Genomic DNA, 144,179 nt, shown 5'->3' with positions numbered 1-144,179 from the left:
GGAGATGAGAACATGTGGGGGGGCCAGTTGTAAATTGATCCTTTGGGATATTCCAATGCAGCAAAATGGGAACCTAATGCAAATACAAACTAATGGATCATTTCAATTCAGACAGAAAGAGATGATGTTTCTCTGTTTTAGGAAAATATCAGGCAGCAGAGTGATTCAATAAGAGGACATCAAGAATGAAAACCTGGTGTTATTTGAAATGAGACTTCCTGTTCAATGTGGGGATGTGGCGTTCCTGAAATGAAAGCATTTGTTACAGTTTGATAAACGGTTTTGAGAAGGTGATGGACTTAGGAAAGGGTTAAGAGGCTGGATACAAGCTCGGCGGAATTCTGGTAAATCAGGATTGGTTGGTACAGCGATACAACCTGTATTGAACACACGTATTTACACTGAAAAGGGGAAATGAAATTGAACGCAACATTTAATTTCAGCAAACTGATCGAAACCAGACAGGTCATCACAGTGAGATCATATTGATCGAAACCAGACAGGTAATCACAGTGAGATCAAAATGATCGAAACCAGACAGGTAATCACAGTGAGATCTAACTGATCGAAAACAGGTAGGTAATCACAGTGAGATCATCTGATCGACACCAGACAGGTAATCACAGTGAGTTCAAACTGATTGAAACCAGACAGTTAATCACACTGAGATCAAACTGAGCTCACCAGAGAGTGATCTAAGTGACGATGCAGATATGTGATCGGAAACATATATTTCGATTAAATACGACATGAATTTCAGCCTCAGACAGACATCAGGAAGAGGGATGGAGTCAGTTGATAAGGAGCAGAAATATTGGCAGCTACTGAAGGTAATGATCCTAATATTCCCAATGTTTTTATGGAAGAAATTTCTGCTCATCCAGTGCTGGATATCGGATAAAGAGTGTGAAAATGAGCGAAAGTGGAGCAGACAAGAGAGGTTGTGAGGTGGGGTTGTGTGTTCTCAGTGTAAAAGTGGAATCAAATGAGCTTTCAGCTGATGGACCCAAGGTGCAGTCTGTAGATGAGAACATGTGGGGGGGCCAGTTGTAAATTGATCCATTGGGATATTCCAATACAGCAAAATGGGAATCTAATGCAAATACAAACTAATGGATCATTTCTTTTCTGACTGAACAAGATGATGTTTCCCTATTTTAGGAAAATATCAGGCTGCAGAGTGATTCCCTAAGAGGGTATCAAGAATGAGAACCTGTTGTTATTAGAAAATGAGACTTTCTGTTCAATGTGGGGATGTGGCTTTCCTGAAATGAAAGCAATTGTTACCCTTTGATAAAGGGTCTTGAGAAGATGATGGAGTAAAGAAAGGGTTAACAGGCTGGATACAAGCTCAGCGCAGTTCTGGTAAATCAGGATTGGTTGGTACAGCGATACAACCTGTATTGAACAAACGTGTTTACACTGAAAAGGGGAAATGAAATTGAACGGAACATTTAATTTCAGCAAAGTGATCGAAACCAGGCAGGTGATAAAAGTGAGATCAAACTGATCGAAACCAGAAAGGTAATCACAGTGAGATCAAACTGATCGAAACCAGACAGGTAATCGCAGTGAGATCAAACTGATCGAAACCAGACAGGTAATCGCAGTGAGATCAAACTGATCGAAACCAGACAGGTAATCACAGTGAGATCAAACTGATCAAAACCAGACAGGTAATCACAGTGAGATCAAACTGATCAAAACCAGACATGTAATCACAGTGAGATCAAACTGATCGAAACCAGACAGGTTATCACAGTGAGATCAAACTGATCGAAACCAGACAGGTTATCACAGTGAGATCAAACTGATCGAACCCAGACAGGTAATCACAGTGAGATCAAACTGATCAAAACCAGACAGGTAATCACAGTGAGATCAAACTGATCAAAACCAGACAGGCAATCAGAGTGAGATCAAACTGATCGAAACCAGACAGGTAATCACAGTGAGATCAAACTGATCGACATCAGACAGGTAATCACAGTGAGATCAAACTGATCAAAACCAGACAGGCAATCACAGTGAGATCAAACTGATCGACATCAGACAGGTAATCACACTGAGATCAAACTGATCAAACTCAGACAGGTAATCACAGTGAGATCAAACTGATCAAAACCAGACAGGTAATCACAGTGAGATCAAACTGATCAAAACCAGACAGGTAATCACACTGAGATCAAACTGATCAAAACCAGACAGATAATCACAGTGAGATCATCTGATCGACACCAGACAGGTAATCACAGTGAGATCAAACTGATCGAAACCTAACAGGTAATCACCGTGAGATCAAACTGAGCTCACCAGAGAGGGATCTAAGTGACGTTGCAATTATGTGATCGGAAACTTATATTGGGATTAAATACGACATGAAATGTGGGAACAGTCTGATTTAGGCTCAGACAGATGTCTGGGAGAGGGATGGAGTCAGTTGATAAGGAGCAAAAATAATGGCAGCTGCTGAAGATAATGATCACTGTCTTCCCAATGTTTAGTTGGAGGAAATTTCTGCTCATGCAGTGCTGGATATCGGATAAACAGTGTGAAAATGAATGAAAGTGAAGCAGACAAGAGAGGTTGTGAGGTAGAGTTGTGTGTTCTCAGTGTAAATGTGGAATCAAATGTGCTTTCAGGTGATGGACCCAAGGTGCAGTCTGTAGATGAGAACATGTGGGGGGCCAGTTCTAAATTAATCCTTTGGGATATGCAACAAAATGGGAATCTAAAGCAAATACAAACTAACAGATCATTTCAATTTAGACTGAACAAGATTATGTTTCCTTGTTTTCGGAAAATATCAGGCAGCAGAGTGATTCCCTAAGAGGGTATCAAGAGTGAGAAGCTCGTGTTATTAGAAATGAGTCTTTCTGTTCAATGTGGGGATGTGGCGTTCCTGAAATGAAAGCATTTGTTACCCTTTGATAACGGCCATTGAGAAGATGATGGTGTAAAGAAAGGTTTAACAGGTTGGATACAAGCTCAGCGCAGTTCTGGTAAATCAGGAAGTGTTTGTACAACGATATAACCTGTATTGAACACACGTATTTACTCTGAAAAGGGGGAATTAAATTGAACGGAATATTTAATTCCAGCAAAATGATCGAATCCAGACAGGTAATCACAATGAGATCTAACTGATCGAAACCAGACAGGTAATCGCAGTGGCCAGAGTTTTCACATCAGTAAGTGGCGTTTGGCATTGGGCAGTGGGCGGTGGGCGGTGGGCAGTGATCAGTTGGTGGTGGGTGGTGGGCAGTGGGTGGGGGCGGTGGGCGGTGGGCAGTGGTCAGTTGGCAGTGGGCAGGGGTGGTGGGCAGTGGGCGATGGGCATTGGGCGATGGGCAGTGGGCAATGGGCAGTGGGCGATGGGCAGTGGGCGGTGGGCGGTGGGCGGTGGGCAGTGGGTGCGGGGCAGTTGCCAGTGGGCAGTGGGCAGTGGGCAGTGGGTGGGGGTGGTGGACAGTGGGCAGTGGGTGCAGGGCGGTGGGCAGTGGGCAGTGGGCAGTGGGTGCAGGGCAGTTGCCAGTGGGCAGTGGGCAGTGGGCAGTGGGCAGTGGGTGGGGTCAGTGGGCAGTGGGCAGTGGGTGCAGGGCGGTGGGCAGTGAGCAGTGGGCAGTGGGTGCAGGGCGGTGGGCAGTGGGCAGTTGGAAGTGGGCAGTGGGTGGGGGGCCGGTGGGTAGTGGGCGGTGGGCAGTGGGCGGTGGGCATTGGGCAGTGGGTGGTGGGTAGTGGGCAGTGGGTGCAGGGCGGTGGGCAGTGAGCAGTGGGCAGTGGGTGCAGGGCAGTGGGCAGTGGGAAGTGGGCAGTGGGCAGTAGTGGGTGATGGGCAGTGGGCAGTGGGCAGTGGGCAGTAGGCAGTGGTCAGTGGGCAGTGGGCAGTGGGCAGTGGGCAGTAGGCAGTGGTCAGTGGGCGGTGGGCAGTGGGCAGTGGGCAGGGCCCCCTCACCAATGTGTGAAATGATACACGGTGATGTCTGGCGTTGGTCCCGATGTCACCACGCTTCATTCAGATCCTTCAGTCAGCAGACTCGAACCAGAGTTGGCTGCGCTCCCACTGACCTGTTAAAGGCCGAGTCCGTCCATTTGGAAACCAACTGAAATAATTCTCAGCGCTGCCCGTCCAACATTGAGGCCGTCGGGCAGGTGAAGATCTCCAGCGACCTTCTCATTTTTCAGGATGCATGGGTGGGATGAGGTTTCCTGAAGCTTTTGTTAAATAATAATTATGTTTTTCTCTCTTTATAAACATGTCCCAGCTGACGTGACACTGTCACACGAGGGGACTTGTGCGAATAATCTCAATATTTCCTTTTTATCAACCTTTCAATGTGAGCTCAATCTCCCTGAGCTTCTGCCAAGTGAGATGGGAAGAGGTCCTTATGTGGCTAAGTCAATGCAGGGCACCTTGGGAATCCACTCAGCCACCAGCACCCGATCACCCATCCAACTGACCAACCTGGAGGAGATTTGGCCCGGTGTCTTTCACAAATTGTATTCTCTCTGTAAATCCCGGGGGAGATGTCTAACACAGCGGTACTCAAGGAAGAAGACAGAGGATATGTAGCAATGGGCAGGGTCCTGATGAACCAAGTAGGAAGATCGTGGTCAAAGGTCACTCCCAGGCAACCTACAGTTACCTCAGATTGACCTCCTGAGAAGTAACTGTGATTTAAAATCACCTCCTGTGGTGAGCTGCCTTCTTGAACCACTGCAGTCCATGTGGTGTAGGTACACCCACAGTGCTGTTAGGGAGGGAGTTCCAGGATTTTGACCCAGCGACAGTGAAGGAACGGCCGATATATTTCCAAGTCAGGATAGTGAGTGACTTGGAGGGGAATTTCCAGGTGGTGGTGTTCCCATCTATCTGCTGCCCTCGTCCTTCTAGGTGCTGGTGGGTGTTGCATGTCAATAGAGAACATTGATTTTCACTGGTTGTCGAGCTGGTGATGAGAGGCACACATTTAAGGCCACTGAAACCACAAAGAAAGCTCTTTCTGTCAGGAGGTCATCTCACATATTGTGGGCTGTCCATGCAGAAACAATGGTGAAAGAAGACCCTGGAATCACTTTTGCAAAAGAGAAAGGAGCAATATTTAAAGATGTTTAAGAAGTGGCAGGACAGTGACCATTTCCTTCAGAGAACTATCAGGAACTCAATCGGCTGAATCAATCCCTTCTATACAGTTTCGCTCTGTCTGAGACCTGTGTCTCCTCCACCCTGTGTCTCCTCCACCCTGTGTCTCCTTCACCCTGTGTCTCCTCCACCCTCTATCTCCTCCACCCTATGTCTCCTCCACCCTGTGTATCTCCTTCACCCTCTTTATCTCATTCTGGGGAGGTATTTTTACCCCTGGACATTAGTGTAAAATGGATGACATCAGATTGGTCTTTTTCTTTCCAATGTTCACTTTATCAGGTTAAACCCTATTCAGTTTGTCAAACACAATTTGCCATCCACAAACCAATGTTGTCTTTCTGTGACTGACCCTTTGCAGTTCTCAATTCTTCCTAATGTTATTTCAAATGGTGGATTTTAAGGCATATATCTTGACTATGTTAAGTGGGTAACAGGGAGTCCAGAGCCCATTTTGCATCTCTCCTCCATTTTACTTCCATTGAAGTCACTTTTCTGTTGTAGTGTTACACAACAAGTGAAGAGCTACTCCTCAGAGTTTGCCCAGTGCTGATATCAGACTTGTCTCTAGTTACTTGCCTTATCTTCCTCCCCATCTCTTAACAAAGGAGCTATGCTGGCTATACTTGACCCACTGCATATTTGAAATATGCCGGGAGAATTAAAACTTTGTGTTTCAGAGTCTCTACTATTTCCTTTCTGATTCATTTTCAGCAGCTAATTGTGAATATCATCTGGATCCAATGACAGGTCCCTAAACTCTATAAATTTTTTTTAAAGCCTTATCCAGTAAAACAATCAAGTCAGAGGGACTACAGCTACATTAAGTTTCAAGGGAGTAAGGCAAGGCTGGGTGGCCTCTATATTAATGCCAGGAGTATTACAGGTCAAACGGATGAGTTAAGGGTGAGTATTGACATGTGGAATTGTGATATAGTAGCCATCGCTGAGACATGGTTGAGGGAGGGGCAGGATTGGCAGCTCAACATTCCGGGATATAGAATCTTCAGGCAAGACAGGGGAGGGGGTAAAAGAGGAGGTGGCATTGCATTATTAGTTAAGGAGTCAGTTACTGCAGTAAGGAGTGATGATATCTCGGAGGGGGCATTGAATGAAGCTTTGTTGGTAGAGCTTAGGAATAAAAAAGGGGCAACCACATTGTTAGGTGTTTATTATAGACCCCCAGATAGTCAGCGGGAAATTGAGGAGCAAATATGTGCACAATTTGCGGAGGTGTGTAAAAACAATATCAACAGGGTAATTATATTAGGTGATTTCAATTTTCCTAACATTAATTGGGATAGACATAGTGTTAAGGGCTTGGGTGGAGTGGATTTCTTGAAATACGTACAGGAGAACTTTTTAGGTTCATATGTAGAGGATCCAACAAGGGACGGCACAGTGCTGGACCTAATTCTGGGGGATGAAGCCGGACAGGTGGCTGAGGTGTTGGTGGGGGAGCATTTTAATGACAGCGACCACAACATGGTACAGTTTAAGTTTGTTAAGGACAAAGAAATAGACAAGTTGCAAAAAAATGTTTTGGATTGGGGGAGAGTGGATTTTAGTAAAATAAGGCAGGATCTGGCCAAGGTAGACTGGGAACAGCTACTTGTGGGGAAATCTACAGAAGAGCGGTGGGGGTGGGGGGGGTTCAAACTGGAAAAGAGGCAAAATCCTTAAGTGCATCGACGGGCAGAGGGATCTGGGTGTATAGGTCCACAGGTCACTGAAAGCGGCAACGCAGGTGGATAAGGTAGTCAGGAAGGCATATGGCATACTTGCCTTCATCGGCAGGGGTACTGAGTATAAAAGCTGGGAAGTCATGCTGCAGCTGAATAGAACCTTGGTTAGGCCACACTTGGAATATTGCGTGCAATTCTGGTCGCCACATTACCAGAAGGATATGGAGGCGTTGCTGAGGGTGCAGAGGAGGTTTACCAGGCTGCTGCCTGGTCTGGAGGTTATTAGCTATGAGGAGAGGTTGGAGAAACTCAGATTGTTCTCACTAGAGCGACAGAGATTGAGGGTCAACTTGATAGAAGTTTACAAAATTATGAGTGGCATGGACAGAGTAGGTAGTCAGAAGCTTTTTCCCAGGGTGGAAGAGTCAATTACTAGGGGACATAGATTTAAGGTGAGAGGAGAAAACTATAGAGGAGATGTGTGGGGCAAGTATTTTACGCAGAGGGTAGTGAGTGTCTGGAATTCGCTGCCAGAGGAGGTGGTGGAAGCAGGTATGATAGTGGTGTTTAAGAGGCAGCTTGACAGATACATGAATAGGATGGGAATAGAGGGATACGGACCCCGGAAGTGCAAAATGAGTTAGTTGACGGGCAATATGATCGGCGCAGGCTTGGAGGGCCGAAGGCCTGTTCCTGTGCTGTATTTTTCTTTGTTCTTTGTTGAAATGGGGAGAGTACAGGTTCAACATGTTCCCTCTACGGTGATAGGAAGGAGTAACAAGCCCAGAGAACCATGGATGACCAGAGATAATCAGTTTACTATGAGAAGGAAAAGAGAGGTTTTATCAGGTACAAGGGAAGCAAATCAGCAGAGGCATTAGTGGAGTACAGAAAGTGCAGGGTGGAGCTTAAGAAAGCAATTAGGAGAGCAAAGAGGGGATATGAGAAAGCTCTGGCTGGTAAAAGTAGGGAAAATCCCAAGATATTCTCCAAGTATATCAATGGGAAGAGGATAACCAGGGAAAGAGTAGGGTCCATTAGGGACCAAGGGAGCAATCTATGGGTGGAGCCAGAGGACATCGGTAGAGTGTTGAACGAATACTTCACATCCGTCTTCACCCAAGAGAATGAGGATGAAGGTATCAAACTTGGGGAGAGAGACTGCGAGGTTCTTAAGCAAATTGATATAGGGAGTGACAAGGTATTGGAGGTGCTGCAGGCTTAAAAGTGGACAAATCTCCAGGTCCGGATGATTTGTGTCCCAGACTGCTGAGGGAGGCAAGAGAGGAGATCGCAGGGGCTCTGACCCAAATTTTTAATTCCTCTCTGGCCACGGGGGTGGTTCCAGAGGACTGGAGAACAGCTAATGTGCTTCTGCTATTTAAGAAGGGTTGTAGAGATAAGCCAAGGGACTACAGTCCAGTGAGTCTCACGTCAGTGGTAGGGAAACTATTGGAGAAAATTCTGAAGGAGAGAATCTATCTCCACTTGGAGAGGCAAGGTTTGATCAGGAATAGTCAGCGTGGCTTTGTCAGAGGGAGGTCATGCCTAACAAATTTGATTGAATTTTTTGAGGATGTGACCAGGTGTGTAGATGAGGGTAGTGCAATTGATATAGTTTATATGGATTTCAGCAAAGCCTTTGACAAGGTCCCACATGGGAGACTTATAAAGAATGCAAATGCACATGGGATACAGAGTAATTTGATAAGGTGGGTTCAAAATTGGCTTAGTTGTAGGAGACAGAGGGTGATGACAGAAGGATGCTTTAGTGACTGGAAGCCAGTGTCCAGTGGTGTACCACAGGGATCTGTGCTCGGTCCCCTATTATTTGTCATTTATATAAATGACATAGATGACTATGTGGGGGTAGGATTAGTAAGTTTGCGGATGACACAAAGATTGGCTGGGAGGTTAACAGTGAGGTTGAGTGTCTTGGGCAACAGGAGGATATAGATGCGATGGTCAAATGGGCAGATAAGTGGCAGATGGAATTTAACCCTGAAAAGTGTGAGGTGACGCACTTTGGAAGGGGTAATTTGACAAGGAAGTATTCAATGAACGGCATGACACTAGGAAGTTCTGAGGAACAAAGGGACCTTGGCGTGTGTGTCCATAGATCTCCGAAGACAGAGGGTCATGTTAGTGGGGTGGTGGAAATGGAAAAAGGGACACTTGCCTTTATCAATCGAGGCATAGATTACAGGAGTAGGGATGTCATGCTGGAGTTGTATAGAACCTTGGTGAGGCCACAGCTGGAGTACTGTGTGCAGTTCTGGTCGCCACATTATAGGAAGGATGTGATTGCACTGGAGGGGGTGCAGAGGAGATTCACCAGGATGTTGCCTGGGATGAAACATTTAAGTTATGAAGAGAGGTTGGATAGACTTGGGTTGTTTTCGTTGGAGCAGAGAAGACTGAGGGGCGACCTGATCGAGGTGTACAAGATTATGAGGGACATGGACAGGGTGGATAGGGAGCAGCTGTTCCCCTTAGTTGAAGGGTCAGTCACAAGGGGACACAAGTTCAAGGTGAGGGGCAGGAGGTTTAGGGGGGGCTGTGAGGATAAACCTTTTTACCCAGAGGGTGGTGACGGTCTGGAATGCGCTGCCTGGGAGGGTGGTTGAGGCGGGTTGCCTCACATCCTTTAAAAAGTACCTGGATGAGCACTTGGCACATCATAAAATTCAAGGCTGTGAGCCAAGTGCTGGTAAATGGGATTAGGTAGGTAGGTCAGGTGTTTCTCATGTGTCGGTGCAGACTCGATGGGCCGAAGGGCCTCTTCTGCACTCTGTGATTGTGTGATTCTGTCTCACTGTGATTACCTATCTGGTTTCGATCAGTTTGATCTGTGAGTCTGTTATTCTGTGACACACTTATTTCTGATGAAATGTGTTTCTGATGATCTTTCTGCATCTTCCTCAATTTAAGTGACATTCTCACTTCCAATATGACTTGCAGCATTTTACAGAAGAGAGGAACCCATTGAGCTTGTGCCCGATTTCTGAATGATCCAAGTCTCGCCATTCGGCCCACTCCATCCATGCTAGCCCCCTGAATGAGCCCTCCCAGCAGTAGCCTACAGTTACAGAAAAGGCAGAACAAAAAGGAATTCAGGCAGGATTCCTGTTTTCCGTCTGCCTCTCGGTGACCTGGCTGTTTGATAGTAAAGAGCTGAGTAATGATGCCCCGTAGCCAGATCGTTGGCCGCCAATCAAGTTTTTAGCAGCACTTGAGATGATAGGCTACCAGAGCCATCTAAAACCCACCTGTCCACACCTTCACTCTCTTCAAGACACTTTCGACTGCCCACCCTTCTGTTTGCTGATTTACATCAGCTCCCAGTCCACCCTTGCATGTGAAACCTCTCACTGGCTTCACCCCTCTATCTCCGAGACCTCCTCTAGCCCTACAAGCCTCATCTTGTTGTTCCTCCAGCTCCAGCCTCTTGAGCGTCCCCAATTTCAATCATTCTGGGCCCACTGGGTTGCCTGTGCCCTAAGCTTTGAATCCCCTCCGTACACCACACCACCAGTTTAACCTTGTTTTCCTCCTTGAAGACGTTCCTTAAACCTCTTAGACTAAGTTTTTGGTCATTTGTCCTAATATGCCCTTGGATGGCCTGTGTCAAACCGATGAAGCAACCTGAAGCGTTTGAAGGCGCTGCAGAAAAGCAAGTTGTTGTTGCTGAGGTGCTGGACGCCACTGGTCTCCCCTCCACTGAACGAGGAAGGAATGAGGAAGGAAGAGGGGGTTCAAATGTTGACGAGAGTGACACCTTTATTGAAATCAATCTCAAAGAGTGAAACTGAATGAGCTGCTCTGCCTTCCTGCTGCTGTCTCAAGGGAGCCATCTGGTGGCCTAATCTGTACATAGCAAATCAGTTCAATTCAACTTCACCCCCCACTGCACCACCACCCACCACCTACCACCCCCCACCCCACCCCACAACCCCCACCCCCCCTACCACCACCTCTGACCCCAGTAGGACAATATTATAAAGGGCTGGAGATACTTTATCAGTCAAATTTTAATAATGGCCTCTCCACCAAACTAACAAAGATTCAGATTGAAGTAATGATTCACAAACACAGAGATGCTGTGGAGAGACATTTCTAACTTAAGACTGTTAACCGCTGTCTGATGTTATTCAGCACGTTCTTGCATTTTTGGTGAGTTAAAGGAGCTCTGCCGGCTGACTCAAAATGAACTAAAAATTTTCATAAATAACTGGACACAAGGGGATGTTCGCTGATGATTGCACAATGTTCACCATTCACGACTCCTCAGATACTGAAGCAGTCCCAATGTCCAATTGCAGCAAGACCTGGACAATATCCAGGCTTGAGCTGACAAGTGGCAAGTAACATTCTCACTACACAAGTGTCAGGCAATGACCATCTCCAACAAGGGAGAATCTAACCATTGCCCCTTCACATTCAATGACATTACCATCACTGAATCCCCCACTATCAACATCCTGGGGGTTACCATTGACCAGAAACTGAACTGCACTAGCCATATAAATACTGTGGCTACAAGAGCAGGTCAGAGGGTAGGAATCCTGAGTAACTCACCTCCTGACTCCCCAAAGCCTGTTCACCATCTACAAGGCACAAGTCAGGAGTGTGATGGAATACTCCCCACTTGCCTGGATGAGTGCAGCTCCTACTACACTCAAGAAGCTTCACACCATCCAGGACAAAGCAGCCCGCTTGATTGGCACCACATCCACAAACATTCACTCCCTCCATCACTGACACACAGTAGCAGCAGTGTGTGTACCATCTACAAGATGCACTGCAGGAATTCACCAAGGCTCCTTAGACAGCACCTTCCAAACCCATGACCACTACCATCTAGAAGGACAAGGGCAGCAGATAAATGGGAACACCACCATCTGGAAGTTCCCCTCCAAGTCACTCACCATCCTGACTTGGAAATATATCGCCGATCCTTCACTGTCACTGGGTCAAAATCCTGGAACTCCCTCCCTAACAGCACTGTGGGTGTACCTACACCACATGGACTACAGCGGTTCAAGAAGGCAGCTCACCCCCACCTTCTCAAGGGCAATTAGGGATGGGCAATAAATGCTGGCCTAGTCAGCGACACCCACATCCCGTGAATGCATAAAGAAATACACACACACCCCATCATACACACCCCATCACACACACACACATCCCATCACACACACACCATCACACACGCACACATCCCATCACACACACACACACACCCCATCACACACACACAACCCATCACACACACCCCATCACACACACTCACCCCATCACACACACACCATCATACACACACCATCACACACACACACCCCATCACACACACAAAACCCATCACACACACCCCATCACACACACTCACCCCATCACACACACACCATCATACACACACCATCACACACACTCACCCCATCACACACACTCACCCCATCACACACACACACCATCATACACACACCATCACACACACACACCCCATCACACACACACACACCATCATACACACCCCATCACACACACACCATCACACACACACACACACACCATCACACACACACACACCCCATCACACACACACACCCCATCACACACACCCCATCACACACACTCACCCCATCACACACACACCATCATACACACACCATCACACACACTCACCCCATCACACACACTCACCCCATCACACACACACACCATCATACACACACCATCACACACACACACCCCATCACACACACACACACCATCATACACACCCCATCACACACACACACCATCATACACACATCATCACACACACACACCCCATCACACACACACACACCATCATACACACCCCATCACACACACACACACCCCATCACACACACACACACCCCATCACACACACACACACCATCACACACACCCCATCATACACACCCCATCACACACACACACACCATCACACACAACCCATCTCACACACGCACACCCCATCACACACACACACCCCATCACACACTCCATCATACACACACACCCCATCATACACACACACCCCATCACACACACCATCATACACACACACCCCTTCATACACACCATCATACACACAAAACCCATCACACCCACACACAATCTCACACACACATACCATCATACACACCCCATCACACACACACAACCCATCATACACACCCCATCACACACAAACACACCATCATACACACAAACCCCATCACACACACACACCCCATCACACACACCATTATACACACAAACCCCATCACACACACACCCAATCGCACACACATCTCATCACACACACCATCACACACACACACAACCCATCACACCAACACACCATCACACCCACACACCATCTCACACACGCACACCCCATCACATACACACACACGCCATCACACACACCATCATACACACAAACCCCATCACACACACACACCCCATCACACACACCATTATACACACACACCCCATCACATACACACACACCATCATATACACCCCATCACACACACACACACACCATCATACACACCCAATCACACACACACCCATTCACACACACACACCCCATTATACACACCCCATCACACACTCACCCCATCACATACCCCATCACACACACACACCCCATCACACACACTCACCCCATCACACACCCCATCATACACACACACCCCATCACACACTCCATCATACACACACACCCTATCATACACACACACTCCATCATACACACACACACCCCATCACACATACCATCATACACACACACACACAGCCCATCACACCCACACACCATCTCACACACACACACACCATCACACACACACATACCATCATACACACCCCATCACACACACACTCCATCACACACACACCCCATCACACACACACACAACCCATCATACACACCCCATCACACACACACACACCCCATCACACACACATCCCATCACACACACACAACCCATCATACACACCCCATCATACACACACATCCCATCACACACACACACCCCATCACACACACCATCACACACAACCCATCACATCCACACCTCATCACACACACACAACCCATCATACACACCCCATCAAACACACACACCCATCACACACACACCCCATCACACACGCACCCCATCACACACACCCCATCACACACACCATCATACACACAAACCCCATCACACACACCCACCCCATCACACACACCATCCTACACACAAACCCCATCACACACACACACCCCATCACACACACCATCATACACACAAACCCCATCACATACACACACCCCATCACACACACCATCATACACACAAACCCCATCACACACACCATCATACACACAAACCCCATCACACACACACACCCCATCACACACACCATTATACACACAAACCCCATCACATACACACACCCCATCACACACGCACCCCATCAAACACACCCCATCACACACACCATCATACACACACACCCCATCATACATAAACACACACTCCATCACACACACCATCATACACACAAACCCCATCACACACACACACCCCATCACACACACCATCATACACACAAACCCCATCACACACACACACCCCATCACACACACCATTATACACACAAACCCCATCACATACACACACCCCATCACACACGCACCCCATCAAACACACCCCATCACACACACCATCATACACACACACCCCATCATACATACACACACACTCCATCACACACACCATCATACACACACACACAAAACCCATCACACCCACACATCATCACACCCACACACCATCACACACACACCCCATCACATACACACACACCATCATACACACCCCATCACACACACACACACTCCATCATACACACCCCATCACACACACACACACCCCATCACACACACACACACCATCACACACACCCCATCATACACACCCCATCACACACACACACACCATCATACACAACCCATCTCACACACGCACACCCCATCACACACACACACACCATCACACACTCCATCATACACACACACCCCATCATACACACACACCCCATCACACACACCATCATACACACACACCCCATCACACACCATCATACACACAAAACCCATCACACCCACACACAATCTCACACACACATACCATCATACACACCCCATCACACACACACAACCCATCATACACACCCCATCACACACAAACACACCATCATACACACAAACCCCATCACACACACCATTATACACACAAACCCCATCACACACACACCCAATCGCACACACATCTCATCACACACACCATCACACACACACACAACCCATCACACCAACACACCATCACACCCACACACCATCTCACACATGCACACCCCATCACATACACACACACGCCATCACACACACCATCATACACACAAACCCCATCACACACACACACCCCATCACACACACCATTATACACACACACCCCATCACATACACACACACCATCATATACACCCCATCACACACACACACACACCATCATACACACCCAATCACACACACACCCATTCACACACACACACCCCATTATACACACCCCATCACACACAGACCCCTCACACACACTCACCCCATCACATACCCCATCACACACACACACCCCATCACATACACTCACCCCATCACACACCCCATCATACACACACACCCCATCACACACTCCATCATACACACACACCCTATCATACACACACACTCCATCATACACACACACACCCCATCACACATACCATCATACACACACACACACACAGCCCATCACACCCACACACCATCTCACACACACACACACCATCACACACACACATACCATCATACACACCCCATCACACACACACTCCATCACACACACACCCCATCACACACACACACAACCCATCATACACACCCCATCACACACACACACACCCCATCACACACACATCCCATCACACACACACAACCCATCATACACACACATCCCATCACACACACACACCCCATCACACACACCATCACACACAACCCATCACACCCACACCCCATCACACACACACAACCCATCATACACACCCCATCAAACACACACACCCATCACACACACACCCCATCACACACGCACCCCATCACACACACCCCATCACACACACCATCATACACACAAACCCCATCACACACACACACCCCATCACACACACCATCCTACACACAAACCCCATCACACACACACACCCCATCACACACACCATCATACACACAAACCCCATCACATACACACACCCCATCACACACACCATCATACACACAAACCCCATCACACACACCATCATACACACAAACCCCATCACATACACACACCCCATCACACACGCACCCCATCAAACACACCCCATCACACACACCATCATACACACACACCCCATCATACATACACACACACTCCATCACACACACCATCATACACACAAACCCCATCACACACACACACCCCATCACACACACCATTACATACACAAACCCCATCACACACACACACCCCATCACACACACCATCATACACACACACCCCATCATACATACACACACACTCCATCACACACACCATCATACACACACACACAAAACCCATCACACCCACACATCATCACACCCACACACCATCACACACACACCCCATCACATACACACACACCATCATACACACCCCATCACACACACACACACACACTCCATCATACACACCCCATCACACACACACACACGCCATCATACACACCCAATCACACACACACCCCATCACACACACCCCATCTCACACAAACACACCCCATCACAAACACTCACCCCATCACACACCCCATCACACACACACACCCCACCACACACTCCATCATACACACACACCCTATCATACACACACACTCCATCATACACACACACCCCATCATACACACCATCATACACACACACATACACTCCATCATACACACACACATACCATCATACACACCCCATCACACACACACCCCCATCACACACACGCACCCCATCACATATACACACACCATCATACACACCCCATCACACACACACACACCCTATCACACACACACCATCATACACACACACCCCATCACACACATACACCCCATCATAAACACAAACCCCATCGTACACACACACACACCCCATCACACACACACCCACACCCCATCACACAAACCATCATACACACACACACACATATAACCCATCACACCCACACACCATCACACCCATACACCATCACACCCACACACCATCTCACACACACCCCATCACATACACACACACCATCATACACACCCCATCACACACACACACACACTCCATCATACACACCCCATCACACACACACACACGCCATCATACACACCCAATCACACACACACCCCATCACACACACCCCATCATACACACACACACCCCATCACACACTTACCCCATCTCACACACACACACACCCCATCATACGCACACACACCATCACACACACCATCATACACAAACCCCATCATACACACACACCCCATCACACACACCATCATACACACACACACCCCATCACAAACCCATGCACTATCATACACACACACCCCATCACCACACACACACCCTATCACACACACATCATACACACACATCCCATCACACACACCCCTCCATACACACACACAATCATACACACACACCCCATCACACACACACCAACATACACACACACCCCATCACACACACACCATCATACACACAAACCCCATCATACACACACACCCCATCACCACACACACACCCCATCACACACACACCAACATACACACACACCCCATCACACACACACCATCATACACACAAACCTCATCATACACACACACCCCATCACACACACACCATCATACACACAAACCCCATCATACACACACACACCATCATACACACACACACAATCCATCACACCCACACTCACACACACAAACACCATCACAAACCCATGCACTATCATACACACACACCCCATCACACACACCCCACCATACACATACACCATCATACACACACACCCCATCACACATACACCATTATACACACACCAACATACACACACCCCATCATACACACACTTCACACACACCCCATCACACACTTCACACACACCCCATCACACACACACACCCCATCATACACACTTCACACACACCCCATCACATACACACACCCCATCATACACACTTCACACACACCCCATCACACACTTCTCACACACCCCATCACACACACACACCCCATCATACACACTTCACACACACCCCATCACACACACACCCCATCACATATACACACCCCATCACACACACTTCACACACACCCCATCACACACTTCACACACACCCCATCATACACACACACCCCATCACACACACTTCACACACACCCCATCACACACTTCACACACACCCCATCACACACACACACCCCATCACACACACTTCACACACACCCCATCACACACACACCCCATCATACACACACACCCCATCACACACACTTCACACACACCCCATCACACACTTCACACACACCCCATCACACACACACACACTCCATCACACACACCCCAGCACACACACACACCCCATCACACACACTTCACACACACCCCATCACACACACTTCACACACACCCCATCACACACACACCCCATCACACACACACACCCCATCATACACACTTCACACACACCCCAACACACACACACACCCCATCATACACACATCACACACACCCCATCACATATACACACACCATCACACAAACACACCCTGTCACAAATATACTCCATCATACAAATATACTCTATAAGCACTGCATTGAAGTGTTTCCCTTGGCCCTGAGTGCCTATAAATGAAGCATACTAGATGATGTGCTAATTAGATATTAATACCACAGCTGAAGATGGCTGGGCTGAGAATGCTTTCCTGACAAGCACAGCCATTCCCATGTGTGTGTCAGGTATGAGCCCAGCCACTGGAGGGTGTTCCATTTGACCCCGTTTTGCTGGGGCTCCATGCTGGCATAATCAAGTTCAATGCTTCCATAAATGCCTGATGATGGGAGCATTGGAGCCAGGTTAAGATTCATTGTCTCTTTTACATGGATGTATCCGGATAACCCTTCACATTGTCAGGTAGATGCCAGTGCCTTAGCCAGATTGCAGCAACCTGACTAGAACTCCAAATATTCAGCATTACAGCAGGGTTGTTGGCAGGGACTACCGAGGGTGCATACAGTAGCTTAGTGGCTATGTTATTGGACAAATAATCCAGAGGCATGAGTTTATCTCCACTACAGCAGCTCAGGAGTTTAAACTCAATGTGGTAATATATAAATATGCAAACAGCATCGATAATGGTGACCATGAAACTACTGGAATTGTCATAAAAAGCCATCTGGTTCACTCATGCCCTTTAGGGAAGGGAATCTGCAGTGCTAAACCAGTCTGGCCTTCACGTCACACCAGAGGCACAGCAACGTAGTTCACTCTTTGCTACCCTCTGAAACGGCCCAGCAAGTCACTCACACAAAAACAGGAAATGCTGTGAAAACTCAGCAGGTCTGACAGCATCTGTGGAGAGAAGGACAGAGTTAACATTTCGAGTCCGTACGCTGTTAACTCTGTCTTCCTCTCCACAGACGCTGTCAGACCTGCTGAGTTTTCCCAGCGTTTTTTGCTTTTCGTTTTGGATTTCCAGCATCCGCAGTATTTTGCTTTTAGCAAGCCACTTCAGTTGTGGTTCAAGGGAGTTTCTCATCAGCACCTTCTCAAAGATAGTTAGGGATAGGCAATAATGAGTTCCGTCAAAGGGTCATGAGGACTCGAAACGTCAACTCTTTGCTTCTCCGCCGATGCTGCCAGACCTGCTGAGTTTTTCCAGGTAATTCTGTTTTTGTTTTGGATTTCCAGCATCCGCAGTGTTTTTGTTTTTATTTATATAGGCAATAAGTGCTGGCTTTGCCAGTGACACCCCCAACCTGTGAATGAAGGAACGCCCTTTGCTGTCGCACAGTGTACACCAACTTGGCTGCACACTGAATCTAATGAAGGCAAGCTTGGAGGGTGTTGATTAAGGTTATCATTTGCCCTTGCTTCTTGCACTCAAGTTCAACTGTTGTTGAGGAGGTTGGATGTTCATGGAACTACCTCCCGTTCATTACCTGATTGTCCACCACCGTTCTCAACCGGTCTGGAGCTTTGCTCTGGTCCACTCAGCGCGATTTATATTGGCAGTAAGTTGCAGGTAAAGCCTGTGCTATCAGCTTCACCATAATACCATGTTGTATGGTATGTCTAGTGGTGCTTCTGATATGCACACCCACTACCCATCGGCACGCCCACTACCCATTGAAACAGGGTTTTGCCTCCTAACTTGATGGTGTCCAGGGTTTGAGGGATGAGGCAAATTCATGTTGTTACTTTATGGCAGTTGAAGTTCCTGCAGCTGTCAACCCAAAGTGACCCGGTGGGTACCCAGTTTTTAGGTTGCTTGGGTCAGGAAGATATAATAATTTTCAAAATGTTATCGTAATTTATTTAGAGCAAAAGCAGAGTCTGCGTCTGTGGGAATTAATTAAATTAAAGGCAGCTAATCGGAAAGCTTTGATGGATCAGGAGTTGAGCTAGGTTTCAAATGTTAAGTAGGTAAACATGGGTGGAGTTTTAGAGTGAGGTGTAAAGGGAACGTTTGCATTTTTAAATAAACCAGGCTAGCTTGAATTCAAAAGAGAGGGTGAAATGTTTCACCTAGCCAGAAGTTATTTTTCTATTATTTGGCTATTTTTCCCCAAAGATTACTGGTAAAATTGGTACGATGATAGGTTTTATAATATTGGAGAAGGTCAAAGACATAGTGAAACATCGGGAATTTCTATTCACAGGGGAAAATCTGTATGAAGGAGGTGAGGTTGTGTATAGGAAAGAAGGAATTCTAAGAGCTAACAAGTGTGAAAAGCCTCCAGTATCTAAGCCTCAGGCTGCTGTCTACAAGGAACCAAAGCTGAGAGAAACTCACTTTGAATTCAACCGTTCAGGGTGTTGTGTGTTTCTTTGCCTGGGTCTTTTAAAAACCGATGTGTCTCACTGTTGCCTTAACAAACAAGGAGTTAGGTTAACTAGGGGAACTAGGAGTTATCATAGTAGCAATTTGTAAACCCATGTGTGTGCTTAAAATCATTCTTTTTTTAATTTAATGAAGGTTTAATTTAGTTTTGTAAGAAACCTGTAAGAGTTGGTGGCTTTTTTTTTTAAAACTGAATTCAAAGCCCAAATCTCAAAATAAGTATAAATTGCAAATAGTTGTGGCAGCTGCTTCAAGTTTCCCTCTGGGATTTGGGGAGCTTGACATTTACCACCCGCCTGCCACACCACTTGATGGGCCCATTGTTTTTGGGAAGCTCCACTGTCGGGGTTCTCTCACACTTGTTAAGCTGCGGCAATGCACATTTGGAAATACAATGGAGGGCACAGGAACAGTCAGCTACTCGGCCCCTCGAACCCGTTCCTCAACGTAACTCCATCGACCTGCTTTTGTCCCAACTCCCTCACAATCTTTGGGTAACAAAAAGCTATTGACCTCAGGTTTTAAATTAACAAGTGATCTCACAACAATTTCCACTTGTGCAAGAGAGTTCCAAACTTCGACCTGTTTCCTAATTTCAGTCTGGAAGGGTCCGGCTCCAGTGAAGCTCTGATTCTGGACTCCCCAGCTAGCAGAAGCAGTTGCTATCCATGCTATCCGCTCCTCTTCATATCTTGAAAAGCGTTTCAATCAAACCATCCTTTAACCTTTCAAATTCCAGGGAATACAACCCTAGTTCACTTCCTCATAATTTAACCCTTGGAGTTCAGGTATCATCCTGGTAGATCGACATTGCATTCCCTCCGAGGCCAGGATATTCTTCCTAAGTTGTGTCCCTACAGTGACTCCAGGTGTGCTTTTACCAGGCAGAGTTTTGTATAGCTGAAGATGACATCTACACCCTTGTATTCTTATCCTGTAGCTATAAAGACTAAATTTCCATTAGCCTTTTTGATTTTTGGTACGTGTCCATGAAATTTTTAATGATCTATGTTACCTGGACCCCTCAGTCCCTTTGGGTCTCCACCGTTTCTAGCTTTCTAGAAAATACCCTGTTCTGTCCTTGTTAGGTCCAAAGTGGATCTCCTCACATTTGCCTACATTGAAATCCATTTGCCAATTTTTGCCTATTCACAATCTATCTATCTAGGACATGCAATGTCAAGGCACCTATACTTTAAAAGGATCTAAATCAGAGACTTGGGCAGCATTACAGCATTTAATGTTCAAAAACTTATCCATCATAGTCTTGAATATACTCTCAGAATCTCACAGTGCAGAAGAGGCCCTTCAGCCCATTGAGTCTGCACCGACACGTGAGAAACACCTGACCTACCTACCTAATCCCATTTCCCAGCCTCTGGCCCATAGCCTTGAATGTTATGACGTGCCAAGTGCTCATCCAGGTACTTTTTAAGGGATGTGAGGCAACCCGCCTCCACCACCCTCCCAGGCAGCGCATTCCAGACCGTCACCACCCTCTGGGTAAAAAAGTTTTTCCTCACATCCCCCCTAAACCTCCTGCCCCTCACCTTGAACTCAATGACTGATCATCTGCAGCCTCTCTGGGGTAGAGAGTTCAAAAGATTCAATCCACTGAATGAAAAGGACCTTATCTCAGTCTTAAATGTCCAACCCTAATATCCTGAGATTAATGTCCCCTCACCATCCTGGGAAGCAATGAGTACGTGAGGGAGAAAGGAACAGAGGATACGCTGATAAAACAAGGACTTCACCACATCAAAAGGACAAAACAACTCTATGCTACCCATTAACTGGAACTTTATTTTTCACAGACATATTTTTGTCCAACAATAAAAATGATGAAAATAATAAATAGAGCTGAATGCCGCTGTTCCTAGGTCTGAACCTGGAGGTAACAATGTGAGCAAGGTGCTCGCAGTACAGGGACATACACAGGGTGTTAGAGGCCTGCACTCTGCAGCTTCACGGGTAGTTACAATGCACTGCAGCTGAAAGGTAAGAGGCTGGTACCAGATCAGACCAAGCAGCAACCACTCGCCAGGCTGCCTCAGTGAGCATGTGGTCTGCCTCTGCCTCGACCCTTTGGCAGGGCAGGGGAATCCACAGTGGAGCGTGGGTTCTTGATGGTCTCATCGACGGACAGGATCAGGCAGGCTGCTTCTGAGGCAGCAGTGAGTGCATTGATCCGCACTACAGAGGGCTCCCAGACACAGGCCTCAAAATTATCTGCAATGTCTTCATTGTTCACGTCAACTCCATACCACACTCCACCCTGTAAATACCAGACAGCATGTGAGAACAGCACCCAGTAAAACATCATTCTATTCATAAACTGCATAGTCACTCAGTGCAGTGAACACTCAACAAACCTCTTGTCTCCACATCCGTGGCAGCCCCTCTACCCACCACCGCACACACAGCCCCACCTCCAGCTCAGAGTCCTGTTCCCCTCTCCCCACCACACACACAGCCCCACCTCCAGCTCAGAGTCCTGTTCCCCTCTCCCCCTCCACACACACAGCCCCACCTCCAGCCCACAGTCCTGTTCCCCTCTCCCCCACTGCACACACAGCCCCACCTCCAGCCCACAGTCCTGCTCCCCCACTCCCCACCACACACACAGCCCCACCTCCAGCCCACAGTCCTGCTCCCCCACTCCCCCTCCACACACACAGCCCCACCTCCAGCTCAGAGTCCTGTTCCCCTCTCCCCCACAGCACACACAGCCCCACCTCCAGCCCACAGTCCTGTTCCCCTCTCCCCCACTGCACACACACAGCCCCACCTCCAGCCCACAGTCCTGTTCCCCTCTCCCCACCACACACACAGCCCCACCTCCAGCCCACAGTCCTGTTCCCCTCTCCCCCTCCACACACACAGCCCCACCTCCAGCCCACAGTCCTGTTCCCCTCTCCCCCTCCACACACACAGCCCCACCTCCAGCCCACAGTCCTGTTCCCCTCTCCCCCTCCACACACACAGCCCCACCTCCAGCCCACAGTCCTGCTCCCCCACTCCCCCTCCACACACACAGCCCCACCTCCAGCTCAGAGTCCTGTTCCCCACTCCCCCTCCACACACACAGCCCCACCTCCAGCCCACAGTCCTGTTCCCCTCTCCCCCTCCACACACACAGCCCCACCTCCAGCCCACAGTCCTGTTCCCCTCTCCCCCTCCACACACACAGCCCCACCTCCAGCCCACAGTCCTGCTCCCCCACTCCCCCTCCACACACACAGCCCCACCTCCAGCTCAGAGTCCTGTTCCCCACTCCCCCTCCACACACACAGCCCCACCTCCAGCTCAGAGTCCTGCTCCCCCACTCCCCCACAGCACACACAGCCCCACCTCCAGCCCACAGTCCTGTTCCCCCCTTCCCCACCACACACACAGCCCCACCTCCAGCCCACAGTCCTGTTCCCCTCTCCCCCACTGCACACACAGCCCCACCTCCAGCCCACAGTCCTGCTCCCCTCTCCCCCTCCACACACACAGCCCCACCTCCAGCTCAGAGTCCTGCTCCCCCACTCCCCCTCCACACACACAGCCCCACCTCCAGCCCACAGTCCTGTTCCCCTCTCCCCCACTGCACACACACAGCCCCACCTCCAGCTCAGAGTCCTGCTCCCCCACTCCCCCTCCACACACACAGCCCCACCTCCAGCCCACAGTCCTGTTCCCCTCTCCCCCACTGCACACACACAGCCCCACCTCCAGCTCAGAGTCCTGTTCCCCTCTCCCCCTCCACACACACAGCCCCACCTCCAGCCCACAGTCCTGCTCCCCCACTCCCCCTCCACACACACAGCCCCACCTCCAGCCCACAGTCCTGCTCCCCCACTCCCCCACCACACACACAGCCCCACCTCCAGCCCACAGTCCTGTTCCCCTCTCCCCCTCCACACACACAGCCCCACCTCCAGCCCACAGTCCTGTTCCCCACTCCCCCACAGCACACACAGCCCCACCTCCAGCCCACAGTCCTGTTCCCCTCTCCCCCTCCACACACACAGCCCCACCTCCAGCCCACAGTCCTGCTCCCCTCTCCCCCTCCACACACACAGCCCCACCTCCAGCCCACAGTCCTGCTCCCCCACTCCCCCTCCACACACACAGCCCCACCTCCAGCCCACAGTCCTGCTCCCCCACTCCCCCTCCACACACACAGCCCCACCTCCAGCCCACAGTCCTGCTCCCCCTCTCCCCCACCACACACACAGCCCCACCTCCAGCCCACAGTCCTGCTCCCCCTCTCCCCCACCACACACACAGCCCCACCTCCAGCTCAGAGTCCTGTTCCCCTCTCCCCCACCACACACACAGCCCCACCTCCAGCTCAGAGTCCTGTTCCCCTCTCCCCACCACACACACAGCCCCACCTCCAGCCCACAGTCCTGCTCCCCCTCTCCCCCACCACACACACAGCCCCACCTCCAGCTCAGAGTCCTGTTCCCCTCTCCCCCACCACACACACAGCCCCACCTCCAGCTCAGAGTCCTGTTCCCCTCTCCCCCTCCACACACACAGCCCCACCTCCAGCTCAGAGTCCTGCTCCCCCACTCCCCCTCCACACACACAGCCCCACCTCCAGCTCAGAGTCCTGTTCCCCTCTCCCCACCACACACACAGCCCCACCTCCAGCCCACAGTCCTGTTCCCCTCTCCCCACCACACACACAGCCCCACCTCCAGCCCACAGTCCTGTTCCCCTCTCCCCCACTGCACACACAGCCCCACCTCCAGCTCAGAGTCCTGTTCCCCTCTCCCCACCACACACACAGCCCCACCTCCAGCTCAGAGTCCTGTTCCCCACTCCCCCTCCACACACACAGCCCCACCTCCAGCCCACAGTCCTGTTCCCCTCTCCCCCACTGCACACACAGCCCCACCTCCAGCTCAGAGTCCTGTTCCCCTCTCCCCACCACACACACAGCCCCACCTCCAGCCCACAGTCCTGTTCCCCTCTCCCCCTCCACACACACAGCCCCACCTCCAGCTCAGAGTCCTGCTCCCCCACTCCCCCTCCACACACACAGCCCCACCTCCAGCTCAGAGTCCTGTTCCCCTCTCCCCCACTGCACACACAGCCCCACCTCCAGCTCAGAGTCCTGTTCCCCTCTCCCCCACTGCACACACAGCCCCACCTCCAGCCCACAGTCCTGTTCCCCTCTCCCCCTCCACACACACAGCCCCACCTCCAGCTCAGAGTCCTGTTCCCCTCTCCCCCACTGCACACACAGCCCCACCTCCAGCCCACAGTCCTGCTCCCCCACTCCCCCTCCACACACACAGCCCCACCTCCAGCTCAGAGTCCTGTTCCCCTCTCCCCCACCACACACACAGCCCCACCTCCAGCTCAGAGTCCTGTTCCCCTCTCCCCCACTGCACACACAGCCCCACCTCCAGCTCAGAGTCCTGTTCCCCTCTCCCCCTCCACACACACAGCCCCACCTCCAGCCCACAGTCCTGTTCCCCTCTCCCCCACTGCACACACAGCCCCACCTCCAGCCCACAGTCCTGCTCCCCTCTCCCCCTCCACACACACAGCCCCACCTCCAGCTCAGAGTCCTGTTCCCCTCTCCCCCACTGCACACACAGCCCCACCTCCAGCCCACAGTCCTGCTCCCCCACTCCCCCTCCACACACACAGCCCCACCTCCAGCTCAGAGTCCTGCTCCCCCACTCCCCCTCCACACACACAGCCCCACCTCCAGCTCAGAGTCCTGTTCCCCTCTCCCCCTCCACACACACAGCCCCACCTCCAGCCCACAGTCCTGTTCCCCCCTTCCCCACCACACACACAGCCCCACCTCCAGCCCACAGTCCTGTTCCCCCCTTCCCCACCACACACACAGCCCCACCTCCAGCCCACAGTCCTGTTCCCCCCTTCCCCACCACACACACAGCCCCACCTCCAGCCCACAGTCCTGTTCCCCTCTCCCCCACCACACACACAGCCCCACATTCAGCCCAGGGTCTTACTCCCCAGCTCCCTTCTCTCCCACTACAACACAAAGAGCCCCACCCTCCATCTCCCCAGGCTTCGGCCCAGAGTCCAGCTCCCCTGCATAACCCCAGGTCCGCTTTCTTCCAGCCCAGGTGGAGCTCGCCCATCCCAAATGGTTTAGCCTGTTAAGATTCGATATTCTTTCTGCTCTGTGATAACAGGGTGGGGTCAGTATAGCTGAATCGCTGTTTTTGATTCTACACCCAGTAGCCCTAACACAAGGGCTCAGGAGGGAGAAAGGGAAAAGTTAGGGACAGGCAAGATCCCTTCAGCAGGAAATGGTAAGAATCTGTGCAAGGCACATGCAATGAAACTCATGAGGATTCAGTGACAGACTGTAGAAACAGCAGTGTGGAGGGGGTAGCCAGAGATCACGTCCTTACCTGAGCGTGCTTGGCACGCAGCTTGTTGAGTATGTTCGTGGCATCGAAACCAGCATTGTCGCACAGTTGTCGTGGGATCACCTCCAGGGCCTTGGCATATGCCCCAATTAGTAGCTGCTGTTTGCCAGGGATGGTTCTGGAATAATCTCGCAGGTACTTGGAGATTTCCATCTCGATAGCACCTCCCCCAGCAACAACAGAGTCATTCTGCAAATACACAGGAAAAAGCGATCAGACATCTGAGTATCCCAGCCCGAGGCTGAGTCCATTGCTCTACAGCTGAGACTCACACTAACACACTGACAAGCAGGACATGCCGACAGAATAATGCAAGAAGATGTATAGGTCCATTCGACCCCAACTTTCTCATCCCAAGAATCAACAGTGAACCTGTGTTGCTCCCCTCTAAGGCAATTATGCCCTTCCTTAAGTAAGCTCACACAAATTAGGAACTCAACCAAATGATTTTCAAGGTGGTGCAGGAACAAAGAGACCCAGGGGTGTGTGTACTCAGATCTTGAAAAGGTGGCTGTTGAGAAGGCTACTTCTAAAAGAGATAGGGTCCTTCGCTTTATCAACAGAGGCACAAAATACAAAAGCAAGTTACATTAAACCTTAAGAGCATTCTACCTCGTCCCACTCCTTATCCCCGTGACCTTGCACATTCTCTTTTTTCAAATAACAAAATTACCTTTTGAATATCTCGATTGAACCAGCCTCCATCACCCTTTTTGGAATTTTTTTTCCTCACATCACATTTACTCCTTTTGCCAATTATTTTGAACCTGTGCCCTCTAGTTCCTGATGTTCTCTTGAGTGGGAACAGTTCCTCACTATTTACCCTGTCCATACCCCTCAGGATCTTGAACACCTCTATCAAGTCTCCTCTCAGCCTCTTTTCTCCAAGGGAAACAGTCCCAACCTCTCCAATCTATCATCATAGCTACAGTTCTTCATCCCTGGAATCATTCTTGTGAATATCCTCTGTACTCTCTCCAACGCCTTCACATCCTTCAAGTATGGTGCCCAGAACTGGACATAGTACTCCAGATGAGGCCTAACTAGTGTCTTATACAAGTTCAACATGACCTCCTTGCTCTTGTACTCAATGCCCTTATTAATAAAGCCTAAGATACTTAATGCTTTATTAACTGCTCACTCAACATGCCCTGCAATCTTCAATAGCCTATGTACATATACACCAAGGTTCCTTTGTTCCTGCACCTCCTTTAGTGTTTCTCCCTTTATTTTATACAGTCTCACCATATTCTTCCTGCCAAAATAAATCACCTCAAAGTTCTCTGCATTGAACTTCATTTGCCACTTGTCATTTAGCATCATTAACCCAATGAAGCATCCCAAGGCGCTTCACAGGAGTATTCTAATATCAAGTATGTCACTGAGTCACATAAGATCATCTTATGATCAAAATGACCAAATGCTTGGTCAAAGAGGTAGGTTTTAAGGAGTGTCTTAAAGGAGGAAACGGAGGTAAAGAGTCGGAGAGATATACAGAGGATATTCCATAACTTGAGGCCCAGGCAGTTGAAGGCACAGCCAACAATCGTGGAGCAACTAAAATTGGGAACGTACAAGAGGCCAGAATTAGAAGAGCACAGATATTTCGGGGGATCATGAGGTTGGAGGAGATTACAGAGGGCTGGCACCATTTGAAAACAAGGATGAGGATTTTAAAATCGAGACATTGCTTGACTGGGAGCCAATGTAGGTCAGCAATCAGTGGAGTGATAAGGGAATAGACTTTCCGCAAATTTTTTTTATTCATCCACAGGAAGTGGGCTTCGCTGGCTGGACCAGCATTTATTGCCCATCCCCAATTGCCCTTGAGAAGGTGGTGGTGAGCTGCCTTCTTGAACCGCTACAGTCCATGTGGTGTAGGTACAGCCACGGAGCTGTTAAGGAGGGAGTTCCAGGATTTTGACCCAGTGACAATGAGGGAGTGGCGATATATTTCCAAGTCAGGATGGTGAGTGACTTGGTGGGGAAGAGGGGCAGCAAAATATTAGATGACCTCCATTTTAGGAAAGGCAGAATTATCATCAACAACTATCATCAACTGCTGTAAAAACCCATCTGGTTCACTAAAGTCCTTTAGGGAAGGAAATCTGCTGTCATAAACAGGTCTAGCCTACATGTGGCTCCAAAAGGGAGGCAGTGGCATTGTGGTATTATCACTGGACTGGTACTCCAGAGACCCAGGGTAATGCACTGGGGACCTGGGATCGAATCCCACCATGGCAGATGGTGGAATTTGAATTCAAGAAACATCTGGAATTAAAAGTCTGATGACGACTATGAAAACATTGTCGATTGTTATAAAAACCCATCACTAATGTCCTTTAAGGAAGGAAATCTGCCGTCCTCACCTGGTCTGGCCTACCTGCAACTCCAGACCCACAGCAATGTGGTTGACTCTCAAATGCCCTCTGAACAAGGGAAACAAGGATGGGCAATAAATGCTGGCCCAGTCAGTGACACCCACATCCCATGAACGAATAATTTAAAAAAAGATCCACAGCAATGGGTGATTAGGGATGGGCATGAAAGAATGAAGAAAAAGAATGTGGGAGACCAGCAAGAGTACGTTTGAATAGTCAAGTCTAAAGGTAGTGAAGGCATGAGTGAGTTTTTTGATGCAGTAACAGATGGTCGATCCGGCTAATGCAGTTAATATGGCCTATCTGGATTTCCAAAAGCATTTTAAATGCCACATAATGCCAGCAAAGTTGAAGCCCACAGAATAAAAGGGACAGTTGCAGCGTTAGTACCAAGTTCTCTGAGTGAGAGGAAATACAGTAGTGGTGAATAGTTGTTTCTCAGACTGGAATAGAGCCAGGGACCGTTAATAGGATCTCTGCCTTTCTTAATCTATATGAATGATCTAGACTTGGGTGTGGAGGGCACAATTTCAAAATTTGCAATTGGCACAGAATTTGGGAGTATAGTGAACTGTAAGGAGGATAGTGGTATACTTCAAGAGGACATAGACAGGCTGATGGAATGGGAAAATATTGCAGAATAATGCAAAGAAGTAAGAGTGATACATTTTAGTAGGAAAAACAAGGAGACAATATAAAATAAATAAACAAACAATTCTAAAGGGGCTGCAGGGGCTTTATGTGCACAAATCACTGAAGGCAACATGGTATGTTGGGAAAGTTGTTAAAAAAGCAAATGGGGTCCTTGGCTTAGAGTGTAAAAGCAAGGAAGTATGATGAACCTTTGGTTCTGCCTCAACTGGAGTTGTGTGTCCAATTCTGGGCACCACACTTTCAGAAGAATGTAAAGGCTTTACGGAAGGTGCAGAAAGAATTTACAAGAATGATTCCAGGAATGAGGGGCTTCAGTTACACGGGTAGATTGGAGAAGTGGTTGCTCTCCTTAGAAAAGATTAAAGGGGGATCTGATAGAACTGTTCAAAACCATGAGGTATCAGGACAGAGTAGTTAGAGGGGGGAGGGTTGGGGGAAGTGTCAACGACTAGAGGACACAGACTTAAGGTGATTGGCAAAAGAATAAATGGCAACATGAGGAATACTTCTTAAATGGTTAGTATTTGGAACGCACTGCCTAATAGTGTGGCACAAGCAGATACAATTGGGGCTTTCAAAGGAGATTTGGAAGAGAGACTGAAGGGAAAGAATTTGCAAGGAATGGTTCTCACTGAGTAACTCTTGCAGAGGCTACATGGACACTTCAGGTCCACTGGTCTCCTTCTGTGCTGGAACCATTCTATAATTTCTAAAGGGAATAGGTTCAATTCTTGGGAGGAAAAACAATTACAGCACTTTACAGGAAATAGATGGGCAATGGGATTAATCAGATCGCTCTCCCAAAAAGCTGGCTCAAACAAGGGGCTGAATAGCTTTCTTTTGTGTTGGATCGTTCTATGATCGTATTTGAGCACGTAACAGAAAGGCGTATTGAGGGAAGGAGGCAGCAAGCTCACACAGAGAGGCACTACTAGCTCAGCTACCCGAGCTGAATTCAGAATTTAACCCCACGTGCCAATCTTTACTATACTCACAATCTTGAATGGTCTCACAAATAGTTTTCCACTCAATGGTTTTATTGGAAATCCCCATCCCCTCATCTAGACCCCACACAGCTGAATATGTACCTGGCACAAGACATTGCCCTAGATTCAGACAGTCATGCTGACACTGGCATAGTCATGGGTGTTAGAGCTGACCCAGGCATATCACCCAACCATACTATTTGACATGTCATTTGCCTGCTGTGTATTTGCTGCTTCATTTAACCTGTATGAAATCTCTGGGCTTCTAATAGCACGCAGGCTGAATTCACCAGAGGCTGTGGCTCGGACCCCGACACTGCTGTTTATTTCCTCACCTTGATGGCCCGCCGAACGATCATTATTGCGTCATGAAGGGAACGCTCAGTCTCTTCCATAAACTGCTCAGAACCTCCTCGAAGAATAATCGTACAGGTCTTGGCCTTGGGGCACCCGGTGAAGAAGTTGTATCTGCAGAGCGGGCAAAAGAAAAGGTCACAATTCTGTTGTTGACTCAATGAACAATAACCATCATCGATCGGCTGAAAGCTTCGAAACCATCTTTCACAATATGTAGGCTGCACTTGTGTAAATGAGGAATGCGCGTGCCGGTGAAAGAAATAATCGAATTACAGGACAGCTCTGTGCTGTTGACCCATATTCACTGAAAACTAGGCTGAGACCATTCAGAATGTTGAATGGCAGAGCTGGCTCAAAGGGGCGAATGACCTACTCCCTCTCCTAAGTCCCATGTTCCTAGATCACGACAGGTAGGACCTCTCCGTGCCTGACACGAGGAAGTCCCCACCCCACCTATCTGGAATGGATACTAGTTCAAGCCCAAGAGGGCAACTGTTTAACACACTGCAATAGGCATTCCTGCATTGACACAATCCTGTAAAGGGACACACTCTCATATCATACCCTAGTTAATATTGCTGGATAGAGGTCTAGGTGTAAATAGCACCCTATCCATGACTGATCTTGAATTCTACCCTCAATTCAGTATTCAAACCTACGCCCCAAAATAAATTAACCCACATTTCTAAGATTATGCCGCCCATCACTGCTGGGTACATATCTGCAATTATGACTCTCGCTGTTTTTCCCCATCCCTTATTATTTTGTCTAGCCCAGTTTCCTCTCTAATGGGTCACTCCCATCTCTCTCAGCAAGGCTGGGCCCTTGAGTGCTTCGACGAGAGATCGTCTTGACAGTGCTGAAACAGCAAAAGAAGTTGAAGCTAAGCAAAAGCAAGAAGCAGCAAACGTTGTTGGAAGTTGTTTATAGGCCATCAAACTGTGGTGGTAACATTGGGCACAGTATAAATCAGAAAACTAGAGCTGCATGTAACATGGCTAATACAGTAATGGTGGGCAATTTCAATTTACATATAGACTGGGTAAATCTAATTAGCACTAGTGTGGTGGAAGATGAATTCCTGCAGTGTGTACGAGATAGGTTTCTGGAGCAATACATTGAAGAATCAATTAGGGATTGGGCTATTTTACAATTAGCATTATGTAATGAGAAAGTGCTAATAGGTAACCTTGTTGTAAAGGAGCCTTTAGGAAATAATGCAAAATTCTATAATATTATGGTCACTAAGTTTGAAAGTGATATAATCCATCCAGAATCTAGGGTCTTAAATTTGAACAAAGGAAACTATAAAGGCACAAGGGGCAAGTTGGCTATGGTGGATTGGGAAAATTACTGTAAAAAAATTTGATGGTAGACAGGCAATAGCTAATATTTAAAGAAGCATTACATGGCCTACAACAAATATACATTCTTCGAAGACACAAAAACCCAACAAGAGAAGTGAATCAACCGTGACTAACAACAGAAGTTAAAGATTGTAGTAAATCAAAGGAAGTGGTTTATAACACTGCCATGAAAAGTGGTAAGCCCAAGGATTGGGAGCAATTCAGAATCCAGCCAAGGAGGATCAAGAAACTGGTAAAAAAAAGAAAACAGAATATGAATACAAGTAAGCAAGAAACATAAAGGTGGTCTGTAAAAGCTTCTTTATGTGAAAAGGAAAAGATTAGCAAGAATAAACGTCAGTCCGTTACAGGCGGAGACAGGAGAATTCATTATGGAGAATAGGAAAATAGCAGGGAAACAAAACAATTACTTTGTGTCTGTCTTCACAGAGGAAGACACAGAAAATCTCCCAGAAATACTGTGAATCAAGGGGTTTGTGAAAATGAGGAGCTGAAAGAAATTAATATTAATAAAGAGGTACTGTTCAATAAATTAATTGGTTGAAAAAAATCCTCTGGGTCTGATGAGCTACATCCCAGCGGGTTGAAGGAAGTGGCTAAAGAGATAGTGGACGCATTGGTGGTTATCTTTCAAAGTTCTAGATTCTGGGAAGGTCCTTGCAGACTGGAAAGCAGAAAATGTAACCTCACTATTTAAGAAGGGAGGGAGAGAGAAAACAAGAACACCTGTTAGCTTGATGTCAGAAATAGGGAAAATGATGTGATAACTAGACACTTGGAAAATAATTACATGATTAGACAGAGTCCACATTTATGAAAGAGAAATCATGTTTGACAAACATGTGAAGAGTTTTTTGAGAATGTTACTTGTAGCACAAATAAAGGAGAAACAGTGGATGTAGTGTATTTAGATTTTCAGAAAGTTTGTAATAAGGTCCCACACAGGGGGTTAGTAAACAAAGTTGCAGCACATGGGAGTGAGGGTAATATACTGGTACAGACTGAGAATTAGTTAACAGGCAGAAAATAGGGATAAACAGTTCATTCTCAGGATGTCAGGCTGTTACTAGTGGGGTACCACAAGGATCAGTGCTTGGGCCACCCTGTTCACAATCTATAAAAATGATTTGGACGTGGGGGCCAAATGTAATATTCCCAAATTTGCTGATGACACAAAACTAGGTGGGAGTGGGAATTGTGAGGAGGATGCAAGGAGGCTTCAAGGGGACTTGGACAGGCTAAGTGAATGGGCAAGAACATGGCAGATGGAATCTAATCTATATATGGGCGTAGTCAACATGGATTTATGAATGGGAAATCATGCTTGACAAACCTGTTGGGAGTTTTTTGAGGATGTTACTAACAGAATTGATAAAAGGGAGTTGGTAGATGTAGTATTCTTGGATTTTCAGAAGGTTTTGGATGAAGTCCCCCACAGGAGGTGGGTTAGAAAATTTAAAGCACATGGGATAGGAGGTAATATACTGGCATGGATTAAGGATTGGTTAACAGAGAGTTTGAATAAAGAGATCACTCTTGCATTAGCAGGCTGTGACGAGTGGGGAACCTCAGGATCAATGCTTGGGGCCCAGCTGTTCACAATGATTTGGATGTGGGGATCAAATTTAATTAATATTTCCAACTTCTCAGATAACACAAAGCTAGATGGAAATGTGTGTTGTGAGGCAGATGCACAGCAGCTTCTAAGGATTTGGACAGACTCTGTGAGTGGGCAAAAACATGGCAGATGGAATATTATGTGGAAAAATGTGAGGTCATCCACTTTGGTAGGAGGAATACATGCAGAGTATTTCTCTAATGGTAAGAGATTAGAAAGTGTAGATGTATAAAGGGACCTGGGTATCCTCATCAATAAGCCATTAAAAGCTAACATGCAGGTGTAGCAGACAATTAGGAAGGCTAATGGTATGTTAGCCTTTATCACAAGAGGATTGGCATATAGGAGTAGCAAAGTCTTGCTTCAACTGCATAAAACCTTGGTCAGACTGCACCTGGAGTTGTGTATGCAGTTTTGGTCCCTTATGAAGAATATTATTGCCATAGAGGGGGTGCAATGAAGGTTCACCAGACTTGTTCCCGGAATGGCAGGACTGTCCTATGAAGAAAGATTGAGGAAACTGGGCCTGTATTCTCGGGAGTTTCGAAGAATGAGAGATGATCTCATTGAAACCTACAAAAATATTTAAAGGGATAGACAGGGTAGATGAAGATAAGATGTCTCCCCTGTTGGGGAGTCAAGGACCAGGAGAGACAATTTTAAAATAAGGGAGAAGCCACTTAAGACTGAGATGAGGAGGATTTGTTTGCTCAGAGAACTGTGAATCTTTGGAATTCCCGACCTCAGAGGGTAGTGGAAGCTCAGTCATTGAGTATGTTTAAAGCAGAGATTGACAGGTTTCTAAACACCAATAAGATATAGGGATAGTGTGGGGAAAAAGGCATTAAAGTGGACGATTAGCTATGATCGTATTGAATGGCGGAGCTGGCTCGATGGGCTGAATGGCCTACTCCTGCTCCTATGTTCCTATAACATGAATTAGTGAAGTTATCCACTTTTGTAGAAATAAACAGAAAGGTACAGTATTTCTTAAATGGAGCAGGATTGGGAATTGTTGATGCCCAAAGAGACCTGGGTATCCTTGTCACTAAAAGCTAACATGCAAGTGCAGCAAGCAATTAGGAAGGTAAATGGTATATTGGCCTTCATCACAAGGGGATTTGAGTACAAGAGCAAAGGTGTCTTGCTGCAATTGTGTAGACCGCACCTGGAGCATTGTGTACAGTTTTGGTCTCCTTAAATAAGGAAGGACGTACTTGCCATAGAGGAAGTGAAACAAAGATTCACCAGACTAATCCCTGGGATGGTGGGATTGTCTTATGAAGAGAAATTGAATGAGAGGTGGTCTCATTGAAACTTACAAAATCCTTGGAAAGTGACAGTAGGATGTTTCCCCCTGGGTGGTGAGTCTAGAACCTGGGGACACGTCTCAGAATAAGGGTCAGCCATTTAATGCTGTGATGAGGAGGAATTTCTTCACTCTTCATTCACTTTGGAATTCTCTACCCAAGAGAGCTGTGGAAGCTCAATCACTGAATATGTTCAAAACGGAAATCAATAGATCTCTGGATACTAATGAAGTCAATGGATATGGGGATAGTGGAAGAAAATGGCATTGAGGTAGATGATCAGTCATGATTGTTTGAATGGCAAAAGCAGGCTCGACAAGCCGAAAGGCCTACTCCTGCTCCTATGTCCTTTGTTTCTGAGGGTGTCTGCGAGTAGTTGGATTTCCCACGTTCATTCTATTGACCATTTGCTCTTTATGTCACAGATTTTAAGCTGTACTGCTGCTTTCATATACAAACATGGTAGATACAGCGCCTAGTATTAGTTGTACCTTTCACTTCCAACCTGGGCTTCCTCAAAAAGTGCACATTGTCCCAACACATCGTCTGTCAAGGAATTAACGCTAGTCTGAATGGAACCACCACAGGCCTAAAAGACAAGAAAGGCAAAAACACAAAAATGATCGCAGAGAACCAAAACACCTGTACCTGTTCCATTAACATCTGGGGAAGATGGTGGCATGGTGGTAGTGTCACTGGACTAGTAATCCAGAGGCCCAGACTAACGTTCTTGGAACATGGGTTCAAATCCCATCATGGCAGATGGTGAAATTTAAATTCAATTAATAAATATTTGGAATATAAACCTAACCTCAGTAATGGTGACCATAAAACTATCATTGATTGTTATAAAAACCCATCTGGTTCACTAATGTCCTTTAGAGAAGGAATTCTGCCATTCTTACTTGGTCTGGCATACAATGTTTTTTCTTTATGCATTCATAAGATGTGGGCTTCGCTGGCTGGGCCAGCATTTATTGCCCATCCTAATTGCCCTTGAGAAGGTGGTGGTGAGCTGCCTTCTTGAACCGCTGCAGTCCATGAGGTGTAGGTACACCCACAGTGCTGTTAGGGAAGGAACTCCAGGATATTGACCCAGCAACAGTGAAGGAATGGCGATATATTTCCAAGTGAGAATAGTGTATAGCTTGGAGGGGAGCTTCCAGGTGGTGGTGAACCTATGTGTCTGCTGCCCTCATCCTTCTAGATGGTAGCAGTCGTGGGTTTGGAAGGTGCTGTCTAAGGGGCCTTGGTGAGTTCCTGCAGTGCACCTTGTAGACGGCTGATGTGGTTAACTCTGAACTACCCTCTGAAATGGTCTAGCAAGCCACTAAGTGCAAGGGAAAATAGGGATGAGCAAAAAATGCTTGCCTTGCCAGTGGTGCCCACATCCCACGAACGAATACAAATGACAGCCAGCTGTTATCGTACATGCATATTCAACGTTTAAACCCCCTGGATTCTGACCGCTCTAATCTTACCCTAATGTAGGCTGTGTAGACCAGATTAGATCACTGGTCTGTGCTGTCAGTTGCCAACACAAATGTCTCTGGCTTAAAGCAACATTTTTTTTTAACTCTGTGGTGTAGGATAGGGTAGGGAGAAGGGATGAAAGAGGCAATCTGCCACGAACCCTCCCTGGATCACTTTATTTACCCCAGCTAAACAATGGACACAGTTTAGGTTTGGCTCAGACGCTTTCTGCAGTGAAATAGCCAATTGATATCTGTGTCCAGGCTCACAACCGAAAAGCTGCTGGTGTCATGTAAGCAGCAAGGGTCAGCCAATAGCCTCTCAACAAGAAACATGAAGAGGAGAATTTAGTAACAGAATACTGTGCTGTATATCTTGCGCCTTATACAACGCAAACTCAACAATTCTTCACCCATTCTTTGCCTAAAATTTACTTTTTGCTAAAAGGAAAGTGAATCATTATGGTACAGTGGTTTCAATATCTCCTACACATTTTCACCAAGACAACCAACAATGAGCACTACCTGCTGGTAAGACTGCAGCATGAACTGGTACTATTACATTCGTGAAGGTGGATTTACTCAGTATGGGCTGGTACTATTGTATTAGTGTGGGCGGATTCACACAGCATGGGCAGGTCATGGGCAGGTTCAATTATATTAATGAAGGTGGATTCACTCAGCATGAACTGGTACTATTATATTTGTGAAGGTGGATTTACTCAGTATGGGCTGGTACTATTGTATCAGTGAGGGTTGATTCACTCAGAATGGGCTGGTACTATTATATTCGTGAAGGTGGATTCACTCAGAATGGGCTGGTACTATTGTATCAGTGAGGGTTGATTCACTCAGAATGGGCTGGTACTATTATATTTGTGAAGGTGGATTTACTCAGTATGGGCTGGTACTATTGTATCAGTGAGGGAGGATTCACTCAGAATGGGCTGGTACGATTATATTAGTGAGGGTGGATTAACTCAGCATGGACAGGTTCGATTATGTTAATGAGGGTGGATTCACTCAGAATGGGCTGGTACGATTATATTAATGAGGGTGGATTCACTCAGAATGGGCTGGTATGATTATATTAATGAGGGTGGATTCACTCAGAATGGGCTGGCACTATTGTATTAGTGAGGGTGGATTAACTCAGCATGGAAAGGTTTGATTATATTAATGAGGGTGGATTCACTCAGAATGGGCAGGTATGATTATATTAATGAGGGTGGATTCACTCAGAATGGGCTGGTATGATTATATTAATGAGGGTGGATTCACTCAGAATGGGCTGGTATGATTATATTAATGAGGGTGGATTCACTCAGAATGGGCTGGTATGATTATATTAATGAGGGTGGATTCACTCAGAATGGGCTGGCACTATTGTATTAGTGAGGGTGGATTCACTCAGTATGGGCTGGTATGATTATATTAATGAGGGTGGATTCACTCAGAATGGGCTGGTACTATTGTATTAGTGAGGGTGGATTCACTCAGAATGGGCTGGTACTATTGTACTAGTGAGGGTGGATTCACTCAGAATGGGCTGGTACTATTGTATCAGTGAGGGTGGATTCACTCAGTATGGGCTGGTATGATTATATTAGTGAGGGTGGATTCACTCAGTATGGGCAGGTATGATTATATTAATGAGGGTGGATTCACTCAGAATGGGCTGGCACTATTGTATTAGTGAGGGTGGATTCACTCAGAATGGGCAGGTATGATTATATTAATGAGGGTGGATTCACTCAGAATGGGCTGGCACTATTGTATTAGTGAGGGTGGATTCACTCAGCATGAGCTGGTACGATTATATTAGTGAGGGTGGATTCGCTCAGTTTGTACCAGCAGCACATTTCCATTCAAGCATTTTACCATTAGGCTCCATAAATTCACTGACCATCATAGTTCGCTTGAGATCCTCCTCTGGGACTCTGCCTGCGCAGAACAAGTCCCTGTCTGCAAAATACTGTGTTGCCACATCCCCAATTGGAAGTTTAGACAAGACAACCTTGGCCCCGGACAGGTGGATTTTCTCAAGCTTGTCATAAAGGATATTCCACTCTGCATCAACAATGGCCTGATAGTCCTAGAAGCAAAAGGAATTCAGAGTATTTAATGGTGAGTGCATGTAAACTGTAAGGAACATATCTTTTTATTTCTGCTGGACTGTTGTAAAAAACATATCTTTTTATTTTGTGTTGAAATGCGGATTTTAAAATTACAATGGCGGCAGGTTGAAAGACATGCCCACTAGAACAGGATGAGAGATATATACAATGTTGCAGTCCTGGAACAGGGTGCCATGAAAGGCAGGATAGTGTCAGAAAGGAGTCCTGAACCAAGGGAGCTGCCTGACAACAGCACTTTAATTGGCTCCTGACCAACTGACCAGGTTTTGTGTGAGGACAGTGCAGCTGAATAGCTCCTAGCCTGAAAGGAACAAAACCTAAAACCTCTTTCTTCTGCTTGTGGAAGATTCCAGTAATTCCACAATAGCAGCTAGCTGGCTTTTTCTCTTTATATCTCTATAACCTGCTTTCTCTCTGAAATCCCTTCCCAAGAGGCAAAGGAGGCAAAGGGGAAAATCACTGATAGACATTGAAAGGCAAGTGCTCAGTCAGTGGACTAAATGCTGAAAGTGCTAGAAGGCCTCCTCATGTCATCAACAAGAATTGAGAAGAATCTGGAAGACATCAATCAAAATCAATCCACCGAATCCTATACTCTGGAACTGGTGCTATTGAACTGTTTTATCCCACCCTTAAAATCCATCATTTGTGTGTCTTGTGTGAGTGCATGTATAGGGATTTAAGGAGGGGGTTGGAGTTTAAGTTATCGCGTTAGAAGTCAGCAGTTCATATATCTTTCTTTTGTCACTGGTTAATGACAGTTTGTTCAATAAACAGTTATTTACTTATTAAGTTTACAAACCTGGTGTTGTATTCGGTTAACCTAAATTAAACAGTTAGGTAGAATTGGGGAAATCTGGTGGTTTGATTAAGCTTATTCACATTTGTCACGGCTCAGGGAAAACAGTGGGGCTCGATATTACAGTGCACTAAGCCCAGTGCATAGCGACAAAACAGTGGAATCAGTCTGTACAACACAATATTGAGGGGAAACGGATTAGCATTTTACTACCAAGTCCAAATCTAATTAAAGCTAAGCCACAAGGCCATTGCCCACAACTTGATGCCTGGTCCTTAATGGAGAAATCATTCTCAACCCCTCAGCTAACACAGTCTAAGCAGTTCAAATCCAACTTAAGCCTCTTGGAGTTATTATTTAGTTCCAGCTTCTCGGGGTGAGCTGAAGGAGCAAGGGTAGGGCTGCAGAACTCAATACTCTTCTTCTCCAGATTCAGCATCACACACTCTCTACTGAAAAATTGGCATTTCTCACACCAGACATCCTAAGCCTCTCTGAAAGATTACCAATTAATGGTAAGGGGCCATTTTGTATTTTGGGCCTGTGTCCACGAGAATCTACTGCAATTATGACTGTCTAAAGCCACTCCACAGAGGACTCCAATAGTTAACAGAGAAAGGAGACTTTCACTCCATTAGTCTAACCTCGATGCGAATCCAGCTTCTCAGGCTGAAAAGAAAGAGTCAAACTCCTGAGACAAATCAGTATCCTGCAACTTGTAATTTGTTGACAGAGATACAGCATATAAGAGTGGTATGAACAGAGATCATCAAGCCACCTCAACAGAGGTGGGCAGAATCAAGTCAGCTGACGCTGACATCAACAGATGGCTCCCCATTCGTCTGTAACTGTTAATCCTGCACATTTCACACCACACACACGTGATGCACAGAAATAATATTGCAAGTTGTGCAAGGTATGGTGATTAACAAGGTAGTTAGCAAACTGCTGTGAAAAATGTGATATTGTATGATTAAACTGGAAATACTGAGGGAGTGAGCAATTAGAGACACTAGTTTTTGATGGGACCACCCTGTATTATCCTGTGTTTGCGAAGGGATTAGAGAATTGTTATTGCCTGACAATAGTTACAACAAAGCAAACAATGGAACAAGCTCATTCTACTAAGCATTCAGTCACTTTCATTAAACAGATATGAAATATAACATAGCATTCCTCCATATATGTCAGGACAGGAAAGACCAATACTGGACGGATCACTCAAATCGACATGTGATCATATGGGAACAGTTAGTCTGTGACGCAACTCACTCTCTACTGGAGGAAATGAGCTCTAGATATTCCACATCCACCGATTTCAATCCCATCCTCTGAATGAAGAGCCTTCTCCTTGCTGGGGTGTGGTGTTGTAGATACTGGCAGCACTTCAATATTGCAATCAGTTACTAATTCTACACTGTGACTCTGCACAGTGACTTTAAGAAGGGTTCAGCGTATCCATCACATGCACCACATGCAAGACACTAAATAGTACACGAGCGGCAACCCTGGCCTGGACTGCCCACCCCTCTGCACAAGCTCACAATAGAATTAAGACTCAAGCCAGTGCAGTGACATTCACTCGATCTTTTCATTGAGAACTGTCGGCGCGACATTAGTCGTCTCAATTTCTCTGCTCCTCTCACCCATTCTAACCTGTCTCTCTCTGAACTTACTGCACTCCATTCTCTCAGGTCCAACCCTGACATTGTCATCAAACCTGCTGACAAGGGTGGTGCTGTTGTTGTCTGGCGCACTGACCTCTACCTCGCGGAAGCTGAGCGTCAACTCGCAGACACTTCCTCCTACCTCTCCCTGGACCACGACCCCACCACTGAACATCAAGCCATTGTTTCCAGGACTGTCACTGACCTCATCTCCTCTGGGGATCTCCCTCCCACAGCTACCAACCTGATAGTCACCCAACCTCGGACGGCCCGCTTCTATCTCCTACCCAAAATCCACAAACAGAACTGCCCCGGTAGACCGATCATCTCAGCTTACTCCTGCCCCACAGAACTCATTTCTCGTTATCTTGACTCCCTTCTCTCTCCCCTTGTCCAGTCCCTTCCCACCTACATCCGTGATTCCTCTGACACCTTACGTCACATGAACAATTTCCAGTTCCCTGGCCCCAACCGCTTCCTCTTCACCATGGACGTCCAATCCCTCTACACCTCCATCCCCCACCAGGATGGTCTGAGGGCCCTTAGCTTCTTCCTCGAACAAAGGCCCGAACAATCCCCATCCACCACTACTCTCCTCCGTCTGGCTGAACTTGTTCTCATGCTGAACAATTTCTCCTTCAACTCCTCTCACTTCCTCCAAATAAAAGGTGTGGCTATGGGTACCCGCATGGGCCCCAGCTATGCCTGTCTCTTTATGGGGTATGTGGAACATTCCTTGTTGCAGTCCTACTCCGGCCCCCTTCCACAACTCTTTCTCCGGAATATCGACGATTACTTCGGTGCCGCGTCATGCTCTCATCGGGACTTGGAAAAATTTATTAATTTTGCTTCCAATCTCCACCCCTCCATCATTTCCACGTGGTCCATCTCTGACACTTCCCTTCCCTTCCTTGACCTCTCTGTCTCAATCTCTGGTGATAGACTGTCCACCAATATCCATTACAAACCCACCGACTCCCACAGCTATCTCGACTACAGCTCCTCACACCCCGCTTCCTGTAAGGACTCCATCCCATTCTCTCAGTTCCTTCGCCTCCGTCGCATCTGTTCCGATGATGCTACATTCAAAAACAGTTCCTCTGACATGTCCTCCTTCTTCCTTAACCGAGGTTTTCCACCCACGGTCGTTGACAGGGCCCTCAACCGTGTCCGGCCCATCTCCCGCGCATCCGCCCTCACACCTTCTCCTCCCTCCCAGAAACATGATAGGGTCCCCCTTGTCCTCACTAATCACCCCACCAGCCTCCGCATTCAAAGGATCATCCTCCGCCATTTCCACCAACTCCAGCATGATGCCACCACCAAACACATCTTCCCTTCACCCCCCCGTGGCGGCATTCCACAGGATTGTTCCCTCTGGGACACCCTGGTCCACTCCTCCATCACCCCCTACTCCTCAACCCCCTCATTTGGCACAACCCCATGCCCACGTAAAAGATGCAACACCTGCCCCTTCACTTCCTCTCTCCTCACCGTCCAAGGACCCAAACACTCCTTTCAAGTGAAGCAGCATTTCACTTGCATTTCCCCCAACTTAGTCTACTGCATTCGTTGCTCCCAATGTGGTCTCCTCTACATTGGAGAGACCAAATGTAAACTGGGCGACGGCTTTGCAGAACACCTGCGGTCTGTCCGCAAGAATGACCCAAACCTCCCTGTCGCTTGCCATTTTAACACTCCACCCTGCTCTCTTGCCCACATGTCTGTCTTTGGCTTGCTGCATTGTTCCAGTGAAGCCCAACGCAAACTGGAGGAACAACACCTCATCTTCCGACTAGGGACTTTACAGCCTTCCGGACTGAATATTGAATTCAACAACTTTAGGTCGTGAGCTCCCTACCCCATCCCCACCCCCTTTCTGTTTCCCCCTTCCCTTTTTTTCCAATAAATTATAAAGATTTTCCTTTTCCCACTTATTTCCATTATAAAAAAAACCCCACTAGAGCTATACCTTGAGTGCCCTACCATCCATTCTTAATTAGCACATTCGTTTAGATAATATCACCAACTTTAACTTTAACACCTATGTGTTCTATTGTACTATTGTCGTTGACATCTTTTGATGATCTGCTGCTATCACTGCTTGTTTGTCCCTACAACCACACCCCCCCCCTCCACCTCTCTATCTCTCCGCCCCCCACACACACACCTTAAACCAGCTTATATTTCAACTCTTTCTTGGACTCGAACTCAAGTTCTGTCGAAGGGTCATGAGGACTCGAAACGTCAACTCTTTTCTTCTCCGCCGATGCTGCCAGACCTGCTGAGTTTTTCCAGGTAATTCTGTTTTTGCAGTGACATTCACCGTTCTGTCCTCAAGAATACTGACCTCAACACTGTTCACCCGAACCTCTGCATTATCCTTCTCAGCTTTGAGCTCCAACTCCACATTCAGCAGTGCGATTTTAGGTTTTTCATACTTCTTGGGCTGCATTTCAAACCCAGCATAAGAGAACGTTTTCTTGAAGGCAACACCAGCAATCAGCTGAGATTCCTGTGATCAATACCAAGCATGTGTAAGAAAACAGACACGCAAAATTCATTGAAACTGGCATTTTTAAAAGTTAAACTTTAGGTTCCATTTATGTGGTGCTTTTCGTAAAAGATTGAGGTGAGATACAGTTGGCGTATGGACCTCCAGAACTTGTACAGCAGCTGATAGTTTCTAAATTGCAAGGCAACTTGAAATTATAAATGCACCCACTAAGACTTCCCGACAACCCCATTCTAATTTCCCAATGTCAACTACCTAAAGGTACCAGTGGAGAAGTTTATTAGTACTTGACAGAAAGGTCATACACAAAATATAGAATACAGAATTCACAAGTCCATGCTAACTGTACATGGCACTGTGCATGCCTGGCCCAACAAGGACGGACAGAGCCTTGATCTCTGACACGATTCCCCAGACTCCCTTGAAATACACACCATAGAGATGTGCAGAACTACACAATGACAATAGTTGGTGATGAATGACTTGTCATGCCCTTGCAAGTAATTGGGCCAGGCAGAAAAGGGTTTGGTCTTTATTGTAGCAAAGACCAGCTTATAGCAAATGGAGGGGAGAGAGAAGGATCAGGGTCACTGGCAGTGTGTGGATTGGGGCAGGGGAAGAGAGAAGGGTCAGGGTCTCTGGCAGTGCGTGGATTACGGGAGGGGAGAGAGAAGACAGGGTCTCTGGTAGTGTGGGCATTGATGAAGAGAGAAGAGATAGGGTCTCTGGCAGTCTGTGGGTTAATGAAGAGAGAAGGGCCTCGGTCTCTGGCAGTGCGTGGGTTAATGAAGAGAGAAGGGTCAGGGTCTCTGGCAGTGCGTGGATTGCAGGAGGGGAGAGAGAAGGGACAGGGTCTTTGGCAATGTGTGGATTGATGAAGAGAGAAGGGACAGGGTCTCTGCCATTGTGTGGATTGATGAAGAGAGAAGAGACAAGATCTCTGGCACAATGTGGGTTGGGGGTAGGGGTGAAGCGAGAAGGTTTGGGGAAAAGACAGAGGAGTGGCACTAGGTAAACTGCTCCTTTAAATGCCAGTACAAACACAACGGGTCAAGCGGTCTCTTTCTTTGCTGTAACCATTCTATGATTCTATAGGTATTTGACAAAGTACCAAATAATAGACTTGTGGCTCATGCGATTAGAGGTACAGTGACAACAATTAAGACAGAAAAGCAGAGAGCAGTGCTGAATGGTGTTTTGTCAGACTGGAAGGAGGTATACCTTGGTATTGCCCAAGATTTGTATCAAGACCCCTGTTCTTTTTGAATTACCTGGACATGGGTATACAGGGTATGGTTGTAGATGACACGAAGCTTGGACATACAGTATAAGTAAGTTGCAGACTTCAGGAGAACATAGATTGGTGAAATGGGCATGGTGATTGAAACATAATGCTGAGATGTGTTGCGTGATAGTGATGAGATACTAGAAGTGAATTTTAAATATGGTGCAGCAACAAAGAAACCTGGGATTTCACGTACACAAATCTTTGATGGTGGCATGTCAAGTTGATAATCAAGCATATGGGTTCAGTAGCTTTATAGAGGTTCAGCGTACATCAGCAAGGAAGTTATGCTAAATCTTTCGAAATCAGAAGAACAGATTTTTGAAAAAGATTCACTAAGCTCTTAGAGGCGGCTATGAAAAATTCTTTTCGTATTTTCTTCCAGCAAGAGAAAGAATTTCATGTAAATAACCAGATAGGATTAATGTTGTCAAACACTAACCTCCAGACCTCCTCCTTGAACTTTCTTTATCCCAATCATTTTCAGTGGGAGAAGGACATCCAGCATCATGACTGCATCCACCACCATCTTGGAGAAGAAACCTTTCTGAAGAGCAATCAGTTTGGAGCTGAGGGCAGTAGCAGCGCATTTCTCTAAAAGCTCTCTCTGATGTCTGCAAGGGTGGGACGAGATAAAACAAACCATGTACATTGAAAGGAGCAGCATTAAAACTAGACATGTTTATTCTACAACTGCATCCAGCCTGTTAAAGCAACAACAAACAAGTCCACTTGATTGACAGCATTTCCACACTCTTTACCATAGTGTACATGGCTACCGACTGTGCTGCCTACTGGATGCAATGCAGCAATGCTCCAAGGCTGCTTGAACAGCACCTCCCAAATCCAGGACTTCCATCACCAAGAAGGACAGGGGCAGAGGGTGCATGGAAACATAATCCTCTCCAAGTCAAACACCATCCCGACTTGAAACATACATAGGCACTTAAGATAGGGATTCCATGATTTCGACTAACAGCAACATGCAGCACTTGAAGGCAGTAGCATCTGCTGAACCTGTATCTGGAAAATGCAAGTGCTGAAAAAGGGGGTGACTGAGGAGTGGACCATGGTGTCGCGGTGGGAACATTCCCTTCGGAATGCTGAAAAGGGGAAGAATGTGTTCAGTGGAGGAATCACGCCGGAGATGGCAAAAATGGGAAAGGATAATCCCTTGAATGTGGAGGCTGGGGTGGAAGGTGAGGACAAGGGAACCCTAACATGTTCTGGAAAGGGATGAAAGCAGAAATGTGCGAAATGAAATGGATGAGGTTGAGGGTCCTGTTAACCACAGAGACAGGGAATCCTCCACTGAGGTAAAAAAAAAGAAAGAAATATCAGAACACTGGCATAGAAGATGGCTTCGTCTGAGCATATGCAAGGGAGACAGAGGAATTGGGAGAATGGAAGAGATCCCTACAGGAAACAGGGTGATGCAATGTTGAATCCAGGTAGCTGTGTGAGTCAGTGAGCTTACAGTATATTTTATACTTACTCTTTGTCATCTCTCTTCACAGTTACAGCAATGGCTTTGATTTTTTCCAAGGCCTATACCAGAAAAGAAAAATCAGCATCAGCTACAAAGTAAGAGCTCTTGAGGAGGGCTTCTCAGTCTATACACTCCGTTATACACCAGGTTATATCCAAAGATACCAGCAGAGCCAATCAAACTTTTGTTTATCAAGTGCTGATAACATAGGGGCAAGTGGAGGAAATATTTGTAACCTTGAATCAAACCACAAAAACTGAACCTCATCCAACATTAACAGCATCAGTAACTTGTGGAAAGCACAATAAGGGTGCTATATAAATAGTAAAGCATTCCAAGCTACTTCACAGGACTGTAATCAGATCGAAATTGAGCACGAGACACTGGAAAGGGTGTGCAAGGCTCGACAAAAAGATTTTAAGTTTTAAGGAAGGTCTGAAAGGAGGCGAGATGGAGAGACAGAGATATAGGGAGGGAATTCCAGAGCTTAGGGCCTAAGCAGCTAAAGAGACGGCCACCAATTAAGGGGCAAAGGAAGTCATGGGGAGGAAAATGCACAAGGGACAAGGGTTGAAGAAACATCAAGGGATAAAAATTTTGAACTTCATGTTACTAGGCCAGGAGCCAACAATAATGTATGACTGGGACTCAGTGCGCATTAGAACAGCAGAGTTTTGGATGTGCTGAAATTTACAGGTGGTGGAATATGGGAGGCTGGCCGGGAGAACATTGGACTAACAAAGGCATGGTTAAGATTTCAGCAGATGGGTTGAGACAGTGGCAGAGATGGGGCATGTTACAAAGGCAGAAGTAGGCAATCTTGGTGATGGGAATAGGATGCTTGAGTCCCAGTTTTGTGTCAAATAGGATGCCAAGGTTGAAAACATTCTGGCTCAACCTGAAACAGAGGCCATGGAGTGGGGTAGAATCAGTGGTGACAGATCAAAGTTTGTAATAGAGGCTCTAGATAATGGTTTCAGATCCCACCCCCCACTCCACAATGTGTACTGGAATAACTTGCATGTTTTTCTATTTATTCAGAGGATGTGGACATTGCTGGTAGTATTTATTGCCTATCCCTAACTGTTCTAGTGAAGGTGATAGCAACTAGGCCATTTCACATGGTAGTTAAGAGTAAACCACACTGGTGGGCACCTGAAATCACACACAGGACAGACCCTTTAAAGGCTGGCAGGTTTCCATCCCTCAAGGACACTAGTGAACGAGGTGGGTTTATTACAACAATCCAATAGCTTCATGATCACCATTACTGAGAGTAGCTTTTTATTCCAGGTTTATTTAATTAAGTGAATTCAATTTACAAACTGCCATGGTGGGACTTGAACTCATCTCCTGGATTAGTAATCCAGGCCTCTGGGTTACTAGTTCAGTAACATAACTCATCCATACAAGAACCAGATATCGAAGAAACAGTCCAACAACACAAAGGAACTGGAGGTGTTGAAAAACGTGGTGGATGCCACAGGCGCGTGTGTGCAATTTGACATATTTTTGGAATGAAAGCAGGCGAGGATAGCCCACTGAACTTGACAGTGGAGAAAAGGTGCTGGAGGAGAGTGGGTCAACTGTGTCAAAGGCTGCAGGGAGCACGTGTGGAGCAATCGGTTACCAGAGTCTCAGTCACACTGGACATCATCTGTGGCTTAGTTTAGGTCATACTTCAAGTCTTGAAGAGTGCAAAACACACAGATGCCAAATTATCCAACTCGTAAGTTTATGATATAAAGATGACCCAATGGAATTATTCAGAACATACCACCAAATACTTGCTAAGACTGGTTCAAACTGTATATCTGGGGTGAATACTCCTGCTCACTGGCTAATTCATATGTCACAAAATATCAACCCACATATTGAGGCAGATTAAAAAGAGACAAAGGGATCATAAGTCAACAAGATGAGTGCCTGTCTGGGGATTGATTTTCAGGAAACCATAAAAATGCAAGCAAAATAGCTTTCAGACTGTGACAGAAAGGGGATCGGACCAGTTTCTAAATTCTTCTTCAGAGGTATTGAAGATCCAGGGACATCCATTAAATCACAACCCAGCCCATTATAAAATAAAAGAAGAGCCATTATTACCAGCTGCGTGGCCTTACGGAAGGATCGGATGATAATCTGGGGATGAAGTCCCTCTTCCACATAGGATTTGATCTGTCTCAGGAATTCAGCAGCAAGTAAAGTAACGGAAGTGGTTCCATCACCCACCTGGAAAGACAGACAAGAAAAGTCAACATATTACCATTATACGCATCCTAAACGTCATCCTTACAACTATGAGCCCATTTAAAAGGAGTGCCTGATCCACGATCACACTGCTGTCCCAGAGTGTAAAATAACAGTGTGTGACCCACTGTCCCAGAGTGTGAAAGGCCAGCGTGTGACCCACTGTCCCAGAGTGTGAAAGGACAGCGTGTGACCCACTGTCCCAGAGTGTGACCCACTGTCCCAGTGTGGGACCCACTGGCCCAGTGTGGGACCCACTGGCCCAGTGTGTGAAAGGACAGTGTGTGACCCACTGTCCCAGAGTGTGAAAGGACAGTGTGTGACCCACTGTCCCAGAGTGTGAAAGGACAGTGTGTGACCCACTGTCCCAGAGTGTGAAAGGCCAGCATGTGACCCACTGTCCCAGAGTGTGAAAGGACAGTGCGTGACCCACTGTCCCAGAGTGTGAAAGGACAGCGTGTGACCCACTGTCCCAGAGTGTGACCCACTGTCCCAGAGTGTGAAAGGACAGCGTGTGGCCCACTGTCCCAGAGTGTGAAAGGACAGCGTGTGACCCACTGTCCCAGAGTGTGACCCACTGTCCCAGAGTGTGACCCACTGTCCCAGTGTGTGACCCACTGTCCCAGAGTGTGAAAGGACAGTGTGTGACCCACTGTCCCAGAGTGTGAAAGGAGTGTGTGACCCACTGTCCCAGAGTGTGAAAGGACAGTGTGTGACTCACTGTCCCAGAGTGTGAAAGGACAGTGTGTGACCCACTGTCCCAGAGTGTGAAAGGACAGTGTGTGACCCACTGTCCCAGAGTGTGAAAGGACAGTGTGTGACCCACTGTCCCAGTGTGTGACCCACTGTCCCAGTGTGTGACCCACTGTCCCAGTGTGTGAAAGGACAGCGTGTGACCCACTGTCCCAGAGTGTGAAAGGCCAGCATGTGACCCACTGTCCCAGAGTGTGAAAGGACAGTGTATGACCCACTGTCCCAGAGTGTGAAAGGGCAGTGTGTGACCCACTGTCCCTGAGTGTGAAAGGACAGTGTGTGACCCACTATCCCAGAGTGTGAAAGGGCAGTGATCCACATTCCCTCGGTGTGAGTAGACGTTGTCTAATCTCTCGTAGCACTTGAATCTTGATTTGGAAGAGAGGAAATGAAAATGTTCCCTTTCATTTTACCTCAGCATCTTGTGATTTTGCGATGTCCACAAGGGTTTTTGCAGCTGGATGAACAACATCGAGAAGCTTCAAGATGGTGGCTCCATCATTTGAAACAGTAGCTTTCCCTAAAAAAAAAACACACCACACATTTAATGCACCAGAGACTCTTCCAGCTGTCTAGTATACGCCATCCAGAGCAAAAGGTGCATGTGCAATCCTTGGTCTGTGTTTGATTAGCTGTACAGTAGTACAGGCACAATTGTTATCAGCACCCTGCACTGTACAGAAGATGGGCTGAATCAGTTTGCACTCCTGATTGAATTTGATGGCTCCTGCTGCAAAATCTCTAGGCGGAATTCACTTGGGAATGGCACCTTGTCCAGCAGTGATAACTCTCATGGCCAAATAGCTCGCAACACAATTTCCACGAGAAAGGCTAAAGTAGAAAGCAGCCGATCAATGACAAGATTAACGACATCTCCACATGAGGATTTAAAGCTTCAAAATTAAAATTGCCACAGTCTTAGTGCAGATAGTTATTTCAAACCACAGTTACTGTTCCACACATTGCATGGCACAATATAGTGTGCTGCAGTCAATTCAGCCGCTTGAAACATACCCACATATATCACCATGAAATATAAATAATAAAGCAAGCTACTCAACAGTAGCAATCAGGAACAGCTACTCAACTGCCTAGAATATTTACCATTCTGATGTTACACACATTTAGGAACAAAGGAACAGGAAGAGGTCGTTAACCCCCTCGACTCTGTTCCACCATTCCATGAAATTAGAGCTGATCTTCTAACTCTATTAAGTCATGGGGAAGATAGAAAAATATGGCCAAGGTGCCTATTACCCCTACCTCTGTCATCCACGATGAGCTTGTCCATCCCACGTGGCCCCAGTGTGGTACGAACGGCCTCAGAGATAACCTGGCAGGCATTAATGTTACTGACAAGCTGTGGAGTTCCTTGGGAAGTGTCAGTCCCCTCCTTGAGGAGGATAACCGGTGTGGACTGGGAAAGAAAAGCACATTTAGATTAAATCTATTAATAATTGGATGACATGGACTTAATGAGTCAGCTTTTGAAGGCTAAAGTACAGAGTACTAAATACCACCAAGCTTGAGAAGACTAGAAGATATTAGCGTAAACTAAGAAACTGGTATTACAATCATAGAATCTGCAGGCAAAGGAAATGGTCATTGCACCTCTGCTGGCTTTCAGAAAGTGCTGCCCACTTTCTCCCATTCTTCAGTCCACTCCATATAACCTTTGCTTCAAATGGATTCTTCTTTCAGAGTGCCCTAGCCTATCCAATTTCTCCTCATAGCTGCAATTTTCCAGCCCTGGCAGCATTCTTGTAAAATTCCTCTGCATTCTCTCCAGAGAAACTATGTCCTTCCTGTGATATGGTAACCAGAACTGTACACAAAATTCCAGCTGTGGCCTAACCAGCGTGTTACACAGTTCCGTCATTTCATCCCTGTTTTTGTATTCAATACCTCACCCAACAAAGGAAAGCATTCCATATGCATTTTTTTTTAAACCACCTTATCCACCTGGCCTGCCACCTTCAGGGGCCTGTGGACATACACTCCAAGGTCTCTCACTTCCTCAACCTCTCTCAATACTGAACCCTGGGAAACACCACTGTATTGCTATCCAGTCTGAAAAGTAACCGTTTACCGTTACTCTTTATTTTCAGTCCCTTAGCAAATTTTGTATCCTACCTTATCTCCAATTTCATCCCTAAACCTCAACCTTTTAACATCTTCCATGAATCCCACATCTGATCAAGCGTTTGGCTCCCCTTCCTAAGGTTTTTATCTTGATGTCTATTGTGTTTTTCTCGTGCCTGTCATGTGATTTGGAACATTTTACTATCTTATGGTCAGTTTAAATATTGTACGTATTCTACTCTTAATTCATTCTCTTCTTGGTTGCCGTGCTATACTTGACCCCAATGGGAAGAGAGAAAAAGTTGGAATGAGTGGTTTGGCGGATCTCAAACATTGCAACAGTCCTGAAGTTACCCACTTCAGGCCACAGCATGCCATTCAGTCCATCTTAGTTCACCCATTCAGGTTCAAGGTACTTTAAGGAATACAGAATGTGCTTTCAAAGTTTGCAGATGATACAAAAATTAAAACAATGAGGAGAATAATAGCAGATTTCAGGAAGGCATTGATAAGACTTGTAAAACAGGTAGACACACAATGTATTTTGGCAGCATTGAGGTGAGGCAATGTAAACTAAATGTTATAATTTTAAACGAGGTGTAGGAACGAAGAACAACAGGTTTATGTGCAGAAATCTTTGAAGATAGCAGGACAAGTTGAGAAGCTGTTCAAAAAGCTTGTGGGACCCTGGGCTTTATAAAGAGGAAAAGAGTGCAAAAACAAGGAAGTTGTACTGAACATTAAAACACTGGCTAGGCCTCAGCTGGAGAACTCTGTTCAATTCTAGGTACCACACTAGGAAGGATTACAAGACCTTGGAGAAGGTGCAGAAGAGATTTACTAGAATGATACTAGAGATAAGGAACTACTTTCAGAGAGACTGGAGAAGCTGAAGTTCATCTCCTTGGAGTAGAGAAGGTTAAGGGGAGATTTGATAGTGGCGTTCAAATTCATGAATATTTTTGATAAAGTAAATGAGGAAAGTTGTTTCCAGTAACACTCAAGAAGCTCAACAGCAACTAGGATAAAGCAGTCCACCACTTTAAACATTCACTCCCTCCAGCCTAGCACACCACGACGGCAGCGTGTACCTACAAGATGCACTGAAGCAACTTGCCAAAGTTTCTGCAACATCACTTCTCAAACGCACAGCTTCAGCTGCCTAGGTCAAAGGTAGCATGACAACACCATCACCTGCACTCTCACATAATCCTGACTTGAAAATATATTACTGTTCCTTCAGCATCACTGGACCAAAATCTTAGAACTGCCAACTAACAGCACAGTGGAGGTACCTACACCAACACAGACTGCAGTGGCTCAAGAAGACAGCTCACCACCACTTTACAAGGGCAATTTGGAATATGCGATAAAGATGGATTCTACCAGTGTTGCCCATGAATGGGTGAATAAAGTGGCAGAACTATCAGAAACAGATTTAAAGTTTTTAAGAAAGTAAAATACCGCAGATGTTAGAAATTAAAACAGAAAATATTCACATCTGGCAGCATCTGTGGAGGGAGAAAAGAGTTAATGTTTCAGGTTGATGACCTTTCAAGAGAACTCAGTATTGACAAAAAGGTCATCAACCTGAAACACTAACTGTTTCTCTCTCCATAACTGCTGCCAGACCTGTTCAGTATTTCCAGCACTTTTTATTTTATTACAGATTTAAGGTAATTGGGAAAAGAACCAGAGGCAACATGGGGAAACTTTTTTACTTATGCCTGTAATGGTGTTGGAAGCAAATTCAATGGACAAATGCGTTTTACAGCTTGGTTTATAGTTCAGAACTCACAGCAGTACAGTATAAGGGCTGCCTAAAATCCACATCATTCTTCCCCCAACCAGCATCATCAAAACAGGTTAACCAGTCCTTCACCCCCTTTCTAGGATCTTGCTGTTCCCAAAAGGCATGTCAATGTGACAGCACTTGTACAAGTATAAACTGATCGGTGTTATCACTGATTTGCAATGGGTGGGTCATCAATCTAGCCAATAACCCCAGCATGACAGATAAGGGAATGTCTATGGATATTGTCCATATGAACTTCCTGATGTTTTAGAAGGTTCCACTCAAGAGATTAGCAAAATAACAAAGTAACTTTCACAGAATCAGAGTGCAGACTCGATGGGCCGAAGGGCCTGCACTAACATGTGAGAATCACCTGACCTACCTTCCTAATCCCATTTACCAGCACTTGGCCCATAACCTTGAATGTTATGACGTGCCAAGTGCTCATCCAAGAACTTTTTAAAGGATGTGAGGCAACCCGCCTCCACCACCCTCCCAGGCAGCGCATTCCAGACCGTCACCACACTCTGGGTAAAAAAGTTTTTCCTCACATCCCCCCTAAACCTCCTGCCCCTCACTTTGAACTTTTGTCCCCTCATGACTGACCCTTCAACTAAAGGGAACAGCTGCTCCCTATCCATCCTGTCCATGCCCCTCATAATCCTGTACACCTCGATCAGATCACCCCTCAGTCTTCTCTGTTCCAACGAAAATAACCCAAGTCTATCCAACCTCTTTTCATAACTTAAATGTTTCATCCTAGGCAACATCCTGGTGAATCTCCCCTGCATCCTGTCCAGTGCAATCACATCCTTCCTATAATGCGGCGACCAGAACTGCACAGTACTCCAGCTGTGGTCTCACCAAGGTTCTATACAACTCCAACATGCTCTCCCTACTTTTGTAATCTATGCCTCGATTGATAAAGACAAGTGTCCCATATGCCTTTTTCACCACCCCACCAACATGCCCCTCCGCCTTCAGAGATCTATGGATACACACGCCAAGGTCCCTTTGTTCCTCAGAACTTCTTAGTGTCATGCCATTCATTGAATACTTCCTTGTCAAATTACTCCTTCCAAAGTGCATCACCTCACACTTTTCAGGGTTAAATTCCATCTGCCACTTATCTACCCATTTGACCATCCCGTCTATATCTTCCTGTAGCCCAAGACACTCAACCTCACGGTTAACCGCCCAGCCAATCTGTGTCATCCGCAAACTTACTAATCCTACCTCCCACATAGTCATCTATGTCGTTTATATAAATGACAAATAATATGGGACCCAGCACAGATCCCTGTGGTACGCCACTAGATATTGGCTTCCAGTCACTAAAGCATCCTTCTGTCATCACCCTGTTTCCTACAACTAAGCCAATTTTGAATCCACCTTATCAAATTACCTGTGCATTTGCCTTCTTTATAAGTCTCCCAGGTGGGACCTTGTCAAAGGCTTTGTTGAAATCCATATAAACTACATCAACTGCACTACCCTCATCTACACACCTGGTCACCTCCTCAAAAATTTCAATCAAATTTGTTCGGCGTGACCTCCCTCTGACAAAGCCATGCTGACTATCCCTGATCAAACCTTGCCTCTCCAAGTGGAAATAGATTCTCTCCTTCAGAATTTTCTCCAATTGTTTCCCTACCACTGACATGAGACTCACTGGTCTGTAGTTCCCTGGCTTATCTCGACAACCCTTCTTAAACAGCGGAACCACATTAGCTGTTCTCCAGTCCTCTGGCACCTCCCCCCTGGCCAGAGAGGAATTGAAAATTTGAATCAGATCTCCTGCGATCTCCTCCCTTGCCTCCCTCAGCAGTCTGGGACTCAAATCATCCGGGCCTGGAGATCTGTCCACTTTTAAGCCTGCCAACACCTCCAATACCTTGTCACTCCTGATATCAATTTACTTAAGGACTTCGCAGTCTCTCTCCCCGAGTTCAATACCTTCATCCTCATTCTCTTGGGTGAAGACGAATGTGAAGTATTCGTTCAACACTACTGATGTCCTCTGGCTCCACCCATAGATTGCCCCCTTGGTCCCTAATAGACCCTACTCTTTCCCTGGTTATCCTCTTCCCATTGATATACTTATAGAATATCTTGGGATTTTCCCTACTATTACCAGCCAGAGCTTTCTCATATCCCCTCTTTGCTCTCCTAATTTTCTTAAGCTCCACTCTGCACCTTCTGTACTCCACTAATGACTCCATTGATTTGCTTCCCTTGTACCTGCTAAAAGCCTCTCTTTTCCCTTCTCATCATAACCTGAATATCTCTGGTCATCCATGGTTCTCTGGGCTTGTTACTCCTTCCTATCACCCTAGAGGAAACATGTTGAGCCTGCACCCTCCCCATTTCCTTTTTGAACACCACCCACTGCTCCTTTGTAGATTTCCCCACAAGTAGCTGTTCCCAGTTTAACTTGGCCAGATCCTGCCTTAATTTATTAAAATCCACTCTACCCCAATCCAAAACATTTTTTTTGCAACTTGTCTATTTCTTTGTCCATAACAAACTTAAACTGTACCATGTTGTGGTCGCTATCACTAAAATGCTCCCCCACCACCACCTCAGCCACCTGTCCGGCTTCATTCCCCAGAATTAGGTCCAGCACTGTGCCATCCCTTGTTGGACCCTCTACATATGAACCTAAAAAGTTCTCCTGTACACATTTCAAGAAATCCACTCCATCCAAGCCCTTAACACTATGTCTATCCCAATTAATGTTGGGAAAGTTGAAATCACCTAATATAATTACCCTGTTGATATTGTTTTTACACATCTCCGCAAATTGTGCACATATTTGCTCCTCAATTTCCCGGTGACTATCTGGGGGTCTATAATAAACACCTAACAATGTGGCTGCCCCTTTTGTATTCCTAAACTCTCCCCACAAAGCTTCATTTGATGTCCCCTTCAAGATATCATCCCTCTTTACTGCAGTAACTGACTCCTTAACTAATAATGCAATGCCTCCTCATCTTTTACCCCCTCCCCTGCCTCGCCTGAAGATTCTATATCCCGGAATGTTGAGCTGCCAATCCTGCCCCTCCCTCAACCATGTCTCAGCGATGGCTACTATATCACAATTCCACGTATCAATCCTCACCCTTAACTCATCCGTTTTACCTGTAATACTCCTGGCATTAATATAGAGGCCACCCAGCCTTGCCTTACTCCCTTGAAACTTAATGCAGCTGTAGTCCCTCTGACTTGATTGTTTTACTGTACTATGATGGTTCCCTATTCTGCTAACATTCTGTGTCCCCTCCCCCTGCTGAATTAGTTTAAACTCCTCCCAACAGCACAAGCAAACCCGCCCGCAAGGATGTTAATCCCACTCTGGTTCAGATGAAGACTGTCCCGCTTGTACAGGTCCCTGTGATCCAGGAATCTAAAACCCTCCCTCCTGCACCAACTCTTAAGCCACGTATTCATCTGCACTATTCTCCTATTTCTGAGCTCACTAGCACGTGGCACTGGGAGTAATCCAGAGATTACAACCCGAGAGGTCTTGCTTTTTAGTCTACTGCCTAACTCCCTGAATTCTTGATGCAAGACCTCATCCCTCTTTCTACCTATGTCATTGGTACCAACATGTATCATGACCTCTACCTTATCACCCTCCCCCTTCAGGATGCCCTGCAGCTGTTCAGTGACATCCCAGACCCTGGCACCAGGGAGACAACATACCATCCTGGAGTCACATTGACGGCCACAGTAGCGCCTATCTGTTCCCCTGACTATAGAATCCCCTATTACTATTGCTCTTCCTCTCTTCTTCCCCTCCTGTATAGACAGGCTGCTTGTGGTGCCAGAAGCTTGGCTCTGTCTGCACTCCCTGGAGGAACCAGCGTCATCATCAGCCTCCAAAATGGAATAACAATTTGCAAGTGGGACCCCAGGGGACTCCTGAACTACCTGCCTGTTTCTCTTGGACTGCCTGGTGGTCACCCATTCCCTTCCTTCCTCAATTCCTTTCAGCTGCAGTGTGACCACCTCTCGAAACTTTGTGCCAAGGGTTGGTTGGGAACTAGAAGAGAGTAAAGTTAAAGGAAATGTTCTGAGTGGTGGGATGTGACAAGTGGTGTTCCCCAGGGATCTACTGAGGCCTCAGCTTTCACCATAGCTTTCAATGACTTGGATGAAGGTACAGATCTAAGTAAGGAGTCACAGGAGGTTGTGTGGATGGCAAAAGGAAGTTGCAAAGGGACATAGATTAAGTCTACAGCAGATGAAGTTCAATGTGGAATAGTGTGAGGTCACATCCATTTAGGATTCAAGAAAGACAAATGTGCAAAACTAGGAACTGTGAAAGAGCAAAAGGGTTTGGGTGTTCATGTACACAAATCACTAAAACCAAGTGCACAGGTAATAAATGATAGCAGTATCTCTCCTCTCAAAAACATCCCAAAGCACAGAACATTATATGATTTCTTTTCAAATTGGGAGTCACTGATGTCATGAAACCAAAAGGAGTAAGAGCTTCCATTTATACAACACCTTTATAGAAGCACTCTCTACAACCTCAAGACATCACAAAGCATTTTACAGCCAACAAAGTACTCGTGAACTGTAGTCACTTTCAGAACTCAGGCAACTGATTGCAGAGGAAGATCCCACAGACAGTAATGTAATAGCGAATGAACCCATTTTAAAGATGGTATTTGAGAGATAAATGTTGTTCAGGGCACTGGAGGGAATTTCCTGATGTTTCTTGAGCTCTGGCCTTGGGATCTTTTACATTCACCTGACAGAAGTCAGGGCCTCAGTTTAACATCTCTTCTGAAAGACTGCACCTCCAATGGTGCAGCACTCTCACGGTAGCGCATGGGTGTATCAGTCTGGATTATGTTGTCATTTATTGCAAGCGGAATGGAATATCAAAATAGGGATTTTTACTGCTGTTGTGCAGGGGTTGGTGGGACCACATCTGGAGTACTGTGTACAGTTTTGGTCTTCTTAGTTAAGAAAGGATAAATGTGTTAGAAGTAGTTGAGAGAAGGTTCCCTTGACTGGCAGCTGGAATTGGGGGGTGGGTGCTTATTGTATGAGAAAAGGTTGGGCAGGCTGGGCCATTGGAGTTTAGAAGATTGAGGTGATCTTATTGAAACATCTAAAATCCTGAAGGGACTTGCCAGGGTGGATGCTGAAAGGATGTTCCCCCTTGTGGGAGAGACCAGAACTAGGGGACCAGTGGAGGCAGGGTCATTGAGTATTCTTAAGGCAGAAGGAGATAGGTTCTTGACTAACAAGGGAGTCAGAGGCTATCGGGGCCAGGCAGGATGTGGAGTTGGGCACCAATCAGATCAGCTACGATCTTACTGAATGGTGGAGCAGGCTCGAGGGGCCAAGTGGCCTACTCCTCCTCCTAACTCATATGTTCATGGCCCATAATCTCTGGATTCGGATGAGTGTTTCCAATGAATTAAACTAGATCCAAATGGATTAAGAGAAAATACCTTTGTTTAAGATAATCAGTCAAACTTGTGTCGTGGCTCATTGATGTTACCAAGAGTGACATACATTCATACACAGGACCAGTTCTCAATTAAAAAGAGAGGAACACGTTCAAGCCTTGCGCCTTTTTTTGAATTACCCAGGAACTCAGACAGTCGGTGGGGGGGGGGTGCTGCTGCTGTAGATCCCCTGTTACTTTTTCCATGACAACCCCTTGGGGGCCAATCAGTGTCGACCTGCCCGTCGATTGTTGCGACGGTTTGAAATTTGGAACTCTTGTGTTTGTCCGGATGAGCGCGAGGCCCAAAAGCTTCAGCGACCTGGCCTCTCTTTGAGAGCAACAATCAAGACCTGCACCAACAGGCTCCTGTCAAAATACACTTTTCCGGATTGTTCCAGGAGCTCCCATCAAGTACAGAGCCAGGCTAGAGAGGTTCTGTGACCACCTCACCTGCCACCCCCCCCCTCCCCCCCCACCACCCCCCACCACCGCCCACCCAGCCAACTGTGCCCTGCCCCCTCCCCCCCCAGCCCCCAGTCCCCAGTCCACCCCCGCAGCCCACCCCCCCCAGCCCCTAGTCCACCCCCCCAGCCCCCAAGCCCACTGTCCCCCTCCCCTTCCCCTCCACTCCAGTGGAGCCCCGCCCTGGACTCCGCCTTCCGGTGGGCCCCACACGTCGCCTCAGGGTCACCGCCCCCTTTAAGAGATTCCCTGCTTTGTCATTCCCGAGCTCCACGGGGGCCTCCGCGCTCACTCACCCTCCACATACATCCAAACCCCTCTAAATGCGCCCCAACCCCCACCTTCCCCCTTCTCCTAGGCCCAGGTCCAGCCGGCGCCCCAACACGGGGCCAAAACCCGCGGCGAGCAGCCAATCCCCGCACCCATACGGCCTTTCCCGGCCGGCTCGCCACGTCCCCTAAACATCCCGCGCCCCCTTTCCCCGATAAACCCATCCCCGGCCGGCGGATGGCACCGGATTGCCCCCCGCTCCGCTCACCCACCATCATCTTTCCGCCTCGTCTCTCCGAGCGCCTCCGTCCGAACCTTCCAGCAACCGACCCAACACGCACGGCGTCTTGACGTCACACGGCGCCCTCGCGTGCAGCTGCCACGGTAACGACCGACGCCGGCGCTCTGCCAGGATCAAAGATGGCGACCCCACCACCCATTGCACTGGCCAATTCTGGATGTGAGGGTAAAAAGGGATCTGCACACTGGAGAAATAGGGATCTGCATTGGAATACAGGGATCTGCACACTGGAAAAATAGGGATCTGCATTGGAATACAGGGATCAGTACACTGGAAAAATAGGGATCTGCATTGGAATACAGGGATCTGCACACTGGAGAAAAAGGGATCTGCATTGGAATACAGGGATCAGTACACTGGAGAAATAGGGATCTGCACTGGAATACAGGGATCTGCACACTGGAGAAATAGGGATCTGCGTTGGAATACAGGGATCAGCACACTGGAAAAATAGGGATCTGCATTGGAATACAGGGATCAGCACACTGGAGAAATAGGGATCTGCTTTGGAATACAGGGATCTGCACACTGGAGAAATAGGGATCTGCATTGGAATACAGGGATCAGTACACCAGAGAAATAGGGATCTGCATTGGAATACAGGGATCAGCACACTGGAGAAATAGGGATCAGTACACTGGAGCAATAGGGATCTACATTGGAATACAGGGATCAGTACACTGGAGAAATAGGGATCTGCATTGGAATACAGGGATCAGCACATTGGAGAAATAGGGATCTGCACTGGAATATAGGGATCAGCACACTGGAGAAATAGGGATCTGTACTGGAATACAGGGAACAGTACACTGGAGAAATAGGGATCTGCATTGGAATACAGGGATCTGCACACTGGAGAAATAAGGATCTGCATTGGAATACAGGGATCTGCACACTGGAGAAATAGGGATCTGCATTGGAATACAGGGATCAGTACACTGGAGAAATAGGGATCTGCATTGGAATACAGGGATCAGTACACTGGAGAAATAGAGATCTGCATTGGAATACAGGGATCAGTACACTGGAGAAATAGGGATCTGCTTTGGAATACAGGGATCAGTATACTGGAGAAATAGGGATCTGCTTTGGAATACAGGGATCAGCACACTGGAGAAATAGGGATCTGCATTGGAATACAGGGATCTGCACACTGGAGAAATATGGATCTGCTTTGGAATACAGGGATCAGCACACTGGAGGAATAGGGATCTGCATTGGAATACAGGGATCAGTACACTGGAGTAATAGGGATCTGTACACTAGAGAAATGGGGATCAAGACACTGGGATATAAGGATCTGTTCACTGGTGAATATGGATCTGTACACTAGAGAAACTGGGATCTGTACACTTGAGAAATGGGGATCAATACACTGGTATATAGGGAGAAGTACACTGGAGAAAAAGTGATCTGTACACTAGAGAAATGGGGATCTGTACATTGGAGAAATAGGGATCTGTACACTGGGATATAGGGGTCTGTTCACTGGAGAATAGGGATCTGTACACTGGAGAAACTGGGGATCTGTACACTGGAGAATTAGGGAACAGTACACTATAAAATAGTGATCTGTACAGTGGACAAATAGGGATCCGTACACAAGAATCTGGGGTTCTGTAAACTGGAGAAATAAGGGCCTGTACCTTGGGGAATAAGGGTCAATACACTGACAAATAGGATCTGGACGATGCAGAAAAAGGGATCTCTGCGCTGGAGAAACAGGGATCTGAACAATGGGATATAGGGATCTGTTCACTGGAGAGTAGGGATCTGTACACTAGAGAAACTGGGATATAGGGATGTCATGTCAATAAAACATGAAAATGAAACTATGTACATCAAAACCTTATTCTTTTTCGCTATTTAAAAACTGACTTTTGCTGAACCAAATGATGGCTGTTATAGGTCACATGTCTCACAAGATTGGCTGTCTGTCCTGGAAGCTACCAAGGGAGATACCAAAACAAAGGGGTTCCACTCTCATCCTTGTGATGAATTGAATTCAGGGATAGAAGGTACTATAGCTAAATTTGCACTTGACACCAAAATAGGTGGGAAAGTAAGTTGTAATGAAGAAATAAGAAATTTACAAATGGATATGGACAAGTTAGGCTAATGAGCCAAAATTTGGCAGATGGAGTTTAACGTGGATAAGTGTGAGGTTATCCATTTTGGTTGGAAGAATAAAAAGGCAACTTATTATTTAAATGGAGAGAAACTTCAGAATGCTTCAGTGCAGAGGGATCTGGGCGTCCTCGTGCATGAATCACTGAAAGCTAGTATGCAGGTACAACTGTTAATAAGGAAGGCAAATGGAATTTTGGCCTTTATTGCTAAAGGAATAGAATATAAAAATAGGGAAGTGTTGTTGCAACTGTACAAGGCATTGGTGAGACCCCACCTGGTGTACTGTGCACAGTTTTGGTCCCTTTACTTGAGGAAGGATGTAGTTGCATTGGAGGCTGTTCAGAGGAGGTTCACTAGATTGATTCCAGAGATCCGGGGCTTGTCTTGTGAGGAGAGATTGAGCAGTTTAGGCTTCTACTCGCTAGAGTTTAGAAGGATGAGAGGAGATCTAATTGAGGTATATAAGATGCTAAAGGGGATAGACAAAGTAGACATTGAGTGGATGTTTCCCCTTGTGGGGCATTCTAGAATGAGAGGCCATAGTTTTAGGCTAAGGGGTGGTAGATTTAAATCAGAGATGAGGAGGAATTACTTTACTCAAAGGGTCATGAATCTGTGGAATTCACTACCTCAGAGTGCAGTGGATGCCGGAACACTGAATACATTTAAGGAGGAGATAGACAGATTTTTAATTAGTAACGGGTTGAAAGGTTATGGGGAGAGGGCAGGAAATTGGAGTTCAGTCCGTAATGAGATCAGCCATGATGGTATTGAATGGTGGGGCAGGTTTGAGGGGCTGAATTGCTGACTCCTGCTCTTAGTTCTTATGTTCTTATTATGTTCTTATGTTGTGGAATCTTACATCCCATTGTAGGATCACATAATCACAAAACTAGAAAGCTAACAGATGAAGTGGTTCCCCAGTCAGGGCAATAACAAAGACAGAGATATCAAAACTTTTTATACCTGAAGAGGTATTAACCGCCACCAGTTTACTCCTAAGGGGAGCAATGGATTTTGGCCTTTAAGCGTTGCTTCAATCCAGTGTCACCCTGGCTCAGCTAGAGACTGTTCACTTCTGATGTCAGAGGTTGTGGGTTCAAGTCCCATTACAGAGAATTCAGTACAAAATTGTAGGCTGGCACTCTACTGCAGTACTGATGGAGTGCTGCATGGTCAAGAGGTGCTGTCCTTCAGATTAGATGAACTTTCTTGAGTTTCTGATAAGATAACAGAGAGGGTTAATGTGGTGTTTATGGACTTACAACAGCCGTTTGATAAAGAGCCACACAACAGACTCATAAGCATAGAGGTCATCAGATAGATAGGAGGGACAGTAGCAATATGGATACAAAATTGGCTGAGTGACAAGAAACAAAGAATAATGGTGAACGGAAGATTTACTGACTGGGGGAACGTTTACAGCCACAGTCACTTGTTAGTACAGAATTTGAATATTGCTGAAAAGAGAGACACTCATCAGGACAAATGCAAGAATGGCAAATTTCAAATTATCACAACAATTCATGCTACAGGAGAAAAGGGTGCTGATTTGTTGGCAAGTTGACTCTGATTGGCTGAGGCGATGCCATGGAGAAAGCAGTGAGGAACTATAGACTCCCCAAGCACCTGGGTAATTCCAGAAAGGTAGAAAACGGGTCCCTGTGTATCAATGTTTTTTGGCTTCTAGCAAGCATAGTGAGCCAAGTTACAAGCTCGAGTGATTATCATTAGTTGGTTGTTAGTGTGGCCATTAGCACACTCAGGATTGTTCAGCAAGCGCTGAATCACATCTAACAGTAGACATTTTGTTTTGGATTTTGCAATTGCCGGCTGGTTGAGTACAGTCTGTATTCTGCTATTATCAGCAACCGAAGGATCATGCTTTTTGATTCACTCAGCCAATCTTTGCGAAGTATGGCCTATGTACCTCACACAACACTGGTACTGAAATTCATGCACAGCGTTGCGCAGTTGTGCGGCAGACACAAGCTCCTTTTGAACTGATGGCAGCATCCTGTTACTGGAAAATGCCACTCGCGTAGTCACTGCTTAGTAGCAGTGTGAAACGGTTTGCTTAACCTCAAATTTTTGAGATACTTTGCCTTTCCAGGGTAATTTGCAGTAGACAGGACACACTTTTCCGGTCCAAAGGTGGTGAGCTTTGGCCCATTTGCACAATAGACAGCGAGTAGTTATGATCCAATCAGGGTAGTCATCATCCTGCAGCTGTTCTGCCCATGTGTGTTCTAATTGGCTGCTGCATTTCCTACATTACCACAGTGACTACATTTGAAAAAAGTTCTTCATTGGCTATGATGTGCTTTTGGGGTGTCCTGAGGTTGGGAAAGGTGTTGCAGAATAGGATTAATTAATGACCTCATAGTGAGGCACCCCTAGGTAGCAGTGATCATAATATAATTGAATTTTACATTAGTTTGAGAGAAAGGAGGCTAGCATTTTAAACCTAAATAAGGGCAATTATGAGGGCATGAAAGCAGAACCATCTAAAGTGAACTGGCAAATGAGGTTAAGGGATGGGTCATTAGAGATGCAGCGGCAGACATTTAAAGGGATATTTCAGAATACACAGAATAGATAAATTCCAGTAAGAAAGAAAAATTCCAAGGGGCTGACCCACCATCCATGGTTAACTGGGAAGGTTAAAGATAGTAACAAACTTAAAGAAAAAGCATAAGGGGGAGCGGCAGGTCAGAAGATTGGACCGAATACAAAGAACAGCAAAGAAAAGATTACTAAGGAGGGGGAAAATTGCAGTATGAGAGAAAGTTAGCTAGAAATATAAAAGCAGATAGTAAAAGTTGCTATATATATATTCAAATAAGAAAAGAGTTAACAAAGTGAGCATTGGTCCTATAGAAAGTGAGTCTGGAGAATTAATAATGGAAAATAAGGAGATGGCAGATGAATCGAACATGTATTTTGCATCCGTCTTCACTATAGAGGATACAAGTAACATCCCGGAAATAGCTGTAAATCAGGAAATGGGAGGGAGGAAGGAACTCAAGAAAATTACAATCACCAGAGGAGTGGTATTGAGCAAATTGCTGGAGCTGCAGGGTGACAAGTCCAAGAATCCTGATGGACTTCATCCTGGGGCCTTAAAATAAGTAGCTAATGAGATAGTTGATGCATTGGTTTTAAGTTTTCCAAAATTCACTGGATTCGGGAAAGATTCTGTTGTCGATTGTGTAAAGAACATAGCTTTTTATTTCTGTTGGACTGTGGATTAAAATTACAATGGCTGCAGTTTGAAGGACATATCTACTGAAACACTGTGAGCGATATATACAATGTTGCTGCCCTGGAACTGAGTGTGGCATGAGAGACAGAATGGTGCCAAGGAGGAGTCTGGCCTAATGGGGAACGGTCTGGCAACAATGTTTTAATTGGCTCCTGACCAGGTCAACAGGGTTTGTATGAGAGCAGAATAGCTCCTAGCCTGAAAGGAAAAAGACCTAAAACCTCTCTCTCCAGTGTGTGTAAGATCCCAGTAATTCTACAATAATAACTAGCTGGCTTTTTTTCCCTCATATCTCTATAACCGGCTCACTCTCTGAAAACCCCTGTCAAGAGGCAAAGGGGAAAATCACTGTTAGAAACATGGAAAGGCAAGTGCTCAACCAGAGAAATAAAGACTGGAAAGTGCTGGAAGACTAACGCGTGTCATCAACAAAGAACTGAAAGGAATTTGGAAGACATTGATCAAAATCAACCCATCGAATCGTATAGTCCAGAATTGGTGCTATTGAACTGTTCTATCCCACCCCTAAGATCTATGTTTTTGTGTGTTTTATGTGTCTTGTATGCGTTATAGGAACTTAAGAAGGGGTAGAGTTTAGGTTATAGAGTTAGAAATTAGCAGTTCTTTCTTTTGCCACTGGTTAAAGACAATTTGTTGAATAAACAGTTATTTACTTATTAAGTTTACGAACCTGGTGTGCGTATTCGGTTAACCTAAAGTAAACAATTAGATGGTTTGATCAAACTTTTCACATTTGTCACGGCTCAGGGAGCAGTGGGGCTTGATATTGCAGCGCACTATCCCCAGTGAGTTGTGACAATTGTCATAAAAACCCATCTGGTTCACTACTATCCTTTAGGGAAGGAAATCTGCCATCCTTGTCTGGTCTGGCCTACACGTGACTCCAGACCCACAGCAATGTGGTTGACTCTTAAATGCCCTCTGAACCAAGGTAAGTAGGGATGGGCAATAAATGCTGGCCTAGCCAGCGATGCCCACATCCTATGAACGAATAAACATAAGGATTGGAAAATAGTGAATATAACTCCTTGATTCAAAAAGGGAGGGAGACAGAAAACCGGAAACTACAGGTCAGTTAGCTTAACATCTGTCAGAGGGAAATTGTTAGAAGCTATTACAAAAAATATAATAGCAGGGCACTTAGAAAAAAATCAAGATAATCAGGCAGAGTCAACATGGTTTTGTGAAAGGGAAGCCATGTTTAACCAAGTTATTGGAGTTCTTTGAAGGAGTCATATGTGCTGTGAATAAAGGGGAACTGGTGGATGTACTGTACTTAGATTTCCAGAATGCATTTGATAAAGTGCCACATCAAAGTGGAAAATAAAGGCACATGGGGTAAGGGATACAGAGTGGCATGGATAGAAGATTGGCTAGCTAACTGAAAACAAAGAGTAGGCATAAATGGATCATTTTCTGATTGGCAACATGTGACGAGTGATGTGCCACGGGGATCAGTGCTGGGGCCTCAACTTTTTACAATTTATATTAATGACTTGAATGAATGGACTGAAAGTGTGGTTGCTAAATTTGGTGATGACACAAAGATAGGTAGGAAAGTATATTGCAAAGAGGACATAAGGAGGTTACAAAGCAATATATATAGGTTAAGTGAGTGGGCAAAGATCTGGCAAATGTAATATAATGTGGGGAAATGCAAAATTGTTCATCTTGTCAGGAAGGATAAAAAAGAAACTTATTATCAAAATGGTGAGAGATTACAGAGCTCTGAGATGCAGATTGATCTGGGCGTTCTGGTGCATGAATCACAAAAGGCTAGTATTCAGGTACAGCAAGTAATTAGGAAAGCACATAGAATGTTATCGTTTATTGTGTGGGAAATTGAATACAAAAGCAGGGAGGTTATGCTTCAATATTAGATTTTACTTCAGTTGTACAAGGCATTGGGGAGACCACAACAACAGCAGATAAAAGCAAAATACTGCGGATGCTGGAAATCTGAAACAAAAACAGAAAATGCTGGAAAAACTCAGCAGGTCTGTCAGCCTCTGTGGAGATAGAAAAACAAAGTTAACGTTTCGAGTCTGTATGACCCTTCTTCTGAGACCACATCTGGAGCACCCTGTACAGGATTGGTCTGCTTATTTAAGGAAGGATGTAAATGCGTTAGAAGCAGTTCAGAGAAGGCTTACAAGGCTAATACTTGGATTGGGCGGGTTGTCTTATGAGGAAAGGATGGACAGGTTAGGCTCGTATCCACTGGAACTTAGAAGAGTAAAATGTGACTTGCTTAAAACATATAGGATCCTGAGGGGTCTTGACAGGGTGGATGTGGAGGAGGATGTCTCCTCTTGTGGGAGAGTCTCGAACTAGGGGTGACGGTTTAGTAAGAAGAGGTCACTCATTTAAGACAGAGATGAGGAGAAATTCTTTCTCCCAGAGGGGTAGTGAGTCTTTGGAACTCTCTTCCTGAAAAGGCAGTGGGAGTTTGAATATTTTTAAGGCAGAGCTAGATAGATTCTTGATTAACAAGGTGGGGGGGGGGGGGGTGAAAGGTTATCGGGGTTAGGCAGGAGTGTGGGGTCGATGGGGTTACAATTGGCTCATCTTGTCGAAGGGCGGAGCAGGCTCGAGGGGCCGAGTGGCCTTACTCCATAGAACCAGAGAAAAGTTACAGCACAGAAGGAGGCCATTCGGCCCATCTTGTCCATGCCAGCTCCTGCTCCTAGTTGCAAGTTCTTTGTTTCAGCCTCTGTTTTGCTCAGTGTTAGGGGGTAGGAGCTGTGTTTGGGGGTGGGGGGGGGGGGGGGGGGGGGGGGGGGGGGGGGGGGGGGGGGGGGGGGGGGGGGGGGGGGGGGGGGGGGGGGGGGGGGGGGGGGGGGGGGGGGGGGGGGGGGGGGGGGGGGGGGGGGGGGGGGAGGTGGGGAGGTCAAGGCCAGTCCCTGAATACTGGAGGAGGCAGTGGAAGGGCGGGTGCTTCTCGTGTGACTGATAACCGATGCAACCCATTAGGAATGCGCCGTTGTGATTGACGGTTTTACTCACCAATAGGAACAGAGAGTGTTGCAGTCCCGGTGTGTTGGAACCAATCGGAATGCAATCCATGGCCCTGGCACTGTCGAGCGGGGGGGGGGGGGGGGGGGGGGGGGGGGGGGGGGAGGGGGTCCGGGGTAAAAAAAAACGGCTGCGGGGCTCTGATTGACAGTTGCTGCTGCCAATAGAGAAGCAGCTTTCTTCGGGGTTGCCCAATGAGGAGGGGGAGAGGTGTGGGCTGGCGCGTGAGGCGCTTGATAGACAGGGCGTTGCGGCCAATGGGAGTAGGCGGGCGGTGCGGATTGAGCCAATGCGGAGGGGTCTTCTTCCCCCCCCCCCCCCCCCCCTTCCCTCCTCCCCGGGCGATTGATGGACAGCGGCTGCAGGAGGGAGGAGGGAGGATGGGGCCGCTGGTGTTCGGCTGCTGGGTGGTTCTCCTCCTGCTCCAGCGGACACTGGTCATTGCAGGTGAGTTCATGCATTGGAGAGGTCACCCCGGCTAAACCCGCCCGGGGGTGGGGGGGAAGCCCATTGCCAGGACTGGTCCATCTGGCCATAGCCCCGAGTCTGACAGCTCCCCCACCCCCAACCCCACACCCTCCATCACTCCCCACCCCCCCACTGCACCCCTCCAACCCCACCCCCCCCACTGCACCCCTCCGACCCCACCCCCCCCCACTGCACCCCTCCAACCCCACCCCCCCCACTGCACCCCTCCGACCCCACCCCCCCCCACTGCACCCCTCCAACCCCACCCCCCCCACTGCACCCCTCCGACCCCACCCCCCCCCCACTGCACCCCTCCGACCCCACCCCCCCCCCACTGCACCCCTCCGACCCCACCCCCCCCACTGCACCCCTCCGACCCCACCCCCCCCCCACTGCACCCCTCCGACCCCACCCCCCCCACTGCACCCCTCCGACCCCACCCCCCCCCCACTGCACCCCTCCGACCCCACCACCCCCCCCACTGCACCCCTCCGACCCCACCACCCCCCCCACTGCACCCCTCCGACCCCACCACCCCCCCCACTGCACCCCTCCGACCCCACCACCCCCCCCACTGCACCCCTCCGACCCCACCCCCCCCCCACTGCACCCCTCCGACCCCACCCCCCCCACTGCACCCCTCCGTCCCCACCCCCCCCCCACTGCACCCCTCCGACCCCACCCCCCCCCCCACTGCACCCCTCCGACCCCACCCCCCCCACTGCACCCCTCCAACCCCCTCACTCTCCCCCCCAACCCCCTCACGCTCCCCCCCAACCCCCTCACGCTCCCCCCCCAACCCCCTCACTCTCCCCCCCCAACCCCCTCACTCTCCCCCCCAACCCCCTCACTCTCCCCCCCAACCCCCTCACTCTCCTCTCCCCCCCAACCCCCTCACTCTCCCCCCCAACCCCCTCACTCTCCCCCCCAACCCCCTCACTCTCCCCCCCAACCCCCTCACTCTCCCCCCCCAACCCCCTCACTCTCCCCCCCCAACCCCCTCACTCTCCCCCCCCAACCCCCTCACTCTCCCCCCCCAACCCCCTCACTCTCCCCCCCCAACCCCCTCACTCTCCCCCCCAACCCCCTCACTCTCCCCCCCAACCCCCTCACTCTCCCCCCCCAACCCCCTCACTCTCCCCCCCCAACCCCCTCACTCTCCCCCCCCAACCCCCTCACTCTCCCCCCCCAACCCCCTCACTCTCCCCCCCAACCCCCTCACTCTCCCCCCAACCCCCTCACTCTCCCCCCCCAACCCCCTCACTCTCCCCCCCCAACCCCCTCACTCTCCCCCCCCAACCCCCTCACTCTCCCCCCCCAACCCCCTCACTCTCCCCCCCAACCCCCTCACTCTCCCCCCCCAACCCCCTCACTCTCCCCCCCCAACCCCCTCACTCTCCCCCCCCAACCCCCTCACTCTCCCCCCCCAACCCCCTCACTCTCCCCCCCCAACCCCCTCACTCTCCCCCCCCAACCCCCTCACTCTCCCCCCCAACCCCCTCACTCTCCCCCCCAACCCCCTCACTCTCCCCCCCAACCCCCTCACTCTCCCCCCCAACCCCCTCACTCTCCCCCCCAACCCCCTCACTCTCCCCCCCAACCCCCTCACTCTCCCCCTCCCCAACCCCCTCACTCTCCCCCCCCAACCCCCTCACTCTCCCCCCCCAACCCCCTCACTCTCCCCCCCCAACCCCCTCACTCTCCCCCCCCCAACCCCCTCACTCTCCCCCCCCAACCCCCTCACTCTCCCCCCCCAACCCCCTCACTCTCCCCCCCCCAACCCCCTCACTCTCCCCCCCCCAACCCCCTCACTCTCCCCCCCCAACCCCCTCACTCTCCCCCCCCAACCCCCTCACTCTCCCCCCCCAACCCCCTCACTCTCCCCCCCCCAACCCCCTCACTCTCCCCCCCCCAACCCCCTCACTCTCCCCCCCCAACCCCCTCACTCTCCCCCCCCAACCCCCTCACTCTCCCCCCCCCAACCCCCTCACTCTCCCCCCCCAACCCCCCCACTCTCCCCCCCCCAACCCCCCCACTCTCCCCAACCCCCCCACTGCACCCCCACTCCCCCCCCCACTGCACCCCCACTCCCCCCCCCACACCCCTCCCCCCACTCCCCCCCTACTGCCCCCTTCCCCCCCCGGACCCTGAGGCAAAGGGAGGCAGCAGGTTCCAGTCCCACTCCCAGCACAAACCCCCCTTCCCTCCCCAACCTCTCAGGTGAATGGTAAAGGAACCCATGGCACCATTTGGTGCACAAGCTCCACTGGCTTGAATGACCTCCTGTTGCTGTAGTCATCCCTAGGATTTCTGCTTGGCTGGCTGGCGGGCGGGGGGGGGGGGGTGTGTGCGGGATTAGCAGGCAAAGCCATAATCTTTTATTGAGCCGGATAAGACACTGAAAGGGGTGGGGTGGGTCATGTTTGCAAACCGAATGGAGTTGTACCCAGTCTGCATTTGGTCTGCCCAGTGTAGAACTGATCCCTTTGTGAATATCGAATAGAGTGTAATAAATTGAAAGAAGTACGTGGAAGCCGCTGGTGATCTCTTGGGAGAGATTAGATCTAGGGTTCAGGGCTTAAAAAATAAGAGGTCTCCCCTGAGAGACGTCTCTCTCAGGTTCGTTAGCCCACGGAATTCTCTTCCCCAGAGGACAGCGGAGGCTGGGTCATTGCAAGCTGAGTGAGACAGATTCTGGATGGACAAAGGAGTTGATCTTGTTGAATGGCCGGAGCAGGCTGAAGGGCCGAATGGCCTACTCCTGCTCCAGAGTCCAATGCTCCATAAAGTCAGAGCCAGACTTTTTCGAGAGCGAAATAAAAAATGCGGAAAATGCTCCAAGTGCTCAGCGGGTCCGTCAGCTTCTGTGAAGAGAAACTTGGAAGTAACATTACCGGTTAACGATCTTTCATGGGAACTGTTAAAAGTTATATTAGACGAAGGGAGGATGGTAGAATGATAAACAGCTGCCATCCAAAAGCAAAAGTGAGTGAAAAACAAAACCTGCAAAGAAAAAAGGAACCAAAACTGGGGCAGAGGTTACGCTCTGTTGAATTGTTGAACTCAATGTTGGGCCCAGAAGGAGCGCAGAGTGCCTAACAGAAAGTTGAGATGATGTCCCTCGAGTTTGCGGTGAGCTTGATTGAAACACTGCAGGAGATCAAGGGTAGAGAGGCTAGTGCGAGAGCAAAGTGGGGTATTAAAATTAATTAAAAGGCTTGGCGGGGGGGGGTCATGTTTGCAAACCGAACGGAGGTGTACCACAAAGCGGTCACCCAGTCTGCGTTCGGTCTGCCCAGTGTAGAACTGATCCCATTGTGAATATCGATTAGAGTGTAATAAGTTGAAAGAAGTACGTGGAAATCAACTGTTGTGCCTGGAAGAAATGTTTTGAGGAATGTGAGAAGGCAGAAGGAAAGAGGGACAGCACCTGAGGAGAGAGAACCATTTACAGCATCAGCTAATGTGGGAACTGGGAGGGGAAGTTGGGTGGTCAGCAGTTTAATGGGAGTAGGATCGAGAGATCAGGAGGTGGGTCTCATGGACAAGATGGGCTCGGAGAGTGGAATGAGGCGAGATAGGAGAGGAACTAGAGAAAGATGCGAGCTCAGGGCTAGGGCAGGGGGAAGAACGAAAGGAAGTTTGGCCAGACAGACTAATGGAAGGGAGGAATGAGGCAGAGGCAGCTGATCGGATTGTCTCAATCTTAGCGACAAAGAAACCCATGAGCTCCTCACACTTATTGTTGGAGTTAGGGGTAGAGGGGGTGGGGAGAGGGGTTTAAGAAGACGAACTGCAGTGAAGAAAAGAAGCCGGGGGCTATTTTTGCATCCCAGGATGATCCTGGGTTGGTGAACAGTTTTAGCAGATGAGAGTAGTACATGATAATGCCTAATGTGGTCCAGTCAGATCTGTCAGTGGATGGCTGAATCATTTGAACACCGTATCCTTTTAAGCCTGCATCCCTTGGACTTAATGGAGTGGAGATGAGGCCCTTATGGGGAATGGACTCCGTGTAAGAGAGTAATGGTTTTATTGGGTACTAAGATGTCGAAGTTGGAGGTTGGGGTGGATTGAGCAGATTGGTAGTTGCAGAGATATCATGGTGAAAGGCTAGACAACTGAGATTTTGGAGGTGAATTGGGTGCAGTTGTTTTTCTAGGGATGGGCACAGGAAGGAGGTAGGGTTGAGGCGTGGAAGGGGAATATGGAGGGAGATCTCTTTAGGGAAGTGATCAGAGACGGCCTTATCTGTGATTAATATCAAAGGTTTAGCCATGTTGCAGGGTCAAGGGGTATCCATGATAGTTGTAAACTCCTGTTCGCTGATCCTACCCAAATCTATTTAAACTGGAATACCCTATCATTATGATATTAATATAATATATTGATATATAACATATATGTGTATCAATATAATATATATAATATCATTATAATACTCTATATTCATATGTAGGGACCTGTTCTCTGCAAACAGAAGGAATACACTCAAGCCTTGCATCTTTTCTGAATTACCCGGGAGCTTGGGGAACCAATAGTTCCCCATTGCTTTTCCATGGCAATGCCTAGGCCAATCGGAGTTGACTTTCCAACCAATCAGCACCTTTTTCTCCTGTAGTATAAATTGTTGTGATCATTTGAAATTTGGCATTTTTGCATTTGTCCTGATGAATACAAGATGAAAAGCTTCAATGACATGTCTCTCTTTTCAGCAAAAAAAAAGTACTTTTCAAATAGCAAGAAACTGAGAAATGGTTGGCAAGTCTCTGATTAGCTGAGGCGTTGTCATGGAGAAGGATGTGGTTGCTTGTGTTTGTCCTGATGAGTGCAAGACAAAAATCTTCAGCAACATGTCTCTCTTTTCAGCAACATTCAAATACTCTTATCAATGGATTAATGTTTAATGAATCAATGTTTAATGTCTATCTTTTTAAACCTTTAAAACAGGTCTAGGAGTTAATGAATATTTGTATTTCCAAGTTCTCAGTCCTGGAGACATAAGCTACATCTTTCAGACGAATCTGGCCAAGGACTTTGGTGGTATCTTTGTAAGTACCGGCTAGTTTTTCCAATCATGCTGTGGTTCTCTAGACCCCTGCTGTTTCAGCCCCTTCCAACGTAACAAGGAGCGTAGGTCACGTGAACAATGTTAGTCTTCTCATTTCTTGAGTTCATTAGAGAAGGAAAGAAACAGTTTCCAGTTGCATAGCAACTTTTGAGCTCTCAAGATGTCGCAAAGATGTCCCTATGTCTTCATGAAGTACTTTTGAAGCGTAGTCACTGTTGTAATGTAGGCGATGCGGCAGCCAATTTGCACCAAGCATGACCCCACAAACAGCAACAGGATAATGACCAGATAATTTTTTTTGTGATGTTGCTTGAGGGATAAATATTGGTCAGGGTATTGGGGAGAACGCCTTTGCACTTCTAGTAGAGGCTGAAGATTCATTTGCATCTACCCAACATGGCAAATAGGGTCTCAGTTCAACATCTGATCTGATAGTCAGCGCTCGACAGTGTAGTACTCCTTCAGTACTGTACTGTAGTGTAAGCCTTGATTATGTGGTCAGGTCTGTGGAGTGAGGTCCCTTTAGGGAGTGTTTAGAATGCTTAGCAGAGGTAAGGCTGTCGAGGGGGCTAGATTGTACCGAAGTTGCTCTCATGCCCCTGCCTAGCGATCATGTGACTGTTTTTTGGCTGGCTGGCATTAATTGCCTATTCCTAATTGCCCTTGAGAAGGTGGTGGTGAGCTGTCTTCTTGAACCGCTGCAGTCCATGTGGTGTAGGTACACCCACAGTGCTGTTAGGGAGGGAGTTCCAGGATTTTGACCCAGCGACAGTGAAGGAACGGCGATGTATTTCCAAATCAGGAAGGTGAGTGGCTTGGAAGGGAACTTCCAGGTGGTGGTGTTCCCATGTTCCCATGTATCTGCTGCCCTTGGCCTTCTAGATGGGAGTGGTCATGGGTTTGGAAGGCGCTGTCGAAGGAGCCTTGGTGAATTCCTGCAGTGCGTCTTGTAGATAGTACACACTGCTGCTACTGTGGAGGGAATGAATGTTTGTGGAGGGTGTTCCAATCAAGCAGGCTGCTTTGTCCTGAGGGAATGGGGCTCGACTTATGCCTCATCCAGGCACAGTAGCTCAGGTAGAAGCATGGGGAAGCTGGAGATGGAGCCTAGAAGTTCCTGCAGTTTTCTGCCAATGAAGGTGGAGGCCATTGCTGCAGTGGACTTCTGCAGAATGTTCAAAAATGGAATCTCTTCCCCCCCCCAGACTCTTCCTGCGCTGATAAGAAATAGGAGCAGTAGGATATTCAGCCCATCGATCCTGCTCTGCCATTTGATAAGATCGTGGCTGATCTGATTATGGTCTTTATTCCACTTTACTGTCTGCCACCCCATAACCCTTGACTCGCTTGTAGATCAAAAACCATCTAACTCAGCCTTGAATATATTCAATGACCCAGCCTCTCCTGCTCTCTGGGGAAGAGAATTCCATTGGCTAACGACCTATGAAAGAAGAAATTCCTCCTCATCTCAGTCTTAAATGTTCGAGCCCTTATTTTGAAAATGTGTCCCCCTAGTTCTAGATTTCCTGACAAGAGGAAAGCATTCTCTTGGTATCTACCCCCCTCAGAATCTTATTGTGGGCGTCACTGGTTAGGCCAGCGTTCATTGCCCATCCCTAGTTGTCCTTGAGAAGGTGGTGGTGAGCTGCCTTCTTGAACCGCTGCAGTCCCTGCGGTGTAGGAGCACCCACAGTGCTGTTAGGGAGGGAGTCACAGGATTTTGATCCAGTGACAGTGAAGCCGATATAGTTTCAGGTCGATGTTAACCCTCAAGATGTGGATATTGCTTGATTAAATGATGGTAACACTAATAGGTGTGAACATAAGAACTAGGAGCAGGATTAGGCAATTCAGCCCCTCGAGCCTGCCCCGCCATTCAATACGATCATGGCTGATCTCATTTTGGCCTCAACTCCAATTTCCCGCCCTCTCCCCATAACCTTTCAACCCGTTACTAATTAAAAATCTGTCTATCTCCTTAAATTTATTCAGCATCCCGGCATCCACTGCACTCTGAGGTATTGAATTCCACAGATTCATGACCCTTTGAGCAAAGTAATTCCTCCTCATCTCTGATTTAAATCTTCCACCTCTTACCTTAAAACTATGGCCTCTCATTCTAGAATGCCCCACAAGGGGAAACATCCACTCAATGTCTACTTTGTCTATCCCCTTTAGCATCTCATGTACCTCAATTAGATCTCCTCTCATCCTTCTAAACTCTAGCGAGTATAGGCCTAAACTGCTCAATCTCTCCTCATAAGACAAGCCCCGGATCTCTGGAATCAATCTAGTGAACCTCCTCTGAACAGCCTCCAATGCAAATACATCCTTCCTCAAGGAAGGGGACCAAAACTGTGCCCAGTACACCAGGTGGGGTCTCACCAATACCTTGTACAGTTGCAACAACACTTCCCTATTTTTATACTCTATTCCTTTAGCAATAAATGCCAAAATTCCATTTGCCTTCCTTATTAACTGTTGTACCTGCATACTAGCTTTCAGCAATTCATGCACGAGGACACCCAGATCCCTCTGCACTGAAGCATCCTGAAGTTTCTCTCCATTTAAATAATAAATTGCCTATTTGTTCTTCCAACCAAAATGGATAACCTCACACTTATCCACGTTAAACTCCATCTACCAAATTTTGGCCCATTCACCTAACCTGCCCATATCCATTTGTAAATTTCTTATTTCTTCATTACAACTTACTTTCCCACCTATTTTGGTGACACCTACAAATTTAGCTATAGTACCTTCTATCCCTGAATCCAAGTCATTAATATAGATTGTAAATAGTTGGGGGCCAAGGACCGAACCCTGTGGCACCTCACTAGTTACCACTTGCCATCCAGAAAAAGACCCAACTCTCTGCTTTCTGTTGGTTAGCCAATCCTCTGTCCAAGCGAATATATTACCCCTAACTCCGTGTGATCTTATCTTGTGTATTAATCTTTTGTGCGGCACCTTATCAAAGGCCTTCTGGAAGTCCAGATATACTACATCTACAGGATCCCCATTATCCACTTTGCTTGTCACATCTTCAAAGAACTCTAGCAAATTAGTCAAACACGATTTACTCTTCATAAAACCATGCTGACTCTGATGGATTGCATTTTGACTTTCCAAATGCCCCATTACTACCTCCTTAATAATGGATTCCAACAATTTCCCAACAACAGACGGTAAACTAACTGGTCTTTAGTTTCCTACTTTCTGTCAACACCCCCCCCACCACCCCTTTTTGAATAAGGGCGTTATATTAGCATTTTTCCATTCCTTTGGAACCTTTCCAGAAGCCAGGGAATTTTGGAATATTATTACCAATGTATCCACTCTCTGTGCTGCCACTTCCTTTAAGACCCTGGGATGTAGGCCATCAGATCCTGGGGACTTGTCACCCTTTAATCCCAGTAATTTGCTCAGTACTTTTTCTCTAGTGAAGGGGAGATGGTTAGATTCTTCCTTATTGGAGATGGTCATTGTCTGATACTTGTGGCGCGAATATTACTTGCCACTTATCACCCCGACCCTGATTGTTGTCCAGGTCTTACTACATTTGGACATGGACTGCTTCAGTATCTGAAGAGTCATGAATGATGCTGAACATTGTGCAATCATCAATGAACATCCCCACATCTGACCTTATGATGGAAGGAAGGTCATTGATGAAATGTCCTGGGGGTTACCATTGACTAGAAATTGAACTGGACTAGCCATATAAATACTGTGGCTACAAGACCAGGTCAGAGGCTAGGAATCCTGCAGCGAATCCTGACTCCCTAAAGTCTGTCCACCATCTACAAGGCACAAGTCAGGAGTGTGATGGAATACTCCCCACTTGCCTGGATGAGTACAGCTCCAACAACACTCAAGAAGCTTGACATCATCCAGGACAAAGCAGCCCTCTTGATTGGCACCACATCCACAAACATTCAGTCCCTCCACCACCGACGCGCAGTAGCAGCAGTGTGTACCATCGACAAGATGCACTGCAGGAACTCACCAAAGCTGCTTACACAGCACCTTCCAAACCCATGACCACTACCACCTAGAAGGTCAAGGGCAGCAGACAGATGGGAACACCACCACCTGAAAGTTTCTCTCTAAACCACTCACCATCCTGACTTGGAAATATATCGCCATTCCTTCACTGTCGCTGGGTCAAAATCCTGGAACTTCCTCCCTAACAGCACTGTGGGTGTACCTACACGACGTGGACTGCAGCAGTTCAAGAAGACAGCTCACCACCACCTTCTCAAGGGCAATTAGGGATGGGCAAGAAATGTTGGCCCAGCCTGCGATGCCAACATCCCATTAATTAATTTTTTAAAAAGCTGAAGATGGGACCTCCAAGAATCACAACCATCTTCCTTTGTGCTGGGCATTACGTGAACCAGTGGAGAGTTTTCCCCCCCGATTGCCATTGACTTCAGTTTTGCTAGGGCTTCTTGATGCCACACTCAGTCAAATGTGGCCTTGATGTCAAGGGCAGTCACTCTCACCTCACCTCAGGAGTTCAGCTCTTTTGTCCACGTTTGGATCAAGGCTGTAATGAGGACAGGAGTTGAGTTGCCTTGGCTGATCAGAAATTGAGTGTCAGGGAGCAGGTTATTGCTGAATCAATGCCTGTTGATAATCTTCATCATTCCAACCCCTTTGCAATAAAGGCCAACATTCCAGCTGCCTTCCTAATTACTTGCTGTACCTGCATGCTGACTTTTTGTGATTTATGTACAAGGACACTGGGTCCCTTTGTACCACGGCATTCTGCATTCTCTCTCCTTTTTAAATAATGCTCTACTTTTCTATTGTTCCAGCCAAAATGGACAACCTCAAATTTCCTCACATTATATTCCATCTGCCAACTTTTTGCATACTCACTTAACCCATCTGTACTCCTTTGCAGCCCCTTGGTATCCCCTTCATAACTTGCTTTCCTTCCCATCTTTGTATCATCAGAAAATTTGGCTACAATACAGTTGGTCCCTTCAGCCAAGTCATTAATATATTCAGAAGGGGTCATCAACAGTGCTATCAAGCAGCACTTGGCTTTGCAATAACCTGCTCACTGGCGCCCAGTTTGGGTTCCGCCAGGGCCACTCAGCTCCTGACCTCATTACAGTTTTGGTTCAAACATGGACAAAAGAGCTGAACTCTCGAGGTGAGGTGAAACTGACTTCCATGGTAACTGTGGAACTATCATTGATTAGGGGAGGCAATCTGGTGTCCTTACCTAGTCTGGCCTCACTCTACACCCACGGGTTGACTCTTGAGTGCCCTCTGAAATGGTCTAGCAAGATACTCAGCTGTGCCACACTGCTATGGAAAAGTTGAACCATTTGGGATTGGGCAAGAAATGTTGGCATTGCCAGCAATGTCCACATCCCCATGGAAGACTGAGAAAAATGGTTAGAATATTGACTTTGCATTTCTTTATGCAGCACACAAGATATGAGCAGATCTATCTGGTTCCTGCTGACCCATCCCATGCCTGCGGTGACCTAAACAACGGAGCTTTCATTCAGGATCAGATTGCCTTGGTGGAGCGCGGGTAAGTTTTAACAGCTCAGTCAGCTCCAGCCTGGAGTAACGACCTGCATTTCATGCACCTTTCACAAGCTCAAGTGTTCCAAAACACTTTCGAACCAATGAGGTACTTTGAAGCGTCATTGCAGTTAGAAACATGGGATCGGGGAGGTCATTCCACCCCTTGAGTCTGTTCTGCTATCCTACAGATCATAGAAACATAAAATATAGGAGCAGTAGGCCATTCGGCCCTTCGAGCCTGCTCCACCATTCATTATCATGACTGATCTGTACCTTAATTCCACTCTACATGCCTTCGTTCCGGACCTCTCATCACCTTTACCCAACGAGAATCTATTCATCTCACTTTAGGAATTTCCGATGGACCCCCCTGCGTCACCTGCTTTCTGAGGGAGAGAGTTCCAGATTGTGCAATTTCCCTTTGTGTGAGGAAGTGCTTCCTGACGTCACCCCCTGAATGGCCTGGCTTGAATTTTGAACTCGTTCAGGACTGCCCACCATCAGGAAGCAGTCTCTTTCTTATCTGTCCTACCTACTCATTATAATGATCTTAAACACTTCAGCCAAATCACCGCTTAATCTTCTGTACCCAATGGAATACAGGCCTCATCTATGCAGCCTGTCCTTTATAATTTAACTCTTTTAGCCTTGTATCACCCTGGTGAGTCTGCGCTGCACCCACTCCAAGGCCAATACATCCTCCCTGAAGCGTTGTACTCAGAACCGAATACATTCCTTCAACTGATGTCACAACAGAACTCTGTAGAATAGATTCCACTCCTTTGTATTCCGGAGCATCGAGCTAAAGGCTAACGTTCCTTTAGACTTTTGAAGTAATTTTTGTACTTGTCCACCAACTTGCAGTGATGTCTGTACTTGGACCTTCAAATCTCTCTGATCCTCCAAAGCCGTTAGCTTCTAACCCTGTGGAAAATACTCTGATCCATCTTTCTTAGTGGATGGAGTCGTACACACCCATATTAAACTCCATCTGGCACATTTTTGACAACTCACTTAATTTATCAATGTCCCTTTGCAACTTTCTGCTCTTATCTACACCAGTTACAGTGCCACTGAACGTGGTGTCACCAGCAGACTTGGAGGTGAGGGTCTATCTCTCTTCAATGACAACTATGGTGAAAAGCTGAGGCCCTAGTGCAGCTCCTTGGGGGACATCACCAGTCGCACCCAGCCAATTAGAGTACATATCCATTTGCCCTATTCTCCGTCTCCCACCTCCCAACTGCCAACCAATTCCCTACTGTTGTAATACAGCAAGGGTGGCAGCCAATTTGCACACAGTAAGATCCCACAAACAGCAATCAGATCTCCTGGCCAACATTCCTCCCTTAACTAAAAATAAACCAGGCTAACTGGCCGCTTGTTTATTTGCTTTTTATGTGATCCTCCTGTGCATAGATAGGCTGCTATGTTCCATTCATTAAAAGAAATGCATTGTAAAGAGCTTCGGAATGTCCTAGTGTACAAATGAAAAGCTTCCAATTTTTTTTTGTTTATTTATCTCTAACTTGTGTCCCTGGAAATCCTAATGGTCACCTTGAACGAATTGGCTGGTTCGGGTTTTATCAACTTCCATCAGATCATTTAAAAGTCTTGTTCCGTTGATTGGATGGCTTTCGAATCTCTCAGTATTTCAGGATAATAGTCTTCAGCCTGGTTCTGCTGTGCCTGAGCACTTTAGAGCAGCTACTTTGATACCACCAGCTCTTCTCCCTGGTGGCTGAGCGGGTTCATGCATGGTTTGGCCTAACATAACGTTAAGCCACACTGAGCAGATAGGGGAAAATCAGACCCCCAATTGCTGTGCGTGTGCGGACATCGGGGGGGGGGGGCAGGCTCGGTTGTGATGGTCGAAGGGCCAGGCCGTGCATGAAGACCTGGTCTCCTTGCCTGAGGCCTTGAAGGGATTCGGGGACCCCAAGGAAATTGTACTCATGGCGAGAGCCAGCCCTTCCCAATTGCTCCCCTCCCTTTGTGAAGTAGCAAAATGTGTTTGTGTGTCTCTGTGTCCCATAGGGCCTGCTCGTTCTTGTCCAAAGCACGGGTTATTCAGGAGCATGGTGGCAGGGCAGTGATCATCTCGGACAACATGTACGACAATGACAGCTCATATATCGAGATGGTGCAGGATGGGACGTCCAGAGACAGCGACATCCCAGCACTGTTCCTCCTCGGGAAGGATGGGTGAGTTTGGGTCTGAGTTGGGCCGGCAGTGAGATCATCTTCATCCACATTGGGGCCAACATCTCCACTAACTTCTTGGGAAAAAAACATCTAGTGGAACTGGACTAGTAAACCAGAAAATGTCAAGTCAAGCAGGGGAGTTATGATGAAGCTTTATAAAGCTCTGGCTAGGCCACAAATAGAGAATTACAGAGATAAAAATAGAGAATTACATCCAGTTCTGGTCACCCACTTTAGGAAGGATGTGAGGATCCCTGAGTGGGTGGAGAGGAGATTTACCAGAATGGTTCCAGGGTTAAGGGATTTTAGCTACAAGGTGAGGCTGGAGAAGCTGGGGTTGTTCTCCTTGGAGCAAAGGGGGTTGAGGGGAGATTTAATAGAGGTGTACAAGATTATGGCAGGTTTGGATAAGATAAACAAAGCAAAGCTCTTCTTGTTAGCTGATGGTACAAGCCCTAGTGGGAGGGGGGGGGAGGGGGTGGCGGGGATGGGGGGGGCAAGGTTTTGGGCAAGAGATGCAGGGGGATGAGAGGAAGAACTTTTTTTTACACAGTGCCTGGTAATGCCTTGGAACTTGCTGTGTACGAGGGTGTTGGAAGCAGAGACGATGAATGATTTTGAAAGGAATTTAGATGGGCATTTGAGGGAAGTAAACCTGTAGTGAGGGAGTGAGACTGACTGGATTACTCTACAGAGAGCTGACATGGACTTGGACCAAATAGCCTCCTTCTGTACTATTATGACTCTATATTTAGACCTCCTACCCCCTCCCCCCCACCAGCTAGGAATTGTTTTAATAAGCAGGGTGTAATTTAAGGTCTTTGGCAAAAGAAAGAGAGGTAGCATGTTTATTTTTTACTACACACAGCTGTGATCTGGAATGCACTGCCTGAAAGGCTGGTGGAAGCAGATTTTAATCAGCATTCAAAAGGGGAGTGGGATAAACACTTGAAGGGATGGGAATAGCGGGGTCGTGGAAATAGTTGGACAGATTGACAAGAATACTTGAAGGGGAAAGTTACAAGGCTATGGGGAGAGACGAGCGACACTGAATGTCTGAGGATGGAACAGGACACGAGTGTGACATAGCACGGCAGCGGAACTCCTGGTGGGAGTAACTACAAGCGGGAGCAGCCATGGGGAGAGAGCAGGGTAGTGAGGTTAGTTGGATAGCTTTTTTTCAAAAAAGCCGGTACAGGCATGGTGAGCCGAATGGCCTCCTTCTGTGCAGCATCATTCTATGACCCCTAAAATGAGTCTTTTGATGAAATGTCACTTAGGTCACAGTTAGAGCACTGGGCTGCAGTTCCGGGTGTCCCATTTATAGAAATGGCCTTTCAGAAGCTAGTGAAAGTAAAGTTTTTTGCGGTGTGACTGGGCATTGATACTGCTTTCTTTCTCCACTGTCGGGCAGGTACATGATCAGACGATCGCTGGAGTTACATGGCCTCCCGTGGGCTGTGATCTCCATACCGGTGAACGTGAGTGGGATCCCGACGTTTCAACTCAAACAGCCGCCATGGACTCTCTGGTGAACACAGACCCTGGTCTCCACCTGCCCATTTGCACTAGTCCCATTTTCCGAAAGGTCCTCTCCTGATCAAATTAAGTATTTGTAATGTTTGTGGTTTCGCACTTTTATTTAATAAATGAATCTGCTGTTCACTTTTACCCCCTCCCCAGTATTTTTTTCTCTCACTCCATAGGTCCTGACTCGCAAGGGGAGTACAAGTTCAGGAGTATACTCAGTCTCCTGTACTCGCCCATTTCCATGCCTGATTTTCTCTCACTCCTGCAGTTGCTGACTCCTATGGGGACACTTGTTCATGAGAACAGTCACTCCCCAGTCCTCATCTGTTCTTCAGGAAGTGAACCCAGATGGTGGTTACTTAAAGAGCATCATCAAACCCTGTCCTGATACCTGCTTGGGCCAATGGACAGGGAACCCCAGCTGCACTGGAGGGGAGTGCAGAGGAGATTCACCAGGATGTTGCCTGGGATGAAACATTTAAGTTATGAAGAGAAGTTGGATAGACTTGGGTTGTTTTCATTGGAGCAGAGAAGACTGAGGGGCGACCTGATCGAGGTGTACAAGATTATGAGGGGCGTGGATAGGAAGCAGCTGTTCCCCTTAGTTGAAGGGTCAGTCACAAGGGGACACAAGTTCAAGGTGAGAGGCAGGAGGTTTAGGGGGGATGTGAGGAAAAACATTTTTTACCCGGAGGGTGGTGACGGTCTGGAATGCGCTGCCTGGGAGGGTGGTGGAGGCGGGTTGCCTCACATCCTGGATGAGCACTTGGCACGTCATAACATTCAAGGCTATGGGCCAAGTGCTGGTAAATGGGATTAGGTAGGAAGGTCAGGTGTTTCTCATATGTCGGTGCAGACTAGATGGGCTGAAGGGCCTCTTCTGTACTCTGTGATTATCTTGGCACACATCCTTGCTGGCCCAAGGCTGTTGAAGTCCATCTGCCTTTTTTTTTATTCGTTCATGAGATGTGGGCATCGCTGGCAATGCGAGCATTTATTGCCCGTCCCTAACTACCCTTGAGGTGGTGGTGGTGAGCTACCTTCTTGAACTGCTGCAGTCCATGTGGTGTAGGTACACCCACAGTGCTGTTAGGGAGGGAGTTCCAGGATTTTGACCCAGTGACAGTGAAGGAACGGTGATATATTTCCAAGTCAGGATGGTTAGTGACTTGGAGGGGAACTTCCAAGTGGTGGTGTTCCCATCTATCTGCTGCCCTTGTTCTTCTAGATGGTAGTGGTCATGGGTTTGGAAGGTGCTGTCTAAGGAGCCTTGATGAATTCCTGCAGTGCATCTTGTTGATGGTACACACAGCTGCTACTGTGTGTCGGTGGTGGAGGGAGTGAATGTTTGTGGATGTGGTGCCAGTCAAGCGGGTTGCTTTGTCCTGGACAGTGTCAAGCTTCTTGAGTGTCGTGGGAGCTGCACTCATCCAGGCAAGTGGGGAGTATTCCATCACATTCCTGACTTGTGCCTTGTAGATGGTGGACAGACTTTGGAGAGTCAGTTGGTGAGTTACTTGTTGCAGGATTCCCAGCCTCTGACCTGTTCTTGTAGCCACAGTATTTATATGGCTAGTCCAGTTCAGTTTCTGGTCAATGGTAACCCCCAGGATGTTGATAGTGGATGATTCAGTGATGGTAATGCCATTGAATGTCAAGGGGCAATGGTTGGATTGTCTTTTGTTGGAGATGGTCATTGTCTGACACTTGTGTGGCATGAATGTTACTTGTCCAGGTCTTGCTGCATTTGGACATGGACCACTTTCATTGGGATTCATTTTTCGTGGGGTGTGGGTATCACTGACAAGGCTGACATTTGCCCATCCCTAATTGCCCTTGAACTGAGTGGATTACTGGACCATTTCAGAGGGCATTTAAGAATCAACCACATTGCTGTGGGTCTGGATTCACAAGAGATCAGACCAGGGCAGATTTCCTTCTCTAAAGGACATTAGTGAACCAGGTGGGTTTTGATAACAATTGTTGATAGTTTCATGGTCATTATTACTGAAAGTTGCTTTATATTCCACATTTATTAATTGAATTTAAATGCCTGCAAATTGAGGCAGTTAACCCTGGGCAGGGGGGTGAGGTGAGTGGGAGAAGATGCTCCCCTTTGTCAGAGGAGTGAGGAGTAAAAACAGCCCCTCCCTTTAGGGAAGGAAGTCCGCTCTCCTTACCTGGTCCAGGCTGATAGCTAACTCCAGGCGCACACCAGCGTGGTCGATGCTTAACTGCCCTCTGTAGCAACCAAGCAAGCCACTCGGTTTTGAACAAGCCTGATCAAGGCACTTCAAGGAGGCAGCTCACTTCCCCTTCACCAGGGCTAACTAGGGATGGACAGTGAGCGATTGAGAGAGGGGGGAGACTGTGGGCTGCTGTGGGAATTGTGTGTGTCTCTACTCACAGCTGAACATCTGGCCAACAGCAGGAGACAGAATGAAGACTAGAGAGAGAGAGACTGCAGACTTAATCATGTTTTCCAAACCTTTTATTGAACACGTGCAAGTGGATCATACCTCAGTGCTTTGAGTTTGAGAGGCTGCAATGATTTAATCGGCAGCTAATATTTTGCTGACCCAAGTACAGTCTGACTGAAAGCTACAACCTATCCTAAAGCTAAGTATTTATATAGAATTTCTCTCCAGATTATATGCAACATAAAAAATTTCCACCAAATCCCCTCCCCACCTTTGTCTTCACAAGGCTCATGTTGGTTGCTGATTTATAGGTAACTCAACACCACTACCCACACAAGATCCCATTCGTCTCACAAGGGGTGCCAGCAGCATATTTGACCCTGGTTTGGGGGGGGGGGGGGGGTGGAGATGGAAGCTGGTTGGATTCTGTCCTAATAGTCCAAACACCTGCTCTCCCCAGGACCAGAACACACTGCGCCTCCACCCCCCCACCACCCCCCCCCCCCACCGTTCCTGCACTCCTCCAGGATTCACTGCAGGGCTCCTGAGCACAATTGCAGCTCAAACCGTGCCACACCCTTCACCCCTACTCCATGCTGTTTGAACAACACAACGTCGGACACAGCTTCACTTGCTCTCGTCCTCCAAGGAGCCAGGTACATCACAGACTAACCATGTATCTCAGGGTTATGCTGATAGTTTGAGACAAAGCGAACTGGGAAAAGGCTTCTGGAGCATAAATACCAGCATGGACCAGTTGGGTTGAATGGCCTATTTCCCTACGTAAACCAGTCACGTCAATAGATTTGTCACTTCATACCCAGCGTCTGAATCCATTAGCCTCCTCAGGGGGCGATAGAGAGGCCATGAATATGGTAACAAGTAAAGAATGATTTAGGGTCTGGGCCTCTGAAGACCACAGACCATGCAGATGATAGCACTCCCCAGGGTAGACTGACCAGACACCCTCGGGAGAAGCCTCTCAAACATATGGAGAATTAAAAAGATCATGCCTTTGACCCATTCAGTGGATGTCCCTCTCTCATTCCCAAGGCAGATAGTGGGACAGATACAGATGTGGACACAGATGTCCACACATCCAGAGACCCGATAGGGACCCACAAGCATACAGCGAGACATGCACAGACACACAGATTTCCACACACACACACACACACACACACAGACATAAAGACGAGACACAAACAGACAGCGTAGACACAGAAACCCCAATGAAAAGAGACAGATAACAGAGACCAGCAAACAGAGGCACAGAGAGAAACACACACCAAGACACATAAGAGAGCTTCTGTGTCTCACATGAGCTGAAATGGGGCTGAATGCACTTTGGATCTATTTAAAACTCCTGAGCAGTTTGTGTATTACATGACAATAGAATACAATTGTTATCCTCAGTGAGTTGACGCTCTCCATCCTCACTCTCAATCCCTTGTTTTGGATGCCTCATAATAATCTCACCCCATTTCTTCTGTGTGCGAGTCCCTGTTTGTGCCCTGATTGGCGGGGGCGGGGGGGGTGTGGTGCACTGCAGAAGAACCGAAGCTTCTGGGTGGATTCACTCCTCACTCGTCGGCGATAGAAAGACTGACCGTAGCTCAAACTCCACCTCCCTGCTCCCCCATGCACGCACACTCACCACCCCACCCTGCAACCATCCCCTGCCTTGCCCCATCCATCTCCTTATTCTACGACCCCACCACCTCCCACACATCTCATCCCCGACCCACCAACCAGCCCATTGCCTCGATCAACGGCCAACTACCAACCCAAACTCGGGTCCGTGACCTCCTACGCCTGTGTAGGTCACAAAGCTGGCATCAGCGGGAGGCCTACGGAAATACAACGTGTACCTTCATCCTCCCTCACCATGCGGAGAGAGCAGGAGCACAAGCAGCAAAGGGAGCCAGTCCCTTAGCAAGACAAGGTGGGGAGAGGGTAGAGGGCCGTGTTCATGGAGTACAGCCTCTGGCTCCCCCCCACCCAACAACAACCCCCTTCCCAAAACAACGATTATTTTTTCACTCACACGAAGCAACTGGTGTGATTAATTGACCAGGCTGCCCATGAGTTGCAGTAAGTGCTTTGTACAGAGATTTGTGTGTGTGTGTGTGTGTGTGGATCCTAGGTGTGGTTATTGCATTGGTGAACAGAGGTGCTCTGTAACAGGCCTCTTCCTGCTGAATCCTCCCACTCAGCGCCTGCCTTAAACGTCTGTCATCTCGTCTTCAAGTTCAGCGCTCTCCGCATCAGCCTCAATCTCATCCTCTTCCTCTGAGGTTAAGTCAGGATCGCCAGCCTGAGCCACGCATTTGGGACAGGAGCAGATGAACAGGTAATTTTCCCTTCAAAAATAACACAGGTTTCAGACACAGTCCAGGGTTAGGTACAGAGTAAAGCTCCCTCGACACCGACCCCAGGACAGGTACAGCATGGGGTTAGATACAGAGTAAAGCTCCCTCTACACTGGCCCCATCAAACACTCCCAGGACGGGTACAGCACGGGTTTAGATACAGAGTAAAGCTCCCTCTACACTGTCCCCATCAAACACTCCCAGGACAGGTACAGCACGGGGTTAGATACAGAGTAAAGCTCCCTCTACACTGTCCCCATCAAACACTCCCAGGACAGGTACAGCACGGGGTTAGATACAGAGTAAAGCTCTCTCTACACTGTCCCCATCAAACACTCCCAGGACAGGTACAGCACGGGGTTAGATACAGAGTAAATCTCCCTCTACACTGTCCCCATCAAACACTCCCAGGACAGGTACAGCACGGGGTTAGATACAGAGTAAATGTCCCTCTACACCGTCCCATCAAACACTCCCAGGACAGGTACAGCACGGGGTTAGATACAGAGTAAATGTCCCTCTACACTGCCCCATCAAACACTCCCAGGACAGGTACAGCTCGGGGTTAGATACAGAGTAAAGCTCCCTCTACACTGACCCCATCAAACACTCCCAGGACAGGTACAGCACGGGGTTAGATACAGAGTAAATGTCCCTCTACACTGTCCCCGTCAAACACTCCCAGGACAGGTACAGCACGGGGTTAGATACAGAGTAAAGCTACCTCTACACTGACCCATCAAACACTCCCAGGACAGGTACAGCACGGGGTTAGATACAGAGTAAAGCTACCTCTACACTGACCCATCAAACACTCCCAGGACAGGTACAGCACGGGGTTAGATACAGAGTAAAGCTCCCTCTACACTGACCCCATCAAACACTCCCAGGACAGGTACAGCACGGGGTTAGATACAGAGTAAAGCTCCCTCTACACTGTCCCATCAAACACTCCCAGGACAGGTACAGCACGGGGTTAGATACAGAGTAAAGCTCCCTCCACACTGTCCCATCAAACACTCCCAGGACAGGTACGGCACAGGGTTAGATACAGAGTAAAGCTCCCTCTACACTGTCCCCATCAAACACTCCCAGGACAGGTACAGCACGGGGTTAGATACAGAGGAAACCTCCCTCTACACTGTCCCCATCAAACACTCCCAGGACAGGTACAGCACGGGGTTAGATACAGAGTAAAGCTCCCTCTACACTGTCCCCATCAAACACTCCCAGGACAGGTACAGCACAGGGTTAGATACAGAGTAAACCTCCCTCTACACTGTCCCCATCAAACACTCCCAGGACAGGTACAGTACGGGGTTAGATACAGAGTAAAGCTCCCTCTACACTGTCCCATAAAACACTCCCAGGACAGGTACAGCACGGGGTTAGATACAGAGTAAAGCTCCCTCTACACTGTCCCCATCAAACACTCCCAGGACAGGTACAGCACGGGGTTAGATACAGAGTAAATGTCCCTCTACACCGTCCCATCAAACACTCCCAGGACAGGTACAGCACGGGGTTAGATACAGAGTAAATGTCCCTCTACACTGTCCCATCAAACACTCCCAGGACAGGTACAGCACGGGGTTAGATACAGAGTAAAGCTCCCTCTACACTGTCCCATCAAACACTCCCAGGACAGGTACAGCACGGGGTTAGATACAGAGTAAAGCTCCCTCTACACTGGCCCCATCAAACACTCCCAGGACAGGTACAGCATGGGGTTAGATACAGAGTAAATGTCCCTCTACACTGTCCCCGTCAAACACTCCCAGGACAGGTACAGCACGGGGTTAGATACAGAGTAAAGCTACCTCTACACTGACCCATCAAACACTCCCAGGACAGGTACAGCACGGGGTTGGATACAGAGTAAAGCTCCCTCTACACTGACCCCATCAAACACTCCCAGGACAGGTACAGCACGGGGTTAGATACAGAGTAAAGCTCCCTGTACACTGTCCCTATCAAACACTCCCAGGACAGGTACAGCACGGAGTTAGATACAGAGTAAAGCTCCCTCTACACTGTCCCCATCAAACACTCCCAGGACAGGTACAGCATGGGGTTAGATACAGAGTAAAGCTCCCTCTACACTGTCCCCATCAAACACTCCCAGGACAGATACAGCACGGGGTTAGATACAGAGTAAAGCTCCCTCTACACTGTCCCCATCAAACACTCCCAGGACAGGTACAGCACGGGGTTAGATACAGAGTAAAACTCCCTCTACACTGTCCCCATCAAACACTCCCAGGACAGATACAGCACGGGGTTAGATACAGAGTAAAGCTCCCTCTACACTGTCCCCATCAAACACTCCCAGGGCAGGTACAGCACGGGGTTAGATACAGAGTAAAGCTCCCTCTACACTGTCCCCATCAAACACTCCCAGGACAGGTACAGCACGGGGTTAGATACAGAGTAAAGCTCCCTCTACACTGTCCCCATCAAACACTCCCAGGACAGGTACAGCACGGGGTTAGATACAGAGTAAAGCTCCCTCTACACTGTCCCCATCAAACACTCCCAGGACAGGTACAGCACGGGGTTAGATACAGAGTAAAGCTCCCTCTACACTGTCCCATAAAACACTCCAATAGGCCATCAACTAATATTCATTATATGCCCATTGATTTATATCAAAGACCTAGACTGGAGTGCGGGCATGATTTCAAAATTTACAGATGATACGAAGATTGGAAATGTTGTCAACTGTAATGGGGATAGTCTTGAACTTCAAAAGGACATAGACATGTTGGTGAATTGGGCAGACAAGTGGCAGATGAAGCTCAAAGCAGAGAAGTGAGAAGTGATTTGTCAGGAAAGATATGGTGAGAGTATAAAATAAAGGGAGAGCCTCCAAAGGAGACATAGAAACAGAGGGACCTTGGTGTATAAGCATGTAGATCACCTAAGAGCAGTTAATAAAGCATATAGTATCTTAGGCTTTATTAATAAGGGCGTTGAGTACAAGAGTAAGGAGGTCATATTGAAATTTTATAAGACACTAGTTAGGCCTCTACTGCATCCAGTTCTGGGCACCATACTTGAGGAACGGTGTGAAGGTACTGGAGAGAGTAAAGAAGAGATTCACAAGAAGGATTCCAGGGATGAAGATCTGTAGCCTATGAGGATAGATTGGAGAGGTTGTGACTGTTTTTCTTGGACAAAGGCTGAGAGGAGACTTGATAGAGGTATTCAATATCCTGAGGGTTATGGACAGGGTAAATAGTGAGAGACTGTTCCCACTCAAGAGAACATCAGGAACTAGAGGGCACAGATTCAAAATGATTGGCAAAAGGAGTAAATGTGATGTGAGGAAAAATGTTTTCACCCAGAGGGTGGTTGGAGGCTGGAGGCTGGAACAGACTCTCAGAGGGTGGTAGAGGCAGGTTCGATCGAGGTGTTCAAAAGGGAACAGGACTGCTACCTGAAAAGAGAGAATGTGCAAGGTTACGGGGATAAGGCAGGGGAATGGGACTTGGTGGAACGCTCTTTCAGAGAGCCAGTGCAGACTGGAAGGGCCGAATGGCCTCTCTCTGCACTGTAAAGATTCTGTGATACTGAGTTGTGATGATCTGGAAATGAACTGCCTGAAAGATCTAGATTCAATAATACCTTTCAAAAGTGAATTGGACAAATATTTGAACACCGAGAATATTGCGGGGCCATGGGGAAATGCTACCTGAACAGTTCTATCAATGAGTCAGCACAGGCAAGATGGGCTGAATGGTCACCTCCTCTGCTGTATTATCCAATAATTGTGAGCAGTGTGTTTCTGAACCTGCCCTGTGTTGAGTAGGAAGGTGAGGGTGGGGGTGAGTGAGAAGGCGGGGAGGGGAGGTGGGGGGTGGGGGGGGGGGCGGTGGTGGTGAGGCGCTGGGGAAGGGGAGAGAGGGGCTAGGGGTGAGGGAGTAAGAAGGTTGGGGGGGGGGTGGTGGTGTTGAGTGAGAAGTTGGGAAGGAGGAATGAGAAGGTGGGGGTGAGAGAGGGAGGAGTGAGAACGTGGTGAGGGGGCAGTACCTGAGGATCCTGTGCCGTGTGTGCCTGCTCCGCTCTCGCTGGCAGCAGTCCAGATAAGTGATGCACACCTCCTGTCAAAACACAATACCTCCGCCATCAATTCCATATCTGCCACTTCCTCCGACTGCACTCCTTGACGCACACCAAGGAACGCGAGGCCTTTCAGCCCCTCGAGCCTGTTTACATTGGAACAGGAGATTGCCACTTGGTCCATCAAGACTGTTCTGCTATTCAATTAGACCCTCTTCTATTTATCTCCATTGGTTCTGCAGCCCTTAGGTTTTTGGCAAGGTCACGAGCCATCTCAGTTTAGAGATGAATTATCAGCAGTGAGGAAGCAGAATCCATCAACTAAGGGGGTAATAAACCCCAAGCTGATAACCCCTGCAGAATCAGCTGCTTCAGGGCGGGTAGGGGATAGCAGGAACCTAACCCGCAGGCACCACGTTCCCTCAGCAGGGTCCCAATTCGGTTAAGATCATCCTGTGGCACGCACAGTCGGTATTTATTCGTTCATGGGGGTGTGGACATTGCTGGTAAGACCAGCAATTGCTGCCCATCCCTAACTTCCCTCGAGGGGAGTTAAGATTTAACCACATTGCTGTGAGTCTGCAGTCGCATGGTGGGCCAGACCAGGTAAGGATGGCAGACATGAGTGAACCAGCTGAGTTTTTATGACAGTCGATGAGGGTTTCGTGGTCACCATCACTGAGAATAGCTTCACAATTCCAGATTTTTTTCAAGAAATTGAATTTTTTTTTTTATGAATTGAATTTAAATATGACCAGCTGCCAGGGTGGATTTGAACCTGTGCCCACATAATTTTAGCCTGGGCCTCTGGATTACTAATTTAGTGACATTACTGCTACACTATGTCCCGCTCCCATACTTTCATCTCAGAGTCAGAGGGTTATGGGTTCGAGTCTCACTCCAGGGACTTGAGCCCATAATCTAGGCTGATACTCCCACTGCAGTACTGGGACAGTGCTGCACTGTTGGAAGTGCCGTCTTTCAGGTGAGGTGTTAAACCGAGGTCCCGTCTGCCCTCTCAGGTAGATGTAAAACACACCATGGCCACTACTGGAGTAAGGGCAAGATGTCCTGATCAATATTTATCCCTCAACCAAGGTCACTGAACACAGATCGTCAGGCTGTTATCACACTGCAGGGGCTTGTTGCTGGTCCCATCACTACCCCACACAGAGTAGCTGTGAGCTCAGTCAAACTGGGAATCAAGCAGCTGGAGAGAGAGAGAGAGAGAGAGAGAGAGATAGTCGTCATGGTTGTCTCATGAGGAAAGGCTGGACAGACTAGGCTTGTATCCGCTGGAGGTTAGAAGAGTAAGAGGCGACTTGATTAAAACCTTTAAGATCCTGAGGGGTCTTGACAGGGTGGATGTGGAGGGGATGTTTCCTCTTGTGGGAGAATCTAGAACTAGGGGCCACTGTTTAAAAATAAGGGGTCGCTCATTTAAAACAGAGATGAGGTGAAATTTTTTCACTCAGAGGGTCGTGAGTCTTTGGAACTCTCACCCTGGAAAGGCAGTGGAAGCAGAGTCTTTGAATATTTTTAAGGCAGAGGTGGATAGATTCTTGTAAGCAAGGGGGTGAAAGGTTATCGGGGGGGGGGGTAGGTGGGATGCAGACTTCAGATCAGCCATGGTCTTATTAAATGGCGGAGCAGACTCGAGGGGCTGAATGGTCTCCTCCTGCTCCTTGTTCTTACGTTCGCATGTCAGGTGGGGCTCAGTAATGAGTAAAGGTTTTAAAACCTTTACCTTGAAAGGAGATGAATAAGAGGGTCTTGTCTGGAGGTGTCTGTGTAAAATGTCCTTTCATCCTTTACAGGGCTTTGGGGAAAGTGCAGGACTAATTGGATTGCATTTTCAAAGAGCCGGCACAGGCACAATGGGCTGAATGGCCTCCTTCTGCGCTGTAAGATTCTGTGTGAGAGTAGAGGCATCAGCAGGCAATTCAACAACAGATATAAAAACAAAAAAACCGCGGATGCTGGAAATCCAAAACAAAAACAGGAATTACCTGGGAAAAACTCAGCAGGTCCGGCAGCATCGGCGGAGAAGAAAAGAGTTGACGTTTCGAGTCAACTCATGAGGACTCGAAACGTCAACTCTTTTCTTCTCCGCCGATGCTGCCAGACCTGCTGAGTTTTTCCAGGTAATTCTGTTTTAATTCAACAACAGAGGTCTCCCCGCTATTTCAGCCGTGGGTCACTGGGTCGTTAATGACCTCCCCTATTCTCTCCCTCTCAGCCTCTAACTCCCAGCACCGTGCCCTGGCCAAGACTGTTTAAGCACACAGCACGGATACAGGAGCTGGACCATTCCCAGGAATAAAAACAGAAAATGCTGGGAAAGCTCAGTGTGTCTAGCGGCATCAGTGGGGAGAGAAACAGAGTCAACGTTTCGAGTCTGTATGACCCTTCAGAGCACCAGTCCCAGGCAGTTTGCTCCAGTTACCTTGAACATCACACGTTAAAAGACCGGCAGTTCCTGCACTGGGGCCTTACCTCTCCAGCTTTGATGTCTCGGAGTGCAGTCAGGTGGAGGAGGAAGTTGTTTTCTGGGAAGGAGGTCTCAGCATTGGGGTCACAGCTATGGTTACCTACAACAGAGAAGGGTCAAAGGTTACAGCCCCTCCCAAACCCACCTTTCACCTTCAGAAACAGGAACTGCGCCAGCGAACAGGAGATATTTCTTTCAATAAAGCTTCGTCTACACTGTCCCCATTAAACACTCACAGAGCAGGTACAGCACGGGGTTAGATATTGGGTAAAGATCCCTCTACACTGTCCCCATCAAACACTCCCAGGACAGGTACAGCACGGGTTTAGATACGGAGTAAAGCTCCCTCTACACTGTCCCCATCAAACACTCCCAGGGCAGGTACAGCACAGGGTTAGATTCAGGGTAAACCTCCCTCTACACTGTCCACATCAAACACTCCCAGGACAGTTACAACACGGGGTTAGATACAGAGTAAAGCTCCCTCTACACTGTCCCATCAAACACTCCCAGGACAGGTACAGCACGGGGTTAGATACAGAGTAAAGCATCCTCTACACTGTCCCATCAAACACTCCCAGGACAGGTACAGCACGGGGTTAGATACAGAGTAAAGCTCCCTCTACACTGTCCCCATCAAACACTCCCAGGACAGGTACAACACGGTGTTAGATACAGAGTAAAGCTTCCTCTACACTGTCCCCATCAAACACTCCCAGGACAGGTACAGCACGGGGTTAGATACAGAGTAAAGCTGTCTCTACACTGTCCCCATCAAACACTCCCAGGGCAGGTACAGCACGGGGTTAGATACAGAGTAAATCTCCCTCTACACTGTCCCCATCAAACACTCCCAGGACAGGTACAGCATGGGGTCAGATACAGGGTACAACTGTAAAGGGTAAATCTGGATCCCTACTATGTTTTTCCAGATCCTGGTTACTTACAGCAGCTTTGCAAGATATACAGGCCGGATCCCTCGCAGTTCAGGAATTCTCCGCTCTCTGTGGATTAACAAAGCTGTCAGTCCAGCAATATCCTCCCCTCTCTCCCTTCAACACATCGTTTGCTCGGCTTGGCTGAGTTGAGAACAGTCACACAGAATTGTGCTGGGGGACGAGGGGTTTCAGTTATGAGGTAACAATTACTGGGTTACGGGGAAAGCACTAGAGAGTGGGCCCCACTGAATTGCTCTACAAAAGAGATGGTACAGTCTTGTTGGGCTGAATGGTCTTCCCCTTGCACTGTACTATTCCATAAGGCTAGGCTGGAGAAATTATAGTTGTTCTCTTTGGAAGAGGGAATGTTGGATGTTCAATATTACGAAGGTTATTTAGTAAAATAATTTAGGACAAACAACTTTCAATGGCAAGAGGGTGGGTAACTAGATGGCAGAGATTTAACGTGAACCAGCGAGATGAGGAGTGTTTACACAGTGTATCGATGTGATCTGGAATGCACTTAATGAAATGGCGGTGGAAGCAGTTTCAATGGTAACTTGCAAGATAAATTTAGACAAATACTTGGGAGGGGAAAGGATTTGCAGGGCAATGGGGAAAGAGCAGGGGGGGTGTGGGGCTAATTGAACAGCCTTTTCAAAGAGGCAGCACAGGCTCAACGGAAACAAGCTCAGACCTTCTCAATTTAATCTTATATACCCAGAGCCTCACCTCATTTATAAGGAGAAAGGCAGATTGGATACAGTTATTTCTAAGGGTGTGGGCTTCGCTGGCTGGGCCAGTATTTATTGCCCATCCCTGGCCCTTGAGAAGGTGGTGGTGAGCTGCCTTCTTGAACCGCTGCAGTCCATGTGGTGTAGGTACACCCACAGTGCTGTTAGGGAGGGAGTTCCAGGATTTTAGATACATCGAACAGCAAACACTATAAAAACACATGCATGTTATTTGGAAATTCATGTGCACGGCACAGAAACACACACACACGGCACAGAAACACACACACACACACACACGGCACAGAAACACACACACACACACGGCACAGAAACACACACACACGGCACAGAAACACACACACACACACGGCACAGAAACACACACACACACACGGCACAGAAACACACACACACACACACACGGCACAGAAACACACACACACACACGGCACAGAAACACACACACACACACGGCACAGAAACACACACATACACACACACACGGCACAGAAACACACACACACACACACACGGCACAGAAACACACACACATGGCACAGAAACACACACACACACACACACACACACACGGCACAGAAACACACACACATGGCACAGAAACACACACACACGGCACAGAAACACACACACACGGCACAGAAACACACACACACGGCACAGAAACACACACACGGCACAGAAACACACACACGGCACAGAAACACACACACGGCACAGAAACACACACACACACAGCACAGAAACACACGCACACACGGCACAGAAACACACACACACGGCACAGAAACACACACACACGGCACAGACACACGGCACAGAAACACACACACACACACACACACACACGGCACAGAAACACACACACACACACGGCACAGAAACACACACACACACGGCACAGAAACACACACACACACACACGGCACAGAAACACACACACACGGCACAGAAACACACACACACACACGGCACAGAAACACACACACACACACGGCACAGAAACACACACACATGGCACAGAAACACACACACACGGCACAGAAACACACACACACACACACACACGGCACAGAAACACACACACATGGCACAGAAACACACACACACACACACACGGCACAGAAACACACACACATGGCACAGAAACACACACACACGGCACAGAAACACACACACACGGCACAGAAACACACACACACACACACACACACACACGGCACAGAAACACACACACACGGCACAGAAACACACACACACACACACACACACACACGGCACAGAAACACACACACACGGCACAGAAACACACACACGGCACAGAAACACACACACGGCACAGAAACACACACACACACACACACACACACACGGCACAGAAACACACACACACACACGGCACAGAAACACACACACACACACACACACACGGCACAGAAACACACACACACACACACACACACACGGCACAGAAACACACACACACACACGGCACAGAAACACACACACACACACACGGCACAGAAACACACGGACACGGCACAGAAACACACGCACACACGGCACACAAACACACACGCACACACACACGGCACAGAAACACACACGCACACACACACAGCACAGAAACACACACACACACACACACGGCACAGAAACACACACACACACACACACACACGGCACAGAAACACACACACACACGGTACAGAAACACACACACACACACACACACGGCACAGAAACACACACACACACACGGCACAGAAACACACACGCACACGGCACAGAAACACACACGCACACGGCACAGAAACACACACGCACACGGCACAGAAACACACGCACACACGGCACAGAAACACACACACGGCACAGAAACACACGCACACACGGCACAGAAACACACACACGACACAGAAACACACACACGGCACAGAAACACACACACACACACACACACACACACACGGCACAGAAACACACACACACACACGGCACAGAAACACACACACACACACGGCACAGAAACACACACACACACACGGCACAGAAACACACACACACACACGGCACAGAAACACACACACACACAAGGCACAGAAACACACACACACACAAGGCACAGAAACACACACACACGGCACAGAAACACACACACACACGGCACAGAAACACACACACACACGGCACAGAAACACACACACACACGGCACAGAAACACACACACACACGGCACAGAAACACATGCACACGGCACAGAAACACACACACACACGGCACAGAAACACACACACACACGGCACAGAAACACACACACACACGGCACAGAAACACATACACACACACGGCACAGAAACACACACACACACACACATGGCACAGAAACACACACACACGGCACAGAAACACACACACACGCACACACGGCACAGAAACACACGCACACGGCACAGAAACACACACACACACGGCACAGAAACACACACACACACGGCACAGAAACACACACACACACGGCACAGAAACACACACACACACATGGCACAGAAACACACACACACACACGGCACAGAAACACACACACACACACACACGGCACAGAAACACACACACACACACGGCACAGAAACACACACACACACGGCACAGAAACACACACACACACGGCACAGAAACACACACACACACGGCACAGAAACACACACACACACGGCACAGAAACACACACACACACGGCACAGAAACACACACACACACGGCACAGAAATACACACACACACGGCACAGAAACACACACACACACACGACACAGAAACACACACACACACACGGCACAGAAACACACACACACACACGGCACAGAAACACACACACACACACGGCACAGAAACACACACACACACGGCACAGAAACACACACACACGGCACAGAAACACACGCACACACGGCACAGAAACACACACACACGGCACAGAAACACACACACACGGCACAGAAACACACACACACACACGGCACAGAAACACATACACACACACGGCACAGAAACACACACACACGGCACAGAAACACACACACACGGCACAGAAACACACACACACGGCACAGAAACACACACACACGGCACAGAAACACACACACACACACGGCCACACGGCACAGAAACACACACACACACGGCACAGAAACACATACGGCACAGAAACACACACACACACGGCACAGAAACACACACACACACACACACACACACACACACACGGCACAGAAACACACACACGGCACAGAAACACACACACACACACGGCACAGAAACATACACACACACACGGCACAGAAACACACACACACGGCACAGAAACACACACACACACACAGCACAGAAACACACACACGGCACAGAAACACACACACGGCACAGAAACACACACACACATGGCACAGAAACACACACACACACACGGCCACACGGCACAGAAACACACACACACGGCACAGAAACACACACGGCACAGAAACACACACGGCACAGAAACACACACGGCACATGGCACAGAAACACACACGGCACACGGCACAGAAACACACACACACACAAGGCACAGAAACACACACACACGGCACAGAAACACACACACACACGGCACAGAAACACACACACACACGGCACAGAAACACACACACACACGGCACAGAAACACACACACACACACGGCACAGAAACACACACACACACACACACGGCACAGAAACACACACACACGGCACAGAAACACACACACACGGCACAGAAACACACACACACGGCACAGAAACACACACACACGGCACAGAAACACACACACACGGCACAGAAACACACACACACACACACACGGCACAGAAACACACACACACACGGCACAGAAACACACACACACACGGCACAGAAACACACACACACACACGGCACAGAAACACACACACACACACACGGCACAGAAACACACACACGGCACAGAAACACACACACACACACGGCACAGAAACACACACACACGGCACAGAAACACACACACACACACACGGCACAGAAACACACACACACACACACACACACACACACGGCGCAGAAACACACACACACACACACACACGGCACAGAAACACACACACGGCACAGAAACACACACACACACGGCACAGAAACACACACACACACGGCACAGAAACACACACACACGGCACAGAAACACACACACACGGCACAGAAACACACACACACACGGCACAGAAACACACACACACACGGCACAGAAACACACACACACACACGGCACAGAAACACACACAAACACACGGCACAGAAACACACACACACACACGGCACAGAAACACACACACGGCACAGAAACACACACACACGGCACAGAAACACACACATTATCTGGACGTACACTTACAGATACACACAAACTAGAGTAACGCACACACTCATCAGAAGCATGTGCACGCAGTCAACAGAATCACACTCGATAGAAGCACGCACAGAATATACAGAAACACACATATCCAAAGAATTCCTACCTTTCTCAATGTCTTTGTACAGTTGGTCAATGAAACCATCCAGCTCTTCTCTTGCCTGTGCAGGAAGCTGGAGTGCATCACAGCCATGCACCCACTGACTTAAGGAGCTGTGTGGAAATCAAACACAATCAGATGTAGAACAGGAGGAGGCCATTCAGCCCCCTCGAGCCTGTTACACAGGAACAGGAGGAGGCCCATTCAGCCCTTCGATCCTGTTACACAGGAACAGGAGGAGGCCATTCAGCCCCCTCGAGCCTGTTACACAGGAACAGGAGGAGGCCCATTCAGCCATTCGATCCTGTTACACAGGAACAGGAAGAGGCCATTCAGCCCCTTGAACATGTTCTGCCACTCTACTGGATCATGGCTGATCTGCATATTACATCCATCTATCACCTTGTTCCGTAACTCTTAACACGTTTACCCAGCAATGGTTCACCAATCTCAGTTTTGATGTTTTTAATTGACCCCAAGCGCCTACAGTTGTTTTGGGAGAGAGCTATTTCATTCAGCCCACTCCCTCTTATGCAAAGAGATGCTTCCTGACATCATCTCTGAATGGCCTGGTCTGAATTTTAAGGTTCTGGCCCCCTTGTTCTGGACTCCCCTCACCAGGGGAAACAGTCTTTCTCTATCTACCCCATCAAATCCTTTAATCATCGTAAACACCTTGATTAGGTTGCGCCTGGATCGTGTGGGACTGGAGTTATGTGCAGGCCAGACTGGTGAATCAGGTTGACTTCTACCACTAAACACCAGCTTTTAAAGTCTTCCTTGTTCAACCATATGTCCACCCGGGGATTAGAACTCCACAACCTGCAGCTTGCTATTCCAGTGACATGTCCACCCAACCACTCTCGCACCTCTGAGTTGGGGATTCAATCCCGCTCCAGTGACTTGGACCCATAACCCCAGTTGACACTCCCAGTGCGGCAGTGAGGGAGTGCCGAACTGTCGGAGGGGCCATCTTTCGGATGAGACGTTAAACCAAAATCCTGCCTGGCCTCATCGGCGGCTGTAAAAAAAAAATCCCACAGCCACTATTTCGAAGGAGAATTGGAGAGTTCTCCCCAGTGTCCTGGACCAATATTTATCTCCCAACCAGCATCACTAAAATAAAAAAGTCAGATGATGTGGTCATGATCATGTGCCTGTGGGATCTTGCTGTGCACAAGCTAGTTGCTGCACTTCCAACATTATAATAGTGACCATACTTCAAAAAAATATATATTTCATTGGCTGTAAAGCTGTTTTTTTGTTCATTCACAGACTGGAGCAGCATTTATTGCCCCATCGCTACTTGCCCTCAGGATGGGGAAATCGGAGGTCAGGAAAGGCACTTTATAAATGCAAATTAGCCAAATCCACACAGCAAGGCGATGGCCCATGCACCAGGGGCTGAAATGACTGACCTCCGCTGGCAGATGATTCAGGAGATCAGTCGTGGCTCACACATGCCCAGCTCCCATTGTCAGCCAAGGGCAGGTCTGAGCACAGCAGTGGCCGGCAGGACAAGACTCACCGTGTGGGCCCATGCATGAAGTCGGTTGAGGTAATGACGAGCAGTGCTCATGCAGCATGAACTACAGCAAAGGATCAGGGTATTCGGGGTGGGGGGAAGGGATTCACTATTACCGGCGGCACACTCGTGCCCAGTCCAACTGGGAGGCAACCCACCTGGTCCCGATGCCTTGCCCGTTGGTTCCAACCAAAGCGAAGAGTGAGCGAAATCCCTCAGGAGTGAACCACTGCGAGTGCAAGAGAGAGAGAGAACGCGAGAGAACGAGGAATGTGCGAGAGAGAGAGAACAAGACAGAGCAAGTGTGAGAGAGAGAGAGAGAGAGAGAGAGAGAGAGCGAGAGAGAGAGAGAGAGAACGTGAGAGAGCATGCGAGACAGAGAACGTGAGCGAGCGAGGAGTGTGCGAGAGAGAGAACAAGATAGAGCAAGTGAGAGAGAGAGAGCGAGCAAGAGAGAGAGAACAAGACATAGCAAGTGAAAGAGAGCGATAGAGAGTGAGACAGAGAAAGCGAGGGAGCGAGCGGGGGAGAGCGAGGGAGCGAGCAGGGGAGAGCGAGGGAGCGAGCAGGGGAGAGCGAGGGAGCGAGCAGGGGAGAGCGAGGGAGCGAGCAGGGGAGAGCGAGGGAGCGAGCAGGGGAGAGCGAGGGAGCGAGCAGGGGAGAGCAAGGGATGAGAAAGGACAAGAGAGAGGGCGCGAGAGAGAGAGAGGGCGTGAGAGGGAGAGAGTGCGCGAGAGCGAGAGAGTGCGCGCGAGAGTGCGCGAGAGCGAGAGAGTGCGCGAGAGCGAGAGAGTGCGCGAGAGCGAGAGAGTGCGCGAGAGCGAGAGGGCGCGAGAGAGAGGGCGCGAGAGAGAGGGCGCGAGAGTGAGAGAGGGCGCGAGAGAGAGAGTGAGAGATGGCGCGAGAGAGAGAGTGAGGGCGCGAGAGGGAGAGAGGGCGTGAGAGGGAGAGAGGGCGCGAGAGGGAGAGAGGGCGCGAGAGGGAGAGAGGGCGCGAGAGGGAGAGAGGGCGCGAGAGCGAGAGAGGGCGCGAGAGCGAGAGAGGGCGCGAGAGCGAGAGAGGGCGCGAGAGCGAGAGAGGGCGCAAGAGGGCGCGAGAGTGAGAGAGGGCGCGAGAGAGAGTGAGAGAGGGCGCGAGAGAGAGTGAGAGAGGGCACGAGAGAGAGAGGGCGCGAGAGAGAGTGAGAGAGGGCGCGAGAGAGAGTGAGACGGCGAGAGAGAGAGTGAGAGAGGGCGCAAGAGAGAGTGAGAGAGGGCGCAAGAGAGAGCGAGGGCGCGAGAGGTGAGAGGGCGTGAGAGAGAGAGAGGGCGCGAGAGAGAGGGCGCGAGAGAGAGAGAGGGCACGAGAGAGAGAGGGCGCGAGAGAGAGAGGGCGCGAGAGAGAGGGCGCGAGAGAGAGAGAGGGCGCGAGAGAGAGAGAGGGCGCGAGAGAGAGAGAGGGCGCGAGAGAGAGAGAGGGCGCGAGAGAGAGAGGGCGCGAGAGAGAGAGAGGGCGCGAGAGAGAGAGAGGGCGCGAGAGAGAGAGAGGGCGCGAGAGCGAGCGCGAGAGGTGAGAGGGCGTGAGAGAGAGAGAGGGCGCGAGAGAGAGGGGCGCGAGAGAGAGAGAGGGCACGAGAGAGAGAGGGCGCGAGAGAGAGAGAGGGCGCGAGAGAGAGAGAGGGCGCGAGAGAGAGAGAGGGCGCGAGAGAGAGAGAGGGCGCGAGAGAGAGAGAGGGCGCGAGAGAGGGCGCGAGAGCGAGGGAGGGCGCGAGAGCGAGGGAGGGCGCGAGAGCGAGGGAGGGCGCGAGAGCGAGGGAGGGCGCGAGAGCGAGACAGGGTGCGAGATAGAGAGAGGGCGCGAGAGGGAGAGGGCGCGAGAGAGAGAGAGGGCGCGAGAGGGCGAGAGAGAGAGGGCGTGAGAGAGAGAGAGGGCGCGAGAGAGAGGGCACGAGAGAGAGGGCACGAGAGAGAGGGCGCGAGAGAGAGGGCGCGAGAGAGAGGGCGCGAGAGCGAGGGCGCGAGAGCGAGAGAGGGCGCGAGAGCGAGAGAGGGCGCGAGAGCGAGAGAGGGCGCGAGAGCGAGAGAGGGCGCGAGAGCCAGAGAGGGCGCGAGAGCCAGAGAGGGCGCGAGAGCCAGAGAGGGCGCGAGAGAGAGAGAGGGCGCGAGAGGGAGAGAGGGCGCGAGAGGGAGAGAGGGCGTGAGAGGGAGAGAGGGCGTGAGAGGGAGCGAGGGCGAGAGAGAGCGCGAGGGTGAGAGAGGGCACGAGAGCGAGAGGGGGCATGAGAGAGAGAGAGGATGCAAGAGCGAGGGCATGAGAGAGAGAGAGAGCGCGAGAACGAGAGAGAGGTCGCGAGAGCGAGAGAGGTCGCGAGAGCGAGAGAGGGCGCGAGAGCGAGAGAGGGCGCGAGAGCGAGAGAGGGCGCGAGAGCGAGAGAGGGCGCGAGAGCGAGAGAGGGCGCGAGAGCGAGAGAGGGCGCGAGAGCGAGAGAGGGCGCGAGAGCGAGAGAGGGCGCGAGAGCGAGAGAGGGCGCGAGAGCGCGCAAGAGCAAGAGAGGGAGAGAGAGTACGAGAACGAGAGAGGGCGCGAGAACGAGAGAGGCCGCGAGAGCGAGAGAGGGCGCGAGAGCGAGAGAGGGCGCGAGAGCGAGAGAGGGCGCGAGAGCGAGAGAGGGCATGAGAGGGAGAAAGGGCGCGAGAGGGAGAGAGGGCGCGAGAGAGAGAGAGAGGGCGCGAGAGAGAGAGAGGGCGAGAGAGAGAGGGCGAGAGAGAGAGGACATGAGAGGGAGAGAGGGCGCGAGAGGGAGAGAGGGCACGAGAGAGAGAGAGGGCGAGAGAGAGAGGACGCGAGAGGGAGAGAGGGCGAGAGGGCGCGAGAGGGCGCGAGAGCGAGAGAGGGCGCGAGAGCGAGCGCGAGAGAGGGCGCGAGAGGGAGGGAGAGCGGGCGCGAGAGGGAGGGAGAGCGGGCGCGAGAGGGAGGGAGAGAGGGCGCGAGAGGGAGGGAGAGAGGGCGCGAGAGCGAGAGAGGGCGCGAGAGCGAGAGAGGGCGCCAGAGCGAGAGAGGGCGCCAGAGCGAGAGAGGGCGCCAGAGCGAGAGAGGGCGCCAGAGCGAGAGAGGGCGCCAGAGCGAGAGAGGGCGCCAGAGCGAGAGAGGGCGCCAGAGCGAGAGAGGGCGCGAGGGTGAGAGAGGGCACGAGAGCGAGAGAGGACACGAGAGCGAGAGGGGGCATGAGAGCGAGAGAGGATGCAAGAGCGAGGGTGTGAGAGAGAGAGAGCGCGAGAACGAGAGAGAGGTCGCGAGAGCGAGAGAGGTCGCGAGAGCGAGAGAGGTCGCGAGAGCGAGAGAGGGCGCGAGAGCGAGAGAGGGCGCGAGAGCGAGAGAGGGCGCGAGAGCGAGAGAGGGCGCGAGAGCGAGAGAGGGCGCGAGAGCGAGAGAGGGCGCGAGAGCGAGAGAGGGCGCGAGAGCGCGCAAGAGCAAGAGAGGGAGAGAGAGTACGAGAACGAGAGAGGGCGCGAGAACGAGAGAGGCCGCGAGAGCGAGAGAGGGCGCGAGAGCGAGAGAGGGCGCGAGAGCGAGAGAGGGCGCGAGAGCGAGAGAGGGCATGAGAGGGAGAAAGGGCGCGAGAGGGAGAGAGGGCGCGAGAGAGAGAGAGGGCGCGAGAGAGAGAGAGAGGGCGCAAGAGAGAGAGAGGGCGAGAGAGAGAGGGCGAGAGAGAGAGGACATGAGAGGGAGAGAGGGCGCGAGAGGGAGAGAGGGCACGAGAGAGAGAGAGGGCGAGAGAGAGAGGACGCGAGAGGGAGAGAGGGCGAGAGGGCGCGAGAGGGCGCGAGAGCGAGAGAGGGCGCGAGAGCGAGCGCGAGAGAGGGCGCGAGAGGGAGGGAGAGCGGGCGCGAGAGGGAGGGAGAGAGGGCGCGAGAGGGAGGGAGAGAGGGCGCGAGAGCGAGAGAGGGCGCCAGAGCGAGAGAGGGCGCCAGAGCGAGAGAGGGCGCCAGAGCGAGAGAGGGCGCCAGAGCGAGAGAGGGCGCCAGAGCGAGAGAGGGCGCGAGGGTGAGAGAGGGCACGAGAGCGAGAGAGGACACGAGAGCGAGAGGGGGCATGAGAGCGAGAGAGGATGCAAGAGCGAGGGTGTGAGAGAGAGAGACAGGGCGCGAGAACGAGAGAGGGCGCGAGAGAGAGAGGGCGCGAGAGAGAGGGAGGGCGTGAGAGAGAGAGAGGGCGTGAGAGAGAGAGAGGGCGCGAGAGAGAAGGCACGAGAGAGAGCGAGGGCGCGAGAGCGAGAGAGGGCGCGAGAGCGAGAGAAGGCGCGAGAGCGAGAGAAGGCGCGAGAGCGAGAGGGCGCGAGAGAGAGAGAGGGCGCGAGAGAGAGAGGGCGCGAGAGAGGGCGCGAGAGAGAGGGAGCGAGGGAGAGAGGGAGCGAGAGAGGGCGCAAGAGAGAGAGAGGGCGTGAGAGAGAGAGGGCGCGAGAGAGAGAGAGGGCGCGAGAGAGAGAGAGGGCGCGAGAGAGAGAAGGTGCGAGAGAGAGAGAGGGCGCGAGCGCGAGAGCGAGAGAGGACGCAAGAGCGAGAGCGAGAGAGGACGCAAGAGCGAGAGAGAGAGAGGACGCAAGAGCGAGGGCGTGAGAGAGAGAGGGCGCGAGAGCAAGCGCGAGAGAGGACGCAAGATCGAGAGAGGGCGCGAGAGCAAGAGAGAATGAGAGATGGCGCAAGAACGAGAGAGGGTGCGAAAGCGAGAGAGGCCGCGAGAGGGCACAAGAGCGAGAGAGGGTGCCAGAGCAAGAGAGGGTGCCAGAGCGAGAGAGGGCGCCAGAGTGAGAGAGGGCGCCAGAGCGAGAGAGGGCGTGACAGCGAGTGAGTGGGTGGGAGAGAGACCGAGTGAGAATGAGAGAGAGAGGCACAGCAAGAGTGAGAAACAGAGCAAGAGAGTGAGAGGTAGGGAGCAGGGGAGAGGGGTGGAGGAGAAAGGGAAGGGAAGGGAGGTGGAGGGTGGGGGGAGCGAGCAAGGGCACAGGGGCGAGGGCACAGGGAACAAGGGCACAGGGAGGGAGGGCAAAAGAGGGAGGGGGAAAGGGGAAGAGAATGGGGGGAGAGAGAGAGGAGAAAGGTCAAATCACATGGTCGGGGTAAACCTGCGAGATAGCTTATTGTGTTTACCCGGTTAGGTCGCTGAGTTAACTCGGTTAGGTTCGCTGTGCTTACCTGTAAGATTAAGTCGCTGTGTTAATCTGGTTTGGCTGCTAACCTTACCCAGTTGCACTGTTGAGTTAACCCGGTTAGTTTGCTGTGCTTACCCGGTTAAGTTAGATCGCAAAGCTCACCCAATGATGTTGTTATGCTAAAGCGGTTCCATTGCTATGACTGTGCTAACCCGGTTAAAGTAGCTAGCTTACCCGGTTGAGGCTATCCTCATAGAGAGCTTTGGTGAAGAGCTGCCGGAGTGTTTCCAACTGACCCTGAAAGAGAGCAGGAGAGATCTGAAGCAGCCAACAGGAGATGACAGACCTGACAGCAGGAAAAGATGATGGGCCATTCAGCCCCTTGAAACTGTCCCGCTATTCAATTAGATCATGGCCAATCTGTAAATTGAACTAAATTTACTCACCTTGGTTGCATGTCCTTTAATGCTACTCTCCAACAAAAATCATCCGAGTGGACGAAGTGACAAACAGGATATTATCAAATATTGCTGATGGGAGACATGTAGCCAAAGCTTCTCTTCTCCAGGACATACGCAAGAATGCCAAATTTCAAAAGATCACAATTTATACTCCTGGAGAATGTATGCTGACTGGTGTTCCACTATTAGAGGCGATTCTGTGATTGGACAGCACTCGCTGAGCAATCCTGAGTGCGCCAATAGCTAAACTAACAAACAATTTAAGACAATCAGTCAAGCTTGTAATGTGGCTCAGTTACCCTTGCTAGAAGTGGTATACATTCATACGCGGGGACCTGTTTTCTGCAAACAAATGGAATATGTTCAAGCCTTGCACCTCTTTTGAATTACCGGAGAGCTTGGGGCACCAGTAGCTCTCTGTTGCTTCTTCCATGGCAACGCCTTGGCCAATCAGAGTTGACTTGTCAACCAATCAACATCCTTTTTCTCCTACAGTGTAGACTGTTGTAATCGTTTGAAATTTGGCATTCTTGCTGATGAGTGCAAGCTGCAAAGCTTCAGCAATATTTTTCAGCAATATTCAAGTCCTGCACCAACAGGTGACTGATGGGAAATGTTCCAGTTGGAATGCCACGCCAAACCTAACCTGTGACAGTGGCACAAGGCAACCCCGGGTCAAACTGGGAAAAGGCACGTGTGAACTGATTTGACACCTTGGGTGGGTTGCCAGGTCCAGTAACTTAGCTGGTTAAAGATCAATTTGATGGTGTGATTGTTGGAATGTAGGGCTTTCTCTGGCAGTGATACATTTGGAAAGATGAATGAGGAGAGGCAATATAAACTAAAAGGGACAATTCAAAGGGTTGCAGGAACATTGAGACTTCGGGGTTCATATACAGAAATCTTTTGAAGGTGGGAATATAAGCTGATTAAAAAAAAAAATTCCGGATACTTGGGAGTGGGATCAATTGGATAGCAATTTCCAAGAGGAGGCCTCCCCCGTGCTGTAAGATTCTCTGATTCCCATTGGACGAAATATGTATGAAACAGCCACCCGCGTCTGTATTAATCCTGTGGCATAAGGACCAGCAATCCAGTGATCTGAACTTGGGAGAAAGCGAGTCCAAATCCCACCAGGGCACTTTGAGAAGCTGAAGGTTTAAAGAAGAATAGCATTCAAGAGCAGTCCCTGCAGATTGGAGGGTGGCAAATGTAACCCAATTTAAAAAAGGAGGGAGGGAGAAAACAGCCAATTACAGACCAGTTAGCCTAACCTCAATAATAGGGAAAATGCTCCAGTCTATTATAAAGGGTGTGATAACAGGACACTTAGAAAATATCAACCGGATTAGACCAAGTCAACATGGATTTATGAAGGGAAATCATGTTTGACAAACCTACTGGAGTTTTTTGCGGATGTAACTAGTGGAATAGATAAGGGAGAACCAGTGGATGTGGTGTATTTGGATTTTCAGAAAGCTTTTGGTAAAGTCCCACAGAAGAGGTTAGTGTGTAAAATTAAAGCACGTGGAATTGGCATGGATTGGGAATTGGTTTGCAGACAGGAAACAGAGTAGGAATAAATGGGTCTTTTTCGGAATGGGAGGCAGCGAATAGTGGGGTACCGCAGGGATCTGTGCTTGGGCCCCAGCTATTCACTGATTTGGATGAGGGAACCAAAAATATTTCCAATATTACGACACAAAACTAGGTGGGAAAGTGAGCGATGAGGAGGATGTTAAGTGGCTTCAAGGTGATTGCACTGGAGGGGGTGCAGAGGAGATTCACCAGGATGTTGCCTAGGATGAAACGTTTAAGTTATGAAGAGAGGTTGGAAAGACTTGGGTTGTTTTTGTTGGAGCAGAGAAGACTGAGGGGCGACCTGATCGAGGTGTACAAGATTATGAGGGGAATGGACAGGGTGGATAAGGAGCAGCTGTTCCCCTTAGTTGAAGGGTCAGTCACAAGGGGACACAAGTTCAAGGTGAGGGGCAGGAGGTTAAGGGGGGATGTGAGGAAAAACCTGTTTACCCAGAGGGAGGTGACGGTCTGGAATGCGCTGCCTGGGAGGGTGGTGGAGGCGGGTTGCCTCACATTCTTTAAAAAGTACCTGGATGAGCACTTGGCACGTCATAACATTCAAGGCTATGGGCCAAGTGCTGGTAAATGGGATTAGGTAGGTAGGTCAGGTGTTTCTCATGTGTCGGTGCAGACTAGATGGGCCGAAGAGCCTCATCTGCGCTTTGTGATTCTGTGATCTAGACAAGGTGAGTGAGTGGGCAAATACATGGCAGACGCAGTATAATGTGGATAAGTATGAAGTTATCCATTTTGGTAGGAAACACAGAATCACAGAATTTTAATGGCATAGGAGGCCATTCGGCCCATCATATCTGCACCAGCTCTCCAAATGAGCATTATGAACTAGTGCCATTGCTCTGACTTTTCCCCATACCCCTGCACATTGTTTCTATTCAAATAATCATCTAATACCCTCTTGAATGCCTCGATTGAACCTGCCTCCACCACACTTCCAGGCAGTGCATTCCAAACCTGAACCACTCGTGTGAAAAAGTTTTTTCTCACATCACATTTGCTTCTTTGGCAAATCACTTTAATCCTGTGCCCTCTCGATCTTGATCCTTTTACGAGCGGAAGCAGCTTCTCCCTATCTACTCTGTCCAGCCCCCTCATGACTTTGAACACTTCTATCAAATCTCCTCTCAGCCTTCTCCTCTCCAAGGAGAACAGTCCCAACCTCTCCAATCTATCCTCATAGCTGAAGTTTCTCATCCCTGGAACCATTCTTGTAAATCTCTTCTGCACTCTCTCCAATGTGTTCACATCCTTCCTATAGTGTGGTGCCCAGAACTGTACACAATACTCCAGCTGAGGTCTAACCAGTGCCTTATATAAATTCAGCATAACCTCCCTGCTCTTGTACTCTACGCTCCTGTTAATAAAGCCCAGGATACTATATACTTTATTAACTGCTCTCTCCACCTGTCCTGCCACCTTCAATGATCAATGCACATATACACCTAGGTCTTTCTGCTCCTGCACCCCCTTCAGAATTTCACCCCTTATTTCATACTGTCTGTCCATGTTCTTCCTACCAAAGTGTATCACCTCACACTTCTCCGCACTGAACTTCATCTGCTACCTATCTGTCCACTCCACCAACTTGTCTATGTCCTTTTGAAGTTCTACACTGTCCTCCTCACAGTTTACCATCCTTCCAAGCTTTGTATCAGCTGCAAATTTTGAAATTGTCCCCTGTACACCAAGATCTAGATCGTTAATATACATCAGGAAAAGCAAGGGTCCCAATACCGACGACCCCTGGGGAACTCCACCACAAACCTTCCTCCAGCTTGAAAATTATCCACTGACCTTTACTCTCTGCTTCCTACTTTTCAGCCAATGTTGCTCTTGTCCTTTTATTCCAAGAGTCATAAGAGTTGTACAGCATGGAAAGAGGCCCTTCGGCCCATCGTGTCCATGCCAGCCATTAAACACCTTCTATTCTAATCCCATTTTCCTGCACTTGGCCCGTAGCCCTGTATGTTACGGCATTTCAAGTGTTCATCTAAATACTTCTTAAATGTTGTGAGGGTTCCTGCCTCTACCACCCTTTCAGGCAGTGAGTTCCAGATACCCCCAACGTTCTGGGTGAAAACACTTTTCCTCAACTCCCCTCTAAACCTCCTGCCCCTTACCTTAAGTCAATAACAATAGCTTTTCTCACTAGTCTGTTGTGTGGCACTGTATTAAATACCCTTTGAAAGTCCATGTACACCACATCAACCTTTTCTGTTACCTCTTCAAAAAACTCCAGCAAGTTAGTTAAACATGATTTCCCCTATAGAAATCCATACTGGCTCTTCCTTATCAACCCATATTTTTCCATGTGACTACTAATTCTATCCTGAATAACTGTTTCTAGAATCTTGCCCATCACTGAAGTTAAACTGAGTGGTTTGTAATTGCTGGGCTAATCCTTACAGCCTTTTTTGAACAAGGGCATAACGTTTGCAATTCTCCAGTCCTCTGGCACCACCCCTGAGTCCAGGGAAGACTGAAAGATTATGGCCAGTGCTCCTGCAATTTCTACTCTCACTTCCTTCAATATCCTTGGATGCATCTCATCCGGTCCCAACTTTAAGTACCGACAGTCTATTTAATACCTTCTCCTTATCAATTTTGAGCCCTTCTAGTAACAGAGTTTCCTCGTCTTTCACCATGGCCTTGATAGCATCTACCTCCTTGATAAAGACAGATACAAAGTATTCATTTAATATCTCAGCCATGGCCCCTTTGTCCATGGTTCCCTTTTAGGTCCCTAATCGGCCCTACTCCTCCTTTTTCCACCCTTTTACCATTTATATGCCTGGTTTTCCTGAACTCTGCTGGACACACGATGATAAGATGGAAAACAAGGGCAGGCTGGTGGGCAACTCGCACCTGGAATTTGTCTCCAATCAGTTTGTGAACTATCTCCTCCTCCTCGTTGGCTGTTCGGCTGCAGAACTGGGAGAAGAGCTTCGTCCAGCGGCCCTTGTCTTTAGCCTTTGGATAGAAAGAGATGCAGAAACGAGGGAAGTTAAACCCAAACTCTGGCATTTGAAAGCACCCCTCCAATTGTCAGACATGGTTGGCAGGAGGAGTAAATGGGGCCCTAGCCACAGGCCAGCTCCCACGTCTGGAGATCGTAAAAAAGATGGTGTAACTGAGAAACTGAGAGGAAGGATCATTACTCGTCGGCCAAGACAGCACCAACATCAAACAGATTCGTAATATTTAGTGCAGTACCCTAAACTACTTGGCGACATAGAAATTCTTGATTGATTAAAGCCCAGGGTCCATCTAGTTCACCTTGTACCACCCTGGTAGTCACACAATACAACAATAATGGAGTTGAATGTTGCTAAAAAGAGAGACATGTTGCCAAAGCTTTTCGTCTTACGCTCATCAGGTCAAACACAAGAATGCCAAATTTCAAACCGTTTATACTACAGGAGAAAAGAATACAGATTGGTTGGCAAGTTGACCCTGATTGGCTAAGGCATTGCCATGGAGAAAGTAACAGGCTCCCCAAACCCCGGGTAATTTTTAAAAATTGCTATCCACTGCTTTCTCCATTGCCTGCCAATCAGCATCTCTTTCTCCTGATGTATAAATGGTTGTGATTGTTTGAAATTTGGAATTCTTGCGTTTGTCCTGATGTGTATAAGATGAAAAGCTTCAGCAAGATGTCTCTCTTTTCAGCAAGATTCAAGATCCAAGTTACCAAGTGACTGATTATAAGGGAGTTGCTGATTAATCACTTGAATCAATCTCCATTGTCTCCAATCTCTCAGTCTACCTAGGTCCAATCACCTGTTCCTCCCAAGCAGTTTATACGCTACTCACATCATGTCTCAAATTAATGTGTCCCAAAATGTTATGTTCTGCAGTAAATCTGGCCAATTCACATCTGAATGAATTGATACTAGCTGCTTCCACAACCTCCTATAGGACCCTGTTCTGCACAGTGTTCACAGAATGAACTATTTAAAAAATAGATACAGTCACAGATGTTATATGAGAAAACACAGCGATCATTGAGTCAGGACATGGCTGATCCAGTCAGCCTTGTTTTGGTGATGTTGGCTGACGGTTAAATATTGTGAAAGGACACAGGACAGAACTCTCCTGCTCTGCTTTGAAATAGTGCCATAGGATCTGTTACAGATGGGGTTTTGGTTTAACTTCTCGTCTGAAAGGCAGCATTGGTGGCAGCGATGCACTCCCTCAGCGCTGCATTTGGGATGCCAGCCTGGGTTATGCGCTCACTCCTCTGTAGCGGGGCTTGAACCTGCTGACTCGAGAGCTGAGTTCTCGAGAGCCTCGGCTGAGAGCGTGGGATTATTTTTTTTTACATCGAAGGGGCTATATAAATGCAAGTTTTTATTGTAGCTGAGGCCAGCTAATTCAGCACAACAACCTGACTTTCTCAACTTAAATCAACACCATTTTCTGTATCTTGTTAGGGAAAGGAAACCCATTAACCATCAGCTTAGCTACAATAGTCTGGGAGTCTCCTTATTTACCTGCTTCACCATGGCAACCATCCTAGCCATCAACATAATGCTGGCCGTTTCCGGAGGATAATGCATGTTCCTGTAACAAAAAGGAGAATCTTATTTTTAGTGCTCCATGTCCCACGGCACTGCATGTGGAATAGCAAAGCCACATCTTTGGAAGAAGCAGGGCTGGAGGATGAGGGCTAATCTACTAGGGCGAGAAGTCATGATTCAGTCTCCATTCAGGTCAGTAAGGAGCACATGGTCGGGGACTACACCTGAGTCAGACGGTGGCCGAGCGAGTAGCGAATTAGGTTCATGTGGAAACCCAGTGCTTTAAATAAGGTTTATTGCAACTAGTAAAGTGTGTTAAGTATTAGTCAGATTTGTCAGTACTAGTAAGGTTTATCGACAGCTGTATGGTTTATTTTCCTTAACCATCACTTAATAAAGTTAATATAAGTAAACCAAAGCGAAATAAAGTTAACGTAAGTGAAGGAAAGTTAAGGCATGGCAAGGCAGCTCGGTCGCATGGAATGCACATCCTGTAGTATGTGGGAAGTCATGGACACCACCGGTGACCTAGATGACCATATGTGCAGTAAGTATCACCAGTTGCAGAAACCTGAGCTCCGGGTTGCGGAGCTCGAGCGGCAGCTGGAGTCACTGTGACGCATCTACAAGGCTGGCAGCTACGTGGATGGCACGTTCAGAGTGGTGGTCAGGCTAGAAGCATGGAGGCAGAAAGGGAATGAGTGACCTTCAGACAGTTCAAGAGATAGTGCAGGAGTCCCCTGAGGTCCTGCTCACTAATCAGTTTTCTATTTTGGATACTGGTGAGAGCGTTGGTTTTTCGGAAGAGAGCAGTCAGAGCCAAGTTCATGGCACATAGGACAACTCTGCTGTAAAGGAGGGGAGGAAGAAGAGTGTAACAGAAGTGGTGATAGGGGATTCATTAGTTAGAGGAAGAGACAGGTATTTCTGACCGTAGATCTAACTCCAGGATGGTATGTGCCAGGGTCAAGGATGTCATGGAACGGCTGCAGGACATTCTTCTGGGGGAGAGTGATCAGCCAGAGATTGTGGTCCACACTGGTACCAGGACATAGGTAGGAAGCGAGGGCGAGGTCCTGAAAACAGATTTCAGAGAGCTAGGAATGAGATTGAAGAGCAGGACCACTTGCTAGTGAGCATAGAAACAGGGGAATTGAGCGGTTGAACACGTGGCTGGAGGACTGGTGGTAGGAGGGAGCGCATCAGGTTTCTAAGGCATTGGGACTGGTTCTGTGGCAGGCGGCACCTGTACAATATAGACGGCTGCACCTTAGCAGGACCAAGAGTATCATCCTCGCAGGGAGATTCACTAGTGCTGTTGGGGAAAACTAGATTGGCAGGGGGATGGGAACCTGAGAGGGAGCTCAGATTCAAGGGAAACAAAACTGCTAACAGGAGATAGGAAAGTAGCAAACAAAGACAGAAGACAAACATCAAATAGGATCAGAATAGACAATAATGTTAAAAAAGCAGAATTAAGGACACTCTGTTTGAATGCACGTAGCATTCATAAAAATGTTAATGATTTGAACGCATAAATTGAAGTCAATGGGTATGATTTAACTGCCATTACGGAGACGTGGCTATAGGGTGACCAAGATTGGGAACTGAATATCCAAGGATATTTGGAATTTAGGAGGAATAGGCATAAAGGAAAAGGAGGTGGGGTAGCACTCTTAATAAGGGATGAGGTCAGTGCGTTAGTAAAGTAGGATCTTAGGTTGAAGGATCAAGAAGTAGGATCAGTTTGGGTGGAGCTCAGAAACAGCAAGGGGCAGCAAACATTGGTGGGAGTTGTTCATGGGCCACCAAAGTGCAGTGCTAATGTTGGGCACGGTATAAATCAGGAAATTAGAGGTGCGTGTAATGTGGGTAATACAGTAATAGTGGGTGACTTCAATTTACACATAGATTGGGTTAACCAAATCAGCACTAATGCTCTGGAGATGGAATTCCTGGAGTGTGTAGAGATGGGCTTCTGGAGCAGTACATTGAAGAATCAATTAGGAATCAGGCTATATTGGATTCTGTGTTATGTAATGAGGAAGGACTAATTAATAACTTTGCTGTAAGGGAGCCTTTAGGAAATAGTGACCATAATATGCTGGAATTTTGCATTAAGCTTGAAGGCGATATAGTTCTTTCTGAAACTAGGGTCTTAAGTCTAAAGAAAGGAAATTATGAAGGAAGGAGGGGGAAGTTGGCTATGGTGGATTGGGAAAATACACACAAAGATCTGATGGTAGACAGGCAATGAGTTATCGAACCTCACTACCACAATATTGTTTCTCACCATCAGAGTTACTAATGGGTAGGAGATTGAGAACACGGCTTCCATCTCTAGAACAAAAACTCAAACCCAATATCCACAAGAATCCAAACTCCAACCTCGTGCAGAGATGCAAATGTGTAAATAAAGAGTTGTGGTTTTGAGAAATTGCAGACTTGAGCTGCATACTTTGGGAGAATAGAAAAATTCCCAAAATGCCCATGTAGACCCCAACCACACAACAAAACAAAACATTATGGATAAATGCTGGTGTGCTTCTCTCCTGAGAGATATAGACCCCAACCACACAACAAAACAAATCTTATGGATAAATGCTGGTGTGCTTCTCTCCTGAGAGATGACAGTATTGCAAGATGACAGGCTTAACAATAGATCACTCAAGTGGCTTGTGCCCATATTTTTTATTCATTCAATGGAACGTGGGCATCACAGGCAAAGCCAGCACCTGTTGTTCACCTCTAACTGTCCTTGAGAAGGTTGCGATGAGCCACTGTCTTGAATACAACGGAGTGGCTTGTGAAATCATTTGAGAGAGCAGGTAAGAGTCAACCACATTGCTGTGCATCTGGGGACTTCTAGAGATCAGTCCAGGTACAGCCAGCAGATTCCCTTCCCTAAAGGACATTACAGTAATTCCTCACTTAATCTTGTAGCTACATTCCTGAAAAGTGCTCTTTAAATGAATCAACTTCAAACGAATCAGATTTTCTCATTACAACCAACATAAAAGCTGCAGTTAACATTCTGTCGGACTTATTCATAAATCAAATAACTTCTAAAATAAAATAAATTTAAAAATACAAAAGGAATATGTTAACTCCTTCTACTTATCTTGCTCACTGCCTCTCCGCTCAGCGCCCCTCCCACTCGCTGCATCATCCGCTTGCTGCCTCTCCCACTAACCCACCATCCCCCAACCCCTGACCCACCACAACTCACAGACTCGCCTGCTCACTGACCCTCTCACTCCCAGACTCACCCCCCCCCCCACCACCCCCCTCGCCGCCTCTCCCACTTGCCGACCCTCCTGTTTGCCGCCTCTCTCACTAGCCCATCCTCCCTCTCAGAGACTCCCCTGCGCTCACTCATGAACTCACCTGCTTGCTTACTCTCCCACTGGCCCATCCTCCCTCTTGCAGACTTCCCTGCTCACAGACCCTTCCGCTCCAGCTTGTGGACTCCCCCACTCCCCAGTCCTCCCACTCCCGAACCCCCCTCCCCAATCCTCCCACTCCCGACTCCCACCCCTCGCCCCCACTCGCTGCACCTCCTGCTCGCTGGCCTACAGTGAGAGTGCTTATCTCTGCAATTTAAACTCATGCTGTTGGAAATAAGTCCAGAGTCTTAATAAGTCCAGGTCTCTCAGATGCTCACCGCCATCCTTCCTGCAGCTTGTTCAGGGGATGCTGAGGGTCGTCTTTCGAGGGTCCAAGGCACAGAGCCTGGTGGTACTGCTTCAATGCAGCCTGCCGGCACTCAACACTACAGTACAACTCCTAAAGAGAAACATATTACCAGTTAGAGGGCCTCGGACACCACCTTTCCCACTGTTAGAACATACATGCATACCTACAAAGGTACAAATTAGGAGCAAGAGTCAGCTCGAGCCTTCTCTGCCGTTCATAAAGCTCAAGGCTGATCTGACTGTGGCCTCCACTTCACTTTCCTGTCTACCCCCCCTCTACCTTTTGACTTCCTTGTCAGTCAAGAATCTATCTAATTCAGCCTTAAAAATATTCAATGACCCTGCCTCCAACGCTCCCTGGGGAAGAAAATTCCACGGACTAACGACCCTCAGAGAAAAAAATTTGCCCCGAACATACAGATTAGGAGCAGGAGTCGGCTATTCGAGCCTGCTCCCCCATTCAATAAGATCAGGGCTGATCCAACTCAACTCCTCATTCCCACCTACCGCTGATAACCTTTCTCACCCTTGCTTATCAAAAATCTATCTACTTCTGCCTTAAAAATATTCAAAGACTCTGCTTCCGCCAACTCTTGAGGAAGGGAGTTCCAAAGACTGAATACCCTCCAAGAGAAAAAAATTCTCCTCATCTCCCTCTTAAATGGGAGACCTCTTATTTCTAAACTGTGACCCCCTAGTTCTAGGCTCCCCCACAAGGGGAAACATCCTTTCACCATCCACCCTGTCAAGTCCCCTCAGGATCTTATATGTTTCAGTAAGATCATCTCAATCTTCTAAACTCCACTGGATACAGACCCAGCCAGTCCAACCTTTCCTCATATTCTGAGGAGCCAGTCGAATTAACCTTCTCTGAACTGCTTCTAATGCTATTATATCCCTTCTCGAGTAAGGAGGTCAAAGTTGTGCACACTACTCCATATGTGGTCTCACCAATGCCCTATACAACTGTACAGAAATATCCCTATTTTTATATTCCATTCCCCTTGCAATAAACGACAATATGCCATTTGCCTTCGTAATCGCTTACTACTAACATTTTATGATTCATGTACTGAGCACTCAGGTCTCTCTGTGCTTCAGTTTCACCATCTTTCTCCATTTAACGATATACTGCTTTCTGACCACCTTCACCGGCTGTTACAGGGCTCACACAGCCTCCAACCCCGCCTCGCACACTGTTAAGAGGGTCAATACTTCTCCAACACCACTTCTCACACTGTTAGAGGGTCCGCACTCCATCTCTCCAAATGTTAAAGGGTCCACCCTACTTCCGACACCACCTCCCCAATTTTAGAGGGTTCACAAGGCCTCTGACCACCTCTCCAACTGTTAGAGGGTCCACACTGCCTGTGACCACCTCTCCCACTGTTAGAGGGTCCACACTGCCTGTGACCACCTCTCCCACTGTTAGAGGGTCCACACTGCCTGTGACCACCTCTCCCACTGTTAGAGGGCCAACACTGCCTGTGACCACCTCTCCCACTGTTAGAGGGCCAACACTGCCTGTGACCACCTCTCCCACTGTTACAGGGTCCACACTGCCTGTGACCACATCTCCCATTGTTAGAGGGTCCACACTGTCTGTGACCACATCTCCCACTGTTAGAGGGTCCACACTGCCTGTGACCACCCCTCCCACTGTTAGAAGGTTCACACTGCCTGTGACCACCTCTCCCACTGTTAGAGGGTCCACACTGCCTGTGACCACCTCTCCCACTGTTATAAGGTCCACACTGCCTGTGACCACCTCTCCCACTGTTATAAGGTCCACACTGCCTGTGACCACCTCTCCCACTGTTATAAGGTCCACACTGCCTGTGACCACCTCTCCCACTATTACAGGGTCCACACTGCCTGTGACCACCTCTCCCACTGTTATAAGGTCCACACTGCCTGACACTACTTGCACCCATTGTTAGAGGGTCTGCGTTGCCGCTAACACCACCACCCACTGTTACAGGATCCACACACCATCCCACTGCATGGGCCCCAGTTATCTTTATGGGGTGTGTGGAACATTCCTTGTTCCAGTCCTATTCAGACCCCCTCCCACAACTCTTTCTCCGGTACATCGATGATTGCTTTGGTGCTGCTTCATGCTCTCGCCTGGACCTGGAAAAATTTATCAATTTTGCTTCCAATTTCCAGCCCTCCATCATTTTCACACGGTCCATCTCTGATACTTCCCTTCCATCCCTTGACCTCTCTGTCTCAATTTCTGGTGATAGACTGTCCACCAATATCCATTACAAGCCTACCGACTCCCACAGCTATCTCGACTACAGCTCCTCACACCCCGCTTCCTGTAAGGACTCCATCTCATTCTCTCAGTTCCTTCGCCTCTGTCACATCTGATGTTCTGATGATGCCACTTTCCAAAACGAGGCTTCTGACATGTCTTCCTTCTTCCCTAACCGAAGTTTTCCACCCACTGTGGTTGACAGGGCTCTCAACCGTATCCGACCCACCTCCTGCCTCTCTGCCCTCACACCTTCCTCCCCCTCCCAGAACCATGATAGGGTCCCCCTTGTCCTCACTTATCACCCCACCAGCCTCCGCATTCAAAGGATCATCCTCCGCCATTTCCAGCATGATGTCACCACCAAACATATCTTCTCCTCACCTCCCCACCATCAGCATTCTGTAGGGACCGTTCCCACTGGGAAACCCTGGTCCTCTCCTTCATCACCCCAAACACCTCATCCCCTTCCCACAGCACCTTCCCATGGCAATCGCAGACAGTGCAACACCTGCCCCTTTACTTCCCCCCTCCTCACTGTCTGCATTGGAGTGCTGCATTTGGCTGTAGTAGAGAGCTTCAGCTGGAGCTGGGTGACTGAGGGAGTTTAAGGGTTAAATTCTATCTAAAGTCTAGTCTTTGTTTAATTTAGCAATTAACTAAAAGTTGCTGTTCGGGTTGGAAGGTGAGTTTTAGTCCAGCCTTAAAACAGAGCTCATACAGGCTCCGCTTGCAACTGCAACTAGTTAATTAGATAACTGGCTTGATCAGGTTTTCAGAGGCTCAGTTCAGAGAGTATAAAAGTAGGCTATCTTATAGTGCTGACTTTGTCTGCACTGGAGTGCTGTATTTGGCTGCTGTAGGGTGCTTCAGTTAGAGTTTGGTGACTGAGGGAATTTGGGGAGGAGGTGCTCCTTTTTTTTCTACCTTTTCTCAGAAAGAAGAGCTGTGGCCTTGGTAAGTAGGAACTGGTGAGTAAATTAGAAAAGTGTAATATGTTTAAAGTTCCCATACTTGGTCTTAACTGTGAAGCACCAGGAATAAGGGAAATCTGGAGCCTATACAGTGAAGTGCTATAAATGATCCAAAGTAGAATAAAGTTGATATAAGGGAAGTAGAGTTAAGACATGGCAGGGCAGCTCAGTCAAGTGGAATGTGTGTCATGTAATATATGCAAAGTCATGGACATGACCAGTGTCCTAGATGTCCACATGTGGAGGAAGTGCTGCCAGCTGCAGAAAGTTAAGCTCCAGGTTTCAGAGTTCGAGCGGCGGCTGGAGTCACTGTGGTGCATCCGTGAGGCTGAGAGCTATGTGGTTAGCATGTTCAGGGAGGTGGTCACACCACAACTTGAGGGCCTGCAGACAGAGAGGGAATGGGTGACCACCAGGCTGTCAAAGAGCAATAGGCAGGTAGTACAGGAGTCCCCTGGGATCCCGCTCACAAATCAGTTTTCAGTTTTGGAAGCTGGTGAGGATGCTGGTTCCTCAGAGAAATGCAGTCAGAGCCAGGTTTGTGGCACCACAAGCAGCTCAGCTGTACAGGAGGAGAGGAAGAAGAAAGGAAGAGCCATAGTGATAGGGGATTCATTGGTATGGGGAACAGACAGGCATTTCTGTGGCTGTAGACGTGACTCCAGGATGGTATGTTGCTTCCCTGGTGCCAGGGTCAAGGATGTCACAGAGCAGCTGCAGGACATTCTTCTGGGGGAGGGTGATCAGCCAGAGGTCGTGGTCCACATTGGTACTAATGACGTAGGCAGGAAGGGGTTGTCCTGCAATCAGAATTTAGGGAGCAGGCAGAAAATTAGCAAGCAGCACCTCTAATGTAGTAATTTCCAGATAGCTCCCAGTGCCATGTGCCAGTGAGTACAGAAATAGGAGGATAAGGCAGATGAATGCTTGGCTAGAAAGATGGTGCAGGAGGGAGGGCTTTAGATTCCTGGGACACTGGGACTGGCTCTGGGGGAAATGGCACCTGTACAAGCTGGAAGGGTTGCATCTGAACAGAGCTGGGACTGATTTCCTTGTGGGGCGTTTTGCTAGTGCTGTTGGGAGGGCTTTAAACTGACTCGGCAGGGGTGTGGGGACCAGGAAGTAATATCAGAGAGGAATACCGAGGTGCACAAAATACTGGGAGGGACAGACAGCACTAGTGTAGAGAATAGTAAGTTAATAGGTAAAGTTGGGGTAAGGGAGAAAGTAACAAAATCTAAATCAGGGTTACTATGCATGTATGTGAATGCACGGAGTATAGTAAATAAGATTGGGGAGTTACAGGCACAGATTGCCATGTGGAAATATTTCTGGAAATAACCGAAATCTGGCTCAAGGAAGGGCAGAACTGGGTGTTAAATATTCCCGGGTACAAGGTGTTCAGAAGAGATAGGAAAGGAGGAGGGGTGGTGGTATTGGTTAAGGGGAGCATTGCAATGCTGGAGAAAGAGAATGTCCCAGAGGGTTCAAGGACAGAATCAATTCAGCTCGAACTAAGGAACAAAAAGGGTGCAATTACATTGCTCGGGGTAGTCTGTAGACCACCAAATATTGAGAAGGACGTAGAAGAACAAATCTGCAGGGAAATTACAGAGAGATGCAGGCAATACAGAGTAATTATAATGGGTGCCTTTAATTACCCGAATGTAGACTGGGACAGTGGTAGTGTAAAGAGTGGAGAGGAGCATAAGGTCCTAGATTGTGTTCAGGAGAATTTTCTACAGCAGTATGTGTCCAATCCAACAAGAAAAGATGCTCTGTTGGACCCGGTTCTTGGAAATGAGGTGGGCCAAGTAGATCAAGTGTCATTGGGGTAACATGTAGGAGATAGTGACCATTGTATTGTATGTTTTAGGATGATAATAGAAAAGGGCGATCGGCAACCCAGAGTAAAAGTAATTAACTGGTCAAGAGCCGACTTCGATGGGGCAAGAATGGATCTGGGCCGGATAGACTGGAGTGAAAGGTTTGCAGGAAAAACTGTAACTGAACAATGGGCTACCTTCAAAAAAGGGTTGGCTGGGGAGTCAAGATATATTCCATCGAAATGGAAAGGTAGGGCACACAAATCCAGAGCTCCCTGGATGAAAAAGGAGATAGAAATTAAGATAAAGAAGAAGAAGTGTTTATGACAGGTGTCAGGTAGAAAATACAATTGAGAACCAAGAGGAATACAGAAGGTTCAGAGGAGAGGTGAAAAAACATATTAGAAAAGTGAAGGGGGATTATGAAAAAAGACTGGCAGCCAACATAAAGGGGAATCCCAGTCTTCAACAGGCATATAAATAGAAAAAGGGTGGTAAAAGGAGGAAAAGGGCTGATTAGGGACCTAAAAAGGAATTTAGAGATGGATGAAGGAGCCATGGCTGAGGTATTAAATGAATACTTTGCATCTGTCTTTACCAAGGAGGTAGATGCTACCCCCCATGGTGACAGACGAAGAAACTCTGTCACTAGAAGGGCTCAAAATTGGTAAGAAGGAAGTGTTGAATAGACTGTCGGTATTTAAGATTGACAAGACACCAGGACCGGATGAGATGCATCCAAGGATATTGAAGGAAGTGAGAGTAGAAGTTGCAGGGGCACTGGCCATAATCTTTCAGTCTTCCCTAGACTCAGGGGAAGTGCCAGAGGACTGGAGAATTACAAACGTTATGCCCTTGTTCAAAAAAGGTTGTAAGGATTAGCCCAGCAATTACAAACCAGTCAATTTAACTTGTGGTTTCTAGAAGATTCTAGAAACAATTATTCGGGATAGAATTAGTAGTCACCTGGAAAAATATGGGCTGATAAGGAAGAGCCAGCATGGATTTCTAAAGGGGAAATCGCGTTTAACTAACTTGCTGCAGTTTTTTTAAGATGTAACAGAGAGGGTTGATGAGGGTAATGCTGTTGATGTGGTGTACTTGGACTTTCAAAAGGCATTTGATACAGTGCCACACAACCGACTTGTGAGAAAAGTTATTGCTCATGGAATAAAAGAGACAGTAGCAACGTGGATACAAAATTGGCTGAAAAATAGGAAGCAGAGAGTAATGGGCAATGGATGTTTTTCAGGCTGGAGGAAGGTTTGTAATGGAGTTCCGCGGGGTAGGTATTGGGACTCTTGCTTTTCCTGGTATATATTAATGATCTAGATCTTGGTGTGCAGGGGACAATTTCAAAGTTTACGGGTGATATGAAGCTTGGGAGTGTTGTGAACTGCAAGGAGGACGGTGTGGAACTTCAAGAGGACATAGACAAATTGGTGGAGTGGACAGATAGGTGGCAGATGAAAATCAGTGTGGAGAAGTGTGAGATGATGCATTTAGTAGGAAGAACATGGACAGACAGTATAAAATAAGGGGTGAAATTTTGAAGGGGGTGCAGGAACAGAAAGACCTGGGTGTATATGTGCATAGATCATTGAAGGTGGCAGGACAGGTGGAGAGAGCAGTTAATAAAGCATATAGTATCCTGGGCTTTATGAACAGGCGTATAGAGTACAAGGGAGGTTATACTGAATTTATATAAGACACTGGTTAGCCCACAGCTGGAGTATTGTGTACAGTGTGAACACATTAGAGAGAGTGCAGAAGAGATTTACAGGAATGGTTCCAGGGATGAGAAACTTCAGCTATGAGGATAAATTGGAGAGGTTGGGACTGTTCTCCTTGGAGAGAAGAAAGTTGAGAGGAGGCTTGATAGAAATTCTCAAAATCATGAGGGGGCTGGACAGAGTAGATAGGGGGGAAACTGTTCCCATTCGTAAAAGGATCAAGAATGAGAGGGCACAGGTTTAAAGTGATTTGCAAAAGAAGCAAATGTGATGTGAGAAAAAACCTTTTCACACAATGACTGGTTCGGGTCTGGAATGCACTGTCTGGAAGTGTGGTGGAGGCAGGTTTAATCGAAGCATTCAAGAGGGAAATGGATCATTATTTGAATAGAAACTATGTGCAGGGGTATGGGGAAAAGGCAGGGCAATGGCACTAGATCAAAACGATCAGATACGATGGGCTGAATGGCCTCCTTCTGCGCCGATAAGATTCTGTCCAAGGGTCAAACACTCCTTTCAAGTGAAGCAGCATTTCACTTGCATTTCCCCCAATTTAGTCTACTGCATTCGCTGCTTCCAATGTGGTCTCCTCTACATTGGAGAGACCAAACGCAGACTGGGTGACCGCTTTGCGGAACTCCTTCGGTCTGTCTGCAAGCATGACCCAAACCTCCCTGTCACTTGCCATTTCAACACCCCACCCTGCTCTCATGCCCACATGTCCGTCCTTGGCCTGCTGCATTGTTCCAGTGAAGCCCAACGCAAACTGGAGGAACAGCACCTCATCTTCCGACTAGGCACTTTACAGCCTTCCGGACTGAATATTGAGTTCAACAACTTCAGACCATGAACTCTCTCTTCTATCTTCAACCCTTTTTTTTCCAAAATTAATTTTTATTTTTTATCCAAAATTAATTTTTATTTTTTATCCACTTAATTTTATTTGTATTCATTTTTATTTTTATTCATTGTTTTATCTCCCCTTTTTATCCCATTTCCAATTCCTTTTACTCCCACCACCCCCCCCCACGACCCACCCCCACAAGGGTCACCTGTTACTTGTTCATGTTATTGTTTTCAGACTGCTTACCCCTTGTCCTGCTATTATCACATTGTTTTCCTACCTTTAGGCCACTATCAGCACCTTTTTTAGCCCTTACCATTACCACTCCCTCTGTTCTTGTGTCCATGACATCTTTGTCACTCCCCTTAGCCCGCATTTATCACTAACCTCCTCTCCAGCTTCACCTGCTCCACCTCCCTTAAACTATATAAATTTCATCACATTTCCACCTCTCTGTAGCTCTGGAGAGTCACACGGACTCGAACCGTCAACTCTGTTTCCCTCTCCACAGAGGCTGTCAGACCTGCTGAGTTTTTCCCAGCATTTTCTGTCTTTGTTCCGGCAGCGCATTCTCCCAGCAGTTCAGTTCCACGCTGGATCTTCCTGGCGTTGGAGGGTCACCACCTGTACAAGTACCGCTCTCCCAGCAGCAGGGCTGACACACCCCGCCCCCCCGCTCCCACCCCCACCCCCCACCCTCCCCCACTCCGCCCCCCAACACCCCCCCCCCCACACCCCCAACCCACCCCCCCCCCCCACCCACCCACCACTTCCTCCACGTGATCCTCCTTGTGAACACGGGTCAGTCCAAGAAGGATACACTGAAGGCACTGAACCCTGGCTCTCTTGTTCTGTGGCGGGCAGGATCCATTACCTGGCAGGCAGGACAGGTATCCAGGAGCTCCTTTCGGACACTGCACTGCTCTGGGTGTGGAAGAATCAGGTTGGGGTTTCCCGACAGTCTGCAGCTGTTCTCCTCGGCTGTTTCCAGGGACCTCATACAGTAGTCACAGGCTGGAGAGAAATTCGACAAAATGAGGGCATTGTATCCATTGCACAGCTCCCTCTACACTGTCCCCATCAAACACTCCCAGGACAGGTACAGCACGGGGTTAGATACAGAGTAAAGCGCCCTCTACACTGTCCCCATCAAACACTCCCAGGACAGGTACAGCACGGGGTTAGATACAGAGTAAAGCGCCCTCTACACTGTCCCCATCAAACACTCCCAGGACAGGTACAGCACGGGGTTAGATACAGAGTAAAGCTCGCTCTACACTTTCCCCATCAAACACTCACAGGACAGGTACAGCAGGGGGTGAGATACAGAGTAAAGCTCCCTCTACACCGTCCCCATCAAACACTCCCAGGACAGGTACAGCACGGGGTTAGATACAGAGTAAAGCTCCCTCTACACTGTCCCATCAAACACTCCCAGGACAGGTACAGCACGGGGATAGATACAGAGTAAAGCTCCCTCTACACTGTCCCATCAAACACTCCCAGGACAGGTACAGCACAGGGGTTAGATACAGAGTAAAGCTCTCTCTACACTGTCCCCATCAAACACTCCCAGGACAGGTACAGCACGGGGTTAGATACAGAGTAAAGCTCCCTCTACACCGTCCCCATCAAACACTCCCAGGACAGGTACAGCACGGGGTTAGATACAGAGTAAAGCTCCCTCTACACTGTCCCATCAAACACTCCCAGGACAGTTACAGCACGGGGTTAGATACAGAGTAAAGCTGTCTCTACACCGTCCCCATCAAACACTCCCAGGACAGGTACAGCACGGGGTTAGATACAGAGTAAAGCTCCCTCTACACCGTCCCCATCAAACACTCCCAGGACAGGTACAGCACGGGGTTAGATACAGAGTAAAGCATCCTCTACACTGTCCCCATCAAACACTCCCAGGACAGTTACAGCACGGGGTTAGATACAGAGTAAAGCTCCCTCTACACTGTCCCCATCAAACACTCCCAGGACAGGTACAGCACAGGGTTAGATACAGAGTAAAGCTCCCTCTACACTGTCCCCATCAAACACTCCCAGGACAGGTACAGCACGGGGTTAGATACAGAGTAAAGCTCCCTCTACACTGTCCCCATCAAAACACTCCCAGGACAGGTACAGCACAGGGTTAGATACAGAGTAAAGCTTCCTCTACACTGTCGCCATCAAACACTCCCAGGACAGGTACAGCACGGGGTTAGATACAGAGTAAAGCTCCCTCTACACTGACCCCATCAAACACTCCCAGGACAGGTACAGCACGGGGTTAGATACAGTGTAAAGCTCCCTCTACACTGTCCCCATCAAACACTCCCAGGACAGGTACAGCACGGGGTTAGATACAGAGTAAAGCTCACTCTACACCGTCCCCATCAAACACTCCCAGGACTGGCACAGCACAGGGCTAGATACAGAGTAAAGCTCCCTCTACACTGTCCCCATCAAACACTCCAAGAACAGGTACAGCAAGGGGTTAGATACAGAGTAAAGCTTCCTCTACACTGTCCCCATCAAACACTCCCAGGACAGGTACAGCACGGGGTTAGATACAGAGTAAAGCTTCCTCTACACTGTCCCCATCAAACACTCCCAGGACAGGTACAGCACGGGGTTAGATACAGAGTAAAGCTGCCTCTACACCGTCCCCATCAAACACTCCCAGGGCAGGTACAGCATGGGGTTAGATACAGAGTAAAGCTCCCTCCACACTGTCCCATCAAACACTCCCAGGACAGGTACAGCATGGGGTTAGATACAGAGTAAATCTCCCTCTACACTGTCCCCATCAAACACTCCCAGGACAGGTACTGCACGGGGTTAGATACAGAGTAAAGCTCCCTCTACATTGTCCCCATCAAACACTCCCAGGAGAGATACAGCACGGGGTTAGATACAGAGTAAATCTCCCTCTACACTGTCCCCATCAAACACTCCCAGGACAGGTACAGCACGGGGTTAGATACAGAGTAAAGCTCCCTCTACACTGTCCCCATCAAACACTCCCAGGGCAGGTACAGCACGGGGTTAGATACAGAGTAAAGCTCCCTCTACACTGTCCCCATCAAACACTCCCAGGACAGGTACAGCACGGGGTTAGATACAGAGTAAAGCTCCCTCTACACTGTCCCCATCAAACACTCCCAGGACAGATACAACACAGGGTTAGATACAGAGTAAATCTCCATCTACACTGTCCCCATCAAACAATCCCAGGACAGGTACTGCACGGGGTTAGATTCAGAGTAAAGCTCCCTCTACACTGACCCCATCAAACACTCCCAGGGCAGGTACAGCACGGGGTTAGATACAGAGTAAATGTCCCTCTACACTGTCCCCATCAAACACTCCCAGGACAGGTACAGCACGGGGTTAGATACAGAGTAAATCTCCCTCTACACTGTCCCCACCAAACACTCCCAGGAGAGGTACAGCATGGGGTTAAATACAGAGTAAAGCTCCCTCTACACTGTCCCCATCAAACACTACCAGGACAGGTACAGCACGGGGTTAGATACAGAGTAAAGTTCCCTCTCCACTGTCCCCATCAAACACTCCCAGGACAGATACAGCACGGGGTTAGATACAGAGTCAAACTCCCTCTACACTGCTTCTGCTTACTATCCAGTAAAGCTTCTGGAAGGTGTGCATATGGAGAACTGTTGCAACTCTCCCAAACTGAAGACACTAATCAGCTTCCCCACTTGAGCCCCACAAGACGAGTTACCACGGGGGTCGAGGGCGACGCTGGGTACGGTAGAATGCTGGTCCTTCAGTAATCCTGAAACCTGGTCAAATGGTCCGAGGCCTGTATTCAAATCCCACCATGGCAGCTAGTGGAATTTAAATTCAATTAATTAAATAAAGCTGGAATAAAAGCTAGTCTCAATAATGGTGAGCATAAAACTATCATCGATTGTTTTTAAAACCCATCTGGTTCACTAATGTTCTTTAGGGAAGGAAATCTGCTGTCCTTACCTGGTCTGGCCTACATGTGACTCCAGACCCACAGCAATGAGGTTGACTCTTAAATACCCTCTGAAATGGCCTAGCCAGCCACTCAGTTGTGCTCAAGATGATGGCGCACCATCGCTTCCTTCACAAAGGGTAATCGTGGACAGGCAATAAATATTGGTTTCCCATTCGTGTGAACGAATTGAGAAAAGCGGCGAGATATCTGGGCGCGTTGCTGACTGCTTTTTTTTTTCTACTTGTCCTGATGTTGAGGCTCCTTGAGTAGCAGCTGGATGGACGGCACAAGAACCAGCAGCTGCACCGCGCTCCCTTCCTTGGCAGGTACGAGCGAAACAGCTGGGTTTTTGGTGACGGTGCAGCAGCCTGTTAGAGGAGAGCTCGAAACTTCCCACAGGGTTTAATTCCGGGCCTTGGGCTTTGGTGGTGGGACCTGAACTCACCACCTCCGGGTTGGCTAATCCTGTGGACAGAACGGCTTGGCCAGTGTCCCTAGCCCCAGTGAGATACACCTATGTTGACGGGGTTAGATGAAGAGGTGTTGGGGAGGCTTTTGTGGAGCGTAGACACCAGCGTGGACCTGTTGGGCTGAAGGGGCTGCTTCTGTGCTGTAAATATCATGCGAATCGTATGTAAACGTATGTAAATTCTATGCAATTTGAGCATAGTGCCACTTGGCGCTGTGTAGCGGTCCAACCAAACACGGGGCGGGGAGGGGTGTACTTGTCTCTGAGGGGCGTGCGCTAAGTTGAGGTGTGAATCAGTGAGTGCTGCAGTCAGTGCTCTGCACTTTACCTTTGTACTTGTACAAGGCATTCCAGAGGAACTGTGCTGAAACTATGGGCTGCTCCACAAAGATGGTTTCTCCTTTCCTTATATCCTTACTGGCAAAGAGTCCTTTCCCCTTAGAAGCAAGAAAAAGCAAAAAATGGATCAGTCCTGGTAGAAAAAGTTAAGACACAACGGGTCTGGTCCGGAAAGAGCGAAGGGGGAAGAAGGATATCCCAGCTGTGGACCCACAACCACAGCAACAGCACAGGAAGAGGCTGTTCATCCCTACTGACCCAGCACAAGGCAGGCAATCTATCTCAGCCCCTCATCTTCTTGTATTTCATACATAGCGCAGTATATATTTCCTACATCTAACAACATAAGAAACGAGAGGAGTAGACCACTCGGCCCGTTGAGCCTGCTTCCCCCACTCAACACGATCATGGCTGATTTTGGGCCTCAACTCCCATTTTCGCACCCGCTCCCCATATCCCACAATTCCCTGAGACACCAAAAATCGGTCTATCCCAGCCTGAAATATATTCAACGATGGAGCATCCACCACCCTCTCGGGTAGAGAATTCCGAAGATTCACAACCCTGTGGATGAAGAAATTCCTCCTCATTTCAGTCCTAAATGATCAGCCCCTTACCCTGACGCTGTACCCCGGTATTTTAGATTCCCCGACCAGTGGAAACGATTTCTGTGTCCATCCTATCAAACCTCTCGGAATTTTATAGGTTTCAATGGGATCATCTCTCATTCTTCTAAACCCCAGAGAACATAGACCCAATTTATGCAACCTCTCATTAGGTGAGGTGGTGGCATGGTGCTAATGTCACCGGACGAGTAATGCTCTGGGGACGTGGGTTTCAATCCAGTCATTGTAGTTGATAGAATTTAAGTTCAGTTGATAAAACTGGAATTTAAAAAAGCTATTATTGGTAATAGCAGCTATGAAATGATTGTCATAAAATTTCTTGATTGGCACCCTATCTACCATCTCCTCCACAACCGACACACAGTAGCAGCAGTGTGTACCATCTACAAGATGCACTGCAGGAATTCACCAAGGCTCATTTGACAAGACCTTCCAAACCCATGACCACTACCATCTAGAAGGACAAGGGCAGCAGATAGATGGGAGCACCACCACCTGGAAGTTCCCCTCCAAGTCACTCACCATCCTGACTTGGAAATATATCGCCGTTCCTTCACTGTCGCTGGGTCAAAATCTTGGGACTCCCTCCCTAACAAAACTGTGGGTGTACCTACACCACATGGACTGCAGCGGTTCAAGAAGGCAGCTGACCACCACCTTCTCAAGGGCAACTAGGGATGGGCAATAAAAATGCTGGCCTTGACAGTGATGCTCATGTCCAGTGAAAGCGTAAAGAAAAACCCTCATCCAAGGAACCAATCTAGCGAGCCTTAGCTCTCCCATCTCCGATGCTTCCCGAAATATGGAGATCAAAACTGCACACAGTATTCCAGATGTGGTCCCACCAAAACCCTGTATATTCCCCATAGTTCTGGATATATTCCCTGCACACTTCTGGATATATTTCTTATAGGTCTGGATATATTCCTGCACAGTTCTGTATATATTCCCAAAAGTCTGAGTATATTCTGGGCATTGTTCTGTATATACTTCCTATAGGTCTGGATATTTTTCCTGCATTGTTCTGGATATATTTCCCTGTACAGTTCTGGATATATTTCCCTGTACAGTTCTGGATATAGAGCTGCATATAACTCCTGGGACTATTTCCTATTGTTCTGTATGTAATTCCTACAGATCTACATATAACTCCTATAGTTCTGGGAATATTTCCTTTTTGTTCTGTACTCCTCTTGGGTCTCTATATAATTCTAATAGTTCTGTATATAATTCCTAAAGTTCCTTACATATTTCCCATTGGTCTGGATATATTTCCTACAGTTCTGGATATAATTTCTGTAGGTCTGGATATGCTTCCTAGAGTTCTGGACCTATTTCCTGCATTCTGTAGGTCTGGATATATATTATTTATTTGTTCATGGGATGCTGGCTAGGTATTCCCCTAGTTGCCCTTGAGAAGGTGGTGGTGAGCTGCCTTCTTGAGCCGCTGCAGTCCATGTGGTGTAGGTACACCCACAGTGCTGTTAGGGAGGGAGATCCAGGATTTTGACCTAGTGACAGTGAAAGAACAGCAATTTTAAAAAATATTCGTTCATGGCATGTAGGCATTGTCGGGAAACTTTTATCACCCATCCCTAATTGCCCTTGTTCAGGGGGCATTTAAGAGTCAACCACATTGGTGTGGGTTTGGAGGCCAGACCAGGTAAGGATGACAGATTTCCTTCCCTAAAATTCATTAGTGAACCAGATGGGTTTTTACAATAATCAGCAATGGTTTCATGGTCATCATTAGATTTTTAATTCCAGACTTTTATTGAATTCAAATTTCACTATTTGCTACGGGGGGATTTGAACATGGGTCCCCAGAGCATTACCCTAGGTCTCTGGCATACTAGTCCAGTGACAATACCACTATATCACCAAGTCAGGATGGTGAGTGGCTTGCAGCAGAACTTGCAGGTGGTGGTGTTCCCATCCATCTGTTGCCCTTGTCCTTCTAGGTGGTAAAGTTCATGGGTTTGGAAGGTGCTGTCGAAGGAGCCTTGGTAAGTTCCTCCAGTGCATCTGGTAGATGGTACACGCTATTCCCACTGTGTATTGGTGGTGGACAGAGTGAACGTTTGTGGATGGGGTATTAATCAAGCGGGGCTGCTTTGTCCTGGATGGTGTCAAGCTTCTTGAGTGTTGTGGGAGCTGCACTCATCCAGGCAAGTGGAGAGCATTTCATCACACTCCTGACTTGTGCCTTGTAGATGGTGGACAGGCTTTGGGGAGTCAGAGGTCTTGAGATATTTCCTCCATAGTTCTATATATATTTCCTATAGTTCTATATGTATTACCTAAAAGTCTGTATGCATTTCTATAGGACTGGATGTATTTCTTACATAGGTATGCATATATTTCCGATCGGTCTGGATATATTTCCAATTGGTCTAGATATTGAAACATTGAAAATAGGAGCAGTAGACCATTTGGCCCTTCAAGCCTGCTCCGCCATTCAATATGATCATAGCTGATCCTCTATCTTAACACCATACTCCCGCTCTCTCCCCGAACCCCTTGACGCCTTTAGAGTCTAGAAATCTAACTATCTCCTTCTTAAATATATTCAGTGACTTGGCCTCCACAGCCTCTGTGGTAGAGAATTCCACAGGTTCACCACCCTCTGAGTGAAGAGGTTTCTCCTCATCTCAGACCTAAATGGTCTACCCCTTATTCTGAGACTGTGACCCCTTGTTCTAGACCACCACCACCCCCCACCCCCCCCAACTCCAGCCCAGCCAGAGGAAACATCATCCCTGCATCCAGTCTGTCCAGCCCTCTCAGAATTTTATACATTCATTGTGTCTCCTCACAAGCCTCTGTAGGTTTTGAAACCTGAAATGTGTGTGCAGGTTGATGGGATCATTGACTCTGTGGGATCCGTATGAACTTAAACCTCCCCCTCGCCCTAATCAAGCAGAGTGAGCACGGCTTCATGAAGGGGAAAACATGCCTGACAAATTTATTAGAATTCTTTGAGGAGGTAACAAGCAGGATAGATAAAGGGGAACCAGTAGATGTAATATATTTGGATTTACAAAAGGCGTTTGACAGGGTACCACACATAAGGCTACTTAATAATATAAGAGCCCATGGCATTGGGGGTAGTATATTAGCATGGATAGAGGATAGAAGACAGAGTTGGGATAAGGGGGGCATTTTCAGAACGGCTAGCTGAAACTAGTGGAGTGCCACAGGGATCAGTGCTGGGGCCACAGTTATTTACAATATATATTAATGACTTGGATGAGGGAAGTGAATGTACTATCACCAAGTTTGCAGATGACACAAAAATAGGTGGGAAGGCAAGTGGTGAGGGTGACACAAAGAGTCTACAGAGGGATATAGACAGGTTAAGTGAGTGGGCAAGAACTTGGCAGGTGGAATATAATGTGGGAAAATGTGAGGTTATTGCACTTTGGCAGGAAGAATAGAGGAGCTGAATACTAGTTAAATGGAGAAAGACTGCAGAAAGCTGCAGCACAGAAGGATTTGGGAGTCCTTGTGCATGAATCACAAAAAGCTAACATACAAGTTCAGCAGGTAATAGGGGAGGCAAAGGGAATGTTAACCTTTATTTCAAAGAGAACGGAATATAAAAATAGGGAAGTCTTGCTAAAACTATACAAAGCACTAGTTAGACCACACCTAGAATACTGTGAACAGTTTTGGTCCCCTTATCTAAGGAAAGATATACTGGCATTGGAGGCAGTCCAGAGAAGGTTCACTAGGTTGATCCCAGGGATGAAGGGATTTTCTTATGAGGAGAGGTTGAGTAAGTTGGGCCTGTACTCATTGGAGTTTAGAAGAATGAGAGGCGACCTTATTGAAACATATAAGAATCTTAGGGGGCTTGACAGGGTAGATGCTGAGAGGTTGTTTCCCCTTGTGGGAGAGTCTAGGACCAGAGGGCATAATCTCAGAGTAAGGGGTCCTATTTAAGACAGAGATGAGGAGGAATTTCTTCTCTCAGAAGGTAGTGAATCTGTAGAATTCTTTACTGCAGAGGGCTGTAGAAGCTGGGTCATTAAGTGTATTCAAGGCGGAGATAGACAGATTTTTAATCAGTAAGCGAATCAAGGGTTATGGGGAAAAGGCAGGAAAGTGGAGTTGAGGATTATCAGATCAGCCATGATCTCATTGAATGGCAGAGCAGACTTGATGGGCCGAATGGCCTAGTTCTGCTCCTGGGTCTTATGGTCTCTTTCTTTCTGGCTCCGTTTGCCACCCTCCTCTCTCTATTCACCCCCGCCCCCCCCACCCCCCCACCACCCTCTCTCTCTGGCTCTGTTCCCTCTCTCTCTCTCCCTCTCTCTGGCTCTGCTCCCTCTCTCTCTCTCTGGCTCTGTTCCCTCTCTCTCTCTCTCTCTCTGGCTCTGTTCCCTCTCTCTCTCTCTCTCTGGCTCTGTTCCCTCTCTCTCTCTCTCTCTGGCTCTGTTCCCTCTCTCTCTCTCTCTCTCTGGCTCTGTTCCCTCTCTCTCTCTCTCTCTCTGGCTCTGTTCCCTCTCTCTCTCTCTCTCTCTCTGTTCCCTCTCTCTCTCTGGCTCTGTTCCCTCTCTCTCTCTCTCTCTCTCTGGCTCTGTTCCCTCTCTCTCTCTATCTCTCTCTGGCTCTGTTCCCTCTCTCTCTCTATCTCTGTCTCTGTTCCCTCTCTCTCTCTGGCTCTGTTCCCTCTCTTTCTTTCTCTCTCTCTGGCTCTGGTTCCCTCTCTCTCTCTCTCTGGCTCTGTTCCCTCTCTCTCTCTCTCTCTCTGGCTCTGTTCCCTCTCTCTCTGGCTCTGTTCCCTCTCTCTCTCTCTCTCTGGCTCTGTTCCCTCTCTCTCTCTCTCTCTCTCTGTTCCCTCTCTCTCTCTCTCTCTGGCTCTGTTCCTTCTCTCTCTCTCTGGCTCTGTTCCCTCTCTCTCTCTCTGGCTCTGTTCCCTCTCTCTCTCTCTCTCTGGCTCTGTTCCGTCTCTCTCTGGCTCTGTTCCGTCTCTCTCTCTCTCTCTCTGGCTCTGTTCCCTCTCTCTCTCTCTCGCTCTGGCTCTGTTCCTTCCCTCTCTCTCTCTCTCTCTCTGGCTCTGTTCCCTCGCTCTCTCTCTCTGGCTCTGTTCCCTCGTTCTCTCTATTTCTCTCTGGCTCTGTTCCCTCGCTCTCTCTCTCTGGCTCTGTTCCCTCTCTCTCTCTCTGTTCCCTCTCTCTCTCTCTCTCTCTCTAGCTCTGTTCCCTCTCTCTCTGGCTCTGTTCCCTCTCTTTCTTTCTCTCTCTCTCTCTCTGTTCCCTCTCTCTCTCCGGCTCTGTTCCCTCCCTCTCTCTCTCTCTGGCTCTGTTCCCTCCCTCTCTCTCTCTCTGGCTCTGTTCCCTCTCTCTCTCTCTGGCTCTGTTCCCTCTCTCTCTCTGGCTCTGTTCCCTCTCTCTCTCTCTGGCTCTGTTCCCTCTCTCTCTCTCTGCCTCTGTTCCCTCTCTCTCTCTCTGCCTCTGTTCCCTCTCTCTCTCTCTGCCTCTGTTCCCTCTCTCTCTCTGCCTCTGTTCCCTCTCTCTCTCTCTGCCTCTGTTCCCTCTCTCTCTCTCTGCCTCTGTTCCCTCTCTCCCTCTCTCTCTCTGCCTCTGTTCCCTCTCTCCCTCTCTCTCTCTCTTGCTCTGTTCCCGCTTCTCTCTATCTCTGGCTCTGTTCCCTCTCTCTCTCTCTATTTCTGGCTCTGTTCCCTCTCTCTCTCTCTCTCTCTGGCTCTGTTCCCTCTCTCTCTCTCTCTGGCTCTGTTCCCGCTCTCTCTCTCTCTGGCTCTGTTCCCGCTCTCTCTCTCTCTGGCTCTGTTCCCACTCTCTCTCTCTCTGGCTCTGTTCCCACTTCCCTCTCTCTCTCTGGCTCTGTTCCCTCTCTCTCTCTCTCTCTCTGGCTCTGTTCCCTCGCTCTCTCTATTTCTCTCTGGCTCTGTTCCCTCGCTCTCTCTCTCTGGCTCTGTTCCTTCTCTCTCTCTCTCTCTGGCTCTGTTCCCTCTCTCTCTCTCTCTCTGGCTCTGTTCCCACTTCTCTCTCTCTCTCTGGCTCTGTTTCCTCTCTCTCTCTCTCTGGCTCTGTTCCCTCTCTCTCTTTCTCTGGCTCTGTTCCCGCTCTCTCTCTCTCTCTGGCTCTGTTCCTGCTCTCTCTGGCTCTGTTCCTGCTCTCTCTGGCTCTGTTCCCGCTCTCTCTCTCTCTCTGGCTCTGTTCCCGCTCTCTCTCTCTCTCTGGCTCTGTTCCCGCTCTCTCTCTCTCTCTGGCTCTGTTCCCGCTCTCTCTCTCTCTCTGGCTCTGTTCCCTCTCTCTCTCTCCCGCCCTCTCTCCCTGTCTCTCCCCAGCTCCCCACTCTATCTCTCTCTCCCACCCCTGCACCCCCACTCTCTCTCCCCCTCCCCTCCCCCTCCTTTCCCCTCTCTCCCCCTCTCCCTGTCTTTCAACCCCCTTGCCCCCGCCCCCCACTCTCTCTCCCTCCCACCCCACCCCCCCTCTCTCCCTCCCTCTCTCCCCCTCCCACCCCACCCCCTCTCTCTCCCTCCCTCTCTACCCCCACCCCCTCTCTCCCGCCCCAACCCCCCCCCCCCCCTCCCCCCCCCACCCACTCCCCCCCCTCCCCCTACCCCCTCCGCTCCCACCCTCTCCCCCTACCCCCTCCGCTCCCACCCTCTCCCCCTACCCCCTCCGCTCCCACCCATCCACTCCCCCTTCTCTCCCCCCCACCCCCTCCCCACATCTCTGCCCCCCACAACCCCCCTCCTCCCCCCTCACCCCCTCCCCACATCTCTCCCCCCAACAACCCCCCTCTCTCCCTCCCATCCCCCTCTCTCACCCCCCCACCCCCTCCCCCTTCTCTCCCCCCCACCCCCTCTCTCCCAACTCCCTCCCCGCTCTCTCCACCCCCCTCCACTCCCCTCTCCCTCTCTCCTCTTTCCCCTCTCCCCCACCCCCCTCCCTCTTCCCCTCTCCCCCACCCCCCTCCCTCTTCCCCTCTCCCCCACCCCCCTCCCTCTTCCCCTCTCCCCCCCACCCCCTCCCTCTTCCCCTCTCTCCCCCTCCCCTCCTTCCCCTCCCCCTCCTCTTCTTCCCCCCTCTTCCTCTTTCCCCATCCTCCCCTCCCCCCCTCTCCTCTCCCCCCCCTCCCCCCCCCACCTCCCCCCACCTCTCCCCCACCCCCCCCCCCCCCCCCCCCCCCCCCCGGCCCCTTCTCCAGTCCGCGTGTCCTTATCCCCGCCACCCCGGTCTGGCCGTGAGCGAGAGCCCAGGAGCAGGAAGCCGTTGGGCGGCCGATGCTGAGCCTGTCCTCCCCGGCCCGGGGGCCCGGAGCCCCGCGGCCGCTCACCTTCACGTTGCTGATGAAGCGAACCTCGACCCGGGAGCCGGCGGCGGCGGAGTCCAGACACAGCGAGAAAAGCTCGCACATGGGAGCCGCCATCTTCCTCTCCTCTCAACTCTGACCCCTGACCCCCCGCCGGGCAGAGCCAATCAGCGCAGAGCCTGCCTCAGAGCCCTGGACCTGGAGCCAAGGATGGATCAATAATCTATAGAATTAATCAAAATGTAGTCTAAATACCACAAATAATCGATATGACTATCATAATAGAGTCTAAATACCATAAATAATCTACAGAATTAATCAAAATATAGTCCAAACACCACAAATAATCTATATGACTATCATAATATAGTCTAAATACCATAAATAATCAAAATATAGTCCAAACAGCACAAATAATCTCTATAACTATCGTAATATAATATAATACCATAAATATTATATAGAATTAATCAAAATGTAGCCCAAACACTACAAATAATCTATATGACTATCATAATATAGTCTAAATCCCATAAATACTCTATAGAATTAATCAAAATGTATCCCAAACACTACAAATAATCTATATGACTATCATAATATAGTCTAAACACCACAAATAATCTATAGAATTAACCAAAATATAGTCCAAATACCATAAATAATCTATAGAAGTAATCAAAACATAGTCTAAACACCACAAATAATCTATAGAATTAATCAAAATAAAGTCTTAAACACCACAAATAATCTACATAACCATCATAATATAATCTAAATACCATAAATAATATATAGAATTAATCAAAATATAATTCAAACAGCACAAATAATGTATAGAATTAATCAAAATATAGTCCAAATACCATAAATAATCTATAGAATTAATCAAAATATAGTCTAAGCACCACAAATAATCTATATAATTAATCAAAATGTAGTCTAAACACTACAAATAATCTATATAACTATCATAACATGATTTAAACACCATAAATAATCTATATAATTATAATATAATCCAAACCCCATAAATAATAAATAAAATTAATCAAAATATAATCCAAACACCATAAATAATTAACAGGATTAATCAAAATATAATCCAAACACCACAAATAATCTATAGAATTAATAAAAATATAGTCTAAACACCATAAATAATCAACAGAATTAATCAAAATATAATCCAAATACCACAAATAATCTATAGAATTAATCAAAATATAGTCCAAATACCATAAATAATCAACAGAATTAATCAAAATATAACCAAAACACCACAAATAATATAAAGAATTAATGTAAACACTCTGAAAAGAACAACATGAACAAGTGGGGGTGGGGTGGGAGGAGGGGGCGGTGATGGGGATAAAAAGGGATTGAAAATGGGGTAAAAAGGGAGGATAGAAGGGGGGATAAAACAATGAATAAATGAATAAAAATAAAGGTGAATAAAAATAAAATAAGTGGATAAAAAAAAGTGAATTTTGAAAAAAAGGGGTGAAGACAGAGGAGGGAGTTCATGATCTGAAGTTGTTGAACTCAATATTCAGTCTGGAAGGCTGTAAAGTGCCTAGTCGGAAGATGAGGTGTTGTTCCTCCAGTTTGCGTTGAGCTTCACTGGAACATTGCAGCAAGCCAAGGACAGACATGTGGGCATGAGAGCAGGGTGGGGTGTTAAATTGGCAAGCGACAGGGAGGTCTGGGTCATGCTTGCGGACATACCGAAGCTGTTCCGCAAAGTGGTCACCCAGTCTGCGTTTGGTCTCTGCAATGTAGAGGAGACCACATTGGGAGCAGCGAATGCAGGAGACTAAATTGAGGGAAGTGCAAGTGAAATGCTGCTTCACTTGAAAGGAGTGTTTGGGCCCTTGGACGATGAGGAGAGGGGAAGTGAAGGGGCAGGTGTTGCACCACCTGTGGTTACATGGGAAGGTGCCGTGGGAGGGGGTTGAGGTGTAGGGGGTGATGGAGGAGTGGACCAGGGTGTCCCAGAGGGAACAATCCTGTGGAATGCCGCCACGGGGGGTGAAGGGAAGATGTGTTTGGTGGTGGCATCATGCTGGAGTTGGCGGAAATGGCGGAGGATGATCCTTTGAATGCGGAGGCTGGTGGGGTGATAAGTGAGGACAAGGGGGACCCTATCATGTTTCTGGGAGGGAGAGGAAGGTGTGAGGGCAGATGCATGGGAGGTGGGCCGGACACGGTTGAGGGCCCTGTCAACCACCGTGGGTGGAAAACCTCGGTTAAGGAAGAAGGAGGACATGTCACAGGAACTGTTTTTGAAAGTGGCATCATCAGAACAGATGTGACGGAGGCGAAGGAACTGAGAGAATGGGATGGAGTCCTTACAGGTTCAGATTTCCAGCATCCGCAGTATTTTGCTGTTATCTTAGTACAAAATATACATAATTGATCACTATATAAAATAAGCAACAGGGGCTGCATTTTATGGGTGGAGGGGGGAGGAAGGTAGGACAGCTCACCACTTACAAACACCGCCCCCCCACAGCAGAAGGCTCACTCTAAGCCAGCCTGCCCTGTAGCCATTAGATGCTGCTGGGCTACATTGGAGAAGAGTGGGAATTCAGCCCCTCAGTGGGGAGGAAGCCCCATCCTGGGGAACTGCTGGCCTCAATAGCTGCCGGGACTGCAACCAGAATTTCATGGACCCTGCCGACGGGTTTGAAGACGGGGGTGGTGGAGGGGGTTGGGGGTGGGCGGGGGGGACATAACATTCTCCTGATGGCCTTGATGTTACCTCCCCACCTGCTCCTGACCTGTCAAAGATGTTATGTGTCGTGAGTGAGGCCCACCAATTATTGGCTAGTCAAGGGCCACTCCCTGTCTGGCTGCAACTTTGAAGCCATCATAAGGAGGTCAGGGATGCTGGAGTTAACCTACAGCGCTCCCATGCACATTGACCCACTGTATATAACCAATGAGCCCCATCGTGACAGCAGGATGTGTAAAAAAAAAAGTAATTCATTCATAATTTTCTACTATGTTAAAAAAAGTAACTTCACCAGAAGGAAGTAAAAGTGTCAATCACCCAGACCCTTTCAAATATCAGGAACAAAATCCAGAAGGACCTTGAAATCACTTAGCCTTGTGTAAATAAACATTGTAACATCGACAGCAGAGATCAGAGAGCCTGAGCTGCCAATGAAACAGTGTTTCTTCAGGGCCGCAGGTGATTCAACAAGAGTAATGGTTGCCTAGGCTCTTCTTCAAGCCTCATTATATATGATTGATTGATAGCCGAGACACAGATAGGTGGGTCAATGGGCATGTGTATGCAATCGCTTGGCATTGGGGGTATGAGGGGCCATGGGGAGTGGGTGGAAGGGCAGAGCTTGGCATTGGGGGGGGCGGGGGCGAGAGGGATTGGGTGGTGGGGTATGAGGTGGCATGGATCAGGCATGGGGAGTGTGTGGGGGATGAGGGGATGTGAGAGGTGAGGGTAGGCAGGCCTTTCCATTTTTATTTTAACTGTGGTCGAGTCCCACAGCACCGAGGTAAAAAATAGTTTCAGTTTCATTTAGGTTCATTCATGAACTTGGTGCTTTTTAAACAGCCCACCCCCATACCCTGTTACTGCCTTCGAACATTTCCCATGATTGGCTGGTCTGACTACAGCCCTCAGCCCCCCTCCCTCTACCCCACTGCAATGAAGATCCCGCCCTTGCCGGGATTTTTCTCCTGAGCCAATGCGGACTCAGCCGGGAATTCTCCCAACTCACACTACCCGCCTCTTGGATGAAAATTCAGGCCCAAGTTCAGGCTACAATCCAATGCAGTACAGAGGGAAGACTGCATTGACAGTGCTGTCTTTCAAATGAGATGTTAGACTGAGGCCCCGCTTACCCTCTCTGGTGACTGTGGAGAGTCCCAGGACATGATCTGGAGAAGAGCAAGGGAGATCTCTCCAGTGTTCACACCCCTCAACTGACATCACTGAAAAAACAGATCATCTGGCCCTTATCATGATGCGGCTTGTGGGATCTGGCTGTGCACAATTTGGCTGCTGAACTTGCTCCCATTACAATAGTCACTCTGAATACTCCCGCCAAGAGGGTTCACTGGAAAAATATTACTGTCACCTGACCATTTACTTCGGTCCACTTCGCACGCGTTGATGTTCTTTGTGCTTAATACAGAACTGAATTCACCCTCTTTTAACCTTATCATTACCCTACCTTGCTTCTTTAGTCCATCAACTCTGCGGGGAGGTGCTGACCTTGGAGCAGCGGTAAGCCCAGACAGAAGGTTCAAATCCCTCTCCAGAGACTTCGGACCCATAATCCAGGCTGACCCTCCAGTGCAGTGCTGAGGGAGTGCTGTACTGTCAGAGGCACTTATTCTTTTGGATGAGATGTTAACCCGAGGCCCTGCCTTCCCCCTCAGGTGGATGTGAAGGATCCCATGGCTAGCGATACTCACATCCCAGGAGAGAAGAAAAGAAACCATTTCACTGCCACGTGGGCTTAAACTGTATTATATATTTGGGACAGTTCAGTATTTTTCTATCTCTAAAAGCTGATTCGAGATCAACAGCCCACCTTATAATCTAAACGGAACCTCAGAGACATGAATAGAACCAAGAAACTGTTCAGCATATCACCTGACTGAAGCTGCCCCAAAGCTCCATGGTCTCTGGTAACTAACAGTCCGATGGAGACTTCAGGCAGCTGTCTGCACTGTACTTAATAAGGGAGGCATTCAGAAAGTACCGCCTTCTGTCAACCACTGTCCCCTCTTATCATAGAAACTTAGGATGGTTGCAGCATCGAAGGAGGCCATTCGGCCTGTCAAGACTGTACCTACTGTCTGCAAGAGCAATTTAGCTATTCCCACCCTCCTGCTCTTTTCCTGTAGCCCTCCAGTTTTTTTTTGTTTTACCCCCCCCAGATGCTTATTCAGTTCCCTTTTGATGTCCTAATTCAAATTCCAACTCCCAATTTCCTGCAGAAACTCATCGAGCCTTTCTTGCCGATTTGTCGGGCCCCAGGTCTGGAGAGAACACTTCTAAATAAAAGAGAACTGTAATGCACCCATGACTATAAACAGAGGGGGCTGCGTATTTGAATCACAGTCACTACAGTGTTGAAGAATCAGCCTGGAGTTAGTGCTAAGCTTGGACTTGAGCC

General features: G+C 48.3%; 3 protein-coding genes across 7 annotated transcripts; 1 reads left to right on the top strand and 2 right to left on the bottom strand.

The window, feature by feature from the left end:
* Positions 1–22,844: 22,844 nt before the first annotated feature.
* Positions 22,845–60,988, bottom strand: cct7 (chaperonin containing TCP1, subunit 7 (eta)). Its single transcript, XM_041200873.1, has 12 exons — positions 60,864–60,988; positions 51,773–51,926; positions 50,923–51,029; positions 49,613–49,738; positions 47,516–47,568; positions 46,463–46,634; positions 44,571–44,735; positions 39,523–39,711; positions 36,636–36,733; positions 31,828–31,960; positions 27,454–27,660; positions 22,845–23,336 (listed from the first exon to the last, which is right to left on the bottom strand). Exons 1-12 carry the CDS (start codon positions 60,867–60,869, stop codon positions 23,112–23,114), a joined length of 1,635 nt encoding a protein of 544 aa, XP_041056807.1. The 5' UTR covers positions 60,870–60,988; the 3' UTR covers positions 22,845–23,111.
* Positions 60,989–69,659: 8,671 nt separating this feature from the next.
* LOC121281983 (protease-associated domain-containing protein 1-like) lies at positions 69,660–84,291 on the top strand. 2 transcript variants are annotated; one of them, XM_041195291.1, is made up of 5 exons: positions 69,660–69,770; positions 74,742–74,842; positions 80,310–80,419; positions 82,453–82,620; positions 84,035–84,291. In XM_041195291.1, exons 1-5 carry the CDS (start codon positions 69,704–69,706, stop codon positions 84,153–84,155), a joined length of 567 nt encoding a protein of 188 aa, XP_041051225.1. In that variant the 5' UTR covers positions 69,660–69,703; the 3' UTR covers positions 84,156–84,291. The 2 variants fall into 2 exon arrangements, with proteins under 2 accessions (XP_041051225.1, XP_041051234.1); XM_041195300.1 differs by having other exon boundaries at positions 69,667–69,770; positions 74,775–74,842.
* Positions 84,292–86,623: 2,332 nt separating this feature from the next.
* On the bottom strand, positions 86,624–139,167 carry smyd5 (SMYD family member 5). Of its 4 annotated transcripts, XM_041201504.1 has the most exons (13): positions 139,051–139,167; positions 131,100–131,208; positions 127,192–127,331; positions 118,650–118,771; positions 114,959–115,028; positions 113,331–113,435; positions 108,640–108,702; positions 103,436–103,506; positions 101,759–101,865; positions 96,443–96,499; positions 95,501–95,595; positions 92,975–93,045; positions 86,624–88,933 (listed from the first exon to the last, which is right to left on the bottom strand). In XM_041201504.1, the coding sequence occupies exons 1-13, from the start codon at positions 139,141–139,143 to the stop codon at positions 88,795–88,797; spliced, it is 1,242 nt and encodes a 413-aa protein (XP_041057438.1). In that variant the 5' UTR covers positions 139,144–139,167; the 3' UTR covers positions 86,624–88,794. The 4 variants fall into 4 exon arrangements, with proteins under 4 accessions (XP_041057438.1, XP_041057454.1, XP_041057446.1 ...); XM_041201520.1 differs by lacking the exon at positions 92,975–93,045; XM_041201512.1 differs by lacking the exon at positions 113,331–113,435.
* Between the last annotated feature and the right edge of the window lie 5,012 nt (positions 139,168–144,179).

The sequence above is a fragment of the Carcharodon carcharias genome, chromosome 1 (assembly GCF_017639515.1).
Source record: "Carcharodon carcharias isolate sCarCar2 chromosome 1, sCarCar2.pri, whole genome shotgun sequence".
In the NCBI taxonomy this organism is placed as follows: Eukaryota; Metazoa; Chordata; class Chondrichthyes; order Lamniformes; family Lamnidae; genus Carcharodon; species Carcharodon carcharias.
Note: the sequence above shows the minus strand (reverse complement) of the source record. Positions and strands in the feature narration are given on the sequence as shown.

Excerpts from the sequence above, each read along its gene's own strand:
- cct7 (XM_041200873.1), bottom strand. Across the intron at positions 27,661-31,827 it reads TCGTTCGGCGGGCCATCAAG|AATGACTCTGTTGTTGCTGG; the intron begins GTGAGGAAATAA and ends GTGTATTTGCAG. Across the intron at positions 23,337-27,453 it reads TGCGTGCCAAGCACGCTCAG|GGTGGAGTGTGGTATGGAGT; the intron begins GTAAGGACGTGA and ends TGGTATTTACAG.
- smyd5 (XM_041201504.1), bottom strand. The coding sequence starts at position 139,143 with ATGGCGGCTCCCATGTGCGAGCTTTTCTCGCTGTGTCTGGACTCCGCC. Across the intron at positions 115,029-118,649 it reads AAGCTGCAGGAAGGATGGCG|GAACATGCATTATCCTCCGG; the intron begins GTGAGCATCTGA and ends TTTTTGTTACAG. Across the intron at positions 96,500-101,758 it reads GTACAAAGACATTGAGAAAG|AGAGCGGAGAATTCCTGAAC; the intron begins GTAGGAATTCTT and ends GTTAATCCACAG.
- LOC121281983 (XM_041195291.1), top strand. The coding sequence starts at position 69,704 with ATGGGGCCGCTGGTGTTCGGCTGCTGGGTGGTTCTCCTCCTGCTCCAG. Across the intron at positions 69,771-74,741 it reads GCGGACACTGGTCATTGCAG|GTCTAGGAGTTAATGAATAT; the intron begins GTGAGTTCATGC and ends CCTTTAAAACAG. Across the intron at positions 82,621-84,034 it reads TTCCTCCTCGGGAAGGATGG|GTACATGATCAGACGATCGC; the intron begins GTGAGTTTGGGT and ends ACTGTCGGGCAG.